Source organism: Cupressus sempervirens, chromosome 4, assembly GCF_028749045.1.
Source record: "Cupressus sempervirens isolate cs-2001-9-10 chromosome 4, ASM2874904v1, whole genome shotgun sequence".
Taxonomy (NCBI): Eukaryota; Viridiplantae; Streptophyta; class Pinopsida; order Cupressales; family Cupressaceae; genus Cupressus; species Cupressus sempervirens.
In genome coordinates this window covers 571,220,028-571,364,206 of record NC_143121.1, presented here as the reverse complement: position 1 = coordinate 571,364,206, position 144,179 = coordinate 571,220,028, and the positions used below count along the sequence as shown (strand labels likewise).

The 144,179-nt window shown below is 35.0% G+C and overlaps 2 protein-coding genes and 1 pseudogene across 2 annotated transcripts; 2 read left to right on the top strand and 1 right to left on the bottom strand.

Moving 5' to 3' along the window:
• The window catches only part of LOC149562482 (sugar transport protein MST4-like), an 8,767-nt pseudogene extending 7,538 nt beyond the window's left edge, over positions 1 to 1,229 (top strand).
• A 42,057-nt stretch (positions 1,230 to 43,286) lies between these two features.
• On the bottom strand, positions 43,287 to 118,441 carry LOC149562480 (uncharacterized). The gene is made up of 6 exons (XM_089825970.1): positions 118,156 to 118,441; positions 69,012 to 69,289; positions 68,487 to 68,825; positions 46,313 to 46,402; positions 44,992 to 45,195; positions 43,287 to 44,850 (listed from the first exon to the last, which is right to left on the bottom strand). The coding sequence occupies exons 2-6, from the start codon at positions 69,183 to 69,185 to the stop codon at positions 43,567 to 43,569; spliced, it is 2,091 nt and encodes a 696-aa protein (XP_089682096.1). The 5' UTR covers positions 69,186 to 69,289; positions 118,156 to 118,441; the 3' UTR covers positions 43,287 to 43,566.
• Positions 104,957 to 107,845, top strand: LOC149562481 (uncharacterized). Its single transcript, XM_089827986.1, has 7 exons — positions 104,957 to 105,178; positions 105,390 to 105,561; positions 105,655 to 105,759; positions 105,942 to 106,607; positions 106,896 to 107,032; positions 107,254 to 107,574; positions 107,657 to 107,845. The coding sequence occupies exons 1-7, from the start codon at positions 104,957 to 104,959 to the stop codon at positions 107,843 to 107,845; spliced, it is 1,812 nt and encodes a 603-aa protein (XP_089684112.1).
• Positions 118,442 to 144,179: the final 25,738 nt, after the last annotated feature.

The window sequence follows — 144,179 nt, the reverse complement described above, 5'->3', positions numbered from 1 at the left end:
TATTATTAAAAAAACTGTCATAAAATTCAAAACCTGGTTTTAATTTCAAATTCCACCTTTTTGTTGGAAGAAACTTCTTCCAATTTTTGACCAAAATTGGACGATGAAATTGAAAACCAGGTTATGATTTTAACCAACCAAACACCAAAGTTTTTTGCAAAACCTGGTTTTACTCCTGATAACCCGGTTTTAGCCTTCATCTTCAATGTTTTTCTGTTTTCTATTTTCTTTTCTTTAATATTAAAATGACGGGCAGTTTAGTGTAGAGCCTGATTTACCCCATTTTATTTGTTTTGCCTGATTGACGGGCGTTAAATTTGATGCTGCAGGCCGTTCCTCTTTTCCTCTCAGAGATTGCTCCCACCAGAATCAGAGGAGCTCTCAGTAGTTTCTTACAATTGAATATTACCTTAGGAATTCTAATTGCGAACTTGGTGAATTATGGAACAGATAGAATCAAGCCTTGGGAATGGAGGCTTTCACTTGGTTTAGCAGGAATTCCTGCTGATCTTTTTACAGTAGGTTCCATATTTTTATTGGGAACTCCCAAAGCTTGATTGAAAGGTGGACGTCTGGAGAGGGTAAGGTTGTGCTCAGAATAATAAGAGGAACTAGCAATATCGAGCCAGAATTCAACGAATTGGTAGAGGCCAGTAGAATAGCCACAAAAGTTAAACGCCCATTCAGAAATCTTGTCAAGCGCAGAAACAGGTCTCAACTGATCATCACAATGTTCCTCCAATTCTTCCAGCAGTTATGATTTATGCTCCTGTGCTCTTCCAGACACTGGGCTTCAAAAACAATGCTTCCCTCTATTCTTCGGTCATCATTGGTGCTGTAAATGTTGTATCCACTGTAGTTTCAATCTATTCTTCTGTCATCGTCGGCAGAGTCGGGCGCAGAGTGCTTCTACTCCAAGCGGGAACACGTATGTTTATTTCACAGGTATATGTTCAGGAGCCATCATGAGTTTTTCTGCTAGGTTAATCAATGTTTTCCATTTCCAATTATAACGATTTTGTGATGCAATTTTGTTGAAAACAGAGATGAGTTCGTACAATGATCTTCCCATGGGCGTAGCCACTATCATAGTGCTACTGGTATGCACACTGGTCTCAGCCTTTGCCTGGTCATGGGGGCGGCTTGGATGGCTCATTCCCAGCCAAACTTTTCCATTGGAAACTAGATACGCTGGACAGAGTATTACAGTGTGCGAAACTTTTCCTTAATCAATGTACTCTGATCTTTCATTTGAAGGGCCGCCATTGCATGTTAGACAAGGTGTAGAGCTTGAAATAACCCATCTCCACCTTTCCATTTCCCTTCAAATATGCTCGAACTGTAAGATGGGAACATTAGTTCAATAGCAGGTCCTTAATATATATATTTAAAAAGACAATACAACTCTAAATTTATAGAAGATTAATTGCATCAGAAAAAATCAATTTATATTTTATTATCCACCTTTTTAAATTTATTTTCCAAATCTCAACTCTTCTTCCAACCTTTATCCTTTTCTTATTTGTCTTATTTCTTCTCGTTTTTTATTTAAAACAAAGGGCTGTTTTTATTTAAAACAAGGGCTGCAGGGCAGCTAAGTTCTACCAAAGGTTGGCAAGGTGATTTTGAAGAAAGATTTTTTCAAAGGAGAACACATCTGGTGGAATAGTGTGAAATACCATTGTAATGTTCCTTTATACTTCTAGTATTGAATATGATATTTTGTTATAAAAATTAATGATACGATAAACTAGACTTTGTTTTGAAATGTGTGACATTGCAAGAGCATATATCTTCATGTATAGGAGTCACCCTCTCAAGAATTTTAAAAAAGAGAAAATGATAATAGATATGCTAAATGGAAAAAAAATATCAGAATAATTTTTTAATAATAGACCATTTTAAAAATGAGAAAATGATAATAGATGTGCTAAATGCCTCCAAAAAAAAAATCCGATTTTTTTTCTAATATTTTTAACCACTAAATGTGATTAAAATGTCTAGCAAGAAAAACATACATAGTAGAAATCAAACTCATTTACATTTTGATCTAATAGTTGTAGAAAATTGATACTAACTATATTAAACTCTTATCTTAATCTAATAGTTGTAGCAAATTCATACTAAGTATAATAAACTCTCATACACTATGAAGTTCCATAATAGCATCAGATCTCGTCTAGGAAGATTTGAGATCTATGTTTTTAGATGTCCATCATAAGCAACATAACAAGTAAATAACAGTTTTGACATACATCATGTACAAACCCCAAGAGCTTTAATAAGTATATTTGATTGACAATGGTATAAATATCCATTGCACATGATTCCCCAAAAGCACCCCAATGGCAAGTAACATAGATGACTAGATCTATTTCCCTTGAACCTATGATAGACATGAACCAAAAAGCTTTTTCTTAAAAGGTAGTTATGATAAAGCTGGATGTGGAGGCTGACATAGTCCAAAAATTAAGTTAAATATAACGTAGTTATGATAAGGCTAGATGCAAGGGCTGACATAGTCAAAAGATTAAGTTTTATGGCATGATAGGATTGTTGAAACAACCATGTTGTTACTCTTCCATCCCGTATATAACCAAGATTTCTAGTTAAAGGGAAGAGCTCAAATGCACATTCTCTAGGCACTCTAACCCTTCTATCTCTCCCCTTTTCAATCAATAAATGCTTTCACTTTATTTGCAAAGATGATCTCTATATTGCCCAATTGTTGAAGTAAGATAGTATCAGTGGGAACATCACTAAGCATTTGTTGTTTATAAACATTAGAGTGAACCATGGAAGCTTTGACAACCCCTTCTGATGGTTTGAACAACCACTAAATAGTCTCTCTGTGCATTTTTATACCCAACTTGTTGGTTAATAGACTGGTTGGTGGATGGGAAATATTTTATCAGATAAAAGAGCCCAATGTATTTTCTTTGAATTTTTTGATAGGATAATATGTTCCACAGGAAAAATTCCATGATCATCAAGTATTGAAATGCAATCACATTCTTAATCCTTGAATGCCCTTTTGCAACCATTGAACTCGTTGTGATTTTGTTGATCTATTTACTACATTTCTTAGTATATGACTACTATACCTTGTGTCCCACATCCTCCATTTTGGAGAGACAAATCTTGAAAATAGAAAGTGAAAATAGAAAGGGCATACAAAATAGTGTGTACATTAATTTCAACTTGACAAATTTATTTCTAGGAAAAAAAAATAGACACAAAAAAATCTATAAAATAATCTCTAATATATTAAAATATCTAAAGGAAAAAATTGTTCATAAACTAGCATGACAAATAAGAGCAATACAAGAACATATAAAACTCACTTTATGTTTCAAAAAAATCATTAGCATGCATGTATCTAAACAAATTCTTAATATCCTCACCTCAGCCTTCAAGTCCTTGTAAAGATGAAAATTCACACCTATTGCTAATGATGATGAGAAAATTACAGTTGGATATAGTTTGGCTAGATCTAAAGAGTTTAATGTGCAATAAAGGAATTAAAAAAATCAAACTAGCCAAAGATTTTCAAAGGAATCTTCATTTGCAACTTTCCTATGGCTTTGGCACTTTCTCTTCTACCTAACATTATTAAAAATATAATTGCTAATGTTAACTACCTTTGGCCATTTTGTGGACCCCAAGTGAGAAAATCAACTATTACTATGTAGAAATGTAGAACCTTCTGATTTAGTAGGTGAATGTGCTTTCATGCAACTTGCAGTAAGAAAATGCTAACTCCAAAACAAGACAGGAGCAAAATGCATGGTGTTATTAGATACAGTATTAACAATTGCTCTTCTTAGCCAAAATTCCTCTACACAGAGCCACTCTCCGCTGTTAGGAGGCAACGTGGCCTTAGGAGACTTGAAAATTAAAGATTGGTGAGAAAATATTCTTAGAAAGCATTGCACAAATCAAATATTGTACTAAAATAAAATATTTAGATATGTAGGCAAATTTGTGAATAAAATATTGAAGAGCACTAAAATTCCCATCTGAGCATCATAAATCATCTTTTTCTTCACTTAATGTATCAAGGGTGATCACAACTATTGAAGGAGGAAATTGAGAGCTGGTATACTGTTTGAAGTAGCGATACCAATTTGGTACACCATAATCTACTTAGCTCACAGGAGTATGAACACATATGGGAGTGATTGTGTCATATTTTATTTTGGAGTGATTGTGCAAGGTTATCAACGTATGTTGGAGTGGAAAATTTATTTCTATCTAGATCATGGGTTAGCAGCTGTTGTAGTGATTGTCTAAAGTGTTGCCTTGGATTCCAATCATATTAATGATTTTCTTAGTACCCCCATCAAATAAAATTGAACTTCCAAATTATGCTTTCTTGGAACTCGAAGGGTTATCACTTCAGTCGTTGTCATATAATATTTTCTATAAATATGGCAAAGATGTCAAGTACATGAATGTTGTTGAGCATTAGAACCTTTTTGTCTAGCCTCAAAATGAGCATATTTGCATCAGAAGTAGTCTTAGTAAGAAACTAGGCTTCTATGACCACTATTATGTACTCCACTATGACCCTAGGAAGCCATAAATCTGATTTAAATTCTTTATGCCTTTATGTTGTACCAAAATTTTAAGGAGCAGCGTTGTAGCAACCCAAGGGATTTATTTTTATGATATATTTGTGTATGCACCCTAAAATGGTCGCCTAGACTATGGGCCCCCATTATTCAATTTATCAATTTCCTGAATCAATAGTTTACAATATTTTATTAAATCAATTTAAATCAATTTCCTTGATCAAATTTGATTATTTCATTTCTAAGGTTTATCATTTTATCCTAAGTCTTATTTAATTAAAAGAAAATCTCCCTTTTAATTAAATAAAAATAAGTCCCCATTTAATTAAAAGAAAACCTCTCTTTTAATTAAATAATTCGTCCACATTTAATTAATTAAGAGAAAAATCTCTCTTTTAATTTAATTAAATATTTCCTATTTAATGAAAAGAACTTGCTCCCTTTTAATTAAATAAATCCCCACTTAAAGAGGAAATAAAATAATTAAAAATTCCTCTACACTTAAATGAACATATTTTTAAGTGGGATTCCATTTAATTCTTTTCATATTTTCTCATTGGTGGATCTTTATTTCACACGGATCATTCTTTCTCCACCCTTGATTAAAAATTTTTGCCTCTTACTCTTGATCGTCCAATCTTCTTTATAAGGGAGAGCCCTCTCCTCATATTACACACACACACTCTATGCTATTGTTATGTTGCAGGTTTGGAAAGAAATTTTTGAAGGAGTTTGAATACTAAAGCTTTTTGTGGAGAACTTTTATCTTCTTGTCTTCTTCTCTCATGCATCCATGGCTTCTATCATCATGATCCATCCTTGCATTTTCATATCAGCTTAGATCTTGCTTTCATAGATTAGATCTTGCATTGATAGATTAGATCTTACATTGTTATCATATAGATTAGTTTTCATCTCCATTTGCATTCATATTTTGATCCTTGAATCTCTTATTTCATGGTGTACTTGCATGGGCACAAACTACGTCAAACTGAGGGCCTCCATTACAAACCTTTGCACTCCATGAATAGAGAGCTATGCCATTCAAGACCTCATTCTTGAGCAATCCTGGATATAATAACTCATAGAAGTGTGCTCACATTTTAAGCATACAATCATTTTAAGCATACAATTTTGGTGCCCATCGTGGTGAAACCCACCTTTACTTGTTGGTTTTGGACATTTTTAGATCTAACCCCCTTGTACAGATTTGTTTGGAGACAAAAAACCCTAGATATAAAAGATTTGATCATATCTCTCAAATGGGTAGTTATTTTGATTTTAATTTTGTTTTGCAAGGTGGGAACATATCAGACAAGCTTTAGTCCAATTTTTAGATTTTTCTAAGGTATTTTTTATTTTTTATAATTTGTTCTTGATTTTTAATGAAAAATCATATTAGGCCACAAATTATCATATTTTTCAAAAAAAAATTACATTTTTGGAAAGGTCTATGAATTCTAAATAGGGTTGGTTCTTTGTGTTTTGATTTTAGAGATCGTATTAAGATTCAATTATGATTTGCAAAAAATTGTCTATTTTGATAAAATGGCTCTCTAGGGCACAAATGAAAAGATATTTTCAAAATTCTAACATTTTTGGAAAGCTCTCTAATTTTTGATAGGGGTCACTTTTCTGCATTTAGCGTTTTGGATCCGAATTCATATCATATAGGTTCAATCTTGTTGACTAGGTTAAAAATCATGATTAAATTGCACTTTATTTGTACAAATTCCAATGCATGATATGAGTTATCATTTTTCATGGAATCAAATAGTTCAATGTATTTTCATATGAATTTTCCTATTTCTTCATGATTTCATGCACTTGATTGAAGTTTGTGAAGGTAACTTGGAGGTCTAAAGAGCAAAAAATGGAAAAAATTGGAAAGTGTTAAATCAAGGTGCACACATTCCAAACCTTCTCCTTTGAATTATTAAAAGTGATCATTGTGTTCTTTTTCATTGTAAAATAATTTTCTTTCTTTTGTCAAATTTTTTGGTGTGTATTTCCAACATTGAAAAAAGGGCTTAAAATGAATCATTCACATTTGGATTTGAGCTTAAAATAAGAAACCCCTTTTGTCTTTTAATCCCCAAGATTTTCTTATTGATGTTTTCTTCTTGCATCCTTGTTAAGGAGTTTGAGGGGAACCTAAATAAGGGATCTTGACTTCTTTTTTTGGGGGGGCCTACCTAGAGAAATGATCACTATAGGTGACAACCTCAACTCTCGTGTTTTGGAGTATAAATAACGTGACTTGAATCTAAAGACGGGTCTCTTGAAAGTAGCAATATTTTTAATCTTGGCTAAGCCCCAAAGAACTTTATACCTTTGGGAAGTGAAGGTGGATATTGGGTTACCATTTCCTCCAGGCTGTTTGGCAGTATTCTCTTTCATTTATGGATTTGGGCCTCATATACCCTGTGTATATCAAGGACATCCCCTAATTGAGCTTGTGCATCCTTATAGAAACCTGAATAGGTTGTTGGTGTGTTTGATGTGCTTAAATGTTTAGAACCTTACCCACTTTGAATAAAAGGGGACACATCCATCAAATTGAGCCTTAAGGATTCTTTCATTTATGTGCTTTCAAAACCACTATGGGCTTCAAACCCTATGCTACCAAACCTCAATCAAGTTTAGATGATTATGAGTTCTCCTCTACCATTAAAAAATAACTAGACTTACCTACTAGTTTCTCTTTTTCAAGGTCTACATCTTCTACTCCAAGACATCAATTGTCTTCATCTTATAAATCCAAAGACCTCTTGAGAGAGAATAACTCCTTTGAGAATATGTCAATATTTCATGATGAGCCTATCTTTGATCGAGATGAGAATGACAAAAATGATCTTTGAGTATATCCTTTCCATCACCCTATTAGCATCTTTGAGTATACTTATGTATTGTGTTGGCTTATCATGACTCATCTTTCCTATAGGAGCATTATTTAAATTGAAAAAAGCTTGAATTCTTCCAAAAAATTCAAAAAAAAATAAAAATTAAAAAATGAAAATGTACCTTGGTGAAAACTTGGTAAACAGGCACCTTCGTAGCAAGAGTAAAGAAAAATAAATTCATCCTATGGTGAAAACCACTCTCTTGTGGTGCCTTGGATAAGTACCATGATGAAAACCTAACAATCAGGCATCATGCGTAGTTCTTCTACATCTTTCATCTATTTTGTCTTCTCTCTTTGATCTTGACAACATTGACCTATACACAAACATTTGGCTATCTTATGATGATCTTTTTTTCATTCTTTTCATGTTTAGCCTTCATATCTATTTTCGTCCATTCATTATAGTCTTTTTGCTAACTTTTTCCCATTTACCCCTTTCGTCTTGATCTAATAAAAAAAGAGTAAAATATGATGCTATGAAGCCTCTTGATATGTCTACTCCTTTGGATTGCATCTTTCTCACTTTTACATTATGCTTTCATGAATTATCCTATATTGGCATTTCATTTCTTGTTCAAATGTGCTTTACGTGACAATTTTTCTCTAGCTTGGGTACTCTTGAGGAGTCAGTCCTTGAAGATCACTTTCACTTGCTTCATACACTCTTTGCTTATCTGTCATATCCACTAGCTTGTTGCTCCATCATGTCCTCTACATTGCTAGACATTGGGACTAAATGATGTTCTCTTTCTTGGAAGTGATGCTCGTTGTGTCTGGGGGTATTGTATATTAATCGTACATATTTATTAATCCTGAAAAAATACCAAAAAAATGATATATTTCAAAAATCTAAAAAAATGATATATTGTGAAATTTCTAAAAAATGGAAAATTTCTTGTTATTCGTTTGGTCTTACCCAATTTTGTCATGTAATCTTGCCTATTTGCAAGCATTCGATCCTTATGCTCATAACTTAGTATAAGTTAACACACTTAAATTTTTAAACAAAAATACTTAATGCTTGACTTATGTCATGATCTTTTCTTTGTGTGTTGACTATTATTGATTTTTGTTGAGTGTCATTGTTCCTAAGTCTCTCTAGGATGCATAGCTAGAGGACTTGGGGCATGAGGCATATGTTTTGTTTACTACATTAAATTGGGTAAGCTAGCATCAAAGTCATCTTGAGCTTTATGTCTTTGATGCTTATGTTAGAATCTTTCTACATTCCAATCTTATATAAATCACATTCATATCTTCATAGTTGTACTTGTGACTAGTGATGATTGTGTGATTTTCTGTTGTCCGTTAATAATTGCCCAATGATGAAAATAAGTTCTTTTACATTCTCTAATGAATGATGAACATAAAATCCTATGTTACAGTTGTTCTATTGCAAGTATACCTTTGCATTTTCATGTAGCTTACATTATTAGACTTCATGTTAGTTTGCATTTTTAGGCTACATTATGAGTTTGAGAGGGTTTTCCCTTCATCTTTATTGTGGTCTTTTAATCAATTGTGGTCATGTTTTGATCTTCATTTCCTTATCTTCTTTTGTGATCTCAATTGAAATTTCTATTTTTAACAGTTGATTGATTTTGGGGCATTTTATTTCTTATGAAAATTTTTCTTTTCTTCTTTCTGTTTCTTTCCATATCTTCCAAATTTCTACCTTCCATTTGCTTCACCCCACTTATTTTCTTCTAATTCACCTTTGGGACATAATATTTCACGCTTGATGATCTACCTTGGTTTTGTGATTCTTATATCTTTCATCTTACATCAAGAACCTTATCTTTAGTTCAATTTTATCAATTTTATCAATTTGTTGTTTCTCCTCTATCTCATTTTGATTTCGATCACGAGGGGGCGGTACTTATCAAACTTCAATCCTTGATTCATTTTTATCAATTTTATCCTCGACCTTTTTTTTCAAGTCAAATTTTATTTCAATTCCTTGTCCTCATGTATTCCCGAATCGACCACACATCTGGGTTGTTTTGTGATCCCAAATCGACCTCACACTTCAATTTCTTTATTTCACTACATCTATTCCCAAATCGATCACACATTAGTCAAAGAGGGGGCAAATGTATGCACCCTAAAATGGTCGCCTAGACTACGGGCGCCCATTATTCAATTTATCAATTTTCTAAATCACTGATTTGCAATATTTTATTAAATCAATTTAAATCAATTTCCTTGATCAAATTCGATTATTTCATTTCTAAGGTTAATCATTTTATCCTAAGTCTTTTTTAATTAAAAGAAAATCTCCCTTTAATTAAATAAAATAAGTCCCCATTTAATTAAAAGAAAACCTCTCTTTTAATTAAATAATTCACCCACATTTAATTAATTAAGAGAAAAACCCCTCTTTTAATTTAATTAAATATTTTCTATTTAATTAAAAGAACTTGCTCCCTTTTAATTAAATAAATCCCCACTTAAAGAGGAAATAAAATAATTAAAAATTAAAAATTCCTCTACACTTAAATGCACATATTTTTAAGTAGGATTCAATTTAATTTTTTTCCTATTTTCTCATTGGTGGATCTTTATTTCACACAAATCATTTTTTCTCCACCCTTGATTAATTCTTTTTACCTCTTAATCTTGATCGTCCAATCTTCTTTATAAGGGAGAGCCCTCTCCTCATTTTACACACACACTCTATGCTATTGTTATGTTGCAGGTTTGGAGAGCGATTTTTGAAAGAGTTCAAATACTAAAACTTGTTGTGGAGAACTTTTGTCTTCTTGTCTTCTTCTCTCATGCATCCATGGCTTCTATCATCATGATCCATCCTTACATTTTCATATTGTTAGTGTAGTTTTTTATTTTTCCTATTTTGCTAGGTTTTTCCTACACTTTTAATAATCTCGCTTAGGTTAATAAAGCATGTCTTATTAGGTGAATGGTTGTGAGGTGTCATCTTCCTACATGTGAGCATCCATTAGCTATCTTGGGAAGATACTTTGCTATCTTTAGTCTGATAGATGGTTGCTCCTCATTGGTTGGTTTTGCCACCTCCTCCCTCTTCCTAGCCTATATAAGCATGCTACCTGGCTTGTATTTGCATCTCTTGTTTTTGCATCCTCTTAATGCTATTTTGCTTCAAGCATTTGCATTACTCTCTTGGAGACTAACTCTATGATGCTATTTTGATTTTGTATCATTTGCATTCATAGTTTAGATATTTACTCTTTGCACTAGTTTTCTGGGTTATTAATCTTTTCAGATTCTAACATGGTATCAGAGCTTTTCTATGTGCAAGAGTAGATTTTAGTTTCCTTATTTGAGAGATTCGGGGGGGGCAAATAAACTTTATTCTAGTTTTTTGAAAAACGAAGTATGCTCTTCTCTTGCATCTTTGGATGATCTTGAGAATCAGAAAATTTTTAACAAAAACAGTTTTTCTCTGGGGTTTCAATCTCAAATCTGACAACCAACTTGCATATTTGGAGTTTTCAATCAGTTTTGCAGGTTCCAGCATGCCATTGATGGACTTGAGAAGCTGATCCAGCATTTGCATGTCAAATTTTGGTTGCTGGGGTCGTTTTTTGATTTTTGGAGCCATTTTTTTCTGTTAAAGGCGTCTGATTTACACTACAGCAACATCTTCTGTTCATCAGCAAGAAAAATGCTTTCTGGGTTTTGTTTGCAGCCCCGAAAAACCATTTGGGTATCTTTTAGATTTTGCATGCAAGCTGTATATTTTTCAGGATCGAGCATGCAAAGCTACAGCCATACCCCTCTCCGTTGGCAGTCGCAGATTTGAATACAGTTTTCAAATGTCTTGTTCTTGCTCATACGGACTCCGATTTTGATGATTCTTGTTATGAACTTGGCTATTTTTTTGTGCTCTATCCACTAGTGGAGTTTTTTTTTGATTTTCATGCATGAATTCTTCAGAAATTGCAGATTCTCAGCTGTGACTGTGCACAGTTCTCGTTTTGGAAACTTTAGAGGATCATAACTTTCTCATACGACCTCGTATCGAGGTGATTCTTTTTTTGAAAGTGCATGATTTTTTGAGTAGATCACATTGGTGCTATTTGTTTCCTTGATTATTGTGCCCAAGTTTCACTTCTAGCATATGCTCTTCATGAGGGTTTGTAATGCATTGAAATCAAGACCACTAAGTAATTCTTTCTAGTGGTAGTTGTAAATGCACTAAAATAAAGTGCCAAATCATATTTCTTTGAGGGGGGGTTCTTTGATTGAGTAAAGAGGGGGGGGCATTGTCGTGGCTGGGTTCTCTTCTTTTTAGCATTTCTTCTCTGCATTTCTTCATCATGGATCAAACAAATATGCCCATCCTAACTCCATACAATTACTTTGAGTGGAAATCACGCATGACAATTCACTTAAAGAAAGCTGGATTAAATAGGATAACTATGGGACTTGAAACTGAACCTACTAAAGATGAAGACAAGCCTAAGTGGTTTAACAAATGTGATGAGGCATATGGAACATTGTGTTTGTCTGTTTCTCCTGACTTGCTATTTCACATTGAGTCTTTGGATACACCAAATGAAGTATGGACAAAGCTAGAGACACTATTTGGCACACAAGATTCAATGAGGGGTCATATGTTGGAAAATGAATTAATTAGTTTGAGTCCAGGCAATTTCAACACAATCCAAGATTTCTTCACCAAATTGAAATCACTAAGGCTGCAGTTAAAACAATGTGGAATTGAAAAGAAAGATGAACAACTGATTATTAGTATTCTCTCTAAGCTAAGTTCAGAATATTTTGTGTTTGTTTCTACCTTCTATGCTACTAAGGGTGCACTTGGTACTCAATTCACCATGCCATCTTTAGATGATTTTGGTGTCCATCTCACTCGAGAACAGGACAAGCTAATCCAGATGGGCATTCTTAAGTCCTTTAAGTCACATGCCTTGGCTGCTAACCAAGGCACAAAAGAACAACAAGGACAAAGTAGTAACAACAATAGTAAGGACAAGAAACAAAAGAATAGCGAGGAGAAGAAGGATCAGATGTCGGTTTCTTCAAAAGAAACTATTGATACACCATCTTCCAAGGGTGATAAGCCTAAGAAAGAAAAGGTCAAATGTGCCTATTGTAAAAGACCTGGTCATGATGAACATAAATGTTTGCAGAAACAACTTGATCACTTGACATACATTCTTGAGAAGAATAATATTAGTGTTCCTGAGTCTATCAAACAAAGTTCTAATGAAGGGTCTAACAAAGAAAAAGAAAACAGCAAGGGGAAAGGAAAGGGCAAGGCCCTTTTTGCAGTTGCTTCCTCACCATCCACTTGGGTTCTTGATTCAAGTGCTTCACACCACATGGCTTCATCTAAGGAAGAAATTGCATCCTTGGAGCAATGTACTATGCCTTCTATGTTGATGGGTGACAACACTCCTATTGAGGTGTGTGGGAGAGGGTCTGTTGATGTGGGGGATGGCACATTCCATGATGTTCCTTATGTACCCTCATTGTCAACTAATCTCCTATCGGTACACCAGATCACTCACACAGGTTTAGGCAAGCGGGTTGAGTTCACTCCTGATTCAGTGGAGATACGTGAGTTGCACAATGATTCTACAATTGCAGTTGGGAGAGCAGATCATCAGTCAAGACTCTATATGTTTTCTCACCTTGTTCCTGATCCTCCTTTGACTATTTTTCTCACTCACTCTAATGATGTGAGCAGATTATGGCATGAGCAGTTTGGCCATCTTAACTTCCACTACTTGCATCAGCTTAACCAGCAGAGCATGGTCACAGGGTTGCCTTCTACTTTGACATTGGAGTCACTTGGAATACATGATAGATCTTCTGATGGGTCAGATTCACTTGAGCAGTCTTCTACCTCCACTTTTGATGCAGAGAGTGATTCAGAGGACTCACCTCCTTCCTCTCCTATTCATCATTCACAGGTTGATGATTCTCCTCTAGATTCTCCATCTTCTGGTCCACTTTGGGCTAGACAAACCTTGCAGTTTGCAGGTGATTGGGTTGGGGATCCATCAGACACCAAGCAGACTCGTTCACAATTCCAGGATGCTCTACATATCTTCATTGCTACTGCCTCAAATCCACAGTCCTTTCATGAGGCTTCTAGTATTTTTGAGTGGGATACAGCTATGCAGGAAGAGTATAGTTCCTTAATGAGGAACCACACTTGGGATCTTGTCCATTTTTCTAAGGGAAGAAAAATTGTTCGATGTAAGTGGATCTACCGGACAAAATTTGCAAGCTTTGCTGGAGGTGCAGGATGCTACATCTTTTGGGGGGGCCTCTTCCTCTCACTTGGAGTCCTAATTTTCTTTGGGGAGTCTCTTTTCTCTCTCTTTTGGGGGAATTTTATGTACATGGGTACCTCATCAGGTTTGACTTGCCGGGACCCATTTCTACATCCACCTAAGCTTCGCTTATGGGGGGGTGTTAGTGTAGTTTTTTATTTTTCCTATTTTGCTAGGTTTTTCCTACACTTTTAATAATCTCGCTTAGGTTAATAAAGCATGTCTTATTAGGTGAATGGTTGTGAGGTGTCATCTTCCTACATGTGAGCATCCATTAGCTATCTTGGGAAGATACTTTGCTATCTTTAGTCTGATAGATGGTTGCTCCTCATTGGTTGGTTTTGCCACCTCCTCCCTCTTCCTAGCCTATATAAGCATGCTACCTGGCTTGTATTTGCATCTCTTGTTTTTGCATCCTCTTAATGCTATTTTGCTTCAAGCATTTGCATTACTCTCTTGGAGACTAACTCTATGATGCTATTTTGATTTTGTATCATTTGCATTCATAGTTTAGATATTTACTCTTTGCACTAGTTTTCTGGGTTATTAATCTTTTCAGATTCTAACACATATTAGCTTAGATCTTGCTTTCAGTGATCAGATCTTGCATTGATAGATTAGATCTTGCATTGTTTTGCATTGGTATCATATAGATTAGTTTTCATCTCCATTTGCATTCATATTTTGATCCTTGAATCTTGTGAGGCCTCGCCCCGACTCATCCTAGCATCGATGATACATTATTATTTTGATACTCATGACTCGATATGTCAGAACATTATTTGATGCACTGAACATTATTATGTTATTTATGATGTGTGATGCTTTACTTTTAGATATTTGTTTTCGTCATTTAATGCTTTATGAACATGTACAATGATGAAGTAAATGAATGCACAACTAGCACTTTGATTATGCAATTTTAACAGTCGAAAATATGAGTAGAATTAGATAAACAATTGATTATTAGAAAAATGGATGTTTTAATTTATATGATTTTTCTAATACATAAATTTCATAATGCATGTGATTTCTTGAACCTACTGATGTGTGCAATGAGTGTGCAGGATATTTAGCCGAAAAACCTAATGAAAAGACGGAACTAAACCCCTTGTTAATTTGTGCTATCCTTGCATTGTTTTCATTTGAAGGTTGTTAATTGGTCTTACTATTCCCCTAGCCTTTGTTTGTTTCCTATTAAGTCGTTAAGGCTTAAAAATATTAAATTTAAGTGCCCTAGGGGTAAGGGTATGGGTGGGAAGTACTTTCCACCCCCTTAGCCTCTTTGTTTGACTTTTAGGGTCACTCAAAAACTCTATTTTTGATTGATTGTGAAAATTGATTGTCTCCTACTTGAGTTGGTGACTCAAACTTCATCTTGAAGTTACTTGAAGTCTAGTTGAGTTAAGGATCATACTTAGAGGCATTTTGGAGTAGTTTTGGGTTTGTTACCGGATCTCTAGTTTTGGAGAAAGTTTGAAGATTGAAGGAAGAAAAGGAAAAGCTCTTCTCAACTTACCATTTTGCCATAACTTTTTGTGAAGGTAGGAGTTCTTCACTCTTTTGAATTTTTTCTTCATGTTGTTTATGCTTGAATCATGCATAAGGCATTGTGTTGTTCTTTGTTTTACTTGCTTGTGTGTTGGGATTGATTTGGAGGGATTTTAACTTGTTCTTGATGTTATTTTTATGCTTGTCTTGATATTTTTTTTTGAAGGGATTTCATGGGGATTGTTTTGGCATTACTCACCTTTGGATAGAGAAGAAGTGGCCATGTATGGGGGAAGGGCCTTAGTTGGACCTCAATGGTGTAGAGTCTCCTCTCATGGTGAGAGGAGGGAAAGAGGGTAGAGTGTATGGGCCCCTACTTGTCATCACATACCTTGTTTGATATTGTGAATTCTTGATATGGAAAAGAATGAAAATCCTTGTGGTAATAGCCTCGAATGGGCCTTGTAGAAGAACAGAAGTTCTTGACGTTTTAGCCTTGAAAGGGCTATGTTATGGTATGGTGATTGACGTCTCCCATTAGAAAAATCCACCTCCCTCCTAGTCAGGTTCTATGCTTGGACTTATTGTGTAAAACCAGGTTGGGAATGCATGCTTGAATTGTTCATCTTATTATGTTGTTTTACCTCCATGTTGGTTCTTGTCTTTCCCATGGTTCCCTTGATGCATTGAAGACATTGGAAAAGATCTCTTATGAAAGCTCTTGAAGAGAATTCAATTGAATTGTAATATTTTTAAAAAAATGTATTTTAATTTTGATGAATTTGGCAAAGACGTCAGATTTTCTTACTGGTTCTTTTCTGATGGAGCTTTGAACTAGGTTGAATAATAGAGAAGGAAAAGATTATGAAAACCTCATTGTATTGCTCTTACGTGATTTCCAATTTATGCATATGTATGTGGGAAAATAGCTCAATAGATAATGTCTTTGAATTATCAATTCTCAAGTTTTCAATTATGTTAAGGAAATGTAATTTGATATGTTAAAGTTTCCAATTCATTGTTTATGTATTTAGGGGAAATGGAAACCCTACATTGTGGACAATGAAGTTATCTCTCTCCTTGTTAAATTTCATAATGGACAAAATCAAATTTGGTTAAGAGTTATGCATCACCTTGAATTTTGAATTAAATGGAACATACACCTTGTTATATGATGATTGATTAAACATAATTATAGGAGAAAAGAAAAGAATAACCTTATACACATCCTTGTAATAGTATGTTTGTTAAAAGGAATTAATGTTGACACTTAGATAGAAATCACTCCTAGTATAACACAAAAAAAGAATATAGTAAAACATATCAACACTTAGTAAAATTGGCTTCAAAGAAAATGTGCATTCCCAAGAGTAAAAACCTCTCTGGAAAATGTATGGGGAAAATTTTAATTCCCCCAAGTTTACAAAGAATATTCTCTGAGTTATTCTTTTGAATTTCAACCAAAATCATTATTAAATCTTTTAAAAAGAATATAAATTAGATACATTTGAAATTAAAACATTTAAATGAATATCCTATTACCTTCTCTCAACAACAAAACTTTAGTATTAAACTCCATGCATCATGAAATGGCAAGTACTTGCCTAGGACTTCTATCTAATTATTTAATAAATCAAAAAATGCAAGTGCACCCACTTAAATTACCTAGAAACTTTCTAACTTAATTACTTCTCCATCCTAGGTGTATTGCTATGGACTGGCATGTCTGACATAACATACCTTGCAAGTCAAATTGACTTGGGAAGCGTATCACCTAGGATGTGATTGGGAGAGATGGGTGTGGAAGCTTTTAAAACAAAGAAATTTAATACATATCTTGTTCCCCTCTTTTTATAGGCGCCAGTTTGGAAACTTAGGGTAGTCTAGACCTTCAAACATACTCCAAGCATGTTAGGGTGGCATCACCCTGTACCCCACCCCCCCCCCCCCCCCCAAGTACTCACAACTTTATCAATTCCTATGAATCGACATGTTTTGTGAATTTTTTATGTAAGGAGTTTATCATGATTTAAGTCTTCTCCCTTTTGCAAATCTTGGGCACCACCTCACACAATCTTGGTCAATGCATGTTGTTGGGCAGAGTGCTATTGGGAAGCACTGAGATCATGGGGAGTAAGGAAACCAGTTGGTAGTTGAGCGTGTCAGTCCTTGGTGTTTTTTTTTGCATGTATGTTGGGTGGGTAGTGGAGAGTTAGGTTGGTTAGTTAAATGTTTAAAAGTTTTAAGTTGTTAGTACATAGTGTTTAGTTGTTTTTTTAATTTAAAGTTTTATTATTATTATTTTGAGTTTTGTTTAAATGTGAGTAGTATTAAATTAGGTTTAGTTTAGTAAGATTTAGTTAGATTTAGTTTAGATTAGTATTATGTTAACTTTAAACTTAATTTAGTTTAAGTTAGAGTTTATTTTGAATAAAGTTTGTAGATTAGTATGTTGTTTAGTTAGTAGGATGTTAGTGATGTTTTAGGGTTAGTATTAATGTTAGGATTAGTTTTAGTTTAGTATAGGGTTAAGTTTGTGATAAGAATTAAGTTTTTAGTATTATAATGTAGTATTAGTATTGGTTAGATATTAGAATTTGTTGTAGTATTAATTAGATTTGTAGTGAGTTCTAATTTAGTTAGTTGTTTTTGTGTTGATTGTTTTAATATTTATTTTTAGTTAAAGTTTAGTTGTAATAAATATTAGATTCATAAGTAATGTTAGTATAAGTTTGGTTAGTATAAATGTTTTAAATATTAATTGTCTTAGTATGTTTTAGTTTAGATTTCATTCATTCAATTTTAGTTATATAATTAATGTTATTATTATTCTAGAATAACTCTTAAACTTTAAATGATTTAGTTTTAGAATAAAGTTTAATTATAGTTGGGATTATTATATTACATCATATAGTAGAAATTAGTTCTTGATTTCTATGCTATGAAACAATTAGACTTATACTCCACCCGATCAATCTTAGAATTAATACTATATATCGTTCATTAATATTTTGCTCAATAATGTTTTAAATAGTTAATCTTCATATGTTTCTAATTAGATTTGTTTAATTTTTAAGTTAGTAGAAATTGGATGTAGTTTAGTTTAAGGGTAGATTAGTTATTTAAAATAAGTTAATTTTTTTTTAGATATTTTAAATTAATTAAACCCGTATTGATGTAAATTGTTATTCAAATAAATTTTAATTTATCGTTGTAAAGTTAAAGTAATAACATAACTATTGTCGATATTAATTTAATAATGAGAGTATAAATTTAACGATTGATTCATCCTCATGATTATAAAATTTACAGTAAATGTAGTGAACCTATACTTTAGCTATGAAGTAAACGTATCAACTTAGTGACTTTTAATTATTAACTTAAAAAAAAAAAAAAAAATGTGTGTTTTTGCCCTTATATTTTGGGCATGAAAAATCTCTTGTTTCATGGTGTACTTGCATGGGAACAAATTAAGTCAAACTGAGGGCCTCCATTACAAACCCTTGCACTCCATGAATAGAGAGCTATGAGCCGCCATTCAAGACCTTGTTCTTGAGCAATCTTGGATATAATGACTCATAGAAGTGATGAGACCAAAATTTTTCTTTATTTTATGATGTTTAAGATACTTTTTTGATACTCTGTTTATCTTTGTTAAAACATTTGTGGACCTATGTTTTCTGAATCTATGATAAACCTATGGGGTAGAAACTATGCCATCTTTTGCTAATATTATATATAGTATGTAGTATTTCATATAGTTATCAAAATGTGTGTTCTTATATTTGAATTTAATTTGATAAATGTTTATTTGCAAACATGTTTTATAACTAACCTGTTAATGAAGACTGAAAGATGATTGGAGGAATTCAAAAGCTAAGTGTCAACAGCATTTAAGGAGAAGAGAATGCCAAGGAGCAACCATGGTAAAGGAAGTTGTAATGGCTCCAGAAGACATGAAAATGAGTAAGGAGGAACTATGAAGACTTATTACCTTCTCTGCATTTACTCTATGGTGAGATGATGTTCAAACTTTATTATTCCCGCCTTAAGCCATTATTCCTTCTTGCCGCCTTCATTTGTTATCTTCCTATTTTCTCTCTTGTGGATTTTATGCTAGGTCATTTACTTTTATGTAATGGAATAAATGGTAATTTCCTATATATATAGGAATCGACCCAAGTGTGTTAAGTTTTAGAACCAATTAGAAGAAATAGTTTCTGAGAACAAACTGTTAACTTTTACAGTTGTGTTTTTACAGTTCTGTGTTATGTAATGAATTTCTAAATTGAATGAAATAGTTTTCAAGTTTTATCTTGTGTTAGTAGTTTAGAGAAGCTGACCAAGGGGACCCACTTGGAAGGTGGATTAGATTAGGATAGAATAGATTTATTTCCAAGCATTCATAGTATCTTAGTTAGAAGTTGTGAGTTCCTTCCTATAGTATCACACTTTGTGAATGTTCCTACAACATATGTGAGAACAGTTTTAGTAGATGAGCCAAGTTGGAATATTTGTTATCTTTTCATTGTATTTCTAGTATTCATCGAGTTAAGTGTGTTAGTTTCCTACAGCAATAGTGTAAGTTATTTTCCTTGCATTTTTACTTTCCTACAGCATAAGCTTAGTGACTCATTAAGAGACCTAGTGCACATACTGTGCCAACCATTTCAAGTATACGTCCCTAGGTTGATAAGATTAAATGCACCTCATAGTGGGAGAAATAGTCATTAGTTTGAATATATTATTCCTAAGCAAGGCCTAGTGCATGACTATGATACACCTATTGTGAGGCAGGTCATTTTTGGCACCGTTGTCGGGGATGGTGTCAAGCTAGGAGCATTTTTGAGTCATAGTTCCTAGATAAAGTTTTTTTAGAAATCTCTAGTTTGAAGTTTCTTTCACTAGTGTGAAAAGTTTAATTGCATGCATCGAAGAGGAAGACGACGAGATGAATATGGAAGATTTCTTCCACAAGGATCTGTTAATTTGAATGAAGAAGTTGAAGAAGAAGTCGAGTTACCTTTTGAAGACACAAGACCTATTTTTCCTACAGTATCATTATCAAGAACTGAACCAATAGATATATCTGGTCTTTAACCCTTCACTGAAGTATTGGCTAGTTTTCTTGACAAAACAGCTCTGAATCCACCAGTTGTTAATCATCCAGTACCCAATGTCTCTTTTCAGCAATAACCTCATAATCTGATACCTCTAATCATGGCACAACCTACTTTTCCATTTCCTCTTCCAAGTCTTGTAACCAATGCTAATCTTAAGAACATACCTCCCACTGCTCTTCCAAAGTTCTATGGCCTTGCAACTGAAGACCCTAATACTTTCTTATTTGAGTTTGATATCCTTTGTTGTAGTTTTGACTACAACATTGATGCCCATAAGCTTAAGTTGTTTCCAACAACATTGAAAGAATCAGCTTTACGATGGTTCATGGGCTTAGCAGCTAATGCATCAGGAAGTTAGGATGAAATGCAAGCTCTATTTTTGGATAAATATAAAGAATATTGCAAAGCATCTAGTTCAAGAGGGGATGATATCTTCAGGATATCACAGAAGGAGGAAGAAACATTGGAAGACTATGTTTCGTGTTTCTTATACACACTGCAAAAGAACCCTCAGCATACATTGTCTGAAGATTCGCAAAAGCTAGTCTTTCTGAGAGGTGTGAATGATGACTATCTAGAAGCATTGGACCTGATGGCTATTGGTGACGTATATCAAGCTTCCTGGGATGACCTCAAGAAGATTTGTCAGAACTATTCAAGGTCAACCATGAAGAAAGGTCGAGGACCTCGTTCTGCAATCACTAAAGGAATCACTCAAGGCATTTTGAAGCTTGAGATATCTAACCTATTGTTAGATTTCAAACAAGATATCATCAACAATGTTGCTACACATCTAGATACAATGACTAAAAAGAAGAAACAAGCAGAAGCTGAATTACAACTAGTTGAGTATTGTCCTCATTGCCGAAAGAAAAAGGATTGCCAATGTAAACTAGTCACAAGCATGGAGAACCAACATCTTCCAATTGAGTACGTCAAGATAGATGGAGATGATGAGCAAGTATTCTTTTTTGCTCAACGTTGGCCATGGGCCCAACGTCAAGGTATGCCTCAAGACCCCTTGTAAAGTTCAAATTCATATGGTAATCGATAGCAAAACCATAATTTTTAAGGTCCTCTACAAAATTAATCCAATTGGAACAATGCTAGGAAAAATAACCCACAACAATCCCAATGGCCTCAGAATTCCCAACCACCCTAGCCTAATCAACAGAGTAACCAATGGCCACAGAAACAATAGAACTACTGGCAAAACTAGCAAAACCAATGGCAACCACCCCAAGGGAATTGGTAGTCTATGAACCAATGGAAGGGATCTCAATAATGGCCTAACCAAAATACTAGTGCTCCACAATTACCCCCTCCAGTTCAACAACCTACTTTAATGCCACCACCTACAAATCCTGGATCTCAAAAGAAAACACAATTACTAGCACAACCTCAGCCAAATCTGAATAGCCAACAACCATAGTAGCCCATGTATAGTGCTGATGCTCAACAGTATCTTGCTTACACCCTAAATGTTGCTGATATACATCTGAGATCTGGTACAACTTTACTAACACCTAAACCACCTCTTATAACTAAAATACCAAATTCTCTTGCAGCATCAGAACCTTTAGTTGTTGAACCTGTTGACTCACCTAATGTCACCATGTCAACCCTAGCTCAACCAGCAATGGAACCTCCTTTTCCAAAAAAATTGATACAAAAGAAACCTGAACAAACTAAGGAACAACCTTTTGACATTGTTGATCAATTGAAAAATATGCATGTTCAAATACCACTATTTCAAGCTATTAAGGACATTCTAGTCTATGGAAAATTTATTAGGGAAGCTTGCTTAAAGAAACCTAGAAGGAAGAAGAAGGACCCCACCACAGTCCATGTTGTGGGACAATTGGTTGACATCATGCTAGGGAAAGTGATTACACCAAAATATTCTGATCTAGGAAGTCCAGTAGTGAATGTCAGTATAAATGGTCAGTTTGTTAAAAATGCTTTAATAGACCTTGGAGCTGCTATAAATGTTATGACCAAAGATACCATGAAGAATTTGAAAATAGAAGGACTAAGGACTACGCCAACAATTCTACAACTTGCAGATAGTTCTACTATCACCCCTGATGGAATGATAGAAAACATAGTTGTAACCTTAAATTCTTTGGAGTATCCTGCAGACTTCATGATTTTGTCCCCTAAAGTTAATCTTGTTATCTTGTCATCTTAGGTAGACCATGGTTAGCCATAGTTGATGCAAATATAAGTTGCAGATTAGGGAATATGACTATATCAAATGGCCGAGCAACAAAGCAATTTGATTTATATCTTCCAACCCAACCATTACCAGATTTGAGTACATCTGTTTGCCCAAATTTAGGAGATGAAGAAGAGTTAAATTCTATAGTACAACTCATGATGTTGCATAGACAGTCTTTTCTAAAATTTCAAGAGGAAGATTCAGTACTTCAAAGTATCCTCACTAACACCTGTGTGTTGGAAAAAGATGTATCTGAAAGTTTTGTGTTAGAATTGATCACATATGAGGAATTTGATAAGAATTGTACTTTGCTCAAAGAACCTGAAATTCTTTATCCACTTTTACCTTCTAAATTAGAAGCAAGTCCAATTTTTGAAGCTACTATGATAGACTCCACTACTACTGTTGAATTGACTAAAGGTCATAAACCTCATGTTAACCCCAAATTAACACCCACACAGATGGAACAGTTAAAAGGATTGCTTCAAAGGCATGAAAAGGCCTTTGCATGGGATTATAGTGATATGAAAGGGTTGAGTCCTAAATTATGCACTCATAGGATATACATCAATAAAGGATGTCTACCACTTTGTCAACCCCAGAGAACAATAAATCCAAGCCTTAGAGAAATAGTTAAAACTAAATTGCAGAAATTGCTTGATGCGAGTTATATTTATCCTATATCTGATAGTAGATGGGTGTCACCCTTGGTTATAGTGCCTAAAAAGGGAGGAAAATGGAGAATCTGTGTAGATTACAGAGAATTGAACAAGGCTACTAAAAAGGATCACTTTCCTTTACCATTCAAAGTTTTGGACACACTAGCTGGAAAGAAGTATTTCTCTTTTCTAGATGGGTATAGTGGTTATAACCAAATTAGTATTGCTCTTGAAGATCAAGATAAAGTTACATTTATGTGTCCATGGAGTGCTTTAGCATACTCTATTTTACCATTTGGTCTATGCAATGCTCCTGCAACATTTCAAAGAGCAGTTATTAGTATGTTTGTTGATATATCACATGATTGTATGGAAATCTACATGGATGACTTCACAACATTTGAAGTCACTTTTGAAGAAGCAATGGTGAATCTTGAAAAGGTTTTGGTAATATGTCAAGAACATAATTTGGCACTTAACAGTGAAAAGTGTTTCATGCTCATGCAGGAGGGTGTCGTACTTGGTCATTTCATATCCACTACAAGAATACAAGTGGATCCAACTAAGATAGAGGTAATTCAAACATTGCCCATACCTACAAAATCAAAATATGTAAGATCCTTTCTAGGTCATGCTAGATATTACAGATGTTTCATAAATTTTTTTAGCAAAATAGCTAGTCCTTTGTATAAGTTACTTACAAAAGAAGCTGAATTTAATTCGACATCTGAATGTGATGAAGCCTTTCTGTAGCTTAAGAAACTTCTGACCACGGCCCCAATTTTACAAGGCTCAGATTGGAATTTACCTTTTCACATATATACATATGCCTCTAAATATGCCATAGGTGCAGTCTTAGCACGGCAATCCCAAAATCTTGAAAATGCCATCTATTATATCAGTAAAAGCCTTCATGGTCTAGAGTTGAACTACACTGTGACTGAAAAGGAATTGCTAGTAGTAGTTTATGCCCTCAACAAATTTCGGCATTACATAACTAGCTATTCCATATTTTTTCATACTAATCATGCAACAATTAAATATCTCATGAACAAACCTGCTATAATAGGTAGGTTAGCAAGATGGTTACTATTGTTGCAAGAATTTGATATAACTATTGTTGATAAGCCTGGAAAAGCCAATGTTGTAGCTGATTATTTATCAAGAGTCCATCATGATGATGTTGACACTACTTTGGTCAATGATGCATTTTTGGATGAGCATTTCTTTCATATTGCTGTTCAAACTCCATGGTATGCAGACATTGCTAACTACATTGTAGCCAATAAAATACCAGCACATTTTTCTTACAAGGAAAAGAAGTTGCTTGTAGAGAAAATTTTTTGTTACTCCTAGATAGATAATCTCTTGTTTTACACTGGACTTGATCAAGTTATGAGAAGATGTGTGAGAGAAGATGAGACATATGACATTCTACATGCATGTCATAATGAACCATGCGGAGGACACTTTGCAGCAAAAAAAATAGCTTTCAAAATCCTAACAACTGGTTATTATTGGCCTACACTTCATAAGGATGCAATCAACTATACAAGAAAGTGTGACCAGTGTCAAAGGATGGGCCGACCAACTAGAATAGATGAATGTCTCTTAATCCTTAGATGGCATTAGCACCATTTGACAAATGGGGAATGGATTTCATTGCTCCAATTGATCCTCCATCTAATGGGAAGTCCTATATTATGGTGTTCACTGACTACCTGACAAAATGGGTTGAAGTTAAGGCTATGAAGCATGCCTGTGATGAAAATGTTGTTGAATTCCTATATGAAGAGATTTTTACTCGCTATGGTGTACCCAAAGAGATAGTCATTGATCAAGGTGCAAAATTCACCTCTAATCTAATCTCAAAATTGATGAAACAGTATAACATTAGGCATCAAAAATCTAGTCCTTATCATCCACAAGCTAATGGACAAGCAAAGGTTACAAACCAGGAGCTGGAAAATATTCTAACAAAAATAGTCCATTTGCACCGTCGGGATTGGACTAGCAGATTACAAGAAGTTGTTTGGGCTTACAGAACAACCTAAAAGACTACTATAGGATTCACACCATTTGAGCTCCTGTATGGAAAGGTGGCCATGCTTCTAATTGAATTTGAACATAAAACTCTAAGGACAACATTAACATTGGATATTGAATTTACTATAGCATAAAGAGAACGTCTTATGCATCTTAACTCTTTGGATGAGATGCACAAAGTTGTTTTGGAACATATTGAACTAATACTAAAAAAAAGGAAACACTGGCATGATTCTCATATTATCAGTAAAAAATTTCAAGTTGTTGATTGGGCATTATTATATGATTCTCGATTCAAGGATAGGTCAGGGAAGCTGCAGACAAGATGGCTAGGACCATATGAAATTAGTCATGTCTTTGATAATGGAATTGTTCAACTAACTACCATTGATCTGGTACCTTTCAAATTGTTAGTCAATGGTCACAAACTCAAGTTATACAAATGGCCACAAACAAAAGTGGATTTCCTACAGCAGTTCCAACAACTGGATTCAAATACAGCTGAAGTAACTCTTCCTGCAATCGAAGGTGTCAAGCTTCCGACTGTTTCTCTTCAACATTAGTTTTTTTTTTTGTGCATGCTCATAATAATGACTTTATGTTCGCATAAAGTTCATTTTTTTCTATTCATTTTTTCTTTCCATCTCATCTCTTTACCTCCCACCTTTCCACCTCATCTAATTTCTTTATCTTCCATCCACCAACTTTCCACGTCATTAAATTTTCCATGTTTTCAATAAAATTCTACGAAATGCTAATGGATGCTGCCACTAATATTGTTTCTGCCACCTTTTGGTATGTGTGACAATAAAATTGATAGGTATAACATTTTCAAATTATATTTCATTCATAGTCCATAGATTTTTTTAATTATATTTAATACTACATAATCTATATAATTGCGGTGTTATGCCAGTCCCTTACCCATACTGGATCTGACAAGTGAGGACACTTGTCTAAATTTAGCAAGGGGAAAGGAAGGTTATAATATCCAAAGGCATGTCTATTTATTCGTGATGATTTTCTAAATCTTCACATTACCATTCATTAATAAAAATTTATTGCCATAAGTACACAAAGTGAGGTGTTGTACTCCCTATTTTTGAATGATTTTCTATGTCAAGCTATGATGTGACCTATGTTTAAATTTTTTCATCATCTAAACCCTGTTTCTGGACGATTCTCACACAAATTTATGATTTACCTTCATTCAAAACTTAATTATTATGCATAACAATTTGTTATGACAATTAATTGCTACCTAAAACAAAGAAGTGTTATGAGTCTAAAGAATAACACAACAGTTTGAAGCTTGAATCCAAAAAGGGAGAAAACAAAGGAAGTGTTAAGGAAATGGGTGGGCAGCTGCAAAGGAGAGAGTTGGTAGAGCACACTGTGTTGCTTTCAGACCTAGAAGCTGTAAGAAGGTTTAATGCATGTGGATGGCTAGGGTATTTCTTGAGTTTAACTACATATGATGAAGAGGGGGCTATAGAATTTACAAGGACATTCAATGAGGGAGAAGCTTCTGTTTGGGGCTTAACAATAGTTGCAACAGAGGAGTGCATCACTGAGGTAACTGGGTTACCTACGGTTAGAGAACACTACCCCAACACGCAAGACCCTAGGTCAGTGAGAGCCCAATTTACCAAGCCGCCTGATCCTTAATTGGACGTCACAAAACAAGGTTGCAAGAGAATGGCACTACCACCACCATACAATGAATTAGCCATGCACATAATCAGGTATTTTACATGTGAAGGTAGATTTTCATACTTGCATGCACATCATTTCAAGCTACTTAGTTGTGTAAGGCATAATCTTGCTGTGAATATTCCAAATTTCTTGTATAATATGTTTTGCATTAGTGCGGAGGAGACTCAAAAAGGAAAAGAGAATTATGTTACTCATCATGCTTTAATTAAGTTGTTAATAGAGTGGTCACTTAGGGATGTATCCCCCTTAACGTGGGATGAATTTGTGCAACTTAAAACCCTACAACCCCAAGCCGGCCCTAGTGAACATCATAGTGAGGGAAAAGTAGCTCCCACTAGTGAGCCTGCCGAACAAAACATTTAAGAAGCTAAAACTGAAAGGACTCAAGGAAATGAACAAGAAACTACCCCTGTTCAAGAAAATGTGCCTCCACCTGTACAAGAAATTCCTAAACCTACTACCAACAAAGTTAAAAGAAAATGAAAACTGCCAGAAGAAGTTTCTATTTAGCAAGAACCAAGCCCTACAATTGTAAAACAAAAGAGAACAAAGAAGGGTCTTGCAGCAGAAACACCCAAGGGGAAAAGTAGGCTAAAGGTTGTAACATAGGAAGAAACCCCTGTAAGGAGAAGCTCTAGAATGAGAGGGAAAGTTTCTAAGGATCCTATTCTGTCTAAAACATCCACCAGGGAATCCCCTGTGCAAATTGTTTTCGATCATTCTCCCCCTCATCCTGAGATTACAAGCACTCCTGATAATCCTACTGAAGAGTGTAGGGAAGAAATTAAAGAAAATCTAGATGATACCCTAGCAGACTTACTAGGCACCTCCAGCTGTAGGGATGAGATAGTTCCTGAATATGTTGATCCAAACATTGCCCTAGTTACACATAGATCAACATGGATCATTGGTTTAGTAGAACATCTATGGTAGGAACAAAGAAAGAGGAAAAGGGATCATGAAGAAGATCACATCGCTATCACACTACAAAAACTCCTCTTTCAATTGTATGGATAGTATTTGTTTGTTGAGGCATTATGGAAAGAAGAAAAGAAAAAGATGAATAAGATTATAGTATCTCAAAATAAAGAAATTGCAAAATTAAAGGAACATCTAGAAAGCCAAAAATAGCACATGGACCATGCTCTTAAGCTAGCTGACCAGGCCCTTACTTGTAGGCCACCACCTAGAGTTTATGCTCTCTGCTTGAAAGAGCAATTTCTTTTGTTTCAATTAATGTTAACCCTCAAGAATGTGAATGTAGAGTTTACATCAACACAAGAATTTTATGGATTGTATCAGACTCTACCACCATGGCAACATAACTTATTGTCTGAATTATATGTTCATAATTTTGTTATTCCTTCGAAGACTGAATGGAATCCCTTGCTTTACATAGGAGATGTACACCTAAAAGCTCTTATGTCATGGATGTCCAATGAAGCAAATTATGATAGGCAATTAAATAACTACAAGGATGAGGAAAGAATAGAACCTTTACCTTTACGAGCAGAAATTAGTAAGCCAGATGAAATGCTTAAGGATTGGTTCACATTGACGTATGGAAAGAGGAATCCAGAAGTGAGGGAGAAGATCTTTGCTACCAGAACTAAGGTTTATCTTGAATATGAAAATTTTCCCTACTTTGCATTTCAAAGAGCCATGATCGGTGCTAGGAGTAGGTGGGCCAAACTACTTGAATCTCTTAAGAAGTCAAAACCACACAACCCTATTAACTTGGAAGTAGTACTTCATAGAGTTCCAAAATATTAGAATTAGGGAAGCAGCCCAGATTGGAGTTGTGGTGTCCCTTAACAATGCAACCTCCAATATTCCTGTGGCCCTTATATGACATTAATGTTGATAGACTTGACAAGTTGCAAGAAGATCACAAGAGAGAAGTGTGGGAGAGAACCAGAGGATTTTACTACATTTTTAAGAGCAACAGAAAGGGAAGAATAGAAATTGGAGAGTTCAAGTCACTAACAAGGAAGTGCAATGCTTAAGGACAAGCATTAGTTTGGCAGGGGGCAGATGATGAGACCAAAATTTGCCTTTATTTTATGATGTTTAAGATACTTTGTTGATACTTTTTTTTATCTTTGTTAAAACATTTGTGGACCTATGTTTACCGAACCTATGATAAACCTATGGGGTAGAAACTATGCCATCTTTTGCAAATATTATATATAGTATGCAGTATTTCATATAGTTATCAAAATGTGTGTTCTTATATTTGAATTTAATTTGATAAATGTTTATTTACAAACATGTTTTGTGTTATAACTAACCTATTAATGAAGACTAAAAGATGATTCGAGGAATTCAAAAGCTAAGCGTCAACAACATTTAAGGAGAAGAGAATGCCAAGGAGCAACCATGGTGGAGGAAGTTGCAACGTTTCCGGAAGACACGGCAATGAGTAAGGAAGAACTATGAAGACTTATTACCTTCTCTACATTTACTCTATGGCGAGCGGATGTTCAAACTTTATTATTCCCACCTTAAGCCGTTATTCCTTCTTCCCACCTTCAGTTGTTATCTTCCTATTTTCTCTCTTGCGAATTTTTAAGCTAGGTCATTTACTTTTCTGTTATGGAATAAATGGTGATTTCCTATATATATAGGAATTGACCCAAGTGTGTTAAGTTTTAGAACCAGTTAGAAGAAATAGTTTCTAAGAACAGATTGTTAACTTTTACAATTGTGTTTTTATAGTTCTGTGTTATGTAATGAATTTCTAAATTGAATGAAATAGTTTTTGGCTTTAATCTTGTGTTAGTAGTTTAGAGAAGCTGACCAAGGGGGCCCACTTGGAAGGTGGATTAGATTAGGATAGAATAGATTTATTTCCAAGCATTCATAGTATCTTAGTTAGAAGTTGTGAGTTCCTTCCTATAGCATGACACTTTGTGAATGTTCCTGTAGCATATGTGAGAACAGTTTTAGTGGATGAGCCAAGTTGGAATATTTGTTATCTTTTCATTGTATTTCTAGTATTCATAGAGTTAAATGTGTTAGTTTCCTGTAGCAATAGTATAAGTTCTTTTCCTTGCATTTTTACTTTCCTATAGCATAAGCTTAGTGACTCATTAAGAGACCTAGTGCACATACTGTGCCGACCATTTTAAGTATACATCCCTGGGTTGATAAGATTAAATGCACCTCATAGTGGGAGAAATAGTCCTTAGTTTGAATATATTATTCCTAAGCAAGGCCTAGTGCATGACTATGATACACCTATTGTGAGGCAGGTCAAGAAGTGTGCTCACATTTTAAGCATACAATTTGAAGTTAACTATGTAAAATGATCTTGTATAGTTAAATAAAATTATATGGCACCTCATGCAAATTATATGGTACCTCGTGCTTTATGTGGCAGTTTCAGCTCTCTTTCTACGTATATGTAAAGTTCATGATTTTCATGCTTTATATGCACAAACCAACTTCATTTTATTTATTTATTTATTTCCATATTGGCGTACACAAACCCCCACAGTAGAATTCAGACCAAAATTAGATTGGTGTTTCCATTTTTTCTTAGTTGGGTTATAACTGATTCCTTTTTTAGAAGATACTTTTACATGTCAATTTTTTATCCCTATAATGGCTGGAAAAGTAGCCTATTGAACCTTGCCTGATCATTGTTATCTTTGTGTAACTCTCAAAATGATAAAATTTAAAGATAAGGAGAAAAAATTAATTGTGGACACAAATTATCACAGCTGAATATTTGTGATTAAGCTACTAAAGAATTTGAAAAACTAAAAGGCTTTATATGCCAAACAATTGGAAAAAAATGTTAATGAAAGCATCTACAAAATCTAGGATTTGATCATAAATCCAAATTCTTAAAAATGTTTTAATATTATAATGAACGTTATCTTCTAATTTCAAAATCTTAAAATACAATTTAAAATATATTGTCAATGCTATAAATTGGCAGTAGTAGAAATCTGAAATTGTGAGAAACTACAACTATTAAAGTTTGTTAATATGAATTCGTAATTGTTCAAAAAAAAAAATTTAAAAAAAAATTGTAATTAGAACTATAAAAAAAAATCTTGGGTATAAACTAATAATTAAACAACTCTATAATGTTATTGAAAATTGTTGATCATAACATAGCATAGAAGATAAAGAGACCTATTTTGAAATGGTTTGATGCTAACTTGGCTAAATAATCAAGGCAATATATATTGGCTATGATTTTGAACCCAAGTTTTTCCATCGTTCTCCATCTCAATGACTCTTGCAACTTGAAACTACGACATGTACTCTCCGTTACTCTATGATCCTCTACTATCATTTTTTTAGCCAAATGAAAATTAGGTTAGTCTTGGCCATCAATTTCTATGTTGCAAAAGTCAACAATACCATTCTTCTCTCACATGCATGCAAAGGATTTAAAAGTGTAATTGCCAGCTATCTAAACAGGTTACCACATGTATCTACAAGCCACATTCCATGAAAACTAGAGGAACTCGCAATTTGCAACACCTATTTTCTCACTCAATTGTATGATCAAAGCAGTTATAATTTTGATAAGTTATTTGTTATACTCCATGCAACATGTATTGTATGAAAAAGCCACCTATTAAATCCTTCTTTAAAAATGCCAACGAACTGTTGCTATTTTCTATCAAAGACTTAAAGAAATTCATTCTCGGCCCTTCCTTCAGTAAATGTATATTCTCTTGCCTAGAAATTTGTTCTTCTCTGATTTAGCTCAGAACATAAAACTGCCAACACCCATATTGCACATGCAACCATTAAAGATCTATCATATTTTCTCCGCAAACATTGATTAAAATAAAATAATGTCAAAATAAAATGAAACTATTGGACCTTAAGGAAATGTTTAATCACGAGGTAATGGCTTACCCTCTCTTGGAATAAAATTAAATTTTATTAGAATATTTTTGTTTCAATCATAAAGTAATAATAGAGTAAAAGACAAAAGACGAAGTCAACCTTCTCTATATTTTCCTCCCTAATTTTGTAAAAAGATGTAATGTTGGGTTTCTATGCTATTGAATATTTGTAAGTATAAATAATAATATATAAGCACACTTTTGTATTAGATTTGGTAAGTGGGATTTGTAGATTATAAGGCTTACATATCTAGGAGAGTTAAGGGGGTAAGTGCACCAAGATGGTGTGCAAAAAGGGATATAAGTGACCGCTATTTTAATTTTACATAGGCCCTTAAACATTCAAGAGAAATTTGAAGTCATGTACTCCAATATTTAGAGATAAAAAGAACAAGAATTATGGTACTCTAAATATAGTTTATAAGCTACTACTTTTTTTAAAATAGATAAGATTAATAGAGTCAAATCCATTTCACACACTACAATATTTTTCATATTTAGAATTTTAAAAAAATGAAGTGTCTTTTGTGTGCACCAAATATTATATAGTTAGATTTAGTATTTTGACAAACCTTTTGAAAGACTGAAAGCTAGAAGTTAGGTATTTTTCTATAATTTCTCATTGAGTAATTTTTAATGGATTTTTAATTGGGTGCATCCTAAAATGCAAGTATCTATTTGTGTGTTAGACATAACTTGCATTAAAATAATTTAAAATATATATATTTTAAAACTGTATAGATTCAAGACTAGAACAATAACATGTAATTCATTTTTAAATTTGGTTAATTAAATCAAAAGTTATTAAGAAAATGATATGCATGTCTCTGAGAACTATGGAGACAGTAGTAGAGGAAATTAAAATTTGCAATGCTAATATAGTCCAAAAATAGAAAAATTTATAGAGTTAGAAAGTTGAGGATGTGTGAAATTGTGGAGGTAATTTTATAAATACCCTTTTGATAATGTATACTCCTGATGACAAGGAAGTTGATGAATCAAGCTAGAAGAGAAAAGGATGTGTAAAGGAAGAGAAATGGAGGTAGATAATTTATAAAAGTATAAATAAGTCTATTAAAGATCATTTTGTTTTGGCATTGAAAATGGTGCACGTACAATATAATTTAAGGAGTATAGTCTAAGGATAAAATGACACGTTGGGTTGTTAAGAGCATTTTGTTTTTGGCATTGATAGTTATTTTTCACTAAGTGGCGACATCGATGTCAAAGGAGGAGATTGTTGGAAAGTGAGTTTTGAATGAGAGTTTAGGTTATTTCATTGATGAAAACATATCTCATCGGTATAATGGCTTCGATTGACAATCAACTTTAGTGAAGTTAGTACATAAAACATATGTAAGTTGAGACGAGAAATTTAGGATACAGTCAGACATTTTTGTTCAATGATGACACCAAAGTTATTAAATATGGATACAACTTTGGGAATATGATATATGCAATATATATATACTTATGGTATGGTTTCTTATGTTTATGTCATGCTTAGCATGAGTTTTGGTGTTGCAAAGTGTAATCGGTTCAATATAATAGTATTACAGGATAATTTATGTGATCAGACATTTTGGGCTAGCTAAATGAATTGTTGGGATTATTCAATTTCTTGGTGATGGTAGCAAAATATCCAAGGTCTTAAATCTTGGTAAAAGTTTTGTAAGCCGATATGATAAATCATTCTCAAGGGTATAAAGGAAGGAATTATTTGTACGCAAGCAAGGTAGATGTGATATATGATATATGTGATGAATGATGTGTGAACCTTAATGCTAGATTAAAACAGATGTGAACTTATCGGAGCTAATCATACATTTTAATGTCAAGTAAAGTTCCATAGTATTGTAATAATCTCTTTTTATTTGGATAGTGAGTCCAAAAGATGGATTTAACCTTCATTCTTGAGAAAGTGTACACACCCTTTTGTTCTCAACTCCTAATAGAGATACATGCCTCTAATAAGGTCTTGTCTTTTAACATGGATCAATGTACTAAATCTTATATAATGACTCCTAATAGGGTCATATCTCTTAATAGAGAATTTTCATATTAGTGTATCATCTTGTGGGTACCATCCCCACTAGGGTTTACCCTTGGCCATGGTTTCCTTGAGAACAAAATTGTGGTGTTATAAGTTCTCTTTTGGAGCATCCTGGGTGTAAGGGAAATCTTGCATCACCTAAAAAGAAAATGGTTTGTCTTTTCAATAAAGGTTATTTCTATAAAAAATTATTATTTTTAGAAACTTACTATTTTTATTAAAAGGGTCATACAATCTTAAAGTGTTCTAATTTCACATGTAGAGGTTCATCTTAGTCATTTCATATTGTCAGTGGAGTTGTATTGTCATATCATATGTATTGCAGAAGTTATTGAGGTTTTGGGTACAAAACCTTTGAGCTCAAATTTGAAGGCCTAAATGGATTCAAATCGAGGTCAAACATCAACATATAGATGTGTGCAAGATTAACCACTATAGCTTAGGAGATGTAATTTCTAAAAAGTAGTTATAGTTGGAAATTAGAGCTCATATGCAAAAGTTATGGCCTTCGTAAGTTGGGTTACCTAAAAGTATAATTCATAATTTGTTTTAGGTCGACCTTATGTAATAAATATGAAAAATATTAAGTATTTGGGGGTCGGTCATGGTTTAGGGCTAAATGTCTAGAACCTCCCCAGGTGGTGGAAAATTGTTTATAGAAGGAAGGCTTGTAGGTTATTTAGGACAGTTTTGTGATGCAAAAGCATCCTAGGGAAGTCGACAATCATGCATGCAAGGGCTTTAAGTTTGGATTTTTGGAATTATGGTTCGTGTAGCTAGGGATATGTTCAAGCACATTGGGGAACGTCCTTGTCCTAAGAGTGCATAAAGTTTGAAGTTATTGTCTTGGAGTTAGAGCTATTTTGGTGACTGCTAGTAGCATATTCCTGATTTCTTGGACAAACTTTGGAGATCGTAATTACAAGCTTTGATTTGGAAAGTTGTTGGATGACACGTGGACCTATGCCTAAGAGCATGTACTTCTATGTTTTCATATGAGTTAGTTATGATTTGTAAACTTGGGGGATGTTTCTAAGTATTAAATTATTTCTTGTATTTAATGTTTGCTGCAAGCTGACTTGTGGCCTGATAATGTATTTAATGTGAGTGTTTATTTAATGTAATCTTGCTAGGATGACTTGTGGCTTGGTTTAGTATAAGTATAGGGTCTTGTGGAGTCTAGATTCATTATTCATTCGACACAGAAAAGATGTAGCAGTTAAGAAGAGCAAAGTTTAGCTGAGCTAGTAGCTAAGTGAAAGCTTGGGGAAACAAGAAGGTTGTTTGGTGGCTTACAAGCTCAAGTTTAGAATCTTATTGGAGTTTCCGATCAGATTGTGAGTCTAGACTAGCTAGTGGTTGGATCTTGCAATGTCTTGTAGAATTGTTATTGTAATTGCTAATGTATTTTGTCGTAACCTGGAAGGCCTTATAGTCGGGCAAGTTGGATGTAAATCTTATGATTCTATTATGAGAATTGACATTATTGTAGATCTAAATCTTTATGTTATTGTTTATATTTTGTTGTGTGGTTAATTGTTGAGGGCTAGGACATCTCCTTTGGGGATTCTCCTACCTTGCACTGCATCATTTTGCGTGGTAGTTTGTGGCTCTGTCTTGAAGAATAATATAAAGAAAACACCAATGTGGATTTGCATATTGTATTTATGAAAATTTGTAATTCTATATTTGTGGAGATAATAAGAAGCCCATTTATGTTCTTGCAAAAAAATTGTTGTTACTGCATTTATGTTGTGTGTTAGTGATATTAAGAGGAGCAACCTTCATCAAGAGGTATTAGAGCAAGAGGTCTTGAACATAGAAATATCACTAGTTGTAAGGCAGTTTGCACCAGGACTGTGGTTTGGGCTAAGTATGTAAATAGATCACCAATTGTGAGGTGGTTTGTACTAAGGTTTCAAGAAAACTGTTAAAATGCCTCCACAAAGGGAATGTGGTGAAAGAGACATAGGTGTGATATTTGAGAGTTGTAAAGCCCTCTAGAAGCAACTACAAGCAATATAAGAACAAGTGTGCAAAGTGAAGAATCTTGTCATAAGAGTTGAAAGTGAGGATGAAAGAGAAGAAAAATAAAATGTTGAGAAGGAAGGAGAAGACAAAGACCTAAGTTTGAGGTTCTCACATTCTTGGAAAAATTTAACCCGGAAGAATTGATCAATTTGATCAATGAATTGGAAGAATATTTTGAGTATGAAGATATTGAGGATCCTGATAGGGTCAAGTTTATGAAGGCCAAACTGCAATGTAATGCAAAGATTTGGTGGTAGGAGATTCAATTAGAGTAAAATAGAAGAGGGAAGAATAAAATCACAAAATGGGATTGGATGATAGCTAAATTGAAGAGACAATTCATTCTAGTTGATTATGAGCTTTTTATGCTAAAGAAAATTAAAGGATTAAAGCAATCAAAAATATTTATTCGTGAGTATACATAAGAGTTCTGTCGAGTACTCATCAGGATAGGTTATGTGGAAGTTGACAAAGAGAAAGCCACTCCTTATTTTAATTGATTGAGGTCAAGCATTCAGGAGGAATTGATTTTGATTTGAATGAACAGTATTGAAGAGGTGTGCCAATTTTCCCTAAGAGTGGATAAGATAAAATAAATCTATTAATGTCCAACAAAAGACCACCAAGGGTCTAAGGAACCAAGGGCATACAAGCAAGGAAGCAGCAGACTACAAGACACCAAACGGTGTCTAGGAAAGACCAAGTGAGAACAACATAAACAAAACAATAAAGGTGTCAACAAGGAGGCAAGAACTAGGCACCCTTCCTCCACTAGAAGAACTCCAACACTAATGAGATGAATCTGGGCAGGAAGGACCTCTGGTCTATTACTGTGAGTTGTGGGAGTGGTGTCGCTGAGGAGTAAGAGTAGTAGTAGTACTAAACCTAGTGTAAGATCTCACTAATCTAGAGTGGCCAGCCATGGGGGTACTATTGGAACTAGAGGTTTGCTTCATCCCCCTCGTAGGAGACAAGGGGGAGAAGAAGAAGGTGGTGATGAGGGGTTGATCCATGACCTTCTAGGGGGTCGAGCGTTGCAAAGTGGAGTCCCAGAACTGCATCGCCTCCTTGAGATAGAGTGTCAACCATCTTTGATTTGTATACATGAAGAAAGTTGTGAGGGAACTACACTCTCTGAATAGGCAATAGAACCTCCCTAGAGAAAAAGCTAAACAAGAAGTTTGAGAAAAAGCAAAGCAGAAGTGGTCGTGGTGGAAGTTTTTGAAGACAGACTTACAGAGGGCAAAATGAAGATCAAAAGAAGGATGAGGTCACTAGTAGCAGTCAAAATCTCATGGGAAAAAATCTTAGGGTCAGTTCTCAAATTTTCCTTTTAACACCTGAGAGGTGACAAGCTCAATTCTCAAATTACCGTTGGTGTATGATGCAAGAGCATCCTTGGAGCATCTCAAAATGTTCTAATTTCATATGTAGAGAGGTTAATTTTAGTCATTTTAGATTGCCAGTGGAGTTGTACTATCATACCATATGTATTACATAAGTTATTGAGGTTTTTGGGTACAAAACCTTTGAGCTCAAATTTGAAGGCCTAAATGGCTCCAAATCGAGGTCAAACATTGGTTGATGGACGCTTGCACAATCAGTCATTATAGATTAGAAGATATTTTTGAAAAGTACTTAAAGTTGGAAATTAGAGCTCATATGAAAATGTTTAATTCATAATTTATTTTGGGCCAACCTTATGTAATAAATATGAAAAACAATAAGCATTTGGGGGTCAGTCAGGGTTTGGGGCTAAATGCCTAGAACCTTCCCACGCAGTAGAAAATTGCCTATATAAGCAAGGCTCGTAGGTTGTTTAGGTCAATTTTGGATGGTAGCTCGTGGCTATATCTTGAAGAATAATATAAAGAAAGCGCCCACATGGCTTTGCATATTGTATTTTTGAAAATCTATAATTCCATATTTGTGGAGATATAAGAAACCCATTTATGTTCTTGACTAATTTCTATTGTTTCTTTATTTTTGTAGTGTGTTTTCTATATTAAGGGGAGCAGCCTTCATCAAGTAATATTAGATTAGGATTTCTTGAGTGTAGAGAGATCATTAGCTGTGAGGTAGTTTGCACGAGGATCGTGTTTTGAGTTGTGTATAAATAGATCATCAATTGTATTAGGGTATTAATGAAATTGCAAAAATACCTCCATAAAGGGAATGTGGTGAAAGGGCCAGAGGTGTGACACTTGAGAGTTTTAGATCCCTCTAGAGACAACTGTAAACATTACAAGAACAAGTGTGCAAAGTGATGAATCTTGTCATAAGAGATGACACTAGTACATTTCCCCTTATTTTTCAACCTAAATTTTGGACCAAAGGCCATATTAGCCTATGAATTCTTCTTCTTCTTCTTTTTTTTGCCCTATTTGGTCAAAATTTTGACCAAATAAGGGTTTCCCAATTTGGTCAAAATTTTGACCAACTCGGGTTCAATTGCAAAAAAGAAAAAAAGCGGCATCACATTTTCTTTTTTGGCTAGAGGAGTTGGTTGGATGCGCTCTACATGCACAGGAGCCATTTGAGGTAAGTAGCATTTTACACCAATCAATCCCCTTATATGGTTGTTTAGGTTTGCATTTTGAGTTGTCATTGGAAATTTGGTGTCCACATTTGGAAGGAATTTATATTTATATGAAATTTCTCGTATGGTTTACAGTTTGAGTTGCTTCCTTCATTGTTCGATCGGAAGACTTTCTTGGGATTAAAACTTTGGCCCTTTTGAGTGATATCACTAAGTGGTAGAAATCTGCAAAGGTGTGTCCAACCATGATAGTCCTATAGTTGTCAGCATCTGAACCCAGCTAAGACTTGTAGATCGGGTAGATAACATGTCTCGACCAGGAGTCTGGGAAGCCAGTGCAAACCACCCTATTAGAGAGTGTGGGAAGAAAGGAGCACAACACCGAGGTCCCAAGCTTGAGGAGCTCTGCATGAAAACCCTCCTCGTCGGCCGCCCTACTACATCTCATGTATCTGATGGCCTCAAGAATGCTGGAGGAGGTAAAAAGATGACAGCAATGGGGAGGCTCGGTGAGGTGAAGGTGGGGTTGGCCTGGGATGTCGTACAAAGTGGAGGCATGGGCAGTGAAGGAGATGAAAGCGAGGGAGGAGAGCAAGGTGGTGGAACGAGGGAATAACAGCTTGGGATCTTGGGAAAGTGTGGCACACAAGGGGCAACATTAGGAATTAATGAACGATCATTTCTTGGAGCGGAGGAAATGGCGGTAAGTGCGACGAAGGCTGGTGAAAGTAGCGAAGCAAGTCCCAAAGGTTGAACTCAGGTGGCGATGATACGGCTTGCAGTTATCAGCGAGCCATTGGTTCATAAGGCATGTATTACGTTGCCTGGAGCGACGAAGAGGACAATGGTGATGGAAAGGAGAGCGGACTCCCATATCGCAGCTGTCAGCAAGTCAAACATGGCAGTAACTTGGTAAAAGGGAAGAATAAAATCACAAGATGGGATCGGATAATAGCTAAATTGAAGAGACGATTCATTCTCGTTGATTAGAAGCTTGACATGCTGAAGAATATGCAAGGATTAAAGCAAGCAAGAATATATGTTCAAGAGTATACAGAAGAGTTCTATTGAGTGCTCATCAGGATGGGTCATGCGAAAGCTGACAAGGAGAAAGTCACTCCTTATCTTAATGGGCTGAGGTCAAGCACTGAAGAGGAATTGAGTTCAATCTCAATGAACAATATTGAAGAGGCATACCAATTTGTCGTAAGAGTAGCGGAAAAGCTAAACAAGAAGTTTGAGAACAAGCAAAGTAGAAGAGGTCATGGTGGAAGATCTGGAAGACAGTCTTACAAAGGCTGAAATGAAAATCGGAAGAAGGATGAGGCCAACAGTAGCAATCAGAATCCAAGGGGGTTTGTTTGGTCTTATCCCAAATTGTAATTTCTTTACACAAAACATTATATCATGCACAATTTTGTTTTAACGGCAAATGGCACAATGTATTTTAGTGTATATTATCCTCTATTATTCTCTGGCTTTATTTGGATACTTAGGAATAATGATGTTTTGCAAGGTAAAAGCTAGGATTCTTACTGAGTATCTGAGGAGACTTGTAATCTTTGATGATGTTGTTCAGGTCATTGTTGTTTTCAAGTTGAAGGAGAGCACCTTCCTTAAAATCTTGGAGGAAGGAAAAGGAGTCGTGGAAAAGAAAGACCTTGCTCATGGTTACACTACAATGAAAGATATTGATGAATTTAATATCTCGTTGACCGAGTTCCCAGAGAAACTCAAAGAAGAAGACAACTAGAGGCCCAAAGATCAGGAGAAAGACATCCGTGCAAATTTGTTCATGCCATCTCCTGCACACTTTACCACGTCTAGATCCAACAGCGAGGAGGAAGAATAATCCTCTATTGTCTTTTTTTTATTCCATATTATGTTGAGTATTTATGTAATGATGTAACTCTTTCCGTTGTCACTTACGGTCACTGATATTTTTTGTATTTGGGTAGGACTTGGATTTTTCCAATATACCATATTGATGACAATTTAATATTAATGTTGTAGCTACTATTAGTTTTTCTTTCTGAACTCTTCAGCACGTGTTGCGATATTGTTACATGTTTTTATCTACTTGATATGCAGTAGAGAAAAAAGATATCAGAGATAACCTTTTCCTTTTTTTTTGTAAATTTCCATCTTTTACACAATTGTGTGCACCACTTCATTATTATTAACTTCAAGTTAGTTACTTTAAATCCCCTTCGTCAATAGATCTACTTAATAAGATCCAAAAGAAAGGTTTCATCAAAATCATTAATAATTCTTCAAATCATGTTAATACACAAGCAGCAGTCGCAATCAAGTGTGGCCCCTTTACCATCAACACGTCATATTTTCACTGCTTTTTTACCATGCTTAAATTGAGTGATACCTAATGTGATGAACCTTTCCACCGGCTAAACCCAGAAATACTTCTAAACCTTTGCCAGTTTCTTTTGATCCCAATATCATTGTCAAAACGGCTATGAGACTGAAAAGAGTAATAGATTGAAGCATGAGATTGAAAATCTTATTGATTCCAACACTGTAATTTTGGAGGGTGTGAATGATGAAGGAAATTAAACCATAGCACTCTAAATCAAAATTTACAGATCTTTATCAATCTTTTTCCTTTTCATGCTACCAAGGATATTGAGCCTAATGAACCTGATTGCATGACTCCAAATGATGTGTTAATTAAGCTCACACCAGCTTCAGCTTTTAAACTGTCACTGGATCATTGGTCCTTTCTTCAACCCTAGTAGGCTGGGCAATGGCACTACAAGGCACCATTGGTCCGCTTGAAGGGGTCCAATTTTGAATCCTCCTATGGTGCATGCAGGTGTACAGGAATTCCCGCTGTGTCAGCCTACTTCAAACATTTGAATACATTTCACGATAAGGCATAAAATCAAGTCTTATTTGAGATAATCCAATCACAATCTCATCACATATTGAGAAAGCAATCAAGCATTTCCAAAGCAGTGAAGACGTAAGTTCAGAATTTGAGCATGCAACATAGAATAAATAAAAATTTCCGAAAGATTCATGGCACAAAATAAGATAATAATTGAATTTGTGTATGCCAAAAACACAATTGAATTTTACCTGCCAACTCAAGATAAAGCCAGAACATAGAGAAGAACCCCAACAAACATTGTGTTAACCCCATCATACCACACATAAGTAACTACAGTACACCCAAGTAGAGCTTGTCACCTGACAGTAGCATACAAGCAAAATATTCAATTCTTACCTTGTTAGCTAAGTTCTCAATATAGTGACCAAGGGAATTTTCAACTGCCCTTTAAATTTCTAATCACAGAGGACGAGCAGCTAACTGCATCCAAACAAGAAACCCTAATGACTTACTTAAGTAGAACTGAAGCCAACTTCTTGAGCCATATAATTAACCTCTCAGAATTTTTTTAAAAACCAATGCCGCTAACCATTAATCACTCAGAATCACTGCTGCATTGAAATAGTGAAGTCTGCACTATAGCCACCTAGTCCCTAGAGATTCAATTAATTAATCCTATAGTTTTCTGTCAGAGGAACTCCTGCAGGTGGGTAGAAGCATACATCAGTGCAATTACATCAATATACAAGTGCAGACTAAAATTCTGATAAAACACCTAAGCGGTTGTGCATTGGATAGCACAGATCTCAATATTGTTGAGCAAGGGCGTTGGCATATATGTGAAAGTACTCAAGGGAATTTCTGCTAATGTGCTAGATGGTGTTTTACTGAATCTCTAAACTGTAAATGGTGGATTGAAGTACTCAGCTCCCTTATCCACCACTATTCTGGAAACCTGGAATCAAAACTGAGACACTTCCCACCATCAGATTTTTAAGAGTCATTTCACTTTGATACATGCAAATGGCTATGAAAAATATTCATTTATTCATATTTTGTCAAACAACATTGCATGATTATAAGGTGAAATAGAGATTAAGAAGAGTGTTACATCTTTCAAAGAAATTTACTATGGAATGTCTATAAAGTAATGACATGTTAAAGAGTAAATTCATGATAAAAGCCACATGTTTCACTAGTTTAATATATAACCTTTTGTCATGATACAAGCATGAATAAAGTTTGCCCACTGTACAACTCAAGTTAAGAATCGCTGCGCTGTACATTAGCTGCATTCCATCACCTTAACATATTTGCTCTAAAATGTGAGACTTCACCAGTGCCAGATATACAATGGTCCATTCATGGCAGAAGACAGCATATAAATGCACAGGATGCCAACTTATTACGTCTATCAGTTTTTGCAATTGGTTGTACCAGAAATACAGTATGCTCTGTAGTAATTGGCGACATTTACAAATGAAATATTTGGAAAATTTATTATAAAACAATATCAAGCAAAACTGATCGAACCACAACATAGTTCCGTTTATCATTTTGAGATAAATAAATTTCTACTAAATTAAAACTAGGGGGTAAAAACTCCGTCATGGATAGACCCTGGACATGTCAGAAAAGGCATCATCATATGAACATGAAAAGGGGATGAAATACAACAAAACTAGGTTAACAGGAATGGGAAGAACAACCAATTACAATGATGACAATAAAAAACTGAGAACTAACAAGTAAAAGAATCAAGAGGGTCAAAGTTACAAGCATAAAATCAAATATTGTAACTAACTGGAGGGTAAAATTGTGATTAATAAACCCTGATTATTTTCTATAAATTAGAGGCCGTTATACATACGAACCAGATTAAGCTGCAGTCACTTCCAAAATGTATTTTACAAAATCAGTTACATAAGAAACATGAAGGATTCCTGGTACTTTCTAATGAAATTATAAAAGCATGTTCTGTCATACATGATTGAGAGGGGAACTACATCAAGTTATAGAGTGTGTATTAAGCTTGTTTCACTCATATCAGATTTTAGATTCTAGAACCCAAATGCTCCTAGCCTATAGAAGACAAAAAGGAAAATAATGGAATAACTCATACACTGATACAGAATGAGAATTTGCAAAATTTGTGCACTTTGACAAATATAATATCTTAATACATTAGCTTCAATTAAGCTACATCAATCCCCTACCCATTTCCTCTTGTCCTTCAGATCTTCTAGGTTCTGAAGATTTTCTCTTCCTCTTCCCATATTCTTTTGATTCTGTGCCTTTTTCAGATTCAGACGCATTCCTTTTCCTAAAAGATATGTGAAAGCCATCAACATGATTTTCATCAGAATTAACTCCAGGATCCTCTGGACCAATAGAATATGAACTCTCTAATTGAGTGGCCTGTAATTGGTCTTGCGGAATAGATGTGCGCAGTTCTCGATCATGAGAATTGTGTGCATCTCTGCCTATTCTTGATAATGTATTGCCAGCCATAGATGGACTTGACCCCTGTAATCCTTCAGTTGAAGCATTTCCTCTGGGATATCTCCCTTTGTTTGTTCTCTGTCGTCTCAGTTTACGACAAGATGAGCAGTACCAATTAAACTTTGGAATTTGAGAAAGTCGTGGCTTTGCACAATATGTGTGATAACCATCATCGCATCCATCGCAAAGGACAATTTTGTCATCATTTTCATCAATTTGGCAAACCACGCATATACATGATGGACAATACCAATTTGCAGGAGGATTACATTCAAGAGGAGGCTTCAAGCAGCTCAAATGAAAATATTTGAAAACACAATTAGTATTGGCACATTCAATAAGATTGTCACTATCGCTCTCTCCAGAAGAACATACTTTGCAAACTCTGGCCAGTGGTTTGTTATCATGTAGTTTCTCCTCTTCTGTACTGGCATGGACTTCTGTATCTTGTCCGCCTGTGCCATCACGTTGATTTATATCAACATCTTCTTTATTACCATGCAAACATGCCACATTTTGATTACAATAAGTTCCTGTATGCCCTCCACCAGTACTAAATTCAACTCCATTTTTCTCTGCTTCCAACTCCTTACTGAGCCGTTCACAAACTATACAATGGTGTCCCTCGATCCCATTATATTTTGGTACAGACTCATTGCCCTTTTCTGACCCAACACAAGCAGCACAGTGCCAATCTCCCCTCGGAATGTGCTCAAGAGCAGGAGAAATGCAATAAATATGATAAGCCGCTTTGCATGCAGTGCAGAGTACAATACAATTATCACGCTCATTAGCACCACAAGATCTACAAATACGGTCGTGGGCTGAAATTTCCATTTTTTCACCATAAGAACTATCACGCTGTTTATGTGGTACACATTGAGCTATAGTATCCCCTTCCTTGGAGTCCACATCTTCATTGGGAGATGTAGTTTCAACTTCCAGTCCTCCATTTAGCCTCCCATTCTGCCCATTTTCATTCTGCAAACTCAAACAAACCAGAAATGTCATAAGCCTTAGCAATTGACAAATGGGTAAGAAAGATATACAAAACACCTCTGGAGTATAACTAATGAGATAAATCCATGCAAATGTATAATATCTCTGTAATAAAGTGCATACCAAATTACTCAAATTGCTATTAGTAGTATGTTCTTCAGCCCTGGCATTACTCCCTGGCTGGTTGTCTGCCTCAGACAGATGATGCTGGCTCAAATTTTGAAGAGATTCACGGAGCTGCCCTTCAATATCTGATCCCCCTTTAGTGTTTTCAGAGCCGTAAACCACATCCTTGTCTCCAACTTTCTCACTGAACAAAGTAGCTACCTGAGAAACCCAAAAAAGGGATTAAATCAGTTTGCAGGCATATTGAACATTCATAGTATTCATTGCAAAAAAGAGATATTGTAAATTTGTAAGGACAATATATAAAACATTCAAGTGGAAAATAGTTAACTGGAGCTAATGCAGTGCTTCCATGATTGGTTTGGACAAAACTGGTAGATAGTTGCACAGTTCCATGCAAATACTACATAAGGGACAGTGGATATCCGATGTCACCAGAAACATGGCACAATATTATTGTTTCAAGTTGTCTTTTCATTTCCTTGGGAATTTCTCATGCTCTTTCTTATGTGAATGATGAGAAGTTTTTGGCAACTTGACCTCCAAGTTTCACTTCCTACCCTAATGTCATTTCTCATTTCAAAGAGAATTCCACTGTAAAGCCTTTCAACCCAATACTAAATCCATTATAATTTAATAATCAAGAGCACATACATACAATCTCTTTGGAACCCTTAAAAAGTAACATTCTCATTTGGAAAGTTGAAAAGAATGTTTGAACTTGTAGTGATTAAAGAAAAACTTCTTTTAACTCCATAGTTACCAAGGTTCGTCTCAGATTTGAATTTCTGTGCAGAAGAAGGGCCATGCAGCACTCTAGAGTATATGTTGGTAAATTAGCCATGCAAACTGCACCTTAGTGATACTATATGTTTCTATGGTTATAACATGACAAAGCACAAATTATCACTAACTAACCTGCTAATCTGAGCATGATACACAATTCCCAAGAAGTCTTAAAAAATGTGTTGAGATTTGGATAGGAGAGGCCATGGCCACATCACAAGAGGAAAGCACGATCCATGTCAGAACAGAGCTAGATCTGAATAAATGATAGAGTGGACAAGTGAAGGAGAAGAGGGGAACAAGAAGATTAAAAAATCAGAGCTCATTCAGAAACATCAGAACTTCCTCATTCTTCTAGAAACCACAAAAACTCATCTTACATCCATTAAGACAACAATTTAATTATAGATACAGTCCTACAGAATATAGAATACAAAATATGTCAAAATATACATTTTAAACATCTGGCAAACCAAAGATGTTTTAAAATGTAACAAACATTTCTGTCTTTGGAAAGATGTCAATATCTAACCTCTTTCTGGTAAGCAGCCTCTGAATATTCTGAAAGCGAATTTGCAAGTACAATGATCTTTTGACCCACTGCACGAACATTCTCCCACATCTGCAAGATAGCTAAGTTTAATCAGTTTGCTTGACATAGTATCTTATTGTCTTGTTTAAGCAAAAGAAGCAAAAAAAGTATCTTAGACAAAATAATAACACAGCTAGCAATCATTGCATCGATAGCTTATATCCATACTCTCTAGGTAGGAAACTACAAAACTACTCAAAGCCTTAAGTCAGGGAGTTTCACTCAGACCAATGCCATGTTATGCTACATAAGAAAGTCGGGCAGTAGAGCAGATTAGCAAAGATGTCTCACAAAAAGCCATCCTGGTGACTGCTTCTAAGTCACATTAGCAGCAACACAGAACATGCAAATAGGATGTCGATGATACAAATCCCAAACATTCTACACTCGCATGATAACACAGCTAGCAATCATTGTATCAATAGCTTATATCCATACTCTCTAGGTAGGAAACTACAAACCTAATCAAAGCCTTAGGGAGTTTCACTCAGACCAATGCCATGTTATGCTACATAAGAAAGTCGGGCAGTAGAGCAGATTGGCAAAGATGTCTCACAAAAAGCCATCCTGGTGACTGCTTCTAAGTCACATTAGCAGCAACACAGAACATGCAAATAGGATGTCGATAATACAAATCCCAAACATTCTACACTCACATGTGTGCCACATTTCCTGATGCCCAAAGTTTTCTCCTTTCCTTGTTTCCACACAACTCCAATCATCACTCAGTATCTCCTAATCCAATCCACCAACCCAGACCACCCTGCACCGGCAAGGAAAGCTCAACTCAAATTCCTACAATTCCATAATTGAAGGACAGTAAAAAAGATTTTCCAACCTAAAATTAAAAAGGAGTCAAGCTTACCAAAGAGAAAGCACTGATTTTTCATTCATGAGACTAAGAGATTCCAAGCTCAACATGTCATCCTCCTGATGCCCACAAGAAACTTTATGGCCCTGTTTTTCCCTAGAACAATAAGGAGACTTTTTCAAGAGGACCCGTGGTTTGCAAACAAACCTGGCCATTTTCAAAAACATGCACCCTATAATTTAAACCTACGAATACTCTTCCAAGCATATTCTTGGCTTGGTTCCACTAAAGGGAACTAAATATGGGAAGAATCGTCTATAAGGACAATTGATAATTCTATAGGGGAATCTATGGACGATTTGAAGTTGAGCTTCTGAACCGGTATCCTCCTCTAAAAAAGACTGGATAAAATAATGTTCTAGAACAAACCCTCCCAAAAAAAAAATATTGTACAATTGAAGGTTCTTGGATGCAAACACCCAGTTAACCATCAAAATATAATCTTCAGATGTAAGATATGTCACCTCCTCGAATGTATTGAAAGAGCCACTAAACTGGTGAAAACAAGAAAACATAATTGCAAATCCCACATACAGCACAGACAAATCAGGGAAAGAACAACAGAAAGGAGATGAGTTTGACATTTTCCCTGGAGTTTTTTTCTCAAAGTGACAAGGCATAAATCTACAAAAGTAAGGTCCAGCTCCTCATTCCAACCCTTTAAACTACCAAGTACTATGGATGTGGGATTCGCCCATTCCTCTCTACCATTGTTGAACCCTCAATCATGTTATTAGATGCTGCCCCTATCTGAAAAGCAGTGTTACCAAAGACAACCAACAACATGTATATGAGCTTGGTTATCAAAACAGCTGCTGCAAGCAAATAGAAAACAAGCAATCAGCAGAAGGATACAGAAGCAGATACAGCCAATCACTGAGACAAAAATTAAATAAACATTTTATCAAATTCAAAAGTCACATCTCCTAGCTGATCTTGTGTTATAACTTATCATCATGGAGGAGATATATACCTGAACAGGTTCAGTAAGGAATATCTGCCACACCTAAAAGGATCCGATGTTCTAATACTAACCACATCAAACAAACTTAGATATACAAATGTTTTGAGTTGATGCCAATGATATGTTTCAACAATTACAAGGCTCTGGTCAATTAGCACAAGAATAGTCAAGTTCATGAATTCAGAATGAACAGGAATCATAACTTAAGGAAAGATATCTTAATCACTGTACTTTACTGTAAGCGTGATTACTAAAACTTGGGATGCCGGATGACTGAACAGTTCACCTGTTTTATCTATTTTTATCATATTAAATTAGAATCTAAATGTAAACAGAGATTTATAAGATTGAATATGGAGTTTATAATCACAAATCATATAACTTATATGCCTATGTCAATACATAAAATGCTCCCCAAAATGGAATAGCTAGAGTATCTCCTAAAATAGAGCCAGAACTAGGAATAGAAAACCAAATGGAACCATGCCATCGAGTAATAGAATTGATATAAATTTAGTCTAAATGACGACAAAAATCGAATCTGTGCAGAGTGCATGCCTACAGGAAATTCCAATGAATGTGAGCATTGGTAAACAAAGCCCACAAGAAAGACGCTGCCTACCATTGCTAAAAGGAGAAATGTTGCCTGACTTCTGAACATTGATGTAGATTTTACGAGTATATAATAATAAAGGATACCAATATGGTTCCTAAATAGATCTGGCAGTCCATCCATTACCAAGCCCTTTGGTAAGCATAGCATCCATTCAAGAAATGGGTAGATCAAGGCTTATATCTTGATTTGTTGTGTACTAAAATTCGAAAGACTGTTAAAAAGTAGGTTATAATATTATGATAAAAGATAATTTTCAGAAATCCCCTTCATGAAAATAGAAAAGAATCCTATCTCAGATGCTTATCCTAAAATGCAAAGATGAAACAAAAGCCAAAAAAAGGAGGGCAATAGTCAATAAATAAAAACTGTACTTTAAACAACCCTCTTTGTGGAATAGAAGAGAATCAAATATCAGATAAGGAAGAAAGAATGAATGCAAGATAAGGATAATTCTACTGTCAGAATACCAATAAGCAGTTTCTCACTGTTATATAACAAAAAATATTCTCCTGATTTTGGAGGCAGCAATTAAAATAACTTATAAATTAATTAATTTAAAATTTTATAAGTAATTGTAAATAAGTATAATGTAACAAGTGAGAAGAAACTGATAATTTTGAAGTACTCAATGTGATGTGTTAGATATGTAATAATTATTATGAGAATCATCATCCCATCCAACCATCATAATGTTAAGCTATTATCCCATTCAAACATCATAATAAGAATCAAGATTGATTATTTCATCAATCAAGGATTTATAAGTAGAGCTCAGAATTGCCAAATAGATTGTTGCATACATACTACATTAGCTGCATTGAGCAACAAGCTCAGAAAGGGAGTTATCATCCAATGAATCTCTCAAGAAAATGCTTCCAAGCCTCCCACAACAGGACCCCAACCACTCCCAGAACATAGCTCTCATTAATATATTATGGCTCGTCAGGTTGTACATGCAATCATGTTGCTAGGCTGTCTTTATACTTCATCTCTTGAAACAAATGAGATTCGAGGAATCGTGAATAGCAACAATCTTCCCCACTTTCTTGTTCCTCTAAAGAAAGTGGATAGAGCTATATGTCAGCCAATTCCTCTCGGCAACAAGAGAACTAGAAACCTACAAGAGGGGGCAAATGGGAAGTGAGTGATAGGCCCAAATAGTCACCTATAGATGACACTTTGCTAAAGCAAATCTGTCTGTCTTTTTTCATAAGTTTATAGCCATGAGGTATTGTGAATTTGATCCACTCAACTCTAACTTTTTAAGCTTCCTCAAAATTTTAAGTTGTCTTCAAGACCTTCAAGAGGCCCTTCTTCACCTTTTGTCAATAATAAGAACAACTATAACTGTATTCTACACATATTGTTTTGGATTCACTACATGTGTGGATGTGTAAAAGATTTGTAATGTCCTTGTTTTATAGTCTCTCCAATATCTTTGCAAACTCAAACTTTCTTGGAGGGCACGAGCCTTTTCGAGCTGGAATTCATATAGCAGCAGTAAATTCTAGAAATCAAAGAAAGCCCTGTGGTACTTTCCATTCAATTAAGACATTGTTGAAAGCATCCCATATTTCTTGAAGAGGTTTGCGAAATTAAGGTTATGTTGGTCTGGGCAGCATTCACAATTGGCTTAATTAAGCATTTTTCGCAACTTGGAGGTTATGCAGAAATGACTATTTTGATTATAAAGTGACTTGTTGTTTGAAAGCTACGTTGCCAAATCAACCTGAAAGCTGGTTGTTTCAAGGTTCGTATGAGTAATGCCAGAATCAGGTATGGAGTGGAATCGAGCTTTGGTTCACCTAGGGTTCAATTTACATTCAAGGTTATCCTAAATGACTATGTAGCAATCTGAAAGCAAAACAATGTACCTTGAATTTCTGAAGGTACATTTGTGTCACATTCAGCACAAATTTGAATTTATCAATCACAGTGTAAAGGAATATAGTTGAATGGAGGGATGCAACTGTACTATCAAAAGGTATTCTTCAAGCTCAGATTCTCATGATTTGATTGAACCAAACCAAAACAGCAACAGAAATAATAAACTCACCTGAAGGAAAAAATAGCCCTTGTTGCAGGAATACGACCATGAACGTATTATATATTTCAATTATATATTATTATAAATATTTACGATTATATATGTTATAACATTTTGCTTTCATATGCACATTAATATTTAAATAGGTTTATCTATTCTCTTTCAGATGTTTAAATATCTATAGTAACCTTATTTAGAATGAATTTCAACAAAGCTATATATATACATATATAGATATCCAAAGCATACTGAGCCCCTTCTCAATTTTTTTCCGTACTGGTGTACCTTTGTACCCATATCCACATCTGCACCTGATTTAGTAACTTAGTTTGAAAGAAAATTAAACTAGAAGATACTTTATAAGGAGATTAAACATGATTTTCCTAGAAACTTAGTGTACCCCAAAAAGGGTTATTAAAGGAGGTTATTAGATGACATTTTCATATTCTGGATGTTCTTAGTATTTGCATTTTCCTCAAACCCAATTGTGGAGGATGAGCAGGTTTGTTCAACAATAGACCTGGGGTGAAAACACACAGATGAATATTGGTTCGGAATAAATTGCTCACTAGCCAATGCTAATCTGGATTCACAGAAGATTCACAAATGTGCTGATTGATTCATGATTAATGAATTTGTGCCATAAGTATTGCAAAATCTGTTATATACTTGAGTATGCCTTGTTGCTGAGCTAAGTACTTTCCAATTGTATAAATCACACTTGTAGCTGTTACCATTTTCCATGTTAAACTCTGTCATCCCTTTGGGAAGGAGGCATTGAAGCTATAAAGAAATTTATTAATCTTTATTACTGATTTGGATCGACCCAGCCCTAGCCACTCCTTATGAGAGGTATTTCATATTACTAAAGGAGCTGGGGATAGTGGCATGAGAAAGATAAGAAAGCAATTCCTTTTATACTTGCTTATTTTTTAGAGCTGCTAAGTCCATTGCCCCTCTAAGGGGTAGAATATAGTGATTAAGATGCTGCCCAAGACCAAGGGAAACTTCATTAACTACACAAGCCGTCCTGTTTATGCATCAGTATCACTCTAAATTTGTGTGTAACAACAGGTTGGAGAAATACAGAAGTCTGACCTGCAGGGATTACAATGAAAACAATAATTTGTGAGGCCAAAAGTGACTAATTTGTCAAATTTCTGATGCATTCCAAAGTCTTTAAGGGTTGAAGTATTCAGATTTAGTGTTTACTGATTGTTTTTTTATGGTTTCCAAATTGCTTGACAAAACATTATTATATTTATGAGGTATATACCAGTGTGACATCCCCTTTCTGAAATAAGATTTGATAATAAATAATAAATAATTAAATTTAAATTTACATACATAATAATTTAATTAAAATTTGATTAAGTTTATTGGGTGATCAAAAGGCTTGAAAGGAAAAGATGCGACTCCCTCAAACATGAGATATAAAAGAGAGAAGAGAATTTCATTTGAGAGGGGAAAGGAGAAAGAAGAAAGAAGGGAGCATGGCAACTATGGAAGGAATAATGGAAGACAATTGGAATAATTGAAGACGGGTTGTGACTCCTTCAAAAGGTGGTAGTTTGGAAAAGTTGTTACTCTTTCAAAGGGCATAAAGGATGAACGATTGTGACTCTCTTGAAAGGTCGTAATAATGAAAGGTTGTCTCTCCCATCATGAGAATATATATAAAGGGGAGGTCATTTGTTGAAATTATGGAAGAGGGGATCATCATAGGGAAAGTAATCATAGTAAGTTCTATTGTGAGATATAAGACAATTCTGGTTTGCATAAAGGGAGCACCGGAATTAAGAAGGGGTTGATGGAAGAAGAAGGAAGTAACTTTTATAGGGGAGGCAATGATGTAGGGTTGTGGCCCATTTTGAAGAATGGTATTTGTGAAAGGGTGTGACCACTGAAAAGGGCAGGCATGGTGAAGAGGTATGAACCTTCTTCACAAAAGATAAAAAGAGGTGGGAAAGAAGAGAATGTACAGTATAATCAAAAGGAAAAAGATCAAAAACGAATAATGACAATTATTATTTATAATTGGTGTTTATCAAAGGAGGTGAATCGTATTATATTGCTGCAAGCATTTTATGAATTAAATACTGATTTGTGGAATATTGTATCTGAATTCTATTGAGCGATAATGAAGTCTTACATATTTATAGTCATTCCTTAATCACTCACTATTACCATTAACAGGACAGGTTGGATTTATCTACAAAAGAGAGTAAATACCTTGCAATGTGGGAGGTAAGTCCCAAGATGAGGTAATATATCATGAAACCTTGAGAGAAGAGTTCCGACATAGGTATGAATATATGTTTTGTAAACCTTGAGGAAGTAAATCCCCATCTTTCCTAAGGTTAATGTTTAGGAGAGAACTAAGATACTAGGGTTTAAGTATGTATTATGAATCAGTAATTGACAATTGTTTCTAACTTAAACTGATTTAAATGCATAGTGATGTAAGTTAATCATTAGGAATTGAAGCCTCCTCATAGGAAAAATTACAAATTGTCATTTCCAAGCACAATCCAAACCTTAGTTGGGCATTTCAAGGTAAATCAAGTTAAGTCCAAGTTGGGAACATTACAACAAGTTTGGGAAAAAAATTGGCACCAGTTATTACAAGTTTCTCGGCTTCCACTAAATTTTGAACCAAACATGCTTGTAAAGGAATTTATATGGTAAGGTCTCTCCCACAACTAGAAAATTTCATATGGCCAAGCATGTTAACAATACAATACATGTTAATTTCATATAAATCAGCATCTATGCCTCCTTTCATCTATAATGACCTCTTTGACAACTCAACTTTGTCAAGATGACCTTTATTGCCATTGTTTACCGAATATATTAAGAGAACTATTAAATTTTCCTATAGGTGAACTTAACTAATTATCTACCACCTTGCACAAATATATTACATCACTAGCCACCTGCATTGGAAGGACTGAGCCCCTCAATGGCATCTCTTGAGATCTAAAACTGAAATTCTAAATCCTTGTGTTTTCCTTAGCAATCAAGCACCCTACGGAAGTAAGAACCTTGCTTATATATAGCTATAATTAAATATTGGTGGTGCATTACATCCATCTATCCACCTATGATGGTACTACGACAAGGAAACACCTATGTGCTACTTATCTCCTTCATTGACAAATTCACCTTGGAATATTTTCCATCAAGATAGTAGTCCTCAAATTTGTTTCCTTAGAAGGCTCATAAGATGCACATAAGATGCACCTACTTTAGCCTCCTTCTCATATCAAGAGCAAGCCACATGAAATGAAATAGCCTTGGTAACCTTGTTTAACTTACACATTGAACACACCCATAACTCAACTGGAAGTTTGAACCCACGACCTTTCTATTCCACTTAGACTCCACAACACTCACTCAAAAAGTGGAATTACAAACAATGTAAAACTATGTTACATCCCAATTTTCGACCCAATTTAAAATGTTCATATAATCGTTGAGATTCGCATGAAGTCGTTGATAGTTAAATTTGTTATAATCCTGCGAAATGGTAAGATGGTTAGTCATTATAATTTCATATGAAGACAACATGCTAGTTGATTATTTATCATGAATTCATGGAATTGAAAAGGCGGTTAACCATTATGATTATTTATAATTAATAACTTGTTGTGGTAATATGATTTAATTTTGGAGAATTTCCTTGTAGGGAGCACGTCAAAGGGGTGACAGCATTGTCAGAAAAGAATTGGGCACAGGAGCATCACCATCATTGGGCAAATGGGTATGAATCGTGAATCACCATGGTTGAGGACCTAGCGACTGCATAACAGGATACACACAATAGACACACATGAACTATTAAATAAACATTTAAAATATTAGTTATTTTTAATTGATTAAAAATAATGCATACTTCAAATGGCTTTTGATTGACTTTTTCACCACATCATTATATTGTATACCTATGTACGTGCACATAGATATAGGAATAAAAGTGACACCATAATATTATTTTAATAAATAATATGATGCCACCTCATAAGTATATCTACGTGCAAGTAGATAGATATAAATTATGATTATCCTCGATTTAAAACTTCAAATCTTTTTCCATAATTATTCTTTTTCTTCTTGCTAAAACCAAAATGAATATTTGGCATATTTTATTGGCGATCAAGGGCCAAGTCTCTTCTTTATGAGTTACGGCTTCTTGGAAGCCAAAGAGACTTCGATACCTCTCATACTATGAAGCCAAGTGAGTCAAAAGGCATAATACATATCACCCAACTTCCTTTACATATCGCCTGACTTCTTTTCAGCATCCAACTTCTTTTTAGCACCTGACTTCTTTCTATAGTATGGATACCTCTGCAAATATTGTGCGATATCTCTGCAATTTACCATTGTTAATGATTGCATATTCCTTCCACGACTTGCCATTGATAATTTTCTGAAGACGTGATTGTTAATCACACTGGAATTTGCGTTTCTTCTATGAAGGGTGGGACTGATTGGTAGCATCCAACAAGACTCCTTTCTATTTCCACATTTTACCAACTAATGTGGTGTTCACAGTCCAAGCATTGAATTATGTTTTATTATTAGATATTGTTGCATTTCAATTTACTATAGCAATAAGATACAGTCTTGTATCATGATGCAAATCATCTTGCTTACATATCATCAGATAGACCTTCTCTAAGATAGAGCTGTTTATTATAAATAAAAGCCAAGTATCCATGACATGCTATCATATTTTAATCATATCTTATTTATAGCAATGAAAGTTAGAATCAAATGATATTTATTCTGCAAGTCTTAAAGATTACATTTGTCAGAATCACAAATTGTGATGAGCTGGAAACATATGATATTCTTATATCAGTTAAAGATCAACAGAAAGAGTTGGTTGCTCTGAGATTCAATAACCTGGGACTCACCCAACTGTATAGTCAAGGAAAAGGGTGAAGAGGTGTGAGAGAGGAATCTGCATTAGCATGAAAACAAAATTAAGATGTGACATAACAATTATTTAATATTCTAAAAGGAATCATTGGATAGCTCATGCATGTCCAATACATTCTTTGTTGCCAAGTCAAGTGGTGTGATTAAGTACCAGGATGCTCAGTGGCTGACAAGGTGTTCCATGTCTATTCCGGGTTGGGAGGGACTTTCTGGTTAGAAAAAGTGTGGAGATAAGTATGAGGCCCGTGGTTGGGAGGTTAAGCCCCTGACAATGTTTCCCCTCTCCACAAGACGTCAAGACCTGCATCAAATAAAGATAAGTTGAGTATTCAAACATTTATTGGTAATAGGTATTTTTACTTTTCTGATATTTATACAAATAGAAGATATGATGGATTAATTTATATCGTTGAATTCAATTATTTCCTTTAATGAATGCAACCTTTCTCCTCAATGTAATTGGTAACCATTTAGATCGGCTAACCTTCCAGTTGAATATGGAATATATCTATAGGATTGTTGTTTCAGTCCTTCATTTACAAGAATAATGATTATGAGCATATCTTCTAATCTTATGTTATTGCCACAATTAGCAATAGGAAGAAAAGTAATGAAACAGAGGTATCTGACACCCCAAACGATATAGTGGTATCTGATGTCCAAAATGATACAATGGTATCTGATGCCCTAAGTGTTACACTGGTATCTGATGCCCTAAGTGATACAATGGTATTTGATGCCCTAAGTGATACAGTGGTATCTGACACCCTAAATGATACAGTGGTATCTGATGCCCTAAATGATCCAATGGTATTTGATGCCCTAATTGATCCAGTGATATGTGATGCCCTAAATGATCAAATGATGATTGATGCCCTAATTGGTACAGTGGTATGCGATGCCCTAAATGATCCATTGGTAATCGATGCCCCAATTGATATAAGTGGTATTTAATGGTAATCATCATTTGATTTTGATATAGTGGTATTGGATGGTTGATATAGTGGTATTGGATGGTAATCGTCATTTGATCTTAAGTGGTATTTATGGACTAACTTGGGTGTTTGTAGAAGCATCCCTAGATTGATTTCGGTTTCGAAATTCCATGGTATGTAGATTTTAATTTCCATAATAAATTCAATGATGGTGTTCTCAATTGTTAGTTATGGAATTTCGTTTAACTGATTGTAACCGTTAATCTCATTCACATGAACGTAACTAATATAACTGTCTTCCTATGAAAATGAAATAATAATTGTATTTCTTTGATATGTTAGTTGTTAGTTAAGACCCGAGAAAAAGCGTTTGTTACAAACTAGAAATGTGCTTGAGAATCCTACAGGAAGACGTTGGCGAAAATGGAGTGGAAATATATCCACGTAACAATCTAATAAATTCAACTTTTCCTTTAAGAGTGAGCTTTTTACAAAATCCCACTCATTTTCCATTAAATGAAGAAGATATACATTTATTGTGATAATGTTTCCCTTCAATAAAGAGAGAAAATATTGAACTTCCAATGTTGACTCCTCAAAAGATATGCTTTGTTTATATCAATGAATATGCCAAAAAGTTGCAAAGGATGCTTCTTAGTAATTGAACCCTTAGCCCATCAAGCCAACATTTTACCATGCAATTTGGTTCTAATTCAATCTAAACTATGTTAATATCTCAAGTTTTGCCTCTATAACAAATGATTTGACCTAAGTTACTGGATTCACTCCAGCAACCCTCAAAGTCTAGTTTGATTGTACAAAGTTTCGCCATTGTCAAATTCTACCCAAAATCACCTACAGAGCTATGAATTTGCTGCAAATTTTGTCAAAGAAACCTGGACAGATTTTGCAGTGAATTTTGAAGAATTTGCTGCCCAAAGGCCAAACCGAGGCTGAATTTGTTCTGAAAACACTTTTTTAGATTTTTGTAAGTGTTTTGTTTTGCCTGATTTGGTCTATTTGATCCTCCCAACCCTATAGTGACCACTAAAAAGACCAAAAGGATGGTTTATGTCATCTATGCGTTTGTGAATGAAGATGAAAGCTTGCTTATAGAGGAAATCCAAATTGACAATATGTGACATCCAAATTGACGATTCTAGAGGAATTTCTTTAAAAAATATGTGATATCTTTTAATCCAGCGCTTAAAATTTCAACCTTAACGTTTGATCTAGCTTGGTTAGAAAACCTCTAACCAATACGAAACAAAAATTCAGATTACTCCACTTATCTTTTGACAATTCATTTCATTCTCAAACTGTCCCCTTGATATGGAAATATGTTCCATGCATGTGACCAAGCTAGTGTATCATGTTGTATGTATGGCTAAATGATGCAATTAATATCCTATTGAACTAAAACATAGATATGGTGGTGTATTTTACTATGTTGCTTTATTTTGTAAGGATAAACCCAAAACGAATCCGAACCCAACCCCTCAAAAAATTGGACAAATTTCAAACCTAAATCTTGAACCCACATCCGTATCGGAATCTAAACTGGCAACCCTAGAATATTTTCAATTCATCCTAGTTGAATGTAGGTATTTTAAGATGCAAGTTGATTCCATTTCAACCTACAGTAAGCCATATTCAAGTTTCAAAGCATGCCTACTTATACAAAAATGGAGATATAGTCTTTATTTTCTACTATAAATTTTCTTGAATGCACAAAAAGTGTAAGTTGCCAATCCTGGTATACGAATGAATACCTATTTACACATGAATGAGGGTATAGTCTTTACTTTCCAATATAATATTTATGGAATGCATAAAATAACTATGTTGTTAGTCCAAGTATACAAATAAATATAGGTAAAACAATATATTAACTTTTTCTTTAGGTATAGGTAGAAGATTGTCTACCTATAATACCAAAATCTAAATTATGGAGTATAAAAATGGTGATACTTGTGATTGTCAATGAACAAAGTATTTAAATACCTAGTAGTTTTCAAAAATTAAAAGACTCAAATCCATAACTCAAGAATTTATAAAATGTATATACATAATCAAAATTACGATAGTAATAATCTTCGTATTGCTCTTCATTGAGAACTTTGAAGTCTCATTTTCTTCAATTTCATTCAAAATATAATTAGCTAGAGTGACACTCCCACTAACCATGTCATGTGAAGAAGCTACCTTATCTCTACAAACATTGGCAAAATGTGCAGCTATACATCTAATTTGGAAAACTTGAGAGTTTGATCCCAACTCTTTGATGCCCCTATTGTAATCGAGTGTCTTATGCATTAAAAGAGATGCAAGTTGGAGTGCACAAAAACCAATTCTCAACATTTTTAGCACCCAACGAATTGTGCTTAACTAAGTGGATCGAGTGTGTACTCTAATTCTAGTCAATTGAAGAGCTGGCAACCTGTAGAATTGCATACAACATTTAAGATTACAAAATGTAAAACCAAAATATTTTAATTTATAACATACAACAACACATGGAAACAGAGTAAGTTAGAAAATAAAAAGATGTTTAGGAGAGCATGTTTATTGCAAAAGGCTGCAAGTAAGTCTTGGCCAAACATGTTCCAGCATTTATGAGCATCTATTTTGTACTTGCCTCAAAAAATGTAAACATTGTGATCCTTTGAACATATTAAGTGGCCAAACTCACTCACAACAATACTCTATAGATCTAAATTCAGGAATACTCTTTTAAACACAGTCTTATAGCTATTAACAATTTCTTCATACCTAAATAATGCCACCCTCATCAAAGAAAGTATCTCTAATCTATAATATATCAGAGACAACAAATTTCAAGAATTTCAAGAGATGCAATGGCATAGCCATCATGTTCCAATCGTCACTAATGATCTTTCACACACTTTTGTAAAATATTTCTATGTGATCACACCAATTGGCTCCTATTATGAATCTTTTATTTTCAACCATGGTGTCCATGTTGTTAGTGCAGGTATTTATTTTCCTAAGCATATATTAAGCTTGCTTAGGTCATATTAGAATGGTTAGTTAGGACATATGACATAATCCTACAATTACATGTGTTGCTCACACCTATCTTTGCATCGTTGAATGTCTCACCTTTCAGACTTATTTGCCACCTCCCCAAACCATTTCTTTGTCTTAACCAAAGTTGGCATAACTATGTATTTGGCATTTACCAAGTAGGTAAACTTCCCCCATTTTGGATTATTGAGAGTTACTATTCCTCTTGGAATTATATACCTCTATTTTTCTATATAAAAAGCCCTCACATTTACCATGATAAGATCACTAGCTCATATATTCGTAAGTGCTAGTTCAATACTAGGGATGTTGAGTTTGTTGATATCTAGATTCGTGTATTGCTTTCCTTTGGCCATTTTGAGCTCAAGTGGCTTCATGGCTAAATCTAACAAATCTTGTCATAAATTTCACCCCATTTGTATAAACATGCCTAACCATGTTGATAAAGGGCTAAGCGAATCTCAAAACATATTCCACACAAACCCGCCACTCACCAAATAGGACTAATGCTTTGATTTTTTTTGAATTCTTAGTATTTGATTTCCTCAATACCTCCAAAGAATTTTAATGACCATAGCGCTTGATGCATCTCACACCTTGACAAATAGTCTCAAAACAATAGTCTATGATGCAAATCAAGTTTCAACAAGCTAACATGGTGGAAAAGAAATTAAAATGTTGAAGAGTAGATGACATGTCACATATCAAATATTCAAAAAATTAAAAACTAGACCAAAAAAATTAAAATTCATTCAACAACTCCAAGTTGGAGAAGATGTTGAAACTAACTTGTGACATTTGGGGATTACTCACAAGCATTTCAAGTGCCTCAAACTCTTGTAGATTTCTTTAACTTGGTCAATCTCTATGCCATTCTTTTGCAATATCACCTTGAGAGAGTGGACACACATGGTGCCCAAAAAAGATATCCATACATACCTCCACTATAGAATCAACTTCCCTAATATTTTCAGTGTTGTCTATTGTACCTCGGAGAACATTTTTTGGACCCACTATTTCAATGGATTCTATGAGGATATACATCCTTTATTTGCTCCTCATAGTCTACTACCTTCAGAAACATCCCTTTAGGGGAGTCTACAATGACACTAACTAGTGATCGAATATTTGCAATATTTCGACATTGGCTATAATGCCAACAATAACCCCCAATATCGAGAAGTTAGTCAATCATCTCATATATCACCACAGAGGTGAGACTATATCAAATTTAAATGAACTCTTTGCTTTGGGAACAATTAAACTAGAAATATAAGCCATCTTGTATGAACAAAACAAACCAAAAATAACATTACAAATTTACAATCCTATACCTTTATTAAACAAAAAAAAACAGCAATTTAGCATATATTGAATAAAATTAGCTTTAAAAAAATGAAAATTCTTCAAAACTTGGAAAAATGTGAGATTCATTCACCTTTGATAGATAAATCTTTCATGTCAAGATTTTTTCCCTTCTTAGTCTAGGTTTTCTTCTCTTATAGCCCTCATCTTCAAATGAAAATGCAAGAACCTTAAAAACCAACAATGGCAACTTGGAGTCAAAAAAGGTTATTTTGGTCACGTGTGTTTGTGAAATGACACAAATTAAGTCATATCCCCTCCCTTTAGTGTGAACTGATTTTTTTAGGCACTTCTAATTGAAATGATTAAGACACGTCTTTTTTTATTTTGGACATCTATCCCCAGTTTCCCCTGAAACTACCTAGGGTCTCCCCCCAAGCACACCAAGTTCCCTATCTATCCTTCAAAATGAGTGACAAGGAACCCAAAATAGCTAGGAGAAACTGTAGATGAACCTAGAGCCATCCTAGCCCTAAACCAAACATATATAGCTATGGGAGGGTTCTAGGTGAACCCTACAACATAGCAAAATAATCATATCCAATAAATGCATGTATGCATACATATAAAAATAGATGGAAGACAATATTAGGAATTGCAAGACCATTGGCTCGCCAAGTCAAATTGTCATGGACTCGCAAGCTAGTAGAATCTTTGGCTGGGACAAGGGAGTTTGGGCTACAACTTTGAACTTTTGGGCTAGAACTCAATAGTTTTGGGCTATAATTTTTATACCTAGCTGGAAACACCCAGCCACTTAAGAAAAAAAAAATTGGTTTTCTTCATTTCATTCTGCTCTTTGGTAGCCAAAACAGATCTACATTGTGAAATAGGATTTGAAGAAGACAAGCACAAGAAATTAGAGAATGATTTATTTTTGTTATTTCAAACTACGCCTTTCTTCTTTGCCAAGTTTTTTGCAAAGTCCTAAGTCCAAGTCCTATTTTGAGTTGCCAAGTTTGAGTTTTTAAACTTTGTGTGGATGTGTGTATGTGTGTGTGTGTGTATATATATATATAGACAGATATATAGAGATATGTATACACACACACACACACACACACACACACACACACACACATATATATGTCTAAATATGCGTGCGCGCGCACACGTGTGTAAGATAAATAGTAGTTGCATTTAGGTTGATAATACACACGCACAAGGAGAGAAATAGAGAATGTATTTTGATCCACTTTGTGGTAACTAGTATGTATAATGTAAAGGCATAGAGTGTAACATCTAAAGCATTCCAAACCACCTTAACAAATGATCTATTCCATGGACAGTCAGTAATGAGTTGCAAACTATCCTTTGCTCGTACTGAACATCCAAATGCAATTTCGAATAATAGAAGTAAGAGGCCAGTCAAGTATTATAAATGATTAGCAACCACATTGTACTCCACATGGAGAGATTAGATGTGATGAACCCTACCAGTTCAACCCCATTGTTGTACTTTTTTAAAATTTAATTTCCTTTCTTTTATATGATCTTTCAGAATCATACAGAAGTTGCAGAATGAGGGTTTTTTGGTTTTGGAAATTCAATTAGAGTTCTCCAAACAATGACAAGTTAAGATTCAAATATAATAATTGAATACTGGGGGAAAAAAAAATTGACGCTTACTTCGAACATACCCATGTCCAAAGCCTAATTTTATTGAAGCAATAGATCACAGTGTTGGAAATTACCTATACTCCACGGAGTTTCCAAGATGGGGACAGTTAAGGGGATGGAGACGGGTTTCTGGTATGGGTATGGGTCGAAGCCAAAATTTAGGGGACGGGAACTTAGGGGACGACAATTAAAAACATAGGGGGTTTTTCTATATAGAGACAAAACTCAAATATGGATAACATAACATTGATAAAGTTAAACCATTCATCATAAACATTTAAAGGTAAGAAGCTCAATACATTGATACAATTACAATGCACATGTAGCATAAGTATAACAAATTGAAATTAAAAAAAAATCATACTAAGTACTCTCATAAATCATAATTCATTGCAATATATATGACGTAAATGTAGCAAAATGCCCAAAGGCTCCAAGTATCATGCATGACATATATGATAAACAATATTAATAACTAATAGGATGTCACATGAAATCTAAAATAAAATCCATAATGTATCTGCAAATGTCAAATAATAAATGCCATTGCCAAATATATGGCAGCCTACAGGCTATCCTCTACAAATCTATATCTATGTTTGTTTACCGTACTCGGTAAAGAAACAATGCATATAGATAATAGAACAGAATAACAGATAAGAATAGCAGAACTCCTTCGATTATATTCGCATATGCCAAGATATTACATTCGGTTCTGATCTAATGATTACAATGATCCCGAAGGGAGATATAAATACTATCTGAGGAACCTTCTCGAAAGTATCCGTCGGCCACACACAACATGTCAACTACAATAATAGAACCTTTCGGATACATCCCGATACCTGTCGGCCTGATGGCATACATACCGATACACTGACGGAACCCTCCCAATACCTCGTCGGGAACCTCCCGATACCCCGTCGAGAACATCCTAATACACCGTCGGGAACCTCCCGATACCCCGTCAGGAACATCCTAATACACCATCAGGAACATCTCAATACACTAACGCATACATCCCGTTACCCTGACGGGTACATCCCGTTACATTATTTCCTGACGACAATGTCTAAATCTAAATCAGCACCATCATACTCTGAGTAAGTGGTAGCTATAGGCAGAGGGTCCTCATCTAATGGAACCCCAACCAATCCTAGAAGTGTGCATCGCATCCTTGGGATTAACATCCCAACGTAGTGCTAAAGTCTGATGATATTGAGGAGTCTGTCGAACACATAGACGCAAGACATTGTAAACAGTCACTAACTTCTCCAATTGTTTAGAGGAAAGGTTTTTCCTTTTTACTGATTGGATGAAGCTATATGTGGACCAATTCCTCTCAGAAGCAGAGGAATTTGCAACCTGTGAAAGAAGACGAATGGAAAAAACTCTCTGCTCAGGTGCATCTCTATCATGCCACGCCCACCATCCAATAGGGTCCCTTTGAACTAATGTAGCTCTATCTATCTTGGCCTTAAGCCTACCAAATGTTGGACCACGAAGATTGGCAAAGTCAAGCCACTGCTCCTAAAGAATACTAGCATCAGTGTCATTAAACATTTTTGTAAGGGCCTTGAAGAAGCCCTCCTTCACCTATGTTGAACAAATTAAAAACATATTACATTAGTAAAATTACCAAATGTCAACTAAAGCAATTAGAAATTTAAATTGAAATTGAAAACTAAAACAAAATAGTTGAGATTTTAGAATAGAGACTCACCTCCTCATCCCTAGATGGAGACACTCCCTGGCCTTGGTGCATACCATTTAGGATCGACTACATAGGCTGCCATATGAAGTGGAGTGTTCATTATGTTCCACCTCATTACAATGGGATTAACTTGCTCCTCATAAAACACCAAATTTGGGTCCTTGGCATGAATAACATGCTTGATCTGCCCAAGCATGCTATCAAACGTCTCATAAATCTCTCCCAGGCTAGGAGAGTCTGTATCAACATATCTAATGACCACTATAATAGGCTGAATGAAGGACCAAATGTAACTGAAAAATGCAATCAATTAGTGATTACTAAATTACATATGAGAAACATCATTAATAATAAAATCGGCAAATGTTAAAATCAGAAATAATTTTATTTTTTATCAAATAAGGAAATAGCAATTATTAATATTAATTTATCTAAGCTTTTTACCTCATTGTGGTCCACCAATTTTCATCCAATATTTTTTGTTTCACACTTCTTCCATCTGGGGTGCCTGATTCATGCCACCTATTCCACTCCATATTGACCACCATGGATTGTAAGGCTTCTTGGACCTCAAGCATCTTGTCCAACAAAATGAAGTAGCTAGCATATCTAGTCTCCATAGGCTTGAGGAATTCTTTCTTTGAAAATGTTCTAAATAATGCAAGAGATATGTGATGATTGCAAATAAATATTTGCACATCTCTAGCCTCACATACCATCAAACCAGCTGACTTACACACCCGAGCTGAATCAATGACTACTTGCACAACATTTTGAGGTCCAACCTCTTCTATAGCATCCTTCAAAATCTGAAATTGAAAGGATTCATCCTTCTTTTTCCCTAAACAATCAATAGCTCTAAAAAAATAAGATCCTGTTGTGCTAGTGACAATAATATTGATTAGTGGCCAATGTTTGATATCGGTCCACCCATCCATGATGATAGAGCATCTATTGGTCATCCATGTTTGTCTCATTTTCTTCATTAAAATACTTACTTTTGAATACTCTTTATCAAGGATAGTGGTGCATAGTTTTGTCTCACAAGTGGTACAAATGATGGACCAGTAGCATATATATCTTTGCACATTTGTTTATAACATGAGGAATGTGTAACATGGTATGGTATGCCATGAGCAACAAGGAACCTACCAATAGATTCTTCAGCCTTCTTTTTTGCAGCCACATTAAACAAATCAGCAACATTAGTCTCTCTTTTATTCTCCTTTCCCTTTCCTCTAGCAGTGCTGGTTGTGTTTGTGCCCGTGGGGATTGTGCTACTCATAGGCATAGTGACTTGCACATTCTCTGTTGGACTCCCCATTTTCAGCCCATCCCTGTCCATGTGCAATCTAGTGGCCTCATTTTTTTCCCCTTGTGTGATCAATTTACATCCTTTAACCCCTCGTCCACCTATCCATAAAAGGTGGCAATACACTCTAGTGTAGCTCCCAAAATAATGTTTGTGACATATATTCTACTCTCAGTCCCTACTACCCCGTGTATTTTTCTTCTTATCCTTGTCCACTTTTGTGGCTAATTGTAGGAGAGGTTTCTTTGGGTCAAATGGACCTTTGGCATATTTTTTGAGAGCATGGGAAGGGCACTCAAAAGGATTTGGATTTGAAGTTGCTGCTATTGCATGATCACCCACATTAACAGAAGCACCTATGGCTAACCGAGACCTTTTAGTTTTTCTTTGTGATCTATGAGTTTCTTCCATAACTTCTAGGCTATGACTAGCACTACTTCCCTCGTACTCACTCTCACTACTGCTGCTCATACTTTTAGATTTTGCAATGGGATGTACTGCTGTAAGTAATCACAAAAAAAAAGATATCAAAGTTTCCTTCAAAATGCCCTCTTTTTGAGATGAAAAAATTGGAAAATGACAACAAATAGCTACAAAGTTTTAAAAAAGCAAAAGCAAAATGAAATACATACATGGAATAAAGGAGTAAATGCAAAACATCCCTTTGGAACTTCAAAACGCAATCTTAGCTCACTATTATTGCTACTCTATGCTTTCCTGTTGCTCTTAACAAATTTGTCAAAACTAAAAATGAGAAGAAGTTAAAATGTTAATGTTTTAAAGGTCACAATAGGGTTTCACATATTTTAGAAACCTCCAGACACAATGTGGGGCCCGCTAGCAAAGAAAAATAATAATAATAATTGCCTCTTTGTGTTTTGACGTTGTCCCGTTTCCACTAGGAAATTTGGGATGGCATTCTCTCTGTATTGTCGTACCCGGTATGGTGATGTGTTTCATCGTTTCCATCTGGGGCAAGGAAACGCCATTTCCAGTACCGTTTCCGATTGATGCAATTTGGGGACGGCATCGAGGACGGGAAAAATCCGCCCCCACGACCCCATTCCGTCTCTGGTATGGGATCGGGCCAAAAAAGGCCAGGGACATGTCCCGTGGAGCACTGGAAGTTACAAATCTGAATTAATTCCAGCAAACAACAAATGTTCATATATGCTCTTATTTAAACAGCAGGACACCCAAACAGTGGTAGATGACGTCAAGGTAATGAGCAGCTGTGTTGAGAAAAGAGACCTCAAAACCACAGTAAAAATTAACGACAGCAATAATTGAATAAGAAACCACAGTGAAAATACAGCCTGTAGAAACCCAGATCTGCAATATAACAGTTCCAATTTGACCTCTGAAATGAAGCCAACCAGCTGCAACAATTCATTTGATCTTTCACAAACTCAAAGTCCCTGTAATCCTACAAAGTATGCATTCTCAGGAAGACTCCAAACCCTAGCCACCATAGCAAGGATGAATGAATCAGGGCAAAAAAGTGTGTAAAACAATACTCTTTCCAAGAGCAAAAACGGCCCATATAGAGCTGGCATCCAACCTAATTAGGGTTGGAAAAACCCTTTTCACCCTAATTTCCCTTTTCCACTTAGGCGCCCAGCTTAGGAGAACTTTATTTTTAAGTTATAAAAATTAAAATGACTTAATAAGTCATTTAATTTTAATTTATTAAAAAGTCTATAATTGCCTGCAAGAACTTTATAGAAATTCATAACTCCCTCAAAACAACTTGGAAATTGAATCCGATCTTAGCGAGTCCACCCAGTGAATCCAAGACTAAGTCTACAAATTTCACTTGGTCCCTAAAAAATAGAAAACCCTAAAAAGTTGCATGCCACTGAACACCAAGTCTCACTCTTACTCTGACTGGCCTAGAGTAGGGACATCACATTAGAGACAGCCTCCTAACCACTTCTAAGAAATCTACTGTTTTGGTAGTTATTATACTATGATAAAGAAATATAATAAATCTTGAGATATTTCCCATTCAAGATCAAATTAAAACATCCCATGACCAAATTATTAATAAATATTTATTTATACTTTTAAGAACTATGTATAAATACAGCAAAAAAAATTTGTATCAATAACTGATGGGGATGATGGAATTGCAACTCAATTCAGTCTTGTTCATGCCAATTGCCAACTAGCTATTGTGAGGAAAACAGAGAAGAGATCTCTTAGACCACTTCTGTCATGAATACACCACATATAACCATGCAACATAACTAAACTTTGGGCATATTTTAGGAACATAAAGTTAAGCTGAGAAATGTCAGGATGTGTTCATAGAATTATGAGTTTCAAACTAGTGCAAATAGAGAAAAAAGTATTGTCAATATTTATTGCATTTAATGTTCACAAAATTATGAGTTTCCAGTTAGCATACATGGAGAAAAGTATGTCAAAATTTATTGAATTTACTAACATATAGGTTTAAGAAGCAATGTTTCCTACTTTCACAATAAACAGCAGAGTTATGAGCGTACTTCCTTTGCTTCCATTACCAGATCTAATAACACAACTGATCAGCATACACACTAAGCTTGCTACATGACATGGAAAATCTCAATGTTACTGGGTTCATCCTATGGTTTAAATTTATGCCAGCTCTATAACTAGATTTTGCAATGTCTATGACCATAAATACACACCTTTTTCATATCTGATGCAAAAAGCTCGGGTGCTTTTCCATATGTTCCCATATTCATCCTTATATCAATAAGGTTGAAGTCTAACATCTCTTTTTGTTTATTCTGGACCAAATTAAAAAGCTCTCCAAATTTGTCTTTCATAGTGATCTCACGGAATGCATTGCGACAGCAATCAGTAACTGATTCTGGAAAACAAATCACCGTTTGATCAATGTCCATCCTGTTGTGAAGGCTTTCAGAAATACCATTATTTTCCTTGTTTTGTTCATCTGTCTCTGTATTCTTATTACAGGGTTCCACTGCCTCAGAATAACGTGCCAAAAGTGATGTAATGACTTCCTGCATAGCATTCAGTTAAAGTTTTCAGAGAAAATAGCGGAGGAATCCAAATTGGACCTGAATGGAAATGGCATGAAAAGTCTTTTTCAGAACCCGTGATGAAGGGTTTTACAACGATATACGAGGGAGATGGAGAAGATACATTTATAACCAAGTCCATGAAGCAACCAAACGTTGTAGCTTTACCTTAGCAGTAGAAGCATCTTTTCTAAGTATGGATAAGAGCGTCTCCTTGGCCAATTCAGGAGGTCTGCATGAAAGGGATTTTGCAATGCACTTTCTTACTCCCCTTGCATTTATGTTTCTTGTTTTTGACACCTGATCCAGTGCTTCAATCCAACGCACATGTTGTCTTCCCATATTTACTTGTTTACTTTCTATTCTTTGACTTAATTAAGCAATGTGCTCTGAATGCCTGGCCTTGAAAATCTACTCAAAGGTGGTAATGATGTCCCCTCGAGAACCTGAAAACCAAAGGACAAAGTCAATTAAGAATCTTTTTTGACAGCTGATTCAATTCTTCAAAATTCAAACCAATGCACTTACCATCTATTTCCCATCTTTAATTGATTACTGTCTTCTCTTGAACATAAGTGAATGTGCCCTAAATGCCTGATCTAGATAATCTACTTAAAGGTAGTTAAACTGTCTCCTCAAGAAACTTTTATGCCTGACAATGGCAGGAGATGTATAGAAATCTGACTAAGCAAATCAACAAGAAGATGAATTGCTAAAGGTAAAATTTGTAGATCAGTTTATATTTTTTCTTGCCTAGATATAGTTAGCTATAATCTAGACTGTCTTCAGCCTGCTACTAATCTCGCTCTTCAGTAATCTACAAATAGGTGGTTTCCTCATCTTTAATAGCTCCTTGTTGGACTGATTTCAATCTCTTTAAGTATTTTTTCTTGCATCTATGTTTGCTCGACAAACATTTCTTTTCCCAGTATTTAGCTATATTATTTAACAGTTCACATTAAGCATATAAAATTAGATTATTACAGTAAGAGGAAAATGTCTAGTATTTCTTCACAGATATATGGTTTATTAATTATTAAAAATGCAAAGAAAAGAGGTAACAGTTGTGCAATAAATTCCATGGAGAAGGCAATGCATGGAATATATGAACCTAGTTGTTGACATTTAATACAGCAACTTTGAAGGTAAGTGTTGTCAGGAAAAACAATTAGCAACACTCATAATAATTGTTCCAGAACATTAGCTATTGTACCGACTCAACCATTCCATATCATTGCTTTGATTCTAACTTACCATTGCGATACAAAGAAAATGAAGTCTAGCACGAGGAAGGATCAGAAGCAAGAGAGAGTGTGCTTGGGCTTAAAGTGAAAAGAATCAACAAAAAAACAGGTAAAAACTTCAAATAGCAGACAAAACCCTGAAAACATCTAGGCTTGCCTGCATAATAGCATTGTACACATAGTCGATTATTGAACCAGAATCACATAGCAGCAATATAGAGAAAACTATAACAGCATATGAACAGATGACACATATTTATTCTGGGAAAAACTCTCTACACTGAGGGAAACAACCCAGCCATGCCTAAAGACAATTCCTTTGTTGAGTTCTCAAAATAAGTACAAGATGAAAGCTTATGATTGATGTGTTCACACGGTCAATCAATAAGCATGCAATTACAAAATCTCCAACTTGTTCTCCAATTTATCCAACATATACAATTTTAAAGTCTTTAACTTGTTCTCCAACTTCTCTAACATATACAACTTCTCATATTTGTGATACAAGAAGCTCCCGATATATAGATTGGAAACTTTAGCTATTCAAATAGTAAAAACTTCAAATAGCAGAAAAAACCCTGAAAACATCTAGGCTTGCCTGCATAATACTATTGTACACATAGTCAATTATTGAACCAGAATCACATAGCAGCAATATACAGAAAACTAGAACAGCATATGAACAGATGACACACATGTTTATCCTGGGAAAACCCTCTACACTGAGGGAAAAAACCCAGCCATGCTTAAAGACAGTTCCTTTATTAAGTTCTCAAGATAAGTACAAGATGAAAGCTTATGATTGATGTCTTCACACAGTCAATCAATAAGCATGTAATTACAAAGTCTCCAACTTGTTGTCCAACTTATCCAACATATACAAGTTTAAAGTCTTTAACTTGTTCTCCAACTTCTCTAACATATACTACTTCTCATATATGTAATACAAGAAGCTCCCAATATATAGATTGGAAACTTTAGCTATTCAAATACAAAATATCATAGTTAGATAGGTTCTTATCTTGTTTGATAAGATTAGTTGCCCACTATATCAAAAGATAAGGTACAAGCATACCACTGATCATAAAGTTTCCCAATATGAGCATATAAGATAAGGTATAAGTGTCCCACTATCATATTTGCCCACTATGATTAGATTAGATTAGATCTGATCTTATCTTCATAGTTGCCCACTATGTCATAAGATAAGATACAAGTATCCCACTATGAGCATATGGTGGGATTCAACTATAATAAGCATGGATTTTCAGGTCTTTATTGCAGCTGCAGACTTGCAGGTCATCACAGGTAGAAAGATCTGACTTGCAGCTATCTCAGACTATGACACACATAAGCTCCAAGGATACATCATATCTAACAGCTTATTTAACTGAACGGCAATATGCAAGCTTTAGTCCATAGTAGAAAAACTTGGTGGGCAATATCTTATCTAATAATAGTGGGCAAACATGACAGTGGGACACTTGTACCTTGCCTTATCATATGATAAAGTGGGCAACTATGAGGATGAACTTATAGTGGGCAACTATGATTGTGGGCAACTAATTTTATCAAACAAGATAAGATTTTATCTAATCATAGTGGGCAACAATGATATTTGTATTTGAATAACTTAAGTTTTCAATCTATATAGTGGGAGCTTCTTGTATCACAATAGAGAAATTGTATAAGTTGTTCCTCAAAAGGGAGGAATGAGCAGTTGCACTGTTTGAATTTTTGCAGCAGCTGGGTAATAATTTCCTTTCACTATGTCTGGGCATGTTAGAGAAGATGTTGAAGTTAAGCTGACTATGTTGTCATTGTCTCACACTTGAGGGAAAGATATGAAGATCAAAATCTGAAAAGGCAGTACTAAATCAATCGACAATTAAGCGATAAGTAATTATAAGTTTGTACCTTGAATTATAATCACATACAATTCATACAATAGTATTGAGAATAGTGAATCATTTTGTTTTAAGCATTGATTCATATAATTATTTTAAGGATAGTTTGATACTGTCGACTATTACTAATTTCTCATTGTTGCAGGATCAAATCAAGAAGCTTGACAGGGAGGGAGAGCTTTGTGGCCTGTGAGGAGTCAAGAAGGCTAACACATGAAGACGGTATGCAGTCGTAGGACTGATTTGATAACTTATAAAAGGTTGCAGAAATAATTTAAAATATTTTTGGGCAAGTATTGAAAGAGCTACAGGAATGCAAGAATTGAGGGATTCTTTTGAAATTGCGTGGCTAAAGAAAGGAGCCTAGGAGGATGTATTGATGTTCAAATTCAGATGAACACTGCAGCCTACACAGAGGTGTTTGTGACAATAGTGTTTGTAAGCTTAGGTGCTCTGTTTCTACAAGATATACTTGCCAAAACAGTGTTCTATTCTCAAATCTCTCTGTGTGTACATGTCATGGTCTGGGATGTAGGATGTCAACACTGTGTTCCAAGTGAACCAAGTATTCTGCAGCAGTTAAAAGTAGCTATTGTTATGCCAAATTATAACAGGCTGATTCCAAGTAGCCGCATGCTGATTGCTTGGTGTCGCAGCCATGTGACTGTTACTGTCACATTCATATGCAGTTGCAGCATGTGGTTGTTTGTGGCTGAAGCTTGGTTCTATTCATTTGCCATGAGCATTGTGTTGTTTGTGGACAGTGTTGTTGATATTGTGGAAAGCTGGAAGTGGTGTCTTAATTCCAAATATTCCATATACGGCTGGTTATATTGACAAATAACATTCCAGAGCATGGATACCAAATGGGCTTCTACTCTCTAATGGAGTTCTAATGTGCTGTTGCTAAATCTATGAAGTCTCAGTTTGTTGTTATCTGAGCTGCTATATGGACAGCTTGTAAACAAATTATATGTAATGCAATGGCAGGGCTCTAAAGGCCTACAGTTCAAGGGCATGTGTTTCTCCATCTCCCCAAAGCTTTATAGTAGAGAGCAATGTGGGGATGAGCAACGTGGGGATTCACTCACAACGATATCTGTCAAAGACATATGCTATTTTGTGAGCTCAATGCCTGTCTCCTGGAATCAGAGCTTGAAGGACTATATGCTATTTTGTTTCTGGCTGGGAGCTACATGGAATAATCATGTCAGAATTATCACAAAAGAATAATTGGTAAATTGTGAGGACAATCAAATTATGAAGAGATAAATACTTTATGATTATGTCTTGGAATATGGTGTTGAAGTATAACATCAGTCGAAGTGATATACTCATTACATTGAGTATTTGTATTCATGGTTTATATGAATATTGTTTTACATCTCATATTATTGATAAGTGTGTATACATATATATACGTATTCATAAATTACTTTACTTAACTAATTGGGCTCTTATGATCAAAAGAGACTATTGTGTTATGAAGTTCTGTAATAACCCTCCTCAAATCTGCCCTCAAAAAAATGCTGATGAAAGCTCAAGGAATTTCATCAAACAATTCACATGCAAAGCACGTATGACTGATATAGTATTTCAGCTAGCTTCAAATGACTTTTTCTTCAATTTGCATCAATGAGAATCTTGTGCTAGAAGACTACAATGGACTACACAATGACCTAACATGAGTGTGCTACTAATTTTGACAATATTCAGTGCATATATATGATCTAAGCATGAGAAATGAACACCTACAGCCAACTGGCATTTTTACAAACAGTTGGTATGCAAACTAACTAGCTGATAAATAATGATATTAAATTGCTTAAATGACACCAGCAACTATTATCTTCTTAATTGCAATAAAAAATACAATGCTCATGAAATATGGCCAAGACTTTGGCATTTACATGGATTACAAATTGATAATGCTGGTGTAATGCACACTTACAGCTGAAAACTTATAACACCCTAAAAAGCAATACTAACAAAAAAACCTGGTTGTAGATGGCTATAATAATTTCCTTCAATGCTGCCCCTTCTGCTTTTCTTTTTTCGAACTGCTTTTTCGGTTCTGCTTTTTCGGACTGCTTTTTCGTACCCGCCTTTTCAGCCTGCTTTTTCGGTTCCGCTTTTCCCGGACTGTTTTTTCGTACCCGCTTTTTCAACCTTCTTTTTCGGTTCCGTTTTTTCGGACTGCTACTATGTTGAATCTCAAGACCATATCTTTCAATGGCGTCAAGATTTCCAGCTTGAAGGGATTTCGTCCTCTAAACTATTGAGACATAATCTCCAGAAAATTCTCCAATTTCTTTGATATTTCCAAGCATGTCTAAAAGAAGCTCTTCCATTTCTTTTATAGTATTCTCACAAAGGCTCCATCCTTCGTTTTCTCAATGTGAGATAAAACATCACTCCCTTTTATGTAACTTATGTCTCCAATGTGTTATAAAATAAAGGGGACTCTTTTAATTTAAATATTTCCCACAAACTATAGTCTATGCATTAATAAAGTTAAATATTTAAATTTAACTTTATAAAATAGCTTTATCAATGCATAACAAATCTTATCAATGATAAACAAGTCTTCTTGCCCATTTTAAACAATACCATCGACATACCGCTACCACTGGATGTCCGACCATATCCAAGATGACTTACTATAAATAGTAAGTATGCCCAAAGTTGCCTCAAAACCCCTCAGAAAGACCTGCAACTAAAACTATCTAGGCCAAATGGCCTCTAAGTCCCTTTAAAACCCTGGTTAGCCTATGGGACCGTGGGGAAATAGGCTAACGACAACATCATGCTATGAATGCTAAAAAGGGGACATTACAGTCCGCCCTTCCCAAAACTGCTTGTCCCCAAGCAATGGTCGAACAACAGCCCAATCAATCCACCTGGATCCCAAATGTAGTCATGAACTATACTGCTGTCAGTCAACATAGGCTCCTACAACAACCTCTGAAAATTAACCAAGAGGAATCCATAATCAAATTGACAATTACAACTCAACCAAACTCCAAAATCACAACTGCCACAGTCAGAAACCCACAAGACACAAACTCTTAGAACATCAGAACCCAAGTAAAGTGGACAAATCAAGCTGCGAACACAGTAAATACCATCAACGCATCCCACTGGCCTATACGGAATGTATAATCCAACTCTGCAACAATGGTGAACGCTCCCGAATAAAACTGCACCAAGTATGGAGAATCCACACACTGCACAACTCCTGCAGTCAACACAACTCTGCAGATCACCGGCCACTGTCTCATAACCATAACTCCCATGCACTGCTAATGGTGAAAAGACATCACAAGATAAACAGCAAGAAGTGGAACCCAAACCAAATTTGCCTGCCATCAACTCCTCAACACAAGGATCAAATGCTAACTGATTTACATACCCTGCAGTATAATGCTGATAAAAAGAACCCTCATCATGAACAAGTGATACAACCCACTGTGACTGATCACCAGTTAAGTCAAGAGATGTCATAGCCAAAGGCGTAGAATCAATAACAACCACCATTGAAGCATCACTCCCAAACTCCTGCTCTAAGTCATGTATTATCAAGCTGTCAACTGCAGAACCTATCGCCATGTCATGCCCATCACAACTCTCATCCCGAGGCGTCAAACCGTCCCATAATTGATGACAAGCACTAGGAACCAAAGTACATCTCTGTATCATCATCTCATCAACATGGTCATCAAAGGTAAATTGATGAGCATACCTCACAGTGTAATGCTGATAGAATGCGCCAATCTTAGTCAGTGGCTCAGACTGCAATCGATCATTAACCATGTTGGAACTGACTGCTACCTCCGAAGACATCACCAAGGGAGTAGTATTACTAGCAGGAACCATGCCAACTGCCGGCTCACCAATATCACACATGATCTTTGATACAACATCTCTAGTCTTCGTGCCATCAGTACTAGAGGCCACCACCATGTCAGGCATACCACAACAATCTGTTGTAGCACCCAACTCAATTGATCTTGACTCTAGTGGGAACGAACCCGATATGCCAATGTTAGTATCAAGGATGGATGCATTCCCATCTCCACTATCTTTGACAATCTTGACCATGGACATCCTCGAATCACCAGACACCATAGCTTGTGACTGTACAGAATCTAGTAAAGACTGCAGTCGCTCTAACTCCACGGTCACCTTAGCCAAATGAAATTGTGACTCCTCGAAAGCCAACTGTGTACTCTCAAGAATCTCAGAAGTCACCTCGAGCTGCTAAGTAAGCTCACTCACCTCATCTTCCTTGGCCAATAATGCTTCGTATGCTGTACTCCCCCACTCCATAAGATAATCTCTGTCGGCTACCAACTGCATATAATTCTGTCTCAGAATCCGAATAGCCTCCCATAAAGAGTGGCTCTCTGTCAAGGAAAGATAACTGCCTCCCTGCTCATCACTAGTAGGAGAACCCCATCCATAAACTACTAACAACTGGCGAGCAGCATCAAAATGTTCTCACGCAATAGCAATGTCTCGCTTGCCAACTCTCAGCTGACTAGAAACATGATTGTGCCGATTGGTCGAACTCCTATACTCTATCCCTGGTACACTGTCCAAAGGAGTAACCTCAAAATAGCTATCATCTGTAATACTCAGATCCTGGGACTCTCCTGTAAACTTTGTCATCTATGAGAAATCATCAACATGTGACCTGACTGTAAAAGAAAACTGAGTCCCTACTATATGCGCTAACTCTCGAACTGAGCTCACCTCAAGACAAAGCTCGTCCACATGTCTATCAGAATCCTGGACAGCCAACTGAATACACACCAAGGAATTCCGAGTATCCTCCAACTCATGAGAAAGCCAGTCAACCTCCTCTTTCTTCTTCAATGCATCTAAATAGATCCCTGCAAGATTAAGGAGATGATCGCGATCTGAAAGTAGGTGTATGTAACTTACCTTCATTGCCTCCATGCCTTCCTTGATCTGTTGTAAGTCGTCACAAGAAGAACCTGTTGTGACTCCTTTCTGTCTCTCCTGCAGTTGAATCATCCAAATGTGATTCTCAATCAATCCATGCATCCTGTCATGATGAGATAAAGCCGCGACAATATCCTTGTCCCCTGTCTTTAGTTGGCTTGCCAAACCAAGTGAAGAGCTACTAGCCTCTATCTCATGTGAAGAAGCATCCAACTGTGCCTGATACTCATTTTCTGCAAAGTCATGAATGCTCACTTTCTGATCAACTGTACTATCCTCAAACATGACAGTATCCTCAACTGTTGTAACTCCATCCAGCCCAACTGTACTGAATCACTATCTGTGTCAATCACACAATCCGGTGTGCCTGTGATATCACCTTCTAATGCAACTGGCTCAACCTGCACAACATCTGAAACCCCTTCTGCCTGTGAAGATGATGCAGATAAACCATTACCTGAAGATGTGCTAAAGTCTCCCTGTATCGAATCTACATGTCTGTTAAACTCCTCATACAAGTTTCTGCCTATCATAGGGAAGGTATGATCCCTAGGCCTATCAAAGCGTTCAATCAGTCTCTCCGTAAACTCCACATATGAGGTAATGTGTGCATGACTCATAGTGACCATACCATGATGCCACCACTTGTGTGCTAACCCATCCAAGTGAATTGTTGCATACTTAATAGCTTCTTCCTCAGGCATAGGGTTCATTTGAAAGTATGTGTCAAGCTTTTGAACCCAAGCTCTTGTTGTAGACTTCCCCGAGCCATCATAATATGGTAACTGAAGTTTCCCTACTTTCTTCTGTAGCTCATAGCTCTGGTTCCTGTCATGTCCACGTGGCATATGCTTCATCCGCACATCTATATGCTCCCTAAAGGTGGTTGCAACAATAAAATCTGAACCTCCGGCTTCCCAATCTCTCCTCAGTTGGTCTTGTATATCAGTGATCTGGGGCTCTGGTATGGGCTGCTCTGGAGCTCTAGGAGGAAATATGGGAATCATGGGCCGCGAACTCACTGTCCTAGTTTGCTGGGGTGCATGACCGAAATTGTTCCCAACTTGTTCGCCTCCATTATGTGCCCCATCATGATTATTACCATTCTGATTATTTCCTCCACCCACATTAGCATTCAACCCCATTTGACAAGCCATCATCTGCATCATAAGCTCAAATCTCTGACTCTGTTCCTGTGCTCTTTGCTCTGCTGATCGTTGTCCCTGTGCTAAGGTGTCTAATAATTGTAAGAATCTTTCCTTTCCCTGATCTGGACCAGCATTCATTTTGTCAAACATTTTTCTCTCTATCTAGTTATTCCAAATTCCCTATAAGACCTCTACAGGATGGCAGGACTTATAGCTCTGATACCATTGTAATAACCCTCCTCAAATCTGCGCTCAAAAAAATGCTGATGAAACCTCAAGGAATTTCATCAAACAATTCACATGCAAAAGACGTATGACTGATATAGTATTTCAGCTAGCTTCAAATGACTTTTTCTTCAATTTGCATCAATGAGAATCTTGTGCTAGAAGACTACAATGGACTACACAATGACCTAACATGAGTGTGCTACTAATTTTGACAATATTCAGTGCATATATATGATCTAAGCATGAGAAATGAACACCTACAGCCAACTGGCATTTTTACAAACAGTTGGTATGCAAACTAGCTAGCTAATAAATAATGATATTAAATTGCTTAAATGACACCAGCAACTATTATCTTCTTAATTGCAATAAAAAATACAATGCTCATGAAATATGACCAAGACTTTGGCATTTACATGGATTACAAATTGATAATGCTGGTATAATGCACACTTACAGCTGAAAACTTATAACACCCTAAAAAGCAATACTAACAAAAGAACCTGATTGTAGATGGCTGTAATAATTTCCTTCAATGCTGCCCCTTCTGCTTTTCTTTTTTCGAACTGCTTTTTCAGTTCTGCTTTTTCGAACTGCTTTTTCGTACCCGCTTTTTCAGTCTGCTTTTTCGGTTCTGCTTTTTCCGGACTGCTTTTTCGTACCCGCTTTTTCAACCTGCTTTTTCGGTTCCGTTTTTTCGGACTGCTACTATATTGAATCTCAAAACCATATCTTTCAATGGCGCCAAGATTTTCAGCTTGAAGGGATTTCGTCCTCCAAACTATTGAGACATAATCTCCAAAAAATTCCCCAATTTCTTTGATATTTCCAAGCATGCCTAAAAGAAGCTCTTCCATTTCTTTTATAGTGTTCTCACAAGGGCTCCATCCTTCGTTTTCTCAATGTGGGATAAAACATCACTCCCTTTATGTAACTTATGTCTCCAATGTGTTATAAAATAAAGATGACTCTTTTAATTTAAATATTTCCCACAAACTATAGTCTATGCATTAATAAAGTTAAATATTTAAATTTAACTTTATAAAATAGCTTTATCAATGCATAACAAATCTTATCAATGATAAACAAGTCTTCTTGCCCATTTTAAACAATTACCATCGACATACCGCTGCTACTGGATGTCTAACCATATCCAAGATGACTTACTGTAAATAGTAAGTATGCCCAAAGTTGCCTCAAAACCCGTCAAAAAGACCTGCAACTGAAACTATCTAGGCCAAATGGCCTCTAAGTCCCTTTAATGTCCTGGTTAGCCTACGGGACCATGGGGAAATAGGCTAATGACAACATCATGCTATGAATGCTAAAAAGGGGACATTACAAGTTTTTGAATGTAATTGTTTCACCACCACGTCTTGTCATGTCTCCATTTTGGAGGTAATTTGATTTAATTAATTTAATTAATTAAATTGTCCAAAATAATGAATATTTTATGAGAATGACTAATTAATTATTTTAATTAAATATAGTATTAAGTTGATTATTTATAAAGATATCAAATAAATAAATATTAAAAGATAACTTTATATTTAATTAATTTAATAAAGTGACTTGAATTATAAAATATTTTATAAAGTCACTTAATAGATAAAATAAATTAATGTTTTAGAAGTTTCTGGAGAAAGTGGAGAAAAAGAATATATAGGCATGGAGGGCTCATTGTCTATCATCCAAGTTTATTTTCCCTATTGTGTCTACTTGAGCATTTGTGGAGCTTAAAGGCCTGCAAGTATTCAACTTAATCATTGGGAACGATACCTCCCAAGTGATTGCATAACTGAAGAGCTGAAAGATCCTCTAAAGGGTTGCCCTTTGGAAGTGGCACTCGGCCATTTCAAGTTGAGCTTAATTTGTATATTCAAACTTACCTGAGGGTTTGAGTTTTCGGTTGCAAGAGAAAAAAAAAAAAAAAAAAGCAGATCCAAAAAAGTAGTCCAAAAAAGCAAATCCGAAAAAACAGTCCGAAAAAACAAATCCGAAAAAAGCAAAACAAAAAAGCAAATCCGAAAAAGCAGCATTGGTAAAAATTATTACAGCCATCTACAATTAGGTTCCTTTGGATATTTCATGCATTTTTTTTATTATTTAGATGCATATTAGAAGGTAAGGTTGTAAGTAAAAGTTTGTAACAGATTTAAGCATTATTCTTGTGGATGTAAGCCAAGAGTCTTGGCCATTTCATACTAGCATTGTAGTAGACATTATATGTGCAATAAAGGAGACATAACTTGCTGGTCTGATATAGTTATAATTGAATATGTATTTGACAAAATGTCAATTGGTTGTAGGTTCTCTTTTTGGCATAAATAATGTTATAATTTTGCATACCAAGTGTTTGCATTAATGCCACTTGGCTATAAGTGCATTAATGCCATCATAGGTTGCATCCAAAGTGTTTGTCATATTTACTATTTGCTGTAGCAGCATATTGCAAATAGTTTTAGTTATATATTTGCATTGAATATTGTCAAAATAAGTTGCACATTCATGTTAGGTCATTGTTTAGTCAATTTTGAGTCTTATTGCAAAAAATTCTCATTGAAGGAAGAGTCATTAAAGCAAACTGAAATACTATATCAGTCATATGACTCTTGTATGTGAAGTGTTTGACAAAATTTCTCAGTTCAGCATTAGAGGTTTTTAGTGGCCTATTGGTAGGGGTCATTACATGTCTCTATGGGACATGACTTTGTTGTAGCCTCTATCGAATTGATTTTATCAAAGCTACCTCATTGATGATAAATTATCCTTAAGATAAGTATCTTATATATATAATATATATTATATATGCAATATAATGTATATTATATATATTATGCATTATATATCTTACATATATAATCAGAGTTGCTGGAAACTCCTTTGTCCCTCCTCGGGAACATGTATCCCCGTATCCAATTTGGAAACATATCCAATACTTCCTGGATACACGTTGAATATTGCACCCATGTCAACCTAAAAAAAGTTGATTTCCAACCGTGCCAAATACTACATAATTCGATTTTTTTAAGATTAGGCGTGAATCCTCCCAAATTTAATGTAAAAATAATAATAATACAATTGTTTTAAAAAATGGTATAAACAAAACCCACACCAAATGAGAAAGACAACTAAAATGTTGTTCTATTCAACAAACCATTTTGTTGGGTTATCTTCTAATGCAACTCTACTATTTCTGCATATTGTAAAGTGTAAAAATAACGTATAAATATTTATGTAGCATTTCTATGTCCATATTGTTTCTGAGCTAATGAAAAACTCGTCTAATAACTTAGAAAATTGTGTTAAATATGTGTATGTGATATTTATTGATGTCGTATCCAACCATATCCATATTAAGGATCTTAAAAAATGGCCGTATCTGTACCCAAGACCGTATCCGTATTTCTATCTGTATCCGTATCCATGCAACATTGTATATCATATATATATTATATATGTAATATAATATATATTATTTATTATGCATTATATATTATTATATAATAATATTCTATTATATTACATACAGTTAATATATGATATTATATATATGGTTAATGGTGATTAACTATAGAGACATGTCTCTTCATGCCTCTTGAAGAGACATGTCTCCTCTCATATTTATATGAGATCCAGATCTACATTTGGAAATCATCAATTACAATAGCAATGATTATACATTTGCAGAAACGATTTTAGTTACTTTAACATGGTATCAGAGCCATACTGCAAATGTAAAAAAGAATAATAAATAGATGGAATGCATAATCATATGTACCATTTTTCAGTACCATTTTATACACCGAGGATTCATTGCCAGCAGAAGAAGGGAGACAACCAGTATTCCACAATCAAATTGTTACAGTCTAGTGTCTTGGTTGACAAGAAACCCTTCAGCCTGAATCTGGACATTTGAGAGCAGCCTGCGTGAGAAGATATAACAGAAAGTTCAAAGAAGGGGACCCAGCATTGATCAGTGGAGGAGATAAAACCGCGAATCAGCAGGTCCGTCGTCTGAGATAAGCCCAAATATGTAACACTGGGAGAGGGAAGGCGTGCGATCTTTAATTTGACAGTTTCATAAGCAAGAAGCATCAATATATTCCAGGTCTGCACTCATATTACATCCATGTTTAAGTGGCAAACAATCTGTGTCACTTAGCAATACATTGGGAAATGGTAATCATTCACGTAGATAGGTGGTTGGTCAATTAAAACTAGTTGATAGCTATCTGCTTAACCTATGGAGGGTATATAAATATTTGGTAGTATTATCAAATGAGTTGAATGTTGATAAGTAGGAGATGATTTCCACAGCTAGTCAAATTGTGATGTGAATATCAGGATTTAACTGTGTGATTTTTGAGTCAAACTCGATGACCCATGTTTCATGAGTAGTGATTCAACATGAATCCATCTCTCATGAGAATAAATGGAACACTTAGCACTCATTGGATCTAGGTGATGCTCACAGGGGTGAAGCACCGGGACTTCCCGGGAGGTCACCCATCCCAGTACTACTCCAGCCTGAGCGCGCTTAACTATGGAGTTTCCTCCACAGTTAAACCCAAAGCTTGCAACCCCATTTGCAAAACCTTCACCAAGTGTTGTGCCTTATGAACCATTCATTAGAAAGCCCCTTAAGCTCATCAATTGATAAGTAGGAGAATGTTAGCAATGAATGTATAACATTTATTCAGAGAATTATGAGAGAGAAGTATGTATTGTATAAGTTCACTGAACTCAGAATGAAATATTTCAAGTGTACTATTGAGGAGATTGAGTATTAAAAGGATGAGTTTTTATGAATAAAGCTGTATATACTTTGGTGATTCTGAAAAGGAGTGTTTCGCTGTAAAGTATGTGTGTGATCAAAAAGCAATTGAAGGAAATATACACACATGGAAAATTCAACATATAGTCTTTCTTGAAAAATCACGACAAATATTATTCATGGTATTTAGAATTTAATGAGCAGCGACAAAATAAGACAACGGTATCCAATAATGAAAATGAAGTTTAAGGCAGACGTTTGAACATAAATATCATGTATGACTTGTTGGGTTGTATCTACTCTTGTTCACAGCAAAAAATATGAAGACAGACAGGTGTTTTCATCTCATATTTGAATCAAAAGGAGATCTAATAGCCATTGAACATCAAGGGAAAGCAAGTGGAATGAAAAGAATTGAAGTAAACAAAAGAAACTAATTTCAAATCTGCCGTTGTAGATTACAAGTCTGCTTAATAAAGTGAATGAGTACACTATATTAAAACAATGCCTTGCCAAGGGTATCAAAATCTGAATCCATCAATGAGGAAAGTTTTTAACAAAACAAATATCAAAAGGGAGAAGTGGTTAAATAATAATGAGAGATATATTTCCATTTCGTGAATCATGTGAAGAAAGTAAATGGGATAAAAACTATTGTGGGAGGACACATTATTAACTTCGGATGTGGATTTTGAAAATCCTTGCGAATAGGAAAGACCAATGTAATGTGGTGAGAAGTTTGCAAGACCATTAGAATGGCTCAATAGAATAAGATGTTGACAGTAAGCATTAACAAGTAAGGGGATTAAATAAGGTCCGAAATGCATATCATGACTTATCAAAGGTGATGAATCAGACAATTTGAGTAGATAACTCATGGTAAAGAGGAGGTAAGTATTTATCTATTTCACTGTGAATTTGCACTTAAGTGAATATTAATTGAGAAATAGTTAAGGAATATGTTTAATATTAAAATGAGGAAATAATATATTGAAAACATAGATTAAAATATACGTATTGAATATATGTATATTTATAAATATTTATTTGATCTATATTATATTGAAAATTATATAAAGATTATTATGTTATATGCATAATTAGATCATTATGAATTTTCATTTTATAAATGTAATATTATTTACTCAGAATTCTAGATTATTTATATAATGAATCATGATATTATTAATGAGAAATACAGTTATGTTGTAGGAATCCTAACTAATGTTAAGATTCTTATGTATACTATAAAAGCTATGTCCTTTGATCTTTTCCTTCAAGAATGTTATTTCAGGCAACTTTGAAAGAGAGGGAGCAGATAGATGATATGATTCAGTCAATCTTCGATGATCTCAATCATATTGATTGAGAGGGAGTAAATCATGTTGTAATAGAATCTTCAATGATCGATAAATTGTAACGGTAAAGAGGACTATAATTCATTCAACTATGTGATCTTAATGGACCTACCCCTTGTGTACATGATATAAAAGTGCAAGTTGGAACTTAAAAGTCGTCAAATTTGATGTGATGTGAACGTGTTCAATGATATAAGAGTGGTAACTTTACATTATGGGGGGAATAATAGGCAATGTTTCATTCCCACTTGAAACATACTTAGAAAAGGAGATATTCCATGACCCTCATGGGCAGATAAGTACTTGTATCTTTTACATTTATCTATTCATTTATTTGTAATTCTATACAAAATATAAGGGTTAGTTACTTTTGATCTTTTCCTTTATGTTTGAGGATATTCTTACAAAGAAAAGAAGGTTGGTACTTTACATATGCCACTAAATATTGTGCAGACTAAATCTAATGATAATAGTTCCAAAGACCCTAATGATTAAGATGGATAAAGTGAGGCTCTTGAAGAAAACATCTTTGATGATTAAGATTATGAGATTCTTCTACTTTAAGAGGGAGTATGACACTTCTTCGAAGGCAATGTTGGAGCTTAGAAGATTGATACTCAGAGGGAGTCTACAAATACATGTGGGTGACTGCATGATGTTGATGGGCCTACTCCTACGTATATCATGAGGGAGTGATGAGTTTGACAAGCATCCTTGGGTAAAGAGAGTTTATGAGGAAGTAACAAAGAGGACCTGACTTCCCAGGATCGATGTTCAGAAGGAGAAATTTTTGAGATGCAATCCTTTGTGGATGATATCTTCTCTATGAGGAGTTCTAAGAGACATTATTTATAATGTGCTCTCCTCTATGAGAGAGAAATATAAAGTGAAAACCCTTTGGACCACCCTATGACTGGGTTATGAAAGGTGATGATCTTTCATTGACATATATAAACAGAAGGTAACCATTATAAGATGACGATCCTATTAATAGTAGACCTGTTATCATGGTTCTTTGGGCCAAATTTTGCCGAACACCATGATAATGAACAAACAGAAGGTAATCTTTGTAAGATGACGATCTTGCAAATGATAGGTCTATTTTCATGGCCATCTCTAGATATTGTTTCGGAAAATTAGAGATCATAGATAACGAATCCATTATGTTATCATGGACATCTCTAGATATTGTTTCGAACAATTACAGATCATCGAGAACGAATCCATTATGTTATCATGGACATCTCTAGATATTGTTTCAAACAATTAGAGATCATAGATAACGTGTCCATTATGATTACTCTAGATATTGTTTCGAACAATTAGACATCATAATATATGTTATGATGGTGTTCATAGCATGGTAATTTTAATTATTTGACTAGTCACTATTTCACAGTGTTAAAGTCACATAATATGTTGTGTATAGATATCCTTGATATTGATGTCCCATAAAATGTTTTTGTTACTTCTCCCTTGCTAAGAGGGAGTGTTGAAGTATAGCAACAGTCAAAGTGATATACTCAATACATTGAGTATTTGTATTCATGGTTTATATGAATATTGTTTTACATCTCATATTATCGATAACTATGTATACATACATACATACATGCATACATGTATGTATTCATAAATTACTCAACTAATTAGGCTCTTATGATCAGAAGAGACTATTGTGTTATGAAGTTTTTGAATGTAATTGTTTCACCACCACATATCTCTACGGGACATGACTTTGTTGTAGCCTTTGTCAGATTGATTTTATTAGAGCTACCTCATTAATGATAAATTATCCTTAAGATACGTATCTTATATATAATATATATTATATATGTAATAAAATATATATTATATATATTATGAATTATATATCTTATATATATTATATATGTAATATATAATATATTATATATTGTTATATAATAATATAATAATATTATATTATATTACATACATGGTTAATATATTGATATTATATATATGGTTAATGGTGATTAACTATAGAGACATGTCTCTTCATGCCTCTTGAAGCATGTCTCCTCTTATATTTATTTGAGATCCAGATCTGCATTTGGAAATCATCAATTACAACGGCAATGATTATACATTTGCAAAAACGATCTTAGTTACTTTAACATATGGATCGTGAATTTTATGCAGATAATACTAATTCATGTGATAAATTGCTTTTAGAATTGGTCTGTATTATTCTCTTCATGATAGTTTGTGTAACAACCACTTTTCTCGAGTCTTAATTAGCAACTAACATATTAAAGAAAAACAACTATTACTTCATTTTCATAGGAACACAATTATATCAGTTACATTCAAGTGAATAAGATTATCAGTTAAAATCAGTTGGAAGGAAATTCCATAACTAACAATTGAAAACACCATGAATGAATTTACTAAAGAAATTAAAATCTACATACCATGGAATTTGAAACAGAAATCAATCTAAGGATGCTTCTGCAAACACCCAAGTAGTCCACAAATACCACATAGGAACAAATGGCGATTACCATCAAATACCACTATATCAATATCAAATGACGATTACCATCAAAGACCACTATATCAATTAGGGCATCGATTACCATTGGATCATTTAGGACATCGCATACCACTGTATCAATTAGGGCATCTATTATCATTGGATCATTTAGGGCATCAGATACCACTGTATCATTTGGGCGTCAAATACCACTGTATCATTTAGGGCATCAAATACCATTGTATCATTTAGGACATTAGATACCACTGTATCATTTGGGGCATCAGATACCCTCTGTTTCATTCTTTTTCTTCCTATTGCTAATTGTGACAATAACATAAGATTAAAAGATAAGCTCATAATCATTATTCTTGTAAATGAAGGACTGAAACAACAATCCTATAGATATATTCCATATTCAACTGGAAGGTTAGCCGATCTAAATGGTTGCCAATTACATTGATGAGAAAGGTTGTTTTCATCAAAGGCAATAACCGAAGATAAAAGTAAAAATACCTGTTACCAATAAATGTTTGAATGCTCAACTTATCTTAATCTGATGCATGTCCTCACATCTCGTGGAGAGGGGAAACATTGTCAAGGCCTTAACCATGCAACCACAAACCTTAAACTTATCTCCACACTAACTAGAAAGGCCCTCCCTACTCAGAATAGACATGGAACACCTTAACCAGCCACTGAGCATCCTGGTACTTAATTCCACCAACTAAGTATACTTGGACCATCATGAACTGTCTTGGATGTTTTAGTAATTTCTTTTTAAGATGTTATTGCAATTTAGAACCTGATCATAGTTTGTTCTTCCTTGCAAGATTTTCCTCCTCTTCACCCATTCACACGGCTTCACTAGCCTTGGGTGCATCACACGAGACTGCCATAACAATGAGATCTTAAACATAAGGTTTCTTTAAATACCTTTATGATTCTTACTACAGCTAGTATACAACAAATACCAATGAGTAAGTTAGAGTATCATAATATAGGTTTCAAATTCTCACAAGATTACTCAATGCATAATATAATATAGAACATGTTATGGGAACTATGATCTGTCCCTATACAGTTATCATAGACGATCAGGAAAAAAAAAAAAAAAATCAGAGCTTATGCCTTATATTAAAATATCTCAGCATGCAACATACAGGTTACGCATTTACAATGCTTGAAAAACAATTAAAAAGATGTCCCTCACCAATGAGGATGTGGGGATGTATTGGTAATATCACTTGAGAATCTCCAACAAAAGAAAAAGAAGAACTTATGTACTTTCAAAATCGAAAAGCCCTTGGCCTTTAGGTTACAGGCAGTATGCATCAAAGAATCATACCATCGTGGAAATATATCTTTTCAACTACCCGCAAGTTAACAACATATAAAGGGGACTAACTAAACATATTTCATGACATACATATACCGCATAAAATCTTTGTACACTTGTTGCTTCGTATCAATTTTCGTTTATAGCAACAATATGCAAGACGGCAATAGTTATACATGATAGTGACCTTAGCAATATTGCTAGCGATTAATATTTACTCCAGTGCAGATATGAATCTCCAGCTCTTGCAAGCAAAGCTCGAACACAAATGCATCAAAGTCACAAAATCAAAATAAGCTATGATTTTCAAACTGAACTTTTGACAGCCAAAATTAAAGGCAGCGAAAAGTGTATATAACTCTCGTGCACTCCATTGGTTATCAAGAAGTGGGTGGCAGAGAGTTACAAAGCCAACACTTAAAGAAATTGAAGCCACCGATTCAAATATTTGACTTATTATCTTCCCAATAATAAGCCCGATGAAGAAAGAAAGAAACATAAAGGGCCACTCAATGCAAACAAAATAATAATCAAGACCCTAAATCAAAGGTGAAAGAAATAATGTCTTAGTGTATAGCATCATGGTATCTATAGATACCTATATATGTATGTATACATATACGCGTACATGTGTAAACTCAAACCATATATTTCTTACATATACGCCAAATATCAAGTATGCGTATATGTCTTTATATATATAAAGTTGGTTTACGTATGTACATGTATAGATATGTAGGCATCATGATGTCAATATGATAAGACATGATTATACATTAGAAGGTTCCAACCAACAGCACAATTACAAAGGTACAAACTCACTCAATTTCCAATTCATGCTTAGTAATCTCTTTTACTATTAAATGACATATAATTTAACTAGTGAACTCATAGTCGTCCAACATACACTCTTGATTGCCCAATCGTTATCCTTAATCCTGGTGGTTTAGGGCTTGTACCTATTTGCTCAATGATGGTAGTGCCCCTCCATGCCAATTTCCTTTCTGACAATGCTTCCACCCCTTTGACGTGCTCCTTACAAGGAAATTCTCCATAGTTAAATCATATTACCATAACAAGTTATTAATCATAAATAATCATAGTAGCTAACCGCCTTTTCAATTCCATGAATTCATGATAAATAGTCAACTAGCATGTTCTCTTCATATGAAATTATAACGATAAACCAACCATTTCGCAAGATTATAACAAATTTAACTGTCAACTAACTTCATGTGAACCTCAACGGCTATATAAACATTTTAAATTGGGTCGAAACTTGGGATGTAACAGTTTGATTCTATTAACTTCTACTAATCTCTTCTAAAATGCTTCTAGGACGGATCGAGAAGCAATAGGATGATGAGAGACTACAGCTTGAGCTGAGATTCTTGAAGAAGAGTCAAACCCAGATGCATTGAGCAACATCTAGTATAGAATCTTGAAGTTCGATCGAACATGGAAGAAGATGATATTCTTTATTTACGATCGTGCAAAATCTTCGTGTATGTTGCTGGTACAAGGCTGAACAATGTTGTCAAGCTTTACATAGAGTTATATGACTTGATGTGGAGTAGTTTTGGTGTGTTCTTTAAGTGGAATTCAAATTCTTGGAGATCACTTGGTGTGAAATCCTGTCATGCGATGATTCCTTGGTGGATCTAGAGACGGAGCTGATTCTTGTTGGTTATTAAGTTCTTGGTTGAATTCCATGGCACGGTGATGTATTTTCTTGTCCAAATCCGGTGTTGGTGTCATTCTTGACAATCTTTGTTCATTACGTGAAATTTGAGTTGGATTATTGAGCTAGCACATGAGTAGTCTTGTGCACATCCCAGTTGGAAAGGGATATGTTGTGTGGTTTTCACACCAACACCCCGTTGTAAATGGGGACGCCCTCTTCTTGCTTTGGCAAGTACAAGTCCTTGTCTTGGGTGGTTTTAGGTGGCAACATTTTCAAGTCTCCAAGTTTGAGGGTGAATTTGAGCAATTTTGGCTCACTAGGAAGCATTTTTGTTCAAGTTTTGCGTGAGAGTTTTGGTGTCCTTCCGAGGTGTTTTCTTAGTCTAAGGCCAAGTTAGTGAATAGAATCTTAGCCCAAGTGAGAAGGCTTTGCATGCTTGACAAAATAGGATATGGATTGTGAACAAGCCATACTTGGGGGGAATTATCAACACTCAGGATTTTCTACGGGAGGGAAACTCCTGATGCTCAACATGTTCCCCTCCTCATCAACCTAAATGAGGTGCAAGCACTTTGAAGATCCTTATTACAGTGCCAAACTAATCATTGCAATACTAAAACAATGAGGCGAAGAAAAATGGTAATTTTCTTAAGGATTTTCCACTAGGGGAAATTCCTAATGCTCAAGATTTTCCCCTCCTCATCAACCCAAAAGGAGGTACAAGATAATGCAAGGCTTTGAAAATCAAATATTAGTGAAAGAATGAGCATAACAAGTAAAATGACAAGTTCTAGCAATCAAGGTGGCAAAAGTGGTTCGATGGGAAGTTCTCAACGCTCAAGATTTTCCATCAAGGGGAAACTCCTGACCCTAAGGAATTTCCACCACATTAATTCTCCCAAATTTCATGATGTAGGAGTATCCTAGGCTTTCTTGCAATCCTGCATATTGGAGCCGAGTGCCAGCAGTTTCCAATTTTCCTGTTGTTGCCGAGCTGTTCAATAGAGGTCGAGTTACTATAGCTTGTAGTGGAGGCCGAGTCACTATAGCTCCTAGTGGATGCCAAGTGAACCCGTTGGTGCCGAGTGTTCCTACATTTGCCCACTGCCAGTATTGGTTTTGGTTCTGTTCGTACCGAGTTGTATGTGAGCTGACTTTTTGCATTTAATTTATGGGTATTTAATTTAATGTTGTAGCCGAATTGTGGCTCGACCTATATTTAATGTAAGGGATTTAATTTAGTTTGTAATAAGTTGGGCCGGCTTGTGGCTTAGTTGCGTATAAGAAGGGGGTCTTGTAGAGTCTTCTAGAAAATGATTCATTCCAACCTGGAGAAAGGGATGAAGTGTAGATTTTGAAGAGCTAGGGTTGCAACTTAGGAACCAGAGAATTGCTTGGTGGACTTGAGGGTACAAGTGTGAATTTTCTTGGCATATTATCCAATTGTGGATCTGGACTAGCTAGAATCATGTTTGTAAGTGGATCTTGTTGGATCTTGCAAAACTGATTTTGTAATTGCTATTTGTATTTGGCCCTAACTCGAAAGGCCTTACAGCCGGGCATATTGCATGTAATTAGTTATATCTATGAATAAAGAGTTGTGATTTGGTATCACTTGCATTATTGTTGTTGTGTTGTTGTATTTCCATTGTGTGGTTGTTTGTCGGGGGTTTGGACATCTCCTTTGGGGATTCTCCTGCCTTGCACTACATCATTTCACCATCCTCTAAGGCATTTGAAGATCAATTTATGGTATGAGGGAAACATCATTGGCAAGAATAGAACAAGGAATCACCAAGGAATGTTCAAGTGAGGTAAAACTTGAGAAAGTTCTATCCAGGGGAAATTCATGACGCTAAGGACTTTTACCACTTTTCCCCTTTCATTTTCCACCTTTCCCCTTTCATTTTCTTTACCAAAATGCATTTTGACCAGAGGCAAGGGAGGAAGAGTTAGGATAAAATTGGGAGACAGTGATGAAATTTGTAAAGTTTTAAGACAAAGGATGGTCACACCATGTTCGGTGGAAATTCCTGATGCTAAGAATTTTCCCCAATGGAAAACCTTAAGGCAAAGGATTTTTCACCAGCCATCTCTCATCCACCATAATCACTAAACCTACCCACCATGAATTATTGTCGCAGCCCATGGATGGCAATTAAAAAAATTTATGCTATCACTTTTAGTTTTGCAATTAACTTCAAAAATCTAGGTGTTATCACCATCGAAATGCCTAGCTTTCAATGATTTAAAAAAGAAAAATCGAAATTACTTCAAGACAAATTGAATGGGTGGATTGTTGAATTGTGAGAGATGAATTTTAATGCTAAGTGACTAAAATTGGGATAAGTTTGTTTATTATTGATGTGATTTTATTTTCAGATTATTTATTTTCACAAACTTAGTGTTTTTCTCCTTTGTTTTGCAAGGTGAATTCAAGAAAGAGGGTTGAATTAAAATTCATTCTTGGAAAATCAGCACATTGTTGGTGTGCATACCCTCCATCATCACACCAAAAGAAATTGAAGCTAGAAGGCAAGGTGATGACCAAGGCCTCAAAACTTCAAGTAGATACTACAAGGAGAGCCTCAAGCCCAAGGACTCAAGTAAGAAGGAAAGATTCATGTTCAAGACCCGCAAAGTCAAATTGAAATCAATAGTTAGTTCAAGAAAGCATAGAGGATCCAGCTACGTGAGGACATATTTAAGGAGAATCAAGAAATATCAAGTTCACAAGTTCACGAAGATGCTAGTGATTCAAGTCAATTCCATGAGGAAATTTCAAAGCATAGAAAAATCTCAAACATTGAGAAATATTTGCAATTTCACCAAAACACCTTCTACAAGCTAATGCTAGATAAGGATGATGAGGTTGCAATTGTTTGCCTCCTCCAATAGGAAAATTCTAGTTTCAAGTACAGTCAATCAAATTGTGCCAAAGTGTCCTATTTTCTCATTGTCTATCAGAATCATTGTATGTTTCTTATTCGCCCATAAATTGGTGCCTTCGTGTAATTGGTTGCAAATTTGACAAACCTAATTAGGGTCTGTGGGAAGAAATCTCGACCCTTGATCTTGAATCAATCTTGACCTTTCATTGTAAAGGAATTACTATAAAAGGCCAAGGCCTTCTCATCTGTAAGGGGGATGGAGGATCCTAGAGAATTAGTTTAAAAGGTGAGATTAGAGAGCTAGAGTAGAGTAGGATAGCTAAGGGCAATACTTGATCAAATTGTTGCTATGATGCTTTCAAAGTAATGGATAGTTCATTGTTGGTTCCTCAAACTGAATTACTTGTTATTGCTTTGGAGTGTTGCACAGTTTCCTCAATCTTTCACTTGGAGTAGATTTAATTTCATATTCTAATAGTTTAGTTGAATGAAAGTTATTGTGAATGTTTACTTGTTTGACTCGAACAAATCCGAGCCACTGGCCTCTTGCTGATGGTAAGGGTGCCTTGTGTGGTAAGTCAATGATTGAATGCACTTAAACTTCAATTAATGTTGAATCTTTAATTTGCATCCATTTGATGGGATTGGAGAGGAGATATTGATTTGAAAACCATTCAAGCATTCCATAAAAGCTTGCACTAGGTGGGTGGAGCCACTGGCGAGCTTACATCTAGTAGAGTCCAAGGCATCCATAATTCCTTTCATTCCTAGTTAGAGGTATTATTTATACAGTAGAGGTTAAGTTTAATTTAAGTGAAAAAGTTGGATAATCAGATTAAATTTTCATTGCACGTTGTAAAGCCAAATCTATAAGAGAAAGAGTTGATATCCATTGAATGAATAGTGTAAGCCCGTTTGTGATAACCAGCATATCACATCATAAAACTAAGTAAAGTCCACAATTAAGAAGGAACCTTGAAGTCATTTCATGATCTCACTTTGCAAGCATGGCATGAGAGATGACCTTATATCAAGAGAGAATTGAGTCTTTGGAGTTTCTCCTCAAAACATTTAAGTATTTGATCTACATGCTATAATGGAACATAACTCACATCAATAGAAATTAGCTTTGGGGGGGCCTGAGCCCTTAACAAAGTTTGTTCATGGAATTGTCAACAAGTGATCTTTCATGTTGTGTTTGAGATAGAAGATCTCAAATAAAGTGAAAAACTCCAAAAGAAGTGTAAATTCGAATTTTTTTCTTTTTTTTAAAATAACTCAAATAAAAGAAAAAAAGGTTTCTCAAATGGATAGGTAGGCAAATGTTCTTCTCATTTGGTTTGATTTGAACAAGAGGTTGCATCCATGTGATTTGACTGAACTTGCAACAACAAGGCAATGTAGGATATTTGGTACCACACAACATGAGGAGATGCATTGTACGATTTCCCTTTTGAGGGTAGACTTGGCATTACAAGGAAGAATTTCTTTTTCACAAGTATCAGCTTGTGGTGTTTGTCAATTCAAAAGAGAGTTCCGTGATTTCAAAGAAGATATCAATAGGAAACCAAGAAGTGGATATGGAGGAAATACTTGGTTAGTGTGCATAACCTTTTATATTCAAAATCTACTTGCCCATCTTGTCAAGACACTATTGACTTGATCAAGTTACAAATGGGTTGGTATGAGCAAATATTTACAGGCGGTCGCAAGGGTTTATTTGGGCTCCCAAGTTGGTTTTCAAATAAATGTGGTAGTCATCAAGTTGGGAACCAAAGGTTAAAGAAAAAAATCAGTTGCATCTAGGTAGCATGGATAAGCTTAATGACAATGATAATCAAGAGGAAGAACTTCCACACATCACTTCACTAGAAGGGGTGGACAAGAAAAATAAGGAAGCAATAGATTTTATTCAAGGAAGAGGAGATGTAGAAGACAAAGATCAACATCTTGAAGAACTAAAAGGTAATCATCACAAGTTTGAGAAGGTGATCCTTGGTGAACTTTCCCTCGTGCTACAAGGATGACTTCTTGAGGATAAATTACAAGGAATTTTACATACCCTTGAAAAGGAAGGCAGTCAGGTGGATAGGTTGAACAAGGGATTACAAGATATCACATGCGAATCTAAATATGAAGAACAATTTGACAAATCATTTTCAAGGCATCATCACCACCAAGTTCTTTGGGGGGGTGCTTACTGAAGTCGTGAAAGAAGTTGATTCATTGCCAAATGCATTTCATAGTGATAAAGTTACTGCAACTGACACAATTCACCATCAGCTTCAACCTCCAAAGACTTCACCACTTGAGATTAAATTTGATGAATTCATGAGGATGTTTGGTGAGGAGCTTCCTTCTAGCTTTTAAGAGGGTAAGATTGATGAGATTCTACATAGAGAATCGTAAGATGTTCCTAAAGAGAAATCTACATACAACGCCATGGTGGAAGATGATGAAGAACAATTTGGGTTGGTACTATAGATGGATATTGCATTTGAACAACTTGGAGTGATATTTGAAGGAGAAATTATAAAGGAATCTTTTATTTTTGAGGATGCACTTGGCTACATTCACAAGGATGCATGGTTCACGTTGTACGAGGACAAGTCCCCTGATGCAATATTTCACAGATTTGATTGCAACATTGATCCTTCCTTGGCCGCCCAAGAGTTTGTTGTTGATGCTCGTAGGGGAATCTACCACCAAATGCAACCTCCTAAAGCTATGGATAATCAACAAGGATTTCAACATGAATTACCACTCAAGACCCACCAAATTGTTTCTTTCCTTGCTTCTAATGTTGAAATATTTGAACGTTATTATTTTGATTATGGAGGCTTAGGAAACAAAATTTGCATTTGAATTGACCATGGACCACATAATTTTTCATTTGGATCGACTATGGACAACATAAATTGTCTCAATTGTTGATCTTGCATAATAATTTCCGTAAGTTAGAAAATGAGGTAGTAAATTATTTTTCGAAGTACAAGGATAAATTTGCAAAACTGAGAACCCTTACCCAAGCTTTGTTATTCTTGAACATCTTGAGAAGCCATGTTAGAGCAAGTATATATATTAGTTTGGTTGATGTCATCCCTTCAAGATTCTTATGCATAGGAGTAGGTTTGTCTTGAACCACTTGGTTCGATAGGTTTAGGGTAGGTTTCCTTTCTGTTGGTTAGAGTAGTTGTTTCCTTGTCAAGTCGAGAAGCTAATTTGCCTTGAGTCATTTGACTTGAGATTTCTTTGAGTGACTTGGTTAGTTGCTTGGAATAGTTTTCTTTAGAGAGTCACTCTATGGGTTTTTCTTGAGTCATTCGACCAAAGTAGTCTAGTAGTTGTTTCCTTTAGTTGCCTAGCCTCCATTAATTTAGTTGCTTGTTTGGTTAGTTTGGCTAGAGTGATTCAAATTTGTGATAAAGACGGGGTGTTAAACAACACACTTTGGTACTTTCCCAGTGGATTTGTTTGGTATATTTCCTAGATATCTCTTCGTTTGATTCCTTGAATTGGAGACTGGATTCCTAATAACCTTAACTTGTGAAAAGGATTTGTACTAAATTTGGATTGAATTCATTCGTAGGGTCTGAGTATCTAAGTCTTTGGTTACAACATTTTACTTGCACTTAATTACTTCGAGTTCTTAGAGTACTTTCAAAGCGAAGTTGGAATTAGTAAAAACCATACACCTACTTCAACGCCACTAGGGTTTTCCAAACCCTCTACGAGCTTTAGTGCTTGTAGGCCAAATAAAAGATTGAGAATGAACAAAAATGCAATATCGAAAAAAAAATGAAAAAAGAAAATAAAGTGATTTGGCTATGGGTGTTTGAATATTTCTACCCGTACGATAAAAATAATCACTAAGGGTAGAGCAATGTTTGTGGACGACGACAACGATAACCTCATCGGGGCTATGGACGCCTAACTGACAACAAGGCTCTATCCAAGATGCTTTTGGAGTAAGGAAATCAAAATGCCTCAGTCCAATGGATCTGAGAGGCTTTCTAAGTTCTTGTCAAGCGGGGAATGAATACACTAGCACACACGTGAGTAATTGAGGAGGAAAGCGCTTAGTCCAATTCGTGGTTTATTCCATTTTGAGTGCATCCCCTATTTGTTTGATAGGTGAAAGTGAAGTCTATCAAAGGTTCTTGGTTCTGCCCAAGTTTTATCCTTGAAATGTTTCATTTCTTTGGGTGGCTGCTAGATGTTGTGTGGTTTTCACACCATCACCCCACTAAAAAATGGGGACCCCCTCTTTTTGCTTTGGCAAGTAGGAGTCATTGTCTTAGATGGTTGTAGGTGGCAACATTTTCAAGTCTCCCAGTTAGAGGGTAAGTTTCAGCAATTTTGGCTCGTTGAGAAGCAATTTTGTTCGGGGTTTGCATGAGAGTTTTGATGTCTTTTCAAGGTATTTTCTTAGTCTATGTCCAAGTTGGTGAATAGAATCTTAGTCAGAGTGAGAAAGGTTTGCATGTTTCAAAAATAGGAGAAGGATTATGAACAAGTCATACTTGGGGGGGAATTCCCAACGTTCAGGATTTTCCACTGGGGGGAACCTCTTGATGCTCAGGATTTTTTGCCTCCTCATTAACCCAAATGAGCTACAAGTGCTTTAAGAGATCCTTACTACAGTGACAAACTAATCACTGCAAAACAATGACGAGAAGAAAAAATGGTAATTTCCTTAAGGATTTTCCACCAGGGGACCTCCTCATCAACCCAAAAGGAGGTGCAAGATCATGCTAGAGCATAAAAACTATTGGCAAGTTCTAGGAGTCTAAGTGGCAAAAGTGGGTTCGAGGAGAAACTCCTGACACTCAGGCAATTCCAACAGGGGGAAATTCCTAATGCTAAGGAATTTCTACCACATTAATTCTCCCAAATTTCACCATCCTCTAAGGCATTTAAAGAAAGATTTATGGTATGAAGGCAACATCATGAGCAAGAATAGAACAAGGAATCACCAAGGAATGTTGAAATGAGGTAAAATTTGAGAAAATCCTACCCGAGGGAAATTCCCGATACTAAGGATTTTCCACCACTTTTTTACCTTTCATTTTCTTTACCAAAATGTATTTTAAGCAAGTGTCTGAGGCAAAAGAGGCGGAGTTAAAATTTAATTGGGCGACAATGATGAAATTTGAAAGTTTTAAGACAAAGGAAAGCTACACCATGTTTAGTGCAAATTCCAGACACTAAGGATTTCCCCCAATGGAATAACCTTGGGCTAAGGATTTTCCACCAGTCAACTCTCATCCTCTATAATCACTAGACCTGCACACTATGAATTATTCTCACAGCCCATGGATGGAAATTTTTTAAAAAAATTGATGCTGGCTCTTTTAAGTTAGCAATTAAATTTAAAAATCTGGGTGTTATCATCACTGAAATGCCTAGCTTTTGATGATTTAAAAAGGAAAAATCTGAATTACTTCAAGACAAATTGAATGGACAGATTGGTGAGTTGTGAGAGAAATGAACTTTAACACCAAGTGACTAAAATTGGGATGAAGTTTGTTTATTATTGATGTAATTTTATTTTCAGATTTTTCTTATCACAAACTTAATATTTTCTCCTTTGTTATGCAAAATGAATTCAAGACAGGGGGCTGAATTAAAATTGATTCTAGGTAAATCATAGCATTCATTGTTGGTTCACTGTTGGTGCCCATACCCTCCATCGTCGCGCCAACAAAAATTGAAGCTAGAGGGCAAGGTAATGATCAAGGCCTCAAAACATCAAGCGGATACTACAAGGAGAGCCTCAAGCCCAAGGACTTGAGTGAGAGAGAAAGAGTCATGTTCAAACTACCGACCCACAAAGCTATGTTACCCGGGGACGCGTTTCCAGCAAAAATTGACCCCGTCCCTACATCCCCTTGTCCTAGAAACTCGGAAACTTCCGGAAACCTTTCCCTTGGCTGTCCCATAAAATTAATGTTTCAGTTTTGATAATTTGTTTGATTTCCTCTCTCATGTGAACTCTAAAGTTAAATTATTTAACACAAACATTATATGTTAGGGTTCTATAATTTATATAAGCATGCGTTATCCATATTTTTATATAAATATTTAAAATTTCCCTGTATGTTTTAAATTTTCCCTACTTTTTATATAGCTGTTCCCACTGCCATCCCCTGCTCCGAGGAAAAAAATGGGTCCCGGAAACCTGTTTCCCCATCCCCACATCCCCCCGTCCTAGAAACCTAGGGTAACATAGCCGCAAAGTCAAATTGAAATCAAGAGGAAGTTCATGAAAGCACAGAGGATCCAACTACATAAGGACATATTCAAGGAGAATAAAGAAAGATCAAGTTCACAAGTTCACAACGATGCAAATGATTCAAGTCAATTCCGTGAGGAAATTGCAAAGGATAGAAAAATCTCAAACATTGAGAAATATTTGCAATTTTAACAAATGCCTTATACAAGCTAATGAAGGATAAGGATGGTGTGGTGGTAATTGTTTGCCTCCTCCAATAGGAAAATTCCAATTTCAAGCACAGTCAATCAAATCGTGCCAAGTGTCTTATTTTCTCATTGGCTATCAAAATCATTATATGTTTCCTATTGGCCCATAAATTGGTGCCTTCGTGTAATTGGTTGTAAATTTGGCAACCCTAATTAAGGTTTGCGGGAAGAAATCTTGGCCCTTGATCTTAAATCAATTTTGGCCCTTCATTGTAATGGAACTTCTACAGAAGACTAAGGTCTTCTCGTTTGTAAGGGTGATGAAGGAGCCTAGAGAATTAGTTGAGGTGAGATTAGAGAGCTAGATTAGAGTAGGATAGCTAAGGGAGAGATTGATTATTGTTGCTATGATGGTTTCAAAGTAATGAATAGTTCATAGTTGGTTCTTCATGGTGAATTACTTGTTATTGCTTTAGAATGTTGCATGGATTCCTCAATCTTTCACTTGGAGTAGATTTATTTTCATGTTCAATTAGTCTAATTGAATGGAAGTTGTTGTGGATGTTTACTTGTTTGACTCTAACAAATATGGGTCACTAGCCTCTTGTTGATGGTAAGGGTGCCTTGTGTGGTAAGTCGATGATTGAATGCACGTAACCTTGATTGATGTTGAATCTTTAATTTGCATCCATTTGATAGGCTTGAAGAGGAGATATTGATTTGAACACCAGTCAAGTGTTCCTTGGAAGCTTGCACTAGGTGGGTGAATCCACTTGCAAGATTACATAGAGTCCAAGTCATCGATGATTCCTTTCATTCCTAATTAGAGGTAGAATTTGTAGTAGAAGTTAAGTTTACTTTAAAGTGGAAAAGTTGGAATATCAATCTACATTTTCATTGCACGTTATAAAGCCAAATCTATAAGAGAAAGAGTTAATATCCATTGAATGAATAGCGTAAGTCCCTTTGTGATAACCAACATATCACATCATAAAACTAAGTGAAATCCACAATTAAGAAGGAATCTGGAAGTCATTTCATATCTTACTTTGCAAGCTTAGCATGAGAGATGACCTTATATCAAGAGAGGATTGAGTGTTTGGTGTTTCTCCTCGAAACATTAAGTGTTTGACTCTGCATGTTGTAGTGGAACAAAACTCACATCAATAGGATGTAGAATTATTTGTGCATTTCAGTTTAGCTACTTCCGAGCTTGGTACAAAGGTCCTAGGATGTACTATAGGAGTGCATATCAGAGCATTGTACAACCCTAGTAACGAGGTTGAATTTGGGGAAGAGGATCTTTGCCTAAATCTAAAGTTCAGCATTCCCTGCATCAAGACATCGCTTGATTTGAGAGATTACATGAAAGATCATATAGGTTGTTGAAATGAACATGAGGACACAATGTCTCAGCCACAAGACTGATTTGGTGTCACATATCACCTTTAAAGAGGGAGAATCTATACAATTTGTCATTGTGATCAATTTATTCTAAGAGGAGGAATTAAGACTCGGAGGGAGCTTGACCAACAGAGGAAGAGTGCCAAATCCTTTTGTTTAGATTCAACTAGCTCGTGTAGCAGTGTGACTACTAATGCTCCTTGTTTAGTCAAATATTAGAATCGACTCTAGTTTATTGTGATAATCAAAGAAGTATGTTTGTTGTCCCTATTGAGAGGAAGTCTCGACATTCAAACAATCCCTTGTGAATGAGTTCTCTGTGAGAGAATTTCAAGGGGCAATCCCTTGTGAATGATTTATTCTTTGTGAGAGAAGTTTGAGGTGCAATCCCTTGAGAATGAGTTCTCTGAGAGAGAGGTTCGAAGTGCAATCCCTTGTGATTAGTTCTTCTCTATGAGATAAGTTCGAGGTGTAATCCCTTGTGAATGAGTTCTCTGTGAGAGAATTTCGAGGTGTAATCCCTTGTTAATGAGTTCTTCTTTGTGAGAGAAGTTCAATGTAAAATCCCTTGTTCCACCCTCAACTAGTAGGTATGGTATAATAGTGTTTTATTGAAAAAACATATTATGAGATTTTTGTTGACATTTTTGGGTTGCAATTTTGTGCATTTTCCATGTAATGGCATTCTGAAGATCTCTCTCTTGCTAAGAGGGAGTGTTCAAGTCTGAGACAACTGCAAGTCAAATCTTTCTACGTGTGATGACTTGCAAGTCTGCAGCTGCAATAAAGACCTCAAAATCCATGCTTATCGTAGTTGAATCCCACCACATGCTCATAGTGGGGTACTTGTATCTTATCTTATCTGATGTCATAATGGCCAACTATGAGGATATGCTTATAGTGGGCAACTATAAAGATAAGATCAGATCTTATCTAATCATAGAGGCCAACTATGGTCAACTACTATAGTAAGACACTTGCACCTTATCTTATCTGCTAGTAAGACACTTGTACCTTATCTTATATGCTCATAGTGGGAAACTTTATGATCATTGTGGTACACTTGTACCTTATCTTACCTTAGGATATAGTGGGTAACTATGAGAATGAGCTTATAGTGGGAAACTATGATAGTGGCCAACTAATCTTATCAAAAAACAAAGATCTTATCTAATTATAGCGGGCAACTATGATATTTTGTATTTGAATAGCTAAAGTTTCCAATCTATATATTGGGAGCTTCTTGTATCATAGATATGACAAGTTGTATATGTTAGAGAAGTTGGAGAACAAGTTAAAGACTTTATAAGTTGTATATGTTGGATAAGTTGGAGAACAACTTAGAGACTTTGTAATTGCATGCTTATTGATTGACTATATAAAGACATCAATCATAAGCATTCATCTTGTACTTATTTTGAGAACTCAATAAAGGAACCATCTTTAAGTGCGGTTGGGATGTTCCCCTCAATGTAGAGGGTTTTTCCTAGGATAAATATCTGTGTCATCTGTTCATACGTTGTTCTAGTTTTCTGTATATTGCTGCTATGTGATTCTGGTTATCACAGGTAGATAGATCTGACTCGCAGCTATTTCAGAGTTCAACACACATAAGCTTCAAGGATATATCAACTGAACAGCAATATGCAAGCTTTAGTCCATAGCAAAAAAAACTTGGTGAACAACGCACCTGGATGGGAGTAGTTGTAATGCCTACACCTACTTGACTTTTCTGATTTGTTTTGACTGGATTCTTTTAGGCCTGTTCTATTATTATGTTTTATGATTAGCGATGTTGGATTACCAAAATTGATTAGTTGTATTTCATATTCAATTTACATACATACATACATACATACATACATACATACATATATATATATATATATATATATATATGTGTGTGTGTGTTTAGGTACTTAGTGTCAGTTATTTCAATTATTGAATGATGTTAGTTAGACGAATGATTTTTATGTGGTTTCTAGGAATACTTACCCCATACTTGCATGTGCATAGTGTGCATGTATGTTTTCATTATGTTTGACATTTTTGATGTAGTTGAGGAAGGAAGTCGTAGTCACCTAATAGTCGGGATCTACACGATGAACCACTTCCTGCCATTGTTTGTTTAGTTTAGAATATTGTGTTTGTACATGCGTGGATTTTATGTAGATTGCAAGTACCGGGTATCGACTTCCCTGAATTGCCAGGATGAGCGTACCCTATTGCAGTATTTCAATGGTATAAGTGGGGAGATAACTCGAGTCCAAATCCTAAACCCTAAGCCAATTGTCCTAAAAAATAGGACAAGTATCTGAGTTAGTTTACCCGTCCGAATTCGTCAAGTGACGTGAACTTGTGATTTTGACCCTGGAGTTTGATTATGTTCTTTGCCTTCAGTTGAGTTGTCATTTTTGGTTTTGAGGATATGTGGTGATTTTTCGTTATAATTAAATCGAATTAAAAGACAATTTAATGATTTAATTTAATGAAAATTTTATAAAGAAATTTGATATTTAATTATATTTAATTAATTGAGAAATTAACTAAATAAAAGAATTAAATTTAATGATTTTATTAAAGTTCTATTTTGACGTATTTATATTTATTTAATTTAATGATAATTATTTAAGAGTTATATTTTAATAATAAACTCTAAATAATGTTACTAATTAAGTTAATAAATATATTATTAAAAATATCTCGTGAATTACTTAAATAAAAGAATAAAATTTAAAGATAAAGTTATAGTTCTAATTTTGGCATATTTATAATTACTTAATTTAATAATAATTTATTTGGGAGTTTTATTTTTATTAATAAACTCTAAATAGTAAAGATAGTTGACTGGGTTGGGTGCGATAGCGAGGCTCTGCAACTTGTCATTGAGCTAGGGCAGCCGTGAGCCTAGCTTGTATTTGTTTAACCCGTGTGTGCAAAGGTGGGGGGTGACTAGTCGCTGTGTAGGGGTGGGAAGCCGTGGTTATCGCTAGTGAAGGCAATGGTCGCCTCTTTCTTGAATGTCGGTCTGCATTTTGGTGGCTCGACTTTGTAATTTTGCCTGGACGAATCCCCTTGTTGTGGATTGTCCAGGGCTGTCTGGGGATATGGCAATGAGTGAGCCTTCCAGGGCTACGCCAAATGAGGCTTTTCATGCTGCGGGAGGACTGAATCCGTCGGGACATGAGACGAGGATTATTAATAATGCCCTCCTTTCTCCAATTACAGATGCTATGGATTCGAGCCCGCCTGGGGGATCTCGGATCACGAAGATTAATGGCTGCCTCGAGCGTTGTAAAGAAAGACCCAAATTGGTAATCCCTTTTGAAATGATTGTTGAGGATGTCAAATACTATTCTAAGCACTCGTATTGCAAATTCTTGGGATTAAGAGTTTCTCTTCAATTTCTGGAAAATTGGGCTCGGAGAGTTTGGAAACTAGAGGGTGAAATGGAGGTCACCTTGCTTGCAAACAACTTTTTCATGGTTACATTTATTTGCATGGCTGATCGAAATCGAGTTTTTGAGGGCGGGCCCTACTTTTACAACTAGGTAGGGCTATTCGTCAAACCATGGCATGCAAGATTTAATCCTTTTGAGGAGCTTCCAAGTCATGTTTCAGTGTGGGTTCAATTACCCAGATTTCCAATAGAATGTTGTCGTGAGGATGTTCTTCATATGCTTGCATCGATGCTCGAAAAACCAGTGGGGCCTTCAACACAAACCTTGGGTAAGAAAGTTATGAATTTTGCTCAAATTTGTGTGGAAATTGATTTGAGTAGACCATTACCAGATGCGGTGGAAATGGGTGCAACAATTGGATTATGAGACCCTTCCTTTCCGTTGCCGCCTTTGTCATGACTATGGCCACCTGGTGCGTAGATGTCCGAAGGCTAAGTTAGTGAAGCAGCAGCCTTCGCCTCCTCCTCGTAACACTCTTGGTGTGGATAAGGGGAAGAAGCCTGTTGCTGGCGAGGGCATGGATGCTGAGGGTTTTGTTAAGGTTAAGGCTCGAAATTGAAATAGAGGTCAGAAGAGGACTCTATTAGAGAGACAGGATGAAGATACTTTTAACAGGTTTGAAGTCTTGGATGAATTGGGTCAGCAAGAAGTTAATCCTGGTTTAGTCAGTGTAGATCAATTTGTGGTGGATTTCGGACTGGAGAATACCTCTGCCATTCCTCCTCCTGCTTCTCGCGTGGAATCTGTCGTGCCTATGGTCACAGATGAGCAAACTAGGGCTTAGATGATATTAAGGCCAAATGTTGATTTGGGCCAAGAGGGTGTTGCTCTTCCTGCACAAACTGTGGTTTCAGATATGGATAAGCAGGGTAAATCTTCTCCTCATTTGGGCATTCTTCAAAAGGATGGCAAGAAGGGGGTTTTAGAGAAAGGTGTTAAAATTGGACGAAAGAAGGATTTGGAGAAGATTAAGATGATAGGGGAGACTTTGGTGGAGTCAAGATCTGTTAAGACTTTGGATTCCCACTTTTCGACTCCTTCGAAATGATCATTATTTCTTGGATTGCAAGGGGCTTGAACAACGGGCCTAGACAAAAAGTTGTTCGGGAATTAGTTAGAAGTCATTCTCCAAATGTTCTTTTTCTTCAGGAGACCAAGGACTCTATGGAATGTATGATGAGTATAGCACCTAAATTGTGGAGGATGGTCAATGTCAGTGCATTGGAGCTCAGGGATCTTCGGGGGGCGTGGCATGTCTCTGGAACCAACGAAAGGTCCAACCTATTTCGTGGATTTCCTTTAAGTCCTCCTTATCCATGGTTTCTTTGGGCCTTGAAGCAGGAGAATATGTTCTCTTTTCCAATATCTATGCTCCCGTTGAGTTCCAAGGTAAACATCTTGTTTGGAATAATATTCATTTGGTTTGTAGCTTATTTCCTTACTTACCATGGATTATTGCTGGAGACTTTAATGCTATTCTAGATTTAACTGAAAAACGGGGAGGTAATGCAAGACTTGAGCCCCCTTCTGTCCTGTTTCGGGATAATATATCAGCACTCTATCTGGTGGATATCAAGCCTAGCAATGGTAAATTCACTTGGAACAATAAAAGGGTGGGTAACAGATGCATTGTTGAAAGATTAGATCACTTTTTGGTTTCCTATTTTTGGGTGGGTGGATTGTGATCTTCCAGTTCTGAGATATTAGATTGGAGAGGTTCAGATCACTAGCCCATAAAGCTTGTCATTTCTTCAGCTTGATTGCCTCAGAAGCCACCTTCAAGTTCCAGCTCATGTGGTTAAGGGACCCGAACGTTTATGGATGTATTCCTAATTGGTGGAAGGATGGTAGGCCTGCTTTTGGTACAGCAATATATATTTTTGCTAAGCTCCTCCAATATGTTAAGTATCAGCTTAAACGATCAAACTGGCAATGCTTCGAGAACATTTACCATGCAAAAAATAAGGCTCAAGCGAAGTTGAATGATATTACTAGGTTGATTAGGGAGGAAGGGGTCTCTGAGTATTTGTTGCGGGAGGAAGCTAGAACTTCAAAAACCTTGGAGGAATGGGAGCTAAGGGAGGAAATCTTTTGGAAACAAAAAGCTCGGATTGAGTGGCTTCAAGAGGGTGATAAGAATACAGCCTTCTTCTTCAATTTGGTGAAGGCCAGACGACATGGTAATTCTATATCAACTTTGGTGAATGCTAGGGGGGAGGTTTTATCTTCTACTCAGGATATCGCTAATGAAGTTGTGCAGTATTTTGCTTCTTTATTTAGGGAGGAATCGCAGGGGGACTCGTTTGCAGAGGCTCCGGTTCTCTCCTGCATTCCTTCTTTGGTTTCTTTGGAAATGAAAGAACATCTTATGAGCGCCATATCTTTGGAGGAGTTAGAGAAGATTGTTTTCCAAATGAAAAAAGGAAAGGCTCCTGGTCCTGATGGCTTTCCAATTGAGTTCTTCCAAGAATTTTGGGACATTATCAAATTAGATTTATTGGCAGTTGTTCAAGAATCCCAAAAGAATAAGCAAATTCTCCATGCCTTGAACTCTACCTTCCTTGCTCTCATCCCCAAGGGGGAGGGGGTGGATCGACTAAGTCAATTTCGCCCTATCTCTCTCTGTAATGTAAATTATAAAATTATATCTAAGTTGATTGCTGAAAGGTTAAAAAAGTGACTTTCGTTGCTAATCTCTGAAGAACAAAGTGGCTTTGTGGCAGGCTGCCAGATTTTGGATGGGGTGGTTGTGGCTACTGAGACTATTCATTCCATGGCCAATTCCAGAGACAAGGCTATGTTCATCAAGCTAGACATGGCCAAGACTTATGACAGAGTTCGTTGGTCCTTCCTCCAGAAGGTTTTGAGTGCCTTTGGTTTTGAGGAGGATTGGATTCACTAGGTTATGAGTTGTGTGAATTCGACTTCTTTTTCAATTTTGATTAATGGGGAGCATTCTAATCTCTTTGGGGCCTCTCGCGGTCTGCGGCAAGGCAACCCCATCTCTCCCTACTTGTTTCTTCTTTTGGTGGAAGGTTTGGGACGATTGATAAAAAGGAATGTTAAGAGGGTTTCATTCAGGGTTGGCCATGGGAAGGAGGCCTTCCTGTACAATCTCACCTACAATTTCTGGATGATACGGCTTTGATGGGCATGGCTACCATTAGGGAGGCTTCTAATATGCGCAAGGTGTTGGATGTTTATCTTGCAGCTTCAGGCCAATTGATTAATGAAGGAAAGTCATCCATTTTTTTCTTCAACACTCCACCTTCCATTCAACGGAGAGTTGCTCCTATTCTCATATTCCAAATTGGGAATCTTCCTGTGCTTTACCTTAGGATTCCCATCTCAGCTGGCAGACAGTCCAAGGATTCTTGGCAGGTTATTCTGGATAAGCTCCAGGTCAAAGTTATCCTTTGTTGGTCGGGTCCAACTACTTCAATCTGTGGTGCAGGATCTTCCTCTCTATAGGTGTATGATTCAGGTGGCACCGAAGGGTTTTGTTAGGGACCTTGACTCCTTAGCAAGACAGTTTTTATGGGCTGGAAATTTATCGTCAACTAAGTGGAGCCTTATCAAATGGGAGGTTGTTTGTAGCCCAAAACAGCATGGCAGTCTTGGATTACAGCAATCCTTGCTATCTGGTACTGCTCTGGCAGCTAAATTGTATTAGCGATGGTGTGTGGAACAGGAACAGGTGTGGGCCAGAATTTTGTCCCATAAGTACTTTTTTAGGATCCCCCAAAAAGATATCTCTCGGTATAGCTTGACAAGGAGAGGTTCCGTGACTTGGACTACTCTCAAAAAAGGGGCTGCGCTCATTAAGGGTGGCCTATTCTGGATCTATAAGAGTGGGACAAAGGCACATTTCTGGCATGATTCTTGGGATGGCTACCTTCCCATAGCCGTCCAATATCAACATTTGAATATATTGTCCTAGAAGTTTTGTGAAGCTAGATGGACAAGGGTGTGTGACTTTTAAGTTCTTTTCCTCTTAGGGGCAGTTGGTGGAAGCGAGATGGAAGCGCCCAGAGGAATGGCCCATTTTTGGGTTGGAGATGGAGCGTGTTGAGCTTCATTACATTCTTTCTTGTCATAACTATAGCGCCCTTTTGGATAGTGATGTGTTGGCCAGGTCCCCTAATCCCACGGGTGCTTACACTATTTCTTCTGGGTACCAAGTGTTGCTCTCCCAACAATTTGTGGGGGGGGAGGTTCCTTGGTGGAAGAAAGTCTGGAATAAGTTCTCTTGACCAAAGTGTAATTGCTTTGGTTGGACTTTGGTTTGGAATAGATGCTTGACTTGGGACAATATTCGGAAGAAGGGCTTTTCTAGCCCTTCGAGGTGTGTTGTTTGTAGTGGTGGGGAGAAAGACTCTCCACACTTATTCTTCCGATGCTCCTTCACCCTACAACTCTGGTATTTCTAGTGGAATGTTTGGAAATGCCTATGCATTCATGCCTCTTCCCTAGCAGAGTTTTGGATGAGATTGGGAAGGGCCACCACCTTGGCTCCCTTCTTGCAGGATGTTTGGTATGCTGGCCCTATCTTTCTACTATGGCAAGTCTGGTTGGAAAGGAATCGAAGAATCTTTTGGGGCGAAAAATTGGGGATTCAACAAGTTTGGAGTGGAATTATGGGAATGATCCAAGAAACTGTTGAAGCGAAGAGTGAGATTGTGTTGCCGCTTGCGAAAGGTGATGCTGAGATGGTGGACAGACTTGGTATTCAGGGGATATCTCCAACCTCAGCTTGTGTTAGGAGAGTTAGACGTGTGAAGCAAAAAGTTCAAAGGATAGGGAGATGGTTGCCCCCTCTTGCTGCTTGTTTGAAAATTAATACAGATGGTTCTTCCAGGGGTAATCCAAGTTCGGCTAGGATTGGTGGAATTGGTAGGGATTCTTCTGGATCAGTGGTTTTTATTTTCTCGGCCAATAAAAGGGTGCAGACTATTAATCGGATGGAAGGCTTGGCTATCCTATATGCTTTGAAGCAGGCTTATGCTCTAGGGTGGCGTAAGGTGATTTGTGAGGCAGAATCTCAAGTCCTGGTCAATTTGCTTATTGAGAGGAAAATTTCTGATGTTAGTTGGCAGTTGTCCACAATTGTGCAGCAAATATTACAAGTTAGTTCTTTGATGGATTTAGTGTCTTATACCCATATTCCAAGAGAGTGGAATAGAGCGGCTGATTATTTGGCAAAATGGGCATCAAAAAGCATAGATGGCCAGAAGATTGATGAGTAGGAGCAGATGCCCTATGAGTTATGTCAGGATATGGAGAGGACTCTTGCAGAAGATGTAAGTGGTATTGAGGAGGGATGATATGGTTCTTGCCTTTTTGTTGTCTCTGGTGGTTTCTAGGACTTTGGCCCTTTGCTGTTTTGTAATCTGAGGTTCTAATTTTCAATAAAGTTTTTACCCCTTTTTGTTCAAAAAAATAAAAAATAAACATAAAAATAAAAATAAACTCTAAATAATATTATTAGTTACATTAATAAATATGATATTAAAAACGTCTCATGATTAATTAAAGTGAGAAAGAAAATTAATTTAATAAAGATATTTTAATTTAAATTGCATAAAGTTGTTGCATGAAAATTGTATATAGAAAATTCAATATTTAAATACATTTCATTAATAGGCAAGAGCCTACAACACAACGGTAAATTGTGAGTCTCTTATCAAATAGGTCTTGGGTTTGAAACTACTCGTGCTTAATAAAATAATAATTAATCTTGGCTTTGGCCTCTTTCCGATATAAAAAAAATTATATTTAATTAATTGAAAAATTAATTAAATAAAAGAATTAAATTTAAAAAATTAAATTAAAGTTCTAATTTTAGCATATTTATATTTATTTAATTTAATAATTATTATTTAAGAGTTTTATTTTAATAATAAACTCTAAATAATATTATTAGTTGAGTAATAAATATTATTTGATTAAAAAGAAAATATTAAAATATGTGAATATTTGATTAATTAAAAACTAATTAAATTTATGCTTTAAATAAAAAGTCTAAATTAAAGGTTTAAATTTAGAAAATTGGTTAAAGAAATATTAGACTTATTTAATTAATTAAATATGTACTTCCAATTAATATATTTATTTTAAAGCCAATAGTGGCATGTTGTGCTGGTTAAGTTGTTATGTTGTTATCCTTGCCATCAAGGTTCAAATCTCATGGGGATGAGGTCCCCCGTTTGTGGCCTCACTGGTTCATAGCTCCAGGTCAAAGCGTTTACCCCTCTTTAAAAAAAATATATATATATTTATTTTAAAAGTCTAATTTAAAAAGTTGGATAAAAATAGAATTAAAATATTAAAATATTAAAGATTTAATATTGTTTTATTATGATAGGCAAGAGCCTAACACACAATGGTAACTTGTGAGCCTCTCATGTGGGAGGTTTTGGGTTCGAATTCACTTAACACATAAAAATTATTAATTACAATAAATAATAATAATTAATCTAGGCTTCGATCATTTATCGATCAAAATATATATATATATAGTTTTATTATGATTATTTAATTAATAATTATTAAATTAGAGTTGCATTTAAATAACGAGCTTTAATTATTCTTATTAATTTAAATAATAAACTATGCTTTAAATAGTGCTTACACTAATTAATAAGTGGAGGAAAAGAAAATATAAAAGAATATTTTAATTTAAAAGTTTTTTAAATTTGCATCAAAAAATTAAATTTAAAAGATTTGATTAGAGTTCTAATTTAGGAGTATTTATATTTATTAATTTAATAATAATTTATTTAGGAGTTTTATTTTTAATAAACTCTAAATAATATTATTAGTTAAATTAATAAATATTATATTAAAAACGTTGCATGATTTAATAAGGGAGAGAAAGCTTTAATTTAATAAAGTTTATTTTAATTAAACTGCATAAAGTGTGTGCATGAAAATTAAAATATAGTAATTAAAGACAAAGAGTTTTCGCATGATTGCATGATCAAAGCCTTGATTTGGGGGAAAAACTCTATTTTAAAGAAATTAGAGCTCATTTCTAGATACACAGGTTTGAAGGAGTCAATTTTCGAAAAAAGGGTTTTCAAAGGAAAAGGGAAATTCTTGCATGTTTGTGCGTTAATTGTTTTAGCATCAGATCTAGGTAAGATTTTGTGAGTTTGTGCAGTAATTGTTCGTTCTTTGAATTCATGTCTTCTTTGTGTCTATTGTGTTTCTGGTTTCAGAAGTTCTCTGGGTTGAAACTCTTGTTTGAGAAAATTGATTTCCATTATAGAATTGTCTGTGATTTAATCTAAAAACTTTTAGTAAATATTGAACTTTAGGGTTTTCAAAACCTAATGAATTAATGGAATTTACTTTTGTATGTACTTTATGTGATGTGTGATTTACTAATAATGGGGTTTTCGGGTTTAAAATAGCTTTGGCTAGTCAAGATGTTTACCAAAGGCTCGGGAGTTCTATTTTGTGATGTCATAATGATGTTTTGATCTCGATCTTTTATACTCAACCACGGTAATGTGTCAAGTATGCTCTATGAGATGTTTTCATGCATTGATTGTTATTGCTTTCCAGTGTTCTTGTGTGAAACTGAGGTGAATGGTGTGACCTATTTGATATAACCTTTGAGTCTTCGATCAATTGTATTTGGATTGCTTTCCAGTCAATTTTATAGGACTGAGGTGTTTGTATGATTTGTTCTTGGTGATGTCATGTTATGACATGGATTGGTTTATGTATAATTGATTTTGGGATCAGTCTTATTAGGATGATCGTATTGGTGGAATCTGTGATTATGATCAATGTTTTTCAATACTCGTTAGTTGCTTGTTTAAGAACTAATGTATGGTATGTGGTCTTTTGTGATCTTTTGATTTTACTGAGCTTAGGGTAGGTTATCTATATGTCATGTCAGGAAGTGGCTTGCAATGGAGGTCGGGGCCCAAAGTGGCTGCTAGGGTAACCCATTGTAAGTTGTTTAATAAGTGAAAACATTACACTAAATGGGAATAAAATGAACCTAATAAGAGTCTTTGTATTTCCTCGACTATACCTCAAGTGCTAGTACAGACTAGGATGGGAGTAGAGAGCGCTTGGTTGCAACCATGCATCGTTAGTATGCCTTGTTAGTACAAAAGGATACTAATGACGCATAGAGTCAGTATGGGGCCGGGGTCAAGTTAGATTGCTAGGGTAACTCTAGCGTTGATTCATGCGATGACACTTGCCCGCTTGCATAGGAAAATTTCCTACGTGTCTATGTTGCCTCTGGGATTAGTTGATACTTGTGTCTTGGTACCTTTGATTTAGATTGCTTTCAAGTGATGCCTTGAACCTTAGATGTTGGATTTGATTGTTGAGTTTGTTACCCAGTTTGGGACTTAAGTTTATCTCCTTAGTGCGGTGGGAGTGGACCTTTTTAGGGTTCCACGTGTTTGAGTGGTACTATTTTTTCTTATACCATTGAGATCCAATAGTCAAATGCTGTTGTTGGATGTGTTTATGCAGATGTTCCTTTCTATTTGTTCTTGTATTTCTATGATGGATGGTTGTACTATTGTATTGTATTTTATTTCATAAGATCTTAAAAGATGATGTATATTATTTCAGCCTTTCATACCTTGTGACCTGTATAGTGGATGATTGTGCATTTTGTTTATTGCCAAGTGGCATCATCTATATTTGTATATTATTTAAATAGAATTTGTACTTGTTATTATTTAATATAGATGTGTTATATATTAGATTTAATATTAATTAAATTTAAATGCGATTCAACATTATGGGATTCTTAAGAATTGTAATCTATTTTATGGTATGTGTTTATGTGAATGTTAATTGCTTCCGCTATGTTATAACTGTTGTTGTTAAGTTATTATCTTTAACCTTTTTTTTAAAAAAAATTGTCAAACTTAGTGAAACTTTAGGTTAACTTCTTTTGGGTCACATGGCGGGGTGTTACAATAGTGACATGCAAAATCAGATCAACTAGTTAGTGCACACCAAATCGTGGGTGATTTTTGTAAAGAGTTCTGAGGCAAAATTGAAAAACTCAGCAAGTCGTATTAATATCATTGCTTGGTGCAAACATATCAGCCCCTTCCTGCCTCCTTAATAACTCAAAATGTTCCATTTTAATTTTTTACACCTTCTTTGAGCTTTTGACCTAGCTCTATACTCAGTAGATCACTTTGTTTGCAAGTCATATTAAGCGTCTATGTGGTTCTGTAACAAATCCTGGTTTGGGTTTGTCGAACCAGCCAAAAAAAAGAAACAAAAAGAATGGGTTGTTGGATTCATCTGTTCCAAAAAAAATCCAAAAATAAAATACACATTTCTAGGCTGAAAACAGTGATTAAGTTTAGAATACCACACAGTGTATAATACAACCAACATAATCACCATAAACTCTAATGTCATTTAAATACTACATCTAAATATTATAAGATATATGCATTGTTCAAAACTTCAAGTTCAACATTAAAATAATAATATCAAGCTAAACAATCAATTTTAAGCAGCATAAGGATTTTCTATATCATCAAAACCAATATTATCAGTAACATTGAATGACTTAGGAACATTTTGAAAAACCATAAGTAGTTCCAATGCCACTCAAATTAAAAGAATGCTCACGGTCAAACTGAACTGTAACATTTAGGAAGTGGAAGCATCCAAGTTAGTTTGCTCTAGCTCTATATTCCACAACTTCATGGTTGTGGAATCTAGGAGTAGTGCCTCTTGCAGGGTTTGGGGTTAGAACCTCTCTTGAGGTTTAATGGGCAGACACCCTTGCAAGGGTCTAAGGGCGAAGTCCCTGCTACGATACACGGTGAGGTTGGGGAGCAGAGCACCCACCACCAGACTCAAACAAATACTTCAAAACTACATAGACTTTTGTGGGAGACATAAATTTCATAATTCTTTTGAAAAGGCAACATGAAAGGCTGAAAAAAGAAATAAAAACTAAAAAAGAAATAAAAACTAAAAAACTAAAAAATGGATGAATTCACCCTAGGTTCTCTCAGATTCTGCCTGGGTTCACACCTTGCCTGTACCACCAAACAAGTTGTGCCAAATAAAAGACCTGGTTCAAACCAAATGCAAATCTGGAAAATCTACAAGCATATCTGGTAAATTAATTGTGCAATTCCAAATGACTAGGTTTGAGTTAGCAACTATCAAATTGCATTTGAAAAGGCATGTAATAGTTATTTTGTTTGTTGCTTTACATTCAATCTAGTTGTTAGAGATCATATTTTTCATTTTATTTCAGACTTCTTATTTTGTTCTAGCTGCTGGATTTTATGTTAAAAAAGTAATTTTTTGTTGAGTTTTTATATTTTAAGTAGGAAATTGGTATCTGTGAAAACCAACAGTGGCACCAAGGCTAGGGAAGCTACTTGGAAGCATGGTACTTCAGGTACAAAGGCAAAGTAGTAGCATGTAACTACTATGACTGCACATGAGAGGAGGCATTGATTGCCTCAAATTTCACCTTGCGCAAATCTTTGGCTGAGATGTGCACTGAGACGGATTTTTTTCCCAGAGCAGGGGACAGAAGGAGGCAGCTATATAAAAAAACAGGAAAAAATTTAAATATATAGGGATATTTTAAATGTCCGTATAAAAACATGGATAAAACATTTTATATACATTATAGAACCTTAATATTTAATGTTTATGTTAAATAATTTATATTGGGAGCTCACTTGAAAGTGGAATTCAGCACATCATCAAAATTCAAGGATTAATTTTATGGGCAGCCAGGGGACGGGTTTCTGGGAGTTTCTGGGACAGGTCAAATTATTCTGGAAACATGTCCCCAGGTAACACTGGCAAATACATTAATATTGTAGAGCCTGAGGTTAAATGTGAAGCTATGGTTCTCCTTGCATCTTATGAGTGAAAATAAAATTATATACCAATTCATAAAAAGATTCTAACAGAAAGACAAATGTCATTAGGCTGCTTCAAGATCAATGGTAAATTGGCCTGTAGATATGGAGCTCTTAATTGTAGATAGTTCTATCAGCCCTCACAATCGCAAGGCTAAGGTTTTTTCATTCCTCATAACACTCCTAGTCTGCAATCTTGTGTTCAAAGATGCTATGTGAAATCAAGAAACGCATGATGAGGCCACGTTGACATTTGACAACTTTTGGTATCCCAATAGACTATTGTAATGTTGCAATGAGCCCTTATTGCATGGCACTGATCGATGCATTGGTCTTAGCAAGAAATGGGTTCCAAGCACCACAACAAATTGAGTGGGTCTATGTTGACAGCTTCATGAGTTCAGCATTTTATCTATCAAATAGACTGATGTCAAGCATTTGTGCACAGAGCTGTACCAAATCCCTAAAGCATGGTTTTCACCAAGATTCATCCTAGACAAACTCATATGCAATTTCATGCCCCCCAGTTGAATTTACAGCAGGACCAACCCAGATTGCCAATCTGGTTGAACAAAAGCCATACACAGATTCAAGGGCAAATATCTGCAAGCTGGCAACATAGAAAATTCTTTAAGATCAAGCATTCAAGTGTAAACCCGTCTTGTGTATTTTCTGCAAGATCACATGGATCCATACGTTGAGCGACATGGGAGGACAGTACACAACACCTGGTACACACTCTAAAAACATAAGAACACAGTTGAGGGTATAATATTATACCAGGTACAAGAGTGGAGGGCAGATCTCAAAAAAACTAGGTGTATAGTAAAATTTTAACTGAAATATCAAACTTGAAGTTTAAAACAAAACATTGCATGAAACTTGGCAAACCTGAAATTCAGTATAACTTTTTTCATTTTTTCCCTCTTAGTTTAGTTTCACTATAACGTGATTTTAACAGGGTGCATACAAGATTTACTGAAAATGCACTGGCTACATTATACTGTAGTATGTATACCTCGGATGCAAATTTGGTATATGCACCTGACAACTTCCATTGCTGCCATGCATCTAACATTGATGCCTTAACTACAAGATACTGATGACATTTTCAGTGAGATTGTAACAGTTGCAGAAACAAAATAGAATTCCCAATAAAATAAAATCACAACATGAATTTCAAATCAATTCGATAGTTCTAGGGTGACTATGACCTCCTGTTCATAGTGTTCGGCTCTATACTACTGAGCAACCAGAGAGCTTAGCTGGAGTCTTGACTTCAAAATAGAGCTTCCTACTCACACCATCACAGCCTCAGTTTAATTAGCCTCCAGGTTTTAGCACCAGGAATGAGTTAAAACTAACAAAACTTTTCTGAAATGCAGTTAAATCAGGTCAACATAAACATCAGAAACAATGGCCCATGACAAACTGGGCCTTTGACCTAAAGTTTCAAAGTATGTTCACTCATCCATTACTCCTGTGCAGAGCACATCATTTGAATTTAAGACCACCAAATAAGCCCCAAACTCAATTTGCCTACAACTTTACCAGGAGTATTCTTCTAAGTCCTGTGGTTAGCAACAGGATGATTCTAACGAGAAGAATGCTACTTTTTTATAGCATATCAATATCTCCACCTGATAGAAATCAAACTAAGCTCACAATAGCTTCAGTGAAAGTAAGCGGCAACATCAACATCTATAGCCACAGAAAACATAAGATGATCCCATAAGGGAAATCTACGAAGACCATTACTAATTTAGTGGGGATAACTAAGCTTGCAATAGCTGCAGTCAAAATATCAATATCTATAGCTGCAGCAAACAAAAGATGATCCCAACAATGAAGTCCGTGAAGACCATTACTAATCCTGTCAAAGCCATGCCTAGATGCTTGAAGGTCAGTTTCCAAAAGTACTCATACTTATGATAGCTGAATTTCCCAAGCATACTGCAATAAGGCAGCAAAATAACTCAACCAAAATGATTTGAACTTTTGGTGTGATGATGGTTAGACACATTTATCAATCTTACCCATGCTTCCTTAGGGGAGCCCAGAACCCACTTTCACTTTAACAAGCAAAATGATAAAATTCAGAGTCAGAAACATGCTCTTTATCAACTGAACCAACAAGGTCTATTTTCCCGTGCAGTTTTGTAATTTGAATATTGGTTGTAGTGGTCCCACTGTGCATCGTACTTAAACTAAAATTATTCAATAATCGAATGCCAAAAAAACATATATTCCTTTGAAAGAACATGAAGTAAAACACCAGGTAACGTAGATTCTTCTCCACAAAAACTCGCCACTCAAATCGGCCATGCAGTCAAAAAGCCAAGGAATCCAAAACTTGAAAATGATATGTGATAAAATGAAAAAATCTCCAGTTTCCACACGGTGGTTCAAGAGAACCCAAGCAACTGCGTGGACAGGGCTGTGACCCAGAAAGCTGATCTTAACCTCTCTCCTTTTCTGAAAGATGTGACCAGCGACATGGACCAAGACACACCAATGACATGGAGTGACGAGAGAAGTAAATATATCGAAAAAAAACTTTCAACTTTTCTACACAATTTGAAAATCACGGGAGACAAACATAAACCAACAACAGCTGGAGTGTGGAGGAAAGAAATGTGACAAAAACAAAACAAGGTAAGTAAAAGTTCCTACCACTAAAAACCTATTTTCCGCAAGCCAAAAATGGGGAGAAGAAAAAAGTATGCGATATATGAAATTATGCATATATCATCCACTCTAAACTGCTATCCATTAAAAAACAGTTTATGGCAAAAGAATAGTGCAATGAAAGTTATCTTCTCAGCATGAGTAACCAATAACATCCTCCAAAATGAAAGCAGAACAATTTGAGTTAGCCAACAGAATACCATTTAAGAAGAAGAAATACCGAGAGCCGCATTATAAAAGCTCCATAACACCGACAGAAATGCATGGAAGAAGTTAAAAGTGTAGACATAACCATGATACAACAAATCAGATGACTGCCTGACACCCAAAAAACAAACTTATAAACATTTTCCTGATCCCCATGATATCTTTTTTTTGGACGGAGAACAGGGTATAATCTTACCAGTAGCACAGCAAAAGGTTCGTCTCGTGCCTGAGGTCGAGAATCTGTTGTGGGAGGGATGTTCCTGTCACTTGTGTAATATTGGACATCTAAAATCATGGAGAGCGAAAATCATCTTCATTGCTGCTACCCCTGAATTCTACCCTAAACTAAACATATTTATTTTGTATCTTCAGAATCGCCACGCCTAAAAACTCAGTTTTAGTTTTAAAACTTCTAAAATGATCCCTCCGATTGTAGTGTAGATCAGCCACCGCAGGAGGGCTACGATCGAGGCTATGATAGTCATGGTAATTTTACATTAGAAATCCGTCATAAACGAAAATAAATTAGTTTAGATTAAATTTTGGATTAGCAATTTATATCTACTTTGATTTAAACAATGAAATAAGAAAAATGTAAATTTTGAAGTTGGAAAGGAGGAGATGGATTTGACCATGATAAAAGATTATTATTTGGTATCTAAAATTAAGTATGAGATGAATAGATAAAGGTCATTGTATTATGTGGTATTTATTATTATATTTTGTTACATATGAAGTTTGATGTTTTGGATCTTTTAGATATGCAAATAAAGATTTTTTAAATATTGTTATTTATAATGATAAACTAAAATTTGAATGTTTTATTTTTGCTTGTTATACAAGGATCTTAATCATAGATGAGCTTTATGATCAATTCAATACTTTTGAAACAAAAATGGAAGTCAACACATAATAAATGCAAATTGCATTATTGTGATGTGGATAACTTCAAACTTAAACAAAATATAAAGAGATGATGCAATGATCTAATGTTAAACTAGGGTTCGGAACTTGTTGATAAAGAGGCAAAGATTGTCACACCAAAAAAAAAGTAATACAATATGTTATAATGGCAAATGTAAGAGTGTTTTGTGAGATATAATGTTAACAATAAAGGGATTTTTTGTGAAGTATTTGTGATAATATTGGATTATAAATAGTCCCTTGTGAGCTAAGGGTGATATTGTTTTATGCACACCCTATAACCCAATTCAATGTTTTTGGCATAGAATCAACACGTAATAGCTAGTTAAAATTGAATGTAAATTTTTGTTCGGATTAAGGAGTCTTGACCTTAAAATATTAATATGTTGAATTATTTAATTAATAATTGCATAATCGGTTTACCTAAGTTATTAACTTCCTAAGTTGTCATTCACTTTGTAGGACCTCTTGTAAGGTAACATCCTACATAGCAAGTGATTAGGTGGAATGTTGTTATTTTCTAGGAAGTTAGCACCCACTTGGGAGATGTTATATTTTTGGAAGATATTGTCGTATATTTACATTTTGGAATGGAAATTGATTTGACAGTTGCTTATGTTGAATAGAGAGTCTTAGTTTACAATATCTATTGTGTACTAGAGTTGTATTAGCAATTGGCAGTTATAGTAGAGTTCACTTTTGACAAGTGGTGTGAGGTAATGAAGGCAACAGATTGTGGTCATCGTAATTTTTATAGTGTACTTATATTGTATTTGGTAAGATGACCTCTGTGGGTGAGATAGATGTTGTTGTTTCAAAATTTGTTATGAGCAACATGGCATAGGATTAGTAAGATGTTCATTATGACAAAACTTATCTCTTTGGTGTTCAACACGTAAGGAAACTTGCAAGAAAGAATGTAATTGTTTCCACATAACCCACAATAGATTTGAAATAAATATACAATTAAAATCCACATGCAAGAGAATAGACAACATACCCACAAAAATGTGACACATGATATACCTTGGGAAACCCTCGTTGAGGGAAAAACCCAGCCTCCAAAAGCATCCATCACCATGTATTATTCAGCAAAAATACCATTGCAATACAACCATGGAAGCCTTCAATGCCATAGCCACAACCAAGCAATCCATGTGAACAAGCATAAATCCACACATCCCATGCCATGCTTCCAACCTTCACAAATACTCCCTTGGCTAACTTGTCAAGCCTTGTCTCGCTCAACTCTTTCCCTTTTGCCTTCTGTCTTGTCACTCTACAACAACTATCCTTGTGGCTGCTTATATAGTAGCAAGTCTCACAAAACCACCAAGTGGTATTACGTAAACCATGTGCTACCTAACCCATTGACCCCACATTTAATATTGAAAGTTTAATTCTTTTCCCCAATATTAAACAATTACATGAAATATTATTACAATGTTACAATACAACTCATCAAGTATATCCCATGAGAATCTTTACATGTTGCACGTCCATCTAGGTGCAATATTACGTAATAAAATAAAATAATACAATATAACAATATTATGCAATGTGTGCAACACTCATTATCTCAACAAAACGTTGCATTGAAAATCTTGTCTACCTCTTTGTGTTGAGCTCTCTATACATATGTTGATGCCTTGGATGATTTATGTGAGGAGAGGGGTCCATTATATAGGGGTTATGCTACTTTATTTTTTCAAAATGCAACAAGATATATAAATCTCCATGTAAAGGCTTTGAGCTTGAAAATGTGTTGTAATGCATTGTCAGGTAATGCATTGGCTTGATGTTTTGCAATGTAGGGGGTTTACCCCAAAGGATTGTTCATGTATGTATTTGTGTTTTCTCTTTTGACTCCTTCTTTTTTATATAAGTAATTTATTTTTTTATTGCTTGAAAATAATATTTACATAGTCTTTCTGCATTTACACGATAGAGGCTTTTAAGCCTAGATTTTCCTCATCCAATCTTATCATTACAGCAAGCAAAACCTACCTACTATAATTTGACAACTTTTGAAGCATCAACACTTACTACAATGATAACATAACCCTACTTGAGAAAATGGGTACTGAGCACAAACACTCACACGAGCCTAATCTTGGCTACCATAGTGGTTGAGCATCATCTCTCTAGACTTGTTCAACATAACACCTCTCGTAGTTTCAAGTTTGGTTTGTTTCCTTCCTAAGACCAGAGGTGGCACTATGTTGGGAATTGATCTTGCATTCCTTTTTGCAACTTTATTGGGTGTCACTTTCCTCTTTATCCTTTGTTCCTCTTCCATCCTCCATTGGTCCTCCTATTGGGCCATAAAATGTAGGAGTTTCATCTATGTCACCTAACCTCCCCGACTTGCTTCCAAATAGACTCCTTTGGTCTAAAAACTATAAATGGTTACACCCTTTCACTAGACCTTTAATGCTCCTCTAACAACCCTCCATTGTATGAAAACCAACCCCTATCTCTGCGAAACCCAACTACATTTGAATATCCAATGCCATTCCAAATCCATGCAAAGATTGATCATTCTTTCTACCTTCGATTTATCTTGTGCCAAAAAGAAAGTCGATGTACAAAACAAAGATGAAATGTCTACATTTCACCTTGGACGAAATATCTACATTCGTCCTTAGACGAAAAATATTCTCCAAAAACTTTTTCCCAAAGAGCTAGCATAAAATTCTGGTAAAAGCCTCATTGTCAATCCAAAACACCTTACTCGACCTCCTTGGAGTGATTTCACCCCAAAATCCAGGAAATTGCTTCTTCTTTGGCATCTTCAAATAAAAAATTGCCTCTGTCCTAAATGTTTTTCTCTTCACCTCTTTGTTCTTTTGACAATGAAATATTCTTAGAGGGCCCTCTCAAAACTTTTCAAAATCGATAAAGTTCTCAATTTCCTTGCATCATAAGCAATGACATCAATCCATCATTGTTATCTCTGCTCACACCCCAAGATCACCAAAATGTATCTACATACCATGACTCCAATCAACTAGCCCAACTCTTGAGCTAATAATTTCTCTATCATTTCCAATAAAGGAACATTTAAATCCTCTACTATCTCTGCATTTTCTTCAAATCCACTCCAACATTTTCAATTATGTCTACCAGTGCATTCCCCTTTCACCTTGTATGATTAACTTAAAAGTCTTCAAATTCCCCCTAAAAGCGATCGTATCCTTCTAACAACTTTTCATGAAACTAGATCTCCATCTTCCCCTTTATAATTTCATTAATTGCAATTTGTAAATCACCAACTAGATATAATTTCTTTATGCCCAGTTTCTTATATATGCATAATAAAAATTGAGTTGCCATGCATTCTGCAACATTATTCATCCCTACTGGCAAAGCATTTGCTCTTAAAGCTAGAATGTTCTCCTCATCATCTAAAATTGCACAACTTGCTCCCCTGTGACCCAGATTACCTTCTGAGGCTTTGTCAAAGTGAATCTTAACCCAACCTTCCCCCTTCCTACTCTCCTTGTCTACTATCTCTCTTTCTCCCTCAAAATGTTTAACCCTTGAAAACCCATTAACGTGTCACAAAGCTAAAAAGATCCTCTTTTGACTCATTCTTATTGTTTCATGATCCTAAAATACTAAATATATATGTTGTAATGCAACTAATTTTTTCTTAGATATGTAAATTGAGATCACTTTCCTCTAAGGTTTTAATAATGTGAAATGAATTATGTTTATTTTTAATTTATGACACAGTAATATGTGCTTGTACCTATTTGTTGAAATATATTTTAAAGAATTATAGGATATTACATGTTTATACTAATCTCAAATTGATTTTTCTAATTCTCTTATTTCCCTTCAATTGATATCAAAGATCACTTATGTGATTTTTCATATTGCTTGCATGTGAGGATTCATGATGTTTCTGGCTCTGGGTATTTTTATGTTAAGATATCTTAGCTTGTAAAACTTGAAGAAATTGGTTGATGGTATATTAGTTGATGATTAGAAGTCTTGATTATTTTATGACTAGAAGTCTTGTTGTTGATTTAGATTTATAGGAGACCATAGGTATTTTGAAGGATTGTGAAGATGGAGGTGGAGTTGGTCATATGCTTACATTTAACTTGATATCAATTTGGAGCCCTTGTTTAAAAATGTATAACAGTAATGCACGGTGGTTTTGTTAAATTTCATGGTTGTGGCTAGCATATTTTGAATGCTATGTGTTTGATCCAGGCTCTCCAATAATATGGAGATCACTTGGCTTGTCTAAACTATTTGTAAATGTGTTTATATTACGTTCTTATTTAGTCATATATTGGAAGGCATTATTTCATTATCCCTAAACACGCAAATGTTGTGGAGTTTATCATTAGACAATTTAAAAGTTTCTAGAATATCCTATCACCCTTAGACACAAATATAACCAATATCACAGAGGAATAAAGGATAGAGAAGTGAACAAAAGACACAAAGATTTAATGTGGTTCACCCAATCCCTGGGTTACATCAACCAAATAGAAAATCCAATATTATTATCTTGCAGTTTCAACCTGATTACAATCTAGAATCCCTTACAACTCAATACCATTGCAAGAAGCTCCTAAGTCATCATACATCATAAAATCTATAATCATATGTCATTTTATACAATACTTATGTTGCTTACAAAATTAGGGCTATATTTTGTCCAATAGAAAAATATCTCCCAACACCTTTTTACAATAATAAATTCATTTTTGGCCTCGAGGGTGTTTCCCCTTGATCTGACCTTGTATCATTTACAATGAGCACACCTGAGGTGCGACCCCAAGACCTTGCCTTTGGCACTGCTCCTAGACCCTGCAAGGGGTGCTGCCCCTAAACCCCCCTAAAAAAATTATGGGGGGGAACTGTGTCAAATGAAGTGGGGGAAATTTGACCTCTAAGTCTGAGTTTGATTAGGTTCCACATAATAACAACATGTATTATTGGTGATTGTGGAGCTTAGCATTAAATGTATATGGATTTCTTGAAATATTTTTTCCTTATGGGTGGTTGCCCTTTCCCTTAGATGTGAATATTTCATAGATTTTATGTTTAAAATCTATAGTGATGTTCAACTATGATGATTCCATTATTCTAGTTTTATCCTTTTCTAGTATTTTTAGAATTCGAATTCTTCTATATGTGAAGTGGGTATGGATGTGCATGAGTAACCTTAAACACAATATTTTTATAGGTTTTACACAGTCAAAACAAATTTATGGTTTTATTGATCTAGTCAAGATCTATTTTCCAAAACCAATTTTCTTTTCGATGACTTTGCATAAGATTTGATTTTCATATCATTCTATTGGAGATTAATTTACTATACACTTTTGAAAATATACTCTTTTTCCGGAAAGTTTTGGTTTTTTTACTAGTTAATATGGAATTTGTTGCAAGAAAATAATATGTTTAAACTTTCTAAGATTTATTTGAGTTACTTAGGCAAATATGCAATTGGGGATAATATAGTTGTATTACAGTCAATTTTCATGCTAGCCTATGAGGTCTTATTTGTAATAGATATACAAATAGATTAATAAGTATCTATTGTTTTGAGATTATTTAATGACAAATTAATACATGTGTTCTGAAAACAATATTTGGTTAAGATTTATTTCCAACTTAATTTATAATACAATTTCTTGATCTCTCTCTAGTATTTTTATATTTATTTTAAGATTGAGGAATACATCAAGTGTCATGAAGTGTATAGAGTGGTGGATTTCAAAATGCTTTGGGATCAACTTTAAGAAGATTTATTTTACTAAGTCATGGGGCCAAACGTAAAGAATTTGAGAAACAACAAACCTTTCTTAAGTTGGGTATTGCAATGCTTGAAAGGCACTAAATATTTCAAAAGTTTTGGGGTCATGCTTGTTCTTATATGGAGGAGCTTATAATTAAATCAAAATTAGCACACTTAGGTCATATACATTGATCAATATTTTATCATACACTATTGTCATTTTAGGAGATCGTTATTTTTGTTACCATTGACACTTTGGTGTGTGACATAAATATTTACAAGTCGTGGAAATATAAATATGTCTTTAATTAATTTTGGATATTTAAATGCAACATCATCTACTATAATACGAGTGACAATTATTTTGAAGTCTAGGAAAATATCTCCTAACTTCACCTCTTCCAAAGTTCTTTAATTTAATATTGTTTCCTCATTATCTTGGAGCTTACCGTAGAGAATACATGCAAGTAAAATGTTCATTTTATAATTAATTTTGAGTCATGCATTGAGACTACTGGCAGAGGAAATAATTGAATTAATCGAGCATTTATATTGGCTCTAGTTGTTTCTGCAACTAGTTATAGAATCAAATGTTGTTTTAGGCGTCATGTTCTTCACATTAGTGAGAAACATGATTAGCAATAATAAGGATGGTAATTCTAAGAATCATAAAGATTGGGCTAGAAAAGTCAATTGAATGCAGAGTATTTTAAAAAATGATTGAGGAATATCAAAAATTATATTGACTTATTACCTTGCATTATTGTGCATGCAAATAAGTGTGTACTATGGTGTGAGCATTGAAGGAGACTAAAATGCTATTGGAATGTTCTTTGTCTTTGATTTATAGCAATATATGGAGAGACTCTCTAGAAAGGTGTGGTATTAAGAGGGTTGTCATCATAAGACTCACAGTTGTGTAAGCACTAACTTACTTGTTCGATGCTTATAGGAAAATATCATATTGTACAAGCCAAAAAAAAAATTCTATATGTAACAGTGAGTGATTGGAAATAGTTAGCACCATAAAGTCTCACATGTAATAGCTTGTTCAGAGAAGCATGTTCATCAAACTACACATACAAGATGCTAGAGATTGTCTCTTTATATCTATGTGTATGTCATTTTTTTGCAATAGTATCCATGTATTGTGTATTGTCTTGCCTTAAAACCCTTGGACAATAAGGATAAAATATGCACTAAATAAAAAAATTGTTATCATAAGCTACCTTGCAATAATATATAGTAACTGAGTACATTAATTAAACATCTAAATAAAATATGAACTCGAGGAACATGGTGTTGGTGTTTTAAAACTATAGGTTTCAAAACCCAATGATGAGAACAAAATACATCTAAGGGCAGCTAATTCTCATTTTTAACATACTTATTCAGACATTAGGGCCAACTATAAGGTCATAATCCTTCTTCTACTTTAGGCTCTACAAAACCTAGGTGGGTGAACCTTAGATTTGTTCATATGGTACCAGTTCCAAAAGAATACAACTAAATCTGGATAAAGCAGATTAAAACCCTAATTCTTCTATTACTTATGCAAACAACATAGACTTGAAATAGCTAATAACAGGACCTATGAACTTGACCAGCTAAGTGCGCTTTTAGCTCTTCAACATAAAAGGGAAAAGAATTTGATTAATGTGTTGATTATCAATAAAACCAAGGTATGAACAACAAGCATATAGATCCTATAGTTGATTAGTGCCTTATCTATTGGGAAATTCCACAAATTACTAACACACATTCTTGGAAATCATTAATACATCTCATAAAGCAAGACTCCAAATCTATCCATTCACCTTGTGAATCAGACATCTACATTAAATTTTAATCTTATACTTGACCTATCCTTCTGTGAAATCAACAACCCTGTCAAATATATCAAGCATTTACTTGGCTCTTTGTTCCAATAGCAAAATATATCGAGACATGCAACTTAAAAGGACTTGCAACTGGGTTTAAGCTCTTTGTTCATAAACCACAAAACATTGTAGAGACAACCTAGATAGGAGACAAGAAATCAGATTGAAGATGAAACTCAATTGCAACATTTTATTTATTTCATTGAATCAAATACATGAGGATGCATGAAAATAACTTAGAAAACAGTTGAATAGAATAGAACTATCTATATTAACTCCATTAATGTTGTTCAAATATAGAGAAATGTTGGGCATCAATGGTGAGATCACAGCTAGAGCTCTGCTCAATAGTCTGGAAACAACCAACCATCAACAACCCTAAAGAAAGAGAAGAGAAGAGACTATAAAGAATGGAAGAAATCCTAGATCTGCTATGATGTTGTCATTTGTCCACTTGAAGAACCTCCATCTACTAATGAAACCTCTCTCTACTCTCTTCCTATAAATGAAAATAATATCTTATCCTTATTGTTGAAGAATGGGTGAAATATCTTTAGAATGATGGAGAACACAACTGATTGCAAAAGATACCAGATCTAATTCTAAAAACAAGAGCCAAAACATCTGCCAAATGACTTTTAGAGGAAAAATAATACTTTTTGGAGCATCTCCCCCAAATCTAGAGACAACAAACTTTTGCATCTGCTCTCTAAATGATTATAATGCTCAAATGTGAAGAACACTCATTCTACTGAGATTGCCCCATTTTCACAAAATTGTCTATAATGTTTACTCTTGAATACCTGCACATATTCTGACTATAGATTCAGAAAGTTTGTCTTCTCCCCTTTGCAATGGTATATTGCATTCCATATTTTGGATAAAAATGGTGCCCGTAGTGTTTGTTTGAAAAATCTGCCCCTTGGCCATGAATAGAGCTTTTAAAATTGTTTTTTTTTTTAAAACATATAGTTTGAACTATATATAGAGTATATCAATTTTATTTCATTTTTTTCATTCTTTGAGAATGAGCGCTCAGCCTTAGCCTTTGGAGATATTTCAATTTAATATTTCCTTTTTTAATCTACTTATTCCTCCAATCCCACTTGAGCGCCAAGTGTCACATTTTCATTTGCCAACTCACATGCCATGGTTCCCACATATCCTTAGTATAAGTTTGAAACATTGAGATTTTTGACCTTGGAACTTACAATTTAGCATAATTTCAGAACACTTATGCATTCGTCCTCTTGATCTTACAATTTCTCGTATGATCGTAACTCTTATGATTTTTTATAGCTTCTTAAGATCATGATTTCAACCTCCCAATCTTACGATTTTTGTAAGATCATAAGATTCATTTTTCCTCCTCCATTCTCATGTTGATCATGTCATCTTAATTCTCCTCCTAAAACCTCCAGATCTCACTCTGATCGTAGCATCTTAACTCCTTATCTTTCCTCCTTCAAACTTACGACGAGTGTTTGAAGGATGCCATGTGTCAACTTGTTGATTGGTCACTCCTTTCGTTGAAATTATGTTGACTTCACTGCCAATTGGATGAATGGGCCAGTTCATGCATGAACCTTGCCTCAAAAGAGGTGTCTTTAAGACACTAAGGACCTTAGTGTTTGCATATTTTAAAAGGTAAGATTCCCCTCAACTCACCAATGTGGGATAAATCCCATCGCCCTCCCTCCACCAAGAAGACTTGTTCACAACTTGCAAGTCGATGATGCCTCTGGCATTCTAATAGGAATGCTTTGACCATGGGCCCTCTCTCAAAAACTTATGAGTCGTGCCATATAACCATTCAACATGCTATCCCTATGATCTCTGAGTGGGCATCAAAATGTATGGTCATCACTCCTCCTTACTCGGTGAAAAAGTGAGTATTCCATCCCTTATAGTTGCAAATTTTGGCTTATTACTTCATCCATATTTCATCTTATATAGAAGGTGTAATGGATCATATGGTTGTTGATCAACTCATACTTGTTCTATCAAAAAAAAGGACTCACCCCTTTCTAAACTCTGCCAATAATCTCTGTCAAGTTGCCCATTCAACACCTTCAGCTTATAAAACACCATCTTTAGGCTTTGGAAGGGCCCTATGGGCATTGATCTAATGAAATATGACCTACAATCTAGTCTGAGATTTTATTAAATTTTTTTGGGTAATCAGCCAGAGTTATTAGTGCAACTCAACACTTCCAATCATTTTCCCTTTTGTTTGTGGCTTCAAAAACTCGCATTGAGGAGGAAATGTTTACTAGAAAAAGGCCCACGCTATACTAACATATTCTCACAGATTTTCTCAAACTTCAATACACATGATGCTTCATTAGATCCGAATGGCTCTTTGTTTTCTCAAGCCAACTTTCTGTAACGCCCCGCTCGGGAACCCAAGAGAAATAAACCTAACATGTTACAATGTTTACTGAACTATTTTTTTTTTTGAAGTTTAAACAACATCAAGATAACATTAATGCGGAAGCAATATGAACATACACAACAAATACACATTTGCAATTACAGATATAGTTTCAATTCCTCAAAGGTTCCTTTACGTTGAGTCACATTTAATAATCTTAAATTAATTAGTTTAAGTTTCAAGTACAATGTCTCAAGATCATAAAGGAATAACAGATACATAGTCGCATAAGCAAATGCATAAGTATAAACAATACAATGAAAGTACATCCAATCAATAACATCCACTGCACATGTCGCAGGGTATGTGAAAATAGATACTGTACAACATAATACATGATAACATATATACTTCATCTGAAAAGAAGTCTCTGAGATAAGAAGTAAGAATGATAAAGGTACATCTTCTACAATGAACATCCAACAGTTGGCAATGTGAAGGGGAACCCAAATGGTAAGAAGACACTACCTCCCGACCGCGTGGTTACCTAGTCAGGCTTCCACTCCCACCGTGTAGGGAAGATAATGAACGATCCACAAACGGCTATCAAACATAAAACACTCCTAGGCATGGAATACCTACTAGCCAAAACTATCTCAAAGGTAACACATACTACTCAAGAAGATAAAATAAACCAGAAAGAAAGAACACTCAATCCAATACTGACATCACATAACCAAACATCATACACAAACCAAGTATAAACCAAATACCAAGATCACAAGATAAAGTCAACAAAAGATAATCCTCCTCAAGTCAAAAACCACATGTCAAAAGTACAACATAATGAAACACCAATCATCATCAATGAAAGTAAGTAACCACAATAAACACATCCAACAATAGATACACCACCAATAATAAGTACACCACATCCAACAATAAGTACACCACCAGAGATACACAAAAACTACAGAGGAGACTTAGGCTACATACTAGGGAGTGTCATCACATGGCTGCTTGAGTTACCCTGGACTGATCTCTTGATAGACCCCGGACCCTCAAGCATTGAGTTACCCAGGACTGGTTACTTTGAACCCCGGACCCTCAACATCACACATATGGAAAACTAGAAAGCCCTCTCAAGAAGATGAGGCACTCATCTCATTCCCATCCTTAGTCTATACAAGCACTCAAGGCATGGGTAAATCAAAAATCTCTAACTTATCTTTTTAGTATGTTTTCCCCCCCCCATAAATTTTAATTACTAGGTTATCACTTATTACATAACTTGCATTAGGTTACCCTGGTACTGACCACTTTGGGTCCCGGACCCCTATGCAAGCCACTCCCAAGTCACATACCTAGACAACCTCTCCTAAGCACATAAAAACACAGTTGTGTCCCATACCACAACACCCATAAAGATCAAACTTGGTTCCTTAACAGGCAACCTGATAACAAGATGGATCAAACTAAATCCAAATACACATAAATGCTCACAAAACAAATCTCATAAGTATAAACTCCAATTTGAATCACAAGAATCATCATAACATCTAGCCACATAATAGTATCCAAGAAATCTCACAAAACCTCTGGTGTACATCCTAGACTGGTCGACATCTAAACAACACCAAAATCCAAAAAGAAATATAGACAGTACATAGAAAACATCATAGTCTCACAGTTGGATTTGATTGATAATATATTGTTGAATTAATGTAAGGTTTCAATTTTCGTTTTTATTATAAGTTTCAATTTGCGTTTCAATGTATGTTCAAGTGTATACGATTCTCAGTATTACTCATACAATACACCCGTGTATTTGTTTGAATTAAGGTTTTAAATTTTCAGTTTAATACATGTTTTCAAGTAAGTAAGTTTTTCAGTTAACCTTCATAATTAACCCTTGCAATTAAACTCATTCTGGTTCATATAATAACATATCAAGACTTAGAAGTAATACTAATCATTTATTAAATTATTCGATTACTAAATAGAAATATTTCCCAATTCCATTAATAATTCAAATGGTTAAATAGTAAATATTATTAACCATACCACTGCTGTCGTAGCCTGCGTCAGTAGCGTACGGCGCCGGCAGGGGTTATAAAAAATTTCGTTTTTTTTTTTTTTTTTTTAAGTTTTTTTTTTAAAATTAATTTTTTTTTTTAAATTTTTTTTTTTTTATTATTATTATTATTATTATTATTATTTTTTTTTTATTATTCTTATTTTTATTTTTATTTTTAAATTTTTTTTTTAACTAAGTCAAATTTCAATAATTTTGTTTATTAGAAGAACAACCCTTCTAATAAATTTAAATAAATTATTATATATGAAAATTTTAAGAATTGTATTATAATTCTATATTCTTTATTTTATAATATTTTTCTTAACGAACTTCATAACAATATTATTTTAGTATATACATATTTTAATAACATTTACGATATTAAACTGATAGGAAAAATAAATTGAACCCTTCAAATTTTCAATCCTAAGATTTTCATTTCCAAAAACAAACCCCTTCCAAATTTAAATTTCTTAATTCCATTTTAATTCAAAACCCAAATTTCAATTTAATACTAAATTTCTTTCAAAAGTAAAACAAGGTTTTCTAAATAGTTTTTTTTTAATCCCGATTCCCAGAAGAAATCAAATCGCAAAAGATTCAGAAGAAAGGTAGCAAGATTCATTCAATAAAATTTGAGAAAGCAATTTCCAACAAGCACGAAGAAGACAAAGATCCGAAAGTGTTTCTAGAATGGTTCACAAACCCTACCTTGATCTGATGCTAACAATCTGGTGAAACCCTTGCTAATCCGAACCCTTCCAAGCTTCCAAAGATTTCTTTGCTCCCCTTTCCAAAAGTGTGTTCCCTGAAAACCTGTGTGTGCCTTGAAAACTTGTGTCTGAAAAACTCTCCCCCCAAAATGAACCCTCAAATCCCTCTAATATAGAATCTAATTACCCTTTAGGGTTTCTATCACCACCAGTCTAAAATTATAATAATTTTATTTAATTAATTCATTCATGCACAATTAATTTCCTTTTTAAATTAAAATATTCTTTTATTATACCTTCAAGCACTTTAAGTGAATTGTTAAATTACTTTATTTAACTTTCCACTTTACTTTACTTTTATAACTTTAATCTCATGCGCACTATAATAAAATATCTTAATCAAGTTCACATATTTTATCTTTTAAATTAATCTCTTATAATTAAAACTCATGCATAAATCATGCGAACTATAATCTTTATGATAACTAAATATCTTTTCACTTTTAATTTCATTTTTAGAAACTTAATTGATAAAATATTTATTAACTTAAATAACAATAATATTTAGCATTTATTTAAAAATGCACTCTAAATATATTATTATTAAATTAAATAAATATAATCATGTTCTAAATTTAAACTTTAACTTTTATCTCCAATATTTAATTCTCTCTTATTTAATTAATTCATTCATGCACAATTAATTTTCTTTTTAATTAAAATATTCTTTTATTAATCCTTCATGCACTTTAAGTGAATTATTAAATTACTTTATTTAACTTTCCACTTTACTTTACTTTAAATTAATTTAATAACCTTTTTAAAATCTCATGCACACTTTCTTAGAATATCTTTATTAAGTTCACATGTTTTTTTATCTTTTAAATTAATCTCTTATATTTAAAATTCATTCATGCGAACTTAAATCTTTTCCATAAATTAATATCTTTTCCTTTTTAATATATTTTGAACGTTTTAATTTGATAAATATTTATTAACTTAAATAACAATAATATTTAGCATTTATTTAAAAATGAACTCTAAATATATTATTATTAAATTAATAAATATTATTACGTTCTAAATTTAATCTTAAAACTTTTATCTTCAATTTAATTCTTTATATTTAATTAATTTCTCAATTAATTAAATATTCATAATATCATAATAGTTTTCCATTAAATTAAATTATTAATTTAATCTATTAATTAGACTTAATTAATAGAAAATACATCAAACACTCACAAAACAACATACACACAAAAATACTCACGGGTTTTAAAAAAAGGTAGACAGTCTGTTACGAGTCCTCCTTGCAGGACAAGTATTATAGGCTTATGGCTAGGATTGGACCTGATCATTATCTTCCCATTCTCACCATTTGAGTATTTGTAATAGGGCGCACTCATCCTCGCAATTCAGGGAAGTCGATGCCCGGTACCTACATCCTGCATAAAAGACGAGCATGCACATGTATATAATATATCTAAACTAAACAGACAATGGCGGGGAGTGGTTCATCGTGTAGATCCCGACTAGCAGGTGACTACGACTCCCTCCCTTAACCACATCAAACACGTCAGACAGAAAGATAAAATAAACACACACACCATACACATGCAAGTATGGGGTAAGTATAATAATCACAAATCTAAGATCAAATGCGTACATATAATAATGCATCTCTATCAATACAACATAATCATCATTAAAGACATCATGTTAACATTTTTATGAAAGAAACCACATTTACTAACTAGGATAATCAAAATGTCATTAACAACACATGAATGAAATCAACTAAGCAATAATAACCGATACATTTGTAATTCAAGACATGAAATAATATCATAATATTGTAAATCCAATATCTCTAAACTAATCAATGCATAAAATCAACCTAAAAAAATTTGACAATGATAACAGAAATGCGAACTAGGGGCAGGCACTACACTTTCATTTGGCTTTGTTTAAGATGCAATAACCTATGAATGTTCTCCAACACTATGTTGTCTTTGGTCTATAATAACTGATTTCAGCCCTTCAACAATCAAAAGAGTTATGTCACCTTTGGTTTTTTGTATTCTCACAAACTTTTTGGCTTTGGGAGTCTAGCTCCTTGGCATGAGTAATAAGCTTCAAAACTTATTTTACACTTTCGAGTTCGTCCTTGATAGCCTCCAATTCTACAAATCTGAAGGCAACAGTTATACATCTGGCTGAAAGAGGTGGTTCCAAACTGCACAAAGGGATCTGTCTATATTCATCTTTGACTATCGTTACTTCTATTTAAGATTCAAAACTCATTGTTTGAGAGACATGCCCTCTCCATGTTAAAAAAGATGAATAGGTGATGATTTTTTGTTTATAGCATCTTTGGCACAAAACTATCCAAATTAATATCCAATCTTCAAACTCCTTTCCATCTATTGAGAAACGAAAACATTTTCCCTGAAGTTGGTCTGGCAAGAAAGTGGGTCTGGCTAAACTGAAACACCTAACCCATTGAATCCACTAATTTGACTCCCTAAACTAACTAGTTTCGATTTGGATTAGAATTGATCATTAATTGATCATTTAAAACTTGCTTTACCACTTTCTACAAATTGTGACTTTCTACCCAGAAGCATCTGAGACTGGCTTTAAAAACTAACCAAAACACCTGATTGAGTGCTAAAAATAAACATATTGACTCTTTGTTCCACATTCTTGTACCCTTTCAAATTTTGTCTCATGATGACTTTGGGGTCAAAAGATATTGACCATTAAAGTTGTTTACTTAAAACTGCCTGCAAACAAACATGTCAAAAAACAATAAAGTGTGTTTGGTTTTGGCTTTGAAAACAAGTCAAACAAACACTCAGAGGCACAAAAACTGGGACATTAGTTCATTGTCATGAGGAGAGTATAACTCTACAATTTAGGGCTCATGATGAATAACTAGGCACATTTGGCAAGTGATCAAAGCTGGGTACTCATAATTGTAGAACTAGGAAAATTGGCAGAACTGTGATTTTCACAAGTAGAATGGACCTGGGAAAATGTGCAAACGGATTCGTCAAGACCTGAAAAATGGTACACTTAAAGTATTTTTAGAGTAGAACATAGTGGTAAAATCCATTTGGTATCATGTATCATGGATTGAAACCTGTGACATCCCAAATAGGGCTATTGATCAATTTGCACTTCTAGACACTAGTAGAACTTCACAAATTGCATTTGGAATCATGTTTGAAAATTGGTCAAACAGATTCATCATAGGCTCAAAATGGGAACATAACAAGTGTCTGACCCCTAGAATGTATTTCAAAATTAATTCTCGCATTTGAGTCAATTGGGTCAGAGTTATAATTGGTCAAACAAGGCTTCCCAAAATTCTGATCAATATGCATCAGTATGACAACAGTAAACAACTAACTTTGAGGGATATAGCAGGAATGATAGCTAGTTCCAAATGAGGATCCTCTTGAGAGTCACAATGTTCAATACTAGGTGTAAGCATTAATTGTGAGGAGAGCATTTTAGGTAGATCAACATCAATGTCAATAGTTTCATATTCATCATTAACATCATCAGTATCATCAAGAGTGTCTTTGTCATCTGGATTAATCAAAATAGGATCTAAGATACAAATAGAATCATTAGAATTGGGTAACTTAACATTATTAGTAATAACTTCTTCTAACACATCATGCATAGTTGTATCCAAAGAAGAAAAATATTTTTGAAGAATAGAATTATGAGCTTTAGCTTGAACATGATGCTTCTTACGATGTTCGTTAGCAAATTGGTTACGTTTTGCCTTGAAATATGTTGAGAGCTAGGAGGAATAATTACTGAATCCTTCATAGGTTCTATAGGAGGATTAATAGGCTTAACAAGAAACCAACACGCAATAAGAGGAGCTTGATTAACAAATGTAAAAGCCATAGATTAAGGGGTATGGAAGGTGTGGGCAAAAGACCACAGTTAAGATCCATAGGAGGTAAGCTTAACTCAAGAATCTTCCACTGCTTATAGACTTGATATGAACAAAAAAGATGATCTGGTCAAGTAGGACATGAATTAGGTAATGAAGGCCAAAAGAAGTCAATGGTAGCAGCATCCCTGGGCCTAGAAGTATGGTATAAGCTATGATTAACTGTCTTCACTTCATCATCATAAACAAACTTAAGACATTTATGAATAGGTGAAGTAACAACATACATGGCATTTAACCATGGTAAACCAAGCTTAACTTGAAATTGATCAGAAGTAGGAACAACAACAAAGGTGGTGTTCACAATCTTTCCATAAAGTTCAACTGGTAAATCAATACAACCAAATGATGGATAAAGAAAACCATTACAAGCTTGAATCCACACATCCAATTTATCATAAAAATTATGTTGCAAACTTTCCATAAAAAAGATTTCTTTATGTAATAGCATTAACTAAGGAGGTAAGATCAATAAGACGACCATAAGTAGGTATCTCAACAATCTTAGCATAAATATAAAGGGGACCATCAAGAGCTTTAATAGTCTCAGAATCTTCAAAGGTAATCAAAAGTTCCCGAGGTTGTATTTTCTTAGGTTGTTGTTGAGGTTTAGGTTGAGTCTTCAATTTAGACTTAGGTTTCAGTTGAGGTGGAGTTGAAACTTGAGATTGAAGCAAAGGTTGAGATTGAGGTGAAGATACAGATGGAACCACATGCTCCACTTGATTAACAACATGATTAAGATCATCCATCTTCGAATCATACACAATATCCATAGAAGATGGCTGAACAATAATATTAGTATCATGTGTAGGTAAAGGATTCGTATAGAGTTACAAATTTTGATTAGGAGGAGAAACAAATTTATTCCCACTACCATAAAAAATTTATCAACAGATAAAGTATTAGAATCAATTAAGTCTTGAATCTTATTTTTTAAAGAATAACATTTCTTAGTATCATGACCATTCTGGCGATGATAGTGACAAAAAGTTTTTGGCATCAAAAGATTTAGCTGCCATTGTAGTAGGTAAAAGAGGTCGAATATGAGGTAAAGTAATCATATAAGCAATTAACAACCTATTCATAATACAATGTAAATATTTAGAGAGAGGAGTAAACATATGATTTAATCGAAAAGTAGTGAATGCAAAAGTGGCATTGTGAGATGCAACAACAACTTGATCAACAATTGCATTTGCTTGTTTATTTATCTTGACATAGTTGTTGAATTTTTGAATTTTATTTGGATTAGGAGCAGCATCACTTTTATCAATAGGAATAGGAGCCATTGGAGTGGTGCTCTCAAATTGACTCACTTGTAATTGATAATGATGAAGTGCTGTAGAAAGTTGTTGAAAAGAAGTAAATTCAATAAGTAGAATCTTATCTCTAATATCCTTTTGCAGATTTAAAATAAACATACATTGAATATCAATATTAGGAACAAGATAGGAAATTTGAGCATGGAAATGCTTAAATCTACCAATAAAATTAGTCAAATTTTCTTTAGAATTTTGTTTACAATGAATCAAATCAGTCAAAGACACTTGCAGGCCAATGTTGTTTTGAAATTATTGAATACAAGCATTAGAAAGTTGAGAAAATGAATGAATAGAATAAGGATTTACAGAACAAAACCACTGTCAGGCCTTGTCACAAAATTTTTGAGCAAACAACTTCACTAAAATCGTAGGATCATGAGCCTAATCACTACAAAGGATTTGAAATGTTTTAACATGATGAACAGGGTCTCCCTTACCATTATAATTTTCAAGATGAGGCATAACAGCTTGTTAAGGAATGAGAGTTTGAATAATATCTTGAGACAAAGGACTTCCCATGTCACAAGTAGGGATACTAAAGTTGTTTTAAGTCAAGGATGCAAGTTGTTGTTGTAAAGAAAACATAGTTTGAGCCAAACTGATAATTGTTGAATCATGAAAAGAAAGAGGAGAACTAGCATTATTAGAAACACTAGGTAAAGTGTACGAAGCTATAGGAATAGAAGACACAACTGGAGGAACGATAGGAACTACAGTTGGCAGAGGATTAGAAATAAGTAAAAGGAACATTATGATAAGAAGGTTGTGAAGTAGGAAGACACTCATAGGAATAGAGGGAACCGTCATAGTTACCAAAGAAGGAGTATAGGTAGGAACACTAGGGAAAGGAACAAAAGAAGGTTCTACACTAGTGATAGGAGGAGTCAACCCTATATCTTGAGCTTCTTGAGCTAAAGGTTTAACATTGGAATGCACAAGGTGAGTAATACCAAGCAAGAGATTAACACCTTGGTCACTATCATGAAGAACTTTCTTAAGAGCCTCTATAGCTTGAATAAATCTTGAATATGGTTTTCTTGAAGAAGCCAATTGCCCATTTTATCAAGTTCGTTTGAAAGTTTTTGGACTTGTTCAGGAGGAACTCTTAAAGCATCATTGTCATCATGAGATGAGCGAGAAGAGTTTTTCTCTATAAGAGGATTAGAATCAAGAAGAATCAAAGTTTCATCTAGAATCCTAAGCAAAGGAGAAGAAGACTCAGGCTCAAAGATACCCATAAGTCTATGACTGCATCTAACCCTAAGATTAGAAGTATGACTAGAAGTAATAAAGCTCATAAACCAATGCAAGGCAAATAAACTAAACTAAGAAAACATAAAATAACAATATTTTTGTACTTTGAAAGAGATTTTGCAATTTCTTTTATTTTTGAATTTAAAACGCAAGAGCATAAACTAAATCTAATCTTAATGCAAGAAAAGACCTAATGAAATGAAAGGAAATATAACATCACAAAAGCATAATAGGGCATCTAATTCCACAAAAGATAGGGGGTAAGTGTGTCGAGTTCACCAAAATGAATAGTGAAGGTGAACACACAAAATAATATGAAAGGAAAACTAACACCATAAAACACAATAGGGCATCTAATTCCACACAAAAAAAAGCGTAAGCATGGTGGGTTCACCAAATGAATAGGAAGAAAATAGAATCCTCTTCTCAACCCTAATTTCCAAGAGGAATGATCCAAGATGATTAAGCACGAGAAAGTGTTCAATGCAAAAATGGATCAAGTGATGGAAAAAAGGATGAATTATTTTTTCTTTCTTTTTTGAGGGGAGTTTATGTGTTTTAATATTGATATAGAAAAAAGACAAATACTAACTTGAATATGGAAAATGTTGATTTCTGATGTCTGTGTGTAGTTTTGGGGAATTCTGCAACCTGTTCTGGATTAGAAAAGTCGAGACGAAGAAAACCCAAAAATATTTTGTCTTTTTGAAGGGAGGTCAACCTTGACCCTGTTGGCGGGGCACAATCTTTCCCTAGGGCACAAGTGTACCTCAAAAAGTCAAGATTGACATGCACTGCTCCGACAAAATTTTTGTTTGCAAATCTCACAAGTTCGACGAAAAGGGTATCCAAATCTGCTCTCCAATTCATTGTTCCACACTTGCATCTACAAGAAAAATGGTTTTTTTTGTTGGATGGGGGGTTTGCCTTGGTCAAACCCTAATTTGGAATTAACCTTGAAATATAATTGAAATTGTAATATGCATAAACAAAGTAAATGGAACTATTCACCTTGCTTATGTGGAAATCCTTGAATCCACAAGCACAGATGCTCCAAATGAATGTAGAAATGTATGTAGGATGTCTTAAATCAATGTCATTAGATCTTCAACACCAATCTTGAATGTATCTTTGCATAGGAAAAGGCTTGGATGAATATGGATGTAGAAATCTTCAACAAGAGGGCTCCATAGAGATTTAATCCTTCAATGGCTAATAATGGACCTCCTTGATGAATTGGATGCTTGAACACTTGAATGCTTGATAGATCTTCACTTCATAGTAGGTGGATACTCTCATGAAAAGTAGATCATAACTTTTTTCATAGATAGTGGATGATGGATCGTGCATAGATTGTAGATCATTACTTTTCTCATAGATAGTGGATGGATCAAAATGATTAACCTTAACCCCTAGGCATAGACCTAAATTAAATGTAATTTAAGAGTCTACCATTCTGAAACTCGAAATAGCCAACTCGGTGTTGGAATATCTTATTGGAAAGAGTGCTTTTGAGGGGGGGGGGGGGGTGAATCAGAAGTATTGTGCTTTGACCTTTTAAAACTTCTTAACTGAAAGTAAATTGTATGCATATAAACATTAAGCAATCATAAGAAACAAATATGCATCACCATATAACACTTAAGATTTGGTAACCCAGAAACCCTCTAGAAATAAGAAAGTAAAACTGGGGTGGGGATGATACCCACAAAATCACTGCAGTAATAATGTTTAACCACTTCTGATGGTCTGCCCTGTTAAAGGCCTGCCTTGTCAAAGGCTTTACACTATATCAATAGTGACCTGGTTAAAGGATTTTAAACACTTTACATGAAGTGTTACCCTGTTAAAGGATTTAATCACCTATTGAAAGGATTTACAAAATAGCTACTAAGCTAACCTATCATCATAGGGTTTACTTTCTAATACAATGGCTAAAGAGTATTAGGTATGATAAACTTGATGGCTTACACTCCTTCGATTGCTGAATACAGGCACTTGATCTGCTCTTCTGAGATCTTGATCCTTTTTGAGATCTGATACTCTTTTCTGTGAAATAGTTTTCTTTTCACACCTTTTTCATTTGCCTCTCTCTCTAATCTTGATCTGATTTCGTTTTCGTTATAAAGATACTGGAAGACTTAGAGTTAGGTATGGATCTACGATCCATATTTAATCTCTAATATTTGCTTATTCCTTGCACATCTCTTATTGGTTGCATGCCTTCTCTCCATTTTTCTTATTGGCTGCATGTAGATTGCATAGGAAATATAAATGATTTGATCTTATCAGTTAGATCCTTCGAGATTTGTCTTATGTCGGCTATGAAAATGTTTTACATCTGAGTTTGTGAAGTTTTAAACTCATATGTTGATTCTATGTTACTCAACACTTATTGCTTCCTGATGCTTGGCACCTTCTGTAACTCGGCTTCTGTACATGCTCCTATCTTGCTTGGCATCCTTTAAGATTCGACACCTGAATGATGCTCAGTACTTGGATCATGCTCGGCACCTATACTCACTTGGTACCTGATCTTCACTCGGCACCTGAAAGCTGCTCGGCACCTGAAGATCACTCGGCACCTGATGTCTTTTCTGACTCAGCTCATGTTGTGGCTCGGCATACATGATGTACTCAGCTCCAGTATAGAATGTGATTAAGTGTGTTGGCACTCAATTGTCAAAAACCATTATGAGGTTAACACTCAAAATTGGGAAAAGAAATTTTTCCAAGCCCAAGATCCATAAACTCCTAGAAATTGAAAATGGGACTTGGGGTTAGGGATGAGGTTGACCCTGCCCTAGGTTAGGGTCAAGGTTGTCCATGACCTAGGTCAAGGTCAAGGCTGACCTTGACCCAAAAGGTAGTCCTTGATCCAAAATCCAAAGTCCTTAGTTTTATAGAGCAATTTATTAGAAATAGGTTGGAAATAGAGAGAGAGAGAGAGAGAGAGAGAGAGAGAGAGAGAGAGAGAGAGAGAGAGAGAGAGAGAGAGAGAGAGAGAGAGAGAAGTAGAATAGGGGGAAAACTATCATATCCATTCAAGGTGCTTGACATGACCCCAGACCACCTACTCAGAGGGCTAAACACTCTTAACATGGAAGTGCTTCCATTTTAAGATGATACAAAAGGTCTCAAAATGAAGTGTGTCTATTTTAATATAGTACATGTAGCCCCTACTTTAACAAGAGTATGAGGCAAGTCATACTCTCGATAAAAAAAGAAGATAAAAGATAATATCATAATGAGGTATAACATTACTAAGCTTAAGGATGTAAGCCTCTAAACTTAGGATTCTAATTCCATTTCTATACATAAGAGCATAAAACTAAAGCAAAAGAAAACAACAGGAAAACAAATGGGTAAAAACATAAACTTGTGTCACCCTTTTGTAAAGGAAAAGGCCAACAAAAATATAACTGCTCACCTTCAATGACATAAAATTGGTATTATTATTTAGAATTTGAAAATGAAGTAAACTAATGAAATGTGTAGAAATGGATGAAGTTTAGGATTATAATTTTTAATAATTGTTTGGCATAAGAATTTATATGTTTTCCTAATTTTTATAGATGATTTTTTAGTTGCTGAAAAATGTTGAAAATTAGGAGTTTAGTTCCCACCACAAAACTATATGGAAATAAACTTATTTCCATTTGATCTCAGGCTATGTTATAGATAACATATATAGCTAGAACAATAAAAAATAAAAATTAACTATAGACCTATATTTTCTCTTTTATAATGATTCAAATTTCAACTCACATGAAATTGATAGTTTTCATCTCCCACCACATTTTTCAAAACATATCTATTCTAACCAAAAGAAAAATTATACATTATGAAAGAGAACTGTCTCCTCTAAAATGTCATATATTTTAAAAAAAAAATTTATATGATTTAATATTTTTTTCTTTCTCAAAATTGACATATTATAAAATGTTAAAATATGTGCTTGTAAATTTTTTAAAAATTACAATATACTATATCTAATTAAAAAACTATAAATTCTATATGAGAATATTCTTGACTTTGAGCTCTATGTTACTAAAGAAATATCATAGAAAATAGTAAGAGTTATTGAAACATTAGTTTTTTGAAATAATTTTATTTTTTAGTAATTGGATACAAACTAGTATAAAACATGCATTTAATAGAGATATTTCCAGTTGGAAAAGTGCAAGACCATATATAACTTAAGTAGAATGAACTTATGTGGATCATATGTTTCAGAAAAAATGATTTTTCGATAGAAATACTCAAATTTAGTCATTCTAATAAGTCAGCCTGAAAGGTGACACAACTTTATACTTTTACCCAAATAGAAAAAAGTTAAAAGACACAAAAGGGGTTAGTAATAAAGCCCAAATCAACTAGTGAAAGAGACCTTAGTGAAGGAAATGTTGTTGTGATGTGGAACCTAATCAAACTTGAAGGTTTATTTGATGTGGTTTCCCCCTAGATTACTTCTATGAGGGTTTGGGAGCAGTGACCTCAAGATGGGGTCTTGCCAGGTCTTGGGGAAACGCCCCCGAAGCCAAAAATGACTCTACTACTGTAAAAGGTGTCAACTATTATTTTCTCTATTAGATGACTTATTCTAGCCCTAATTTTGTAAGCAGAAAAATCTTCTATAAAAAGTCTTAAAGTTAGGGATTTTATAAGGCATGATGATATTGTAGCTTCTTGTGGTGGTATTGAGCTGTAAGGGATTGCAGATTGTAGTTACTAGATAATAATAATATTGGACTTGCTATTGGTGGATGGAGCCTAGGGATTGGGTGAACCATGTTAAACCCTTGTGTCTTGTGTTCTCTTCTGTGCAATCTATTATTTTCTGATATTGGTTATATTTGCATGTAATTGTTATTTCTGTTTGTGGTTAATCCTAACAAGTGGTATTAGAACCAAATTGTTGTCATTGTTTTTTAGCCAGACTGTCATCATTTTGTTTTAGCTAACCTCTGTAGGAAGGTCTCATGGTTGAGTGGGAGTGATGGTAGGTGAGGGTAAGCTAAAGGTTGAGAAGTTTAATGGGTAGAACTTTCAATTATGGAAAATGAAAATAGAGGACTATCTTTATGAGAAGGATTTATGGTGGTCATTGGAAGGAAAAGCCAAGAAATAGGGAACTGGTGGGAAATTTTGGATAGAAAGGAACTTAGAAGTATTCTATTATGCCTGACATAATCAGTGACATTTAATGTTACAAAAGCTAAGATGACAGAAGAGTTTATGCAAACCCTAGTGAAACTGTATGTAAAGCCCTCCATTTTAAACAAGGTATTTCTCATGAAGTGTCTATTTAATTTGAAGATGACAGAAGGTGGATCTGTTGCAGATCATTTAAATGAGTTTAATAGATTTATTACTCAATTATCTTATGTACATGTCAATTTCCATTATGAAATCATGGCTTTCTTGATTTTGTGTTCTTTTCCTAAAAGTTGGAATGGCTTGGCAATGACCATGAGTAATTTTGTTTCTGGATCTAATACCTTAAATTTTGATGATGTGATTGGTGTTATTCTGAGTGAGGAAACTTCTAGGAAAATCTCAGGTGGATCTACATCAAGAAGTGCTTTGAACACACAAAGAAGGGGCATAATGACTGAGAGAGGATGTAATTCTAGAAATTGTGGGAAGTTAAGAGAAAAATCAAAGGGGAAGAGGTCTCAATCTAGAGGACCAAGAGATTGTTGATACTATGGGAAACTAGGGCATAAGAAGAAAGATTGTTGGACTTGAAAGAACAATGAGGGAGATAAACCAGAAGGGAACGAAGAGGAAAATATGGTAAGTAACAGATCCAAAGAGGATGCTTTGCTTCTTTCTTTAGAAACTATTGATGATTCTTGGGTTTTAGATTTTGGGGCTTCATTTCATGCTACACCCCATAGAGGTTATTTTATTGATTATGTCCAAGG

Coding starts and splice junctions, on each gene's coding strand:
- LOC149562481 (XM_089827986.1), top strand. CDS start 104,957: ATGATATTAAGGCCAAATGTTGATTTGGGCCAAGAGGGTGTTGCTCTT. Junction 105,562..105,654: donor TGCTCCCGTTGAGTTCCAAG/GTAAACATCTTG, acceptor ATGCTATTCTAG/ATTTAACTGAAAAACGGGGA. Junction 106,608..106,895: donor GAAAAAAGGAAAGGCTCCTG/GTCCTGATGGCT, acceptor GCTTTGTGGCAG/GCTGCCAGATTTTGGATGGG.
- LOC149562480 (XM_089825970.1), bottom strand. CDS start 69,185: ATGGGAAGACAACATGTGCGTTGGATTGAAGCACTGGATCAGGTGTCA. Junction 45,196..46,312: donor AGGCTGCTTACCAGAAAGAG/GTTAGATATTGA, acceptor TGGGTTTCTCAG/GTAGCTACTTTGTTCAGTGA. Junction 44,851..44,991: donor ATAGCAATTTGAGTAATTTG/GTATGCACTTTA, acceptor TTGAGTTTGCAG/AATGAAAATGGGCAGAATGG.